Genomic DNA, 113,338 nt, shown 5'->3' on the forward strand with positions numbered 1-113,338 from the left:
ATGTGTACTATACAAATAAAAAATGTGGGCCTAAGGCCCATAGCTTATTACACATTAACAAATCTATTTTACATCATTTACTATTCTATTTCACCCACTCATTACATTATGAAATACAATGGTAATGCCCAACGAATGTCCCATTGACAAGAGTTCTGGTCTCAACTCCCTGGAAGAACTCAAAACTTTATCACTGATGTATTGAAACAGGACACATGCATGGGCCCAAAAAAGACTAACAAGCTTCTTTTTTTTTTAATGAAAAAGAAGCTTGTTACATACGCTTCTTTGTGTTTGACATTAAGAGGTGTGAATGTGTTGTAACTTGTAACTTGAGTTTGAACAAGTTTTAAATCTTGTTTATTTTTATTGTCAGCTTAATCTTATATATATATATATATATATATATATAACTTTTAAAAGTTCGACCTGTTTTAAGTACAATTGTACTTATATTGAATTTATTTATTTAACAAAATAAACCAATAAAAAGAAGTAATCCCAAGCAGACTAGTAATTAATGATTTCCGGAGAATTCATTATTACTTCTCCTTGTACTTTTGTTGAAATTAAAAGATCAACGTACTGTAATAAAAACTTTTAAAAGAACACAATTTCTTTGATGTTTCGTTAGACAAAATTATTCACTTTCCTCTTATATAAATGTGGATCCCACAAATGAGAATCATATTTATGGGGAGAAAAGTGTAGAACATTGAGTTTAAATTAATAGTTTCTCATCCACAAGATTTTACTTGTTTAAAAAATAATTTAATTGTTACATGTGGGGGAGGAGAATTTGAACTATGATTCTCATCATAAAGAGAACCAATCAACTCCACTAAGTTACAACGCTCTATGCTAAGACTGAAAAGTTTAAACCCCTTATCACAAGAATTTGATAATTTTATTAAATTTTATATATTTGTGAATGCATACGATTTCATTAACCCCTTCTAAATGAAATTCTGCATTTTACTCAATGTGAACAATATATAGCAAATAACAATTAAAATGGCATGAATACAAAATGTTGTGAAAGCCCTAACAATAAGTTTTGGGTTATGAATGGATTGGATGCTTAAATATCTTTTACCTATTTATTACTCATTTAAAAAAATAGTTATGATTCAAACCCAACTCACCTCAATCCAATTATATAAGGTAAAATCCACTCTATTTATCTAATTGTGTATGTGTGTGTGTATATACATAGAAGGGGCAAAGCTACATTGCGCCTTGGCCCCCCCAAATTTGTTTTTTTTCTCCTACAACTATACAAGTAATAGGACCCAAAAAATTTGAACCAGCCCCCCAATTATTTCTAAGATTTCTATTCAGTCCAATGGATTTCTAGTTGGCCTCCTCAATTGTCTAAAACTTTATTACTGGTCCATCCCAATTATTCTTAAGATTTATGGTTAGTCCAAAGGATAATGACTAAGTATTGATCTTCTCAATTGTCCAAAAAATTTATAATTAATCCAATGGATAATAATTCACGCTCTAGCTTCATTGACAACCCATTTTCCAACATAATTTCAAATTTTCTTTTCATTTTTAGGTACCTACGAAGCTTTGTTGCACTTGTTGCTAGTGCCAGCCCATTGTCCCCATTTTCTATTTTCTCAACACAAAAACTCTTATCTCAACCAAAACTATTAATCCATTTTTTGTCTAGGTGCAACATCATCTTCTTCACTCTTTGAAGAAGTGAATATGCAAGTGTATTTGCTTCTCTCTCTCTCTCTCTCTCTCATCATTATTCTTTTACCATTAGTATTATTTTTTTGTTCTTTCTTTTGCCTGCGTGTGTGTGTTTGTGTGTGCGTGTGTGTGTGTTGATATACGTATGGGTATTTAAAGATTTTGTTGTTCACTTTTTTGTATTGCTATCTTTATTCCATGAAAGATTGTCGGGCATAAATTTGATGCGAAATGTTCTTTTATTGATTTTTTTTTTGGTATTTATCTATAATAAACTATATAATTTGGTATGTTCATTAATATTTAAGAATATGATAATATATCAAAGTTAATGATTTTGTATTCAATATGAACTATGGTTATTGTATCAATACTACTATTTGGCCCCCTCAAGTAAAATTTCCTAGCTACGCCCTATATATATATGGGTAAAATATTTACATAAAAAAGTATATCTCAAATATTTAAAATGAAAAAATACCGCAAAACATTCAAAACGACAAAAATACTCTTAAAGAGATTTAAAATTACTATAATACCTCTAAACCTTAAAAATGAGGGGAAAAATCATATAGTCTAAAAAAATGAAAAGAAAAAAAATGCATTTAAATGCATCCAAATGCCACGTACTTTCCACCTCAAAAAAAAAATGCCACGTACTTTGACTAAAGAAAAATTTCAGAAAAAAAGTTATTATATATTAAAAAAATATCTACTAAATGTCTAAAAGTCCCAAGTTGGATCATAGCATAATTTTGTAATTCAACTAATATTTATTGGTATTTCTAATAAAGATATACATTATTCAAATCTTCCTCACCCAATTATCTACTTAAAATCAAAAAATCAAAAAAAAAAAAAAATCAAAAGAAACACAATTACAACCCATTTACTACTTATCATAAATTAGTATAATTGGGTCTGTAGACTCTGTACCCATTTTGACCACTTCGTCCGAAACATTGAAACCATTTTGAACGGTAACTCACTTTGTCTGAAACATTGAAACCATTCTCTTCCTATTTTCGGATTGGTTTCCGACGACTCCAGGTGTAGCCCACCTTCGCCGACACCAATAGAACCCCAGTCAAAGATAATATACTCAACTAGAGCCGGCCCAAGCGTTTCAAAGGCCTTAGGCGAAATTTTCAAATGGGACTTTTATGTTATCAATTAAAGAATATTCAACTAGCATTTTATATAATAATTTTTTTTTAACTCCATTCTTTTTACTCTTCAATATGATTCTCTTTTTTTTTTTTTTTTTTTTTTTGTTGAGAAAATGCTAAAGTTATAACAAATTTTACTACAAACTGGTGTTATAATGAATGTGATCAGTGACATGAGGCTTACAAAAATACTAGATATATTATAAAATTTACAACATGAGAATTATAAAGATATATCACCAATTGTAAATATTCATTCAAAAATGCATTCAATAGTTTGTTGAAATCTACCTATCATATTCATTGTCACATCAAATTATAAAAGTTATGAAGACCACCACGCACCCTTGGTACAGTGATCACTTCACAAGTATAAGTTCTTGTGGGGTGAGGGGAGTAATGACCGAGATTTAAGTCTCTAAAAGAAAGTTTTGCACATATATATATATATATATATATACACTTAGATTAGGTTAGAGTATAATTTTTATCTTGTATAAAAATAATTAAATAAATAAAAGTTATGTAATAAAATTTATAGTATTTTTAATATTTTTCTATTTGAATTACTTGTAATTAGTAACACGTCCATTTGTAAGAGCTATTTATTTAAATTTGTCTTATCTCTATTTCTAGCATTACTTAATTCTTTGAACCTTCTTAATAGTGAAAAAAAAAATTAAAAATGTTTTAATATCTCCCAAAAATATTTATATATAAAAAAATAAATAAATAAAAATTGCCCCCCAATTTGGGGCCTTCTATAGTAAGGGGCCTTAGGCAATAGCCTAATCGGCCTAAGCCTAGGGTCGGCCCTGTCCTCAACCTCTCTCTCTGTCTGTGTTTAACTTTTTGCTCCAAAAGTGTTTGTGAGAAAAATGTCACAGTAGATGTACTTGGATTACCCGTGTCAACCTAATATTATGATTACTATATGAGCTCTGTGATTTTCCTTTCCAGAATGTTGAAAATATCAATTTCATTGTTTGGGTAGTTAGCTACTAGAAACCTGGCCTTTGCCCAGGAAATGTTGGATGAACTGCAAAAGCTAGATTTGGCAAATTATAATGATTTATGCATCTCAATCTCAATTTACATCTGGTTATCTGTGTTCTTATTACTAAATGTCAAAGAGTCTTAGAGTTCGTGTTACTATTTTGCAGAATGTGGAATTACTGTTAAAAGCCTTTGAATTTACGTCCAGTCCAGTCAAAGACGATAATTGACAAGTTTGCTGCTGTGGGAATACTCCAGGTAATATTCATTCTTCTATACATTCCATCAAAAAATCAAATTGTTCACTGTGCTTTACATATTTAACCATCAATGTAAAATGCAATGGACTCCAATTGTTATATTAAGAACAATGGACTCATCCATGCGCTATCAGACAACAAACTGGTAGGATTAGAGATCTAGATATTAATGTCTATTTAAATTGTAATACATTCAAGATTTACCCTGGTAGGATTAGAGATTTACATATTAAAAAATGTATAAATTGTAAGAGGTGACTAAAATGTACCAAGTTTGATTACTGAAACTAAAAAAGACAAAATAACGCTGGCAGTAAGAAGGCAGGCCATAGTAATTATTATTATTATTATTTGGGGGTATCTTGCTTATAGAACTTTCAACATTCTGAAAATTTAAAGATCTTTTGAAGTCTTAAATAGACTAAATCTGAGAATAGTAATGGAATATTTGAACAGTTAGTTTGAAGGTATTTTCAGAGCAGTTATTCTGAATTCAGAGCTGTCTCATATGCTGGCATTTTGGGCAGGGATACCTGGATTATGTTAACAGGAAGATGAACTCGGAAGCAGCAGAGTAAGATGTCTCTAAATGGATGTAAGTTGCTTGTTATTCATGTACATAACAGGACTGTTTAATGAATGTTGTACTCACAAGTCACAACATAGATGTACCTCTGTTTTTGAGTTTCACAATTTCCTTAGCTTTTGCTTTGTAATTTTTTGAACTGTTTGTGTTCATCATCATGAACATGAAGTGTTCTCATTTTTTAATAGATCTATTCTACTTAAAAAAAAATAGAGAAAAAAGTCACAAGTCACAACATAGTTGTTGAAGCAATATTATGTGACAATTTAGTTCATTGTCATGTTTCACTTGAGTTGCCCTGAAATCATGGTCGTACAGGAATAAAAAATTGCAATTTTTTTTAAAAACTGCCAATTCATTAAAATCACGTCTTTGACAATCCGATGAATTACTATAGCTCTCTAGCAAGGCAGGCATTGTTGGGCAAAAAAAGGTGGAGCTGTGGATGCATGGAGCATTTATTGAAGACAGCAGACAGCTACAAACCAAGTGGATTATTTAAATCTTTACATGCTCAATAATTTGTTGTAAAATTTGTTATTGAATGTGATGGGAACTTTATGAATGTAATTTCATTTTCTTTTAAAAATTCTATGAGAAAAAAGAAAATTGGGTTTTCTTTTATTTTATTTTTTATATTTATCCTTGAGTATTTTATTATCTTTTTTGAATCAAGGTTGAATTCCTAACTTTGTTATTAAATCTTCAATTTTGTAGTCATCCTAACAAATTGCTATCAAATAAAGTCTCATCTATCTATATATAATCTATCAAATAAAGTCTCTCATCTATCTATATAATCTTTATAGTAATAATATATAAAAGTTGGAGAGTATCATTTATTTTTGCTACATTTCTGTTGAACTACATAATACAATAATGCATTATGTCTTTAATCTTTATACATTCTCAAAACTAATTGTAACTTACCAATCATGATAAAATAATCACTCTTTACTACCAATACTTTATACATTTTTTAACTTTTTTCTTATTATAGAAAATATACTTTCTTTAACCTAAATGTTAATTATAATTAAAAAAAAAAAAGGCAAATTATAACTTATTCACTTGTGATTTGGCTGAAATTTAAGTTGTCTACGTGATTTGAAATTTAACATTTTACGTATCTAAAATTAGTTCAGTTAGAGTTTTGTTCCTCACCTCTAAAATTAGTTCAGTTAGAGTTTTGTTCCTCACCTCTGTTAAAAATAGGGCCAAATATATAGTTTTGCTCTACTTTTATGTCTCTCTCCTCAGAAACACAAAAAAAACATAAAAACACAAGATAAACTAAGATCAAAAAGATGTTGATAAAGAAAAACGAAGAAGCTTCCTTTGCCTAAACTAAAGTCATCATCCAACTCAACTAATTATGGACTACCATTCTTCAATTCAGTCCACAAACAAACTTCCTCCACGCATATCAAAAGCTATTGAATCGTGATGGTCTATGTATCAAAAGCTATATATGGGTAAGAAATCCTTATTAAGATGAGAATGATGGGTTTGGCTTTCTTATGAACAACAAGTTACTGGGTTTTTGCAAATCTGGTTGTAAGTTGTGTGTTGATGGTGCTTGGGTCTAAGGTTGAGCCTCTTCCTTCAGGACTTGAAAGTTGTTACATTCGAGATGGTCAAGGAAGAACACCAGAAAGCAATTGCTGCTTTTAACTTTCTTTCTTTTTTGGTCTTCTTTTAACTTTCTTTCATGACCTTGAAATTGGAGGAAGCTCATCAGATGCAAATTTGCTAAAAGAGAGGAGCCTCGTGAGGCTGGATGTCAACAACCTTGGTTGACACCCTTTAATTCATGTAACTGTACACTACTACCCTTTGTATAATGTATATTCCTCTTGTACTCAAGTCTGGCATTTTGTTTTTCTTTAGCCTGACCTCGTCTTGTCATTTTTAGGATTTTTGTGGATTACATGCTATGGCTTCATTGGTTGCTTAGAAATTGATGAAGCAATTTGTTTCTTTTATGGTATTTGTTTGAATTGGTGCATTTGAAGCAATGAATGTAAAAGCAAGTTTGAAATGCTAAGACGAATAAAAAATTTATTTTTACCAACCGGCTTTTGATCTTATGCTCTTTTGTATTTTTATATTTTTTGTTTATTTTTACCAACCGGCTTTTGATCTCATGCCCTTTTGTATTTTTATATTTTTTGTGTTTTTGGAGGAGAGAGACATAAAAGTGGAACATATTTAGCCATATTTTTAAAGGAGGTGGGTAACGGAACTCTAACTGAGCTAACCTCAAGGAGGTAAAGTATCAAATTTCAAACCACAGGTAGATAATTTAAATTTCGGCCAAACTATAGGTGGTTAAGTTGTAATTTGCCCAAAAAAAAAGAAGAAAAAGAAACATGTAATAAGAACACCTTGGGCAAAGTCACCATTTATTTATTTTTAGTTTATATTCTCCTGGAAAAAAAATATATTATTCCACCACTGTATTCATAATTGTATGCTATTGCAATATTCAAGATTAGATAGAAATGTCTAGTTTCACTCCTACATAGAAAACCACATGCCATTTTCATCAATTTTAAGAGCACCTGCATCAGATGTGCTAAATGTGCCAAATGCCAAATTTTTGGCACATTTGGTACACCAAACACAAAAACGAAGCTTTATCAGATGTTCCAAATGCCAAACATTATGGCACATATGAACAGTACCGTTGTAAATTTGCAACGGTACGGACGAAAATGGTATAAGTTATATTAATTTTTTATTCTCTTTTCTCTCTCCTCTCTCTTCACTTTATTCTTTTCTCTTCTCTCTTTCTCTTTCTCTCCACCTCTCCATCTCTGTCTGTGTCTCCTCTTTCTCTTTCTTTCTGACTCTCCCTCTCTTTCTTTGATTGTTGATCTTTCTTTGTGGGCCGAGTTGATTTTGTGGGTGGTGGTGGATCGTCCTTGTTCGTGATTTCATGGGTCTAGGTTGATTTCATGGTTCGGTTGTTCGACAAGTGTGAGTCTGGGTTGATTTCGTGGGTTTGGGTGATGGTGGTTCGGCAAGTGTGATATGATTTTGGTGGGTTTTGTGGTTTGATTTCAGTGGGGTGATTTGATTTTGTGATTTGGTGGGTTCGTGGGTCTCTGACCGGCATGGGTCATCGGCTAGGAGATCTGTTGGTCATTGGCGTGGGCATCATGGTGGTTGTTTGCTAGATTTCGTGTGTCTGGGTTATGTGAAATGTGATTTATGGCTTGGTCGGTGGTTGATCTGTGGGGGTGGCCGGTGGTTGTGGTTGTGTAGTGTTTGTTTGAGTTTTTTTTTTTTTGATAGCAGTGGCTGACATTGGTGGTGGTGGTGGTTGATTTGTGGGGGTGGCCAGTGGTTGTGGCTGTGTAGTGTTTGTTTGAGTTTTTTTTTTTTTTTTTTTTGGTAGCAGTGGCTGATATTGGTGGTGGTAGTTGATCTATGGGGATGGCCGGTGATTGTGGGCTGTGGCGGTTGATCTGCGGGTGTGGGTTGTTGTTGTTGATGGTAATGATAGGGAGGAGATAGTATATTATTTTAATGTGTAGTAAATATTATTTTAATGTATAGAATTGAATGATAAAACATCTGATAAATGGGATGTTGTAAAATGATGTGGTAAAATAATAAAGTAGGTATTTGGTATGGCAAAATGGCATAAATTTTAACACAGCTGCTGTGGATGCTCTAAGAGATATAATTAAAATAAAAATAAAAATCCAATTCAATCCATTTTGGGTGAGTATAAACTATAAATTAAAAATAAATAAAGTTTTTATCTTTATTATCTCTATACCTTAAAGTTAATGAAAATGACATATTAAGCTTTAAATTGGACCCTTCAACCTTGCCTTGAATAATAAATTTGAAACTTAAAAATTTTTAATTCTTCCAAAAGAAATTAGGAAAATGAAATATATAATAACAATAGTTAGAAGAATATGGACCATTTCAAAAAGAATAATATCAATAAAAAAAATACTAAAAATAATAAAATTATATATTTGTAAAAATAGAGAGAGAAATTACTTTTATAAATTGTTTATTTTTAAGGAAAACTAGTTATCTATAATAAAATTTAGAGAAAAAAATTCTACATTATATCATATCTCAAAATAATTATATATTTGAGTTGAAGGATAGTATTTATTGTTGTTATGTTTTTATTGAGCTATAGCAATTTAGTCTAATATTTTGGTCTACTTTAGCCTGTTTTAGTGCACCTACTTAAGAATGAGAAAAGATAAACTTGGATTAAGATTACCTATTCTAATATAAATTTATTAACAAATATACACCTCAAACTCGTATAGATGCTATTATTAAATGCTGATTCAAATTCTTCAAGCCATCATTACCAAACATGGTGATATAACTGGAGATTATGGGTTGAAGTCTTACTTGAAGTCATTTAATCTGCTTGATCTACAGTTGTCCAAAGCTCCAGAACACCAAATTCACTAATCATAAATACCAGCAGATAAGTTATATTGTGAAAGAGGCCGAGGCTAAGAAAAAATTGAAGTTGAACTTGAAGCGGCCTGATGAAAGTTTTGAGGCCAGAGGACTCAAAATTTGCAAAGACAGATTATGCAACAAATAAACTCTATTAACAATGCTCTAGAATTCCAGTGAGATTGTGACAAGTTTTTGTCAACTTGCACATGGTTAAAAAAAAAAAAAAAAAGATTTTACAGTTAGAGAGGCCGATGGGTTTTCTTACATGCTATAAAATTAATTTTATAATGTATTACAAAATAGAACTAGACAAATAGTTATGATAATTATAATAGCTTAAATATATGATATAGAGAGATTGAACCAATTAGATTTGTTGACACCTTCAAATCAAAAGATAGTTGTGTTCTACATTATGTGTGTCACATACTCCAATCACTTTTTTTTATATACAAAAAAATCTAGTGGTATAAATTTTATCACAACTTTTTTTAACAATTAGTGTAGTCACTTATTCTAATTAATGTATAATAATAGTGATATCTGTAATAAGTACATGTAAAAGTAATGTTACTCCAATTATAACTTTAACTAATCATCCCGTGCTTATTATAGTTAGTTCACATCCATTATATTGTGTAGCACACAAACCCCTACTTGAGAGAAGCCAATTGTAACTACTATCTTTATACATGAAAGTTTAAAATGTTACGAGTTTTGTATCCCAGTAATGACACAAATGCTCACTTGTTCTGTCATTTTGGCCGCTACACAATTGTAGCTATCTAACTTTTTCAAATTGGGGTGAGGAAGCAAAACCAATACCTATTAATAGCTTCTTTTTTGTCCTACACTCCTCAGCATCCACTTTAAAACCACCTAAACAAAGCTAATACACATTACTAACCACTCCACCTATATATATCCCCCTCCATTCCAATTATTTGCAAACCACTACTACCTACCTTTTTTCCTGTCTGAGTTTGAGTTAGTACACGCACATGAATATGGCTTTGAAAGGCATCAACATTGCCATCCTTTGGCACTTTGCTTTGGTTCTTGTCATTGTTATACTCTCCACTCCTAATGTTAGTCTTGCTAAGAAAACAAAGATCACTGGCTTAAAAATGAATGCGATTGATAATTGCTAGAGATGGAACCTTGACTGGCGAAGGAACAGACACCAACTTGCCACATGCTCAGTGGATTATGCTGGGAAGATGACCAACAACATTGGAAGGGGCCTCACACAATAAGTAGTCATTGATCCTAGTGACAACCCAATAAATCCCAAACCGGGGACCTTAAGATATGGAACAACCATGATCAAAGGGTAAAAAATGGATCACATTCCAAAGAAGCATGCACATTAGACTTGAGAAACCACTTCTCATTAGTAGTTTCACAACCATTGATGGTCGGGGTGCTAATGTTCACATTGCTGGTAATGCATGTTTGATGATTTATAAGGTATTTAATTCACACGTCAATTTTGTTTTGTTCAAATTTTCACAATTGCATAGGTGACATGTTATAATTTTTGATTAACACGCAATAAAAGCAATATCATTGATGATTTCACATAAAAATGACGTAGTAATTGTGATGGTTTTTTCCCCAACATTGTTCGTACAATTAGAATTTTTTTAAGCTAATGAAAAAGTAACAGTAGTGTTGCTTGAACTATTGGGAATGCACATTTGATTTTTTTACTAAAGAAAAAAAAAGTTTCACTTGAGCTGTTGGATATGCATAATTGCATATACACATCCAAATTCTATGACATTTGAGTGAAGTTTTTGGTTTATCATGCACTTTTGTTAGAACCTCACTCTCCCTTTCATGTCTATGTTTATTTTTAAAATATAAATAAATAAATTCCATGACATATATAGCTAAAATGAGAACCGATTATCATTTGAGGAGCTGCTAGCTAAAAGAAAAACTTGTCCAAAAATAAGATTACCTGAAACTAGTTTGATCTAGCATGACTAGAAAGTGTACAGCCTAAAAACAATGACGCGTAGAACATTGAAAAAAAGAAAATCAAATTTCCATCCTCAAATGGAAGAAACCCATAATGGAAAATAAAATTGTAGGGACTAGGGAGGAAGATTTTTTGAGATTGTTGGAAATAGAACGTTGGCTTGCATTGCGCGTTGTTAGAAGAAAAGTAAGAAAATTAAGCTGACATTATTATTGTTTTTGTCTTCATTTCAACTACGTAGTCTTTACTTTTTAGAGCATTCACAGCAGTGGAGCTAAATTTTTAGCAATTTAACTCCACCAAAAGTTACTTTATCTATTTTACCTACACACATACTACAGCAGTTGATCTATTTTAGCTTTCAACACAATAAAATAATATTTCTACTACAATAAAATAATAATATTTCTACTCTAATAAAATAATATAACACCACCACCACACAACACAAACATCCTCCACCACCACCACACAGCACAAACATCCTCCTCCACCACCACCACCAGTCCACAGCAGAGAAAAAAAAAACCCAAATCAAGGCTCAACCCAAAAAAAAAAAAAAACCCAAATCAAGGTTTCGCTCTCCACCGCCACTCCAAGGATCGGCTGAGACATCGGGGCAATTCCGATGTCGGGGAGTGGATTCTCTTCACCAGTCCGACACCGTTTAGTCGATTTGTGTTCCTGCGGTGCCCTTCAGTGTCGTTCGCTGGAGGCGAGGACGTGAACGAGAGGCTGGTGAAGGAGGACAGGCATTTCGTGAGGTTGAACAAAGGAAGAATGGTGGTAAGGAGCGACGGCGATGGCGTGGGCTGGAGCTGGGACGGCGATGGTGATGAGTGCTTGATGGAGTGAGAGAGATGAGTGAGGGAGATGAGTGTTTGATGATTGAGGGAGATGAGTGCTCTGAGTGCACGGTGAAAGAAACGGAATAAAAGAATGAAAAAAATAAGATTAGTTTTATTATTTTATTCGGTAGTGGGATTAAAAAATTATTATTATTTTTTAAATGAGTGCTACAATGCTCATCTATAGATAGATGTGCACTGTAGCAAATAAGCTAAATTTTATACATTTGGCTCCACTGCTGCAAGCCCTTTTTGCTATATTGGTGGAGGTAAAATAATATTATAACTTTTTAGTTCCACTGCTACAAATGCTCTTACTTTCTTTGAAAAATGAAAACGCATGGGACAACTTTCTTTACTTTCATACACGAATGAAGCCTCTTTTTCAAAGCATTTAATCCCTTTCCTACTACTTTTTCATTTCGTAACACACTGATTGGATTCCTGTCTCTAATTCCAGTTTAGTCTTTTATCAATTTTCCAATCAAAAGAACAGATTCAAAGCATTTCTCATGTCTATGTTTATTTTTAAAATATAAATAAATAAATTCCATGACATAGCTAAAATGAGAACCGATTATCATTTGAGGAGCTGCTAGCTAAAAAAAGACTTGTCCAAAAATAAGATTACTTGAAACTAGTTTGATATAGCATGACTAAAAAGTGTACAGCATAAAAACAATGACGCATAGAATATTGAAAAAAAAAAAAAAAAATCAAATTTCCATCCTCAAATGCAAGAAACCCATAAAGGAAAGTAAAATTGTAGGGACTACGGAGGAAGCTTCTTTGAGATTGATGGAAATAAGACTTTATTATTGTTTTTGTCGTCTTTACTTTATTTGAAAATTGAAAAGGAACGGATTCCTCAAAAAAAAAAAAAAAGAGGCACGGAACAACTTTCTTTACTTTCACATGTGTGAAAGCCTCTTTTTCAAAGCATTTAATCCCTTTCCTACTACTTTTTCATTTCGTAACACACTGATTGGACCCGTCTCTAATTCCAGTTTAGTCTTTTATGCAAATGTGTAAAATGCTATATACATATTTATTTAATTAGTTTAAAATGTAAATCTTACATGTAAACATATAATTGTCTTTTAAAAAAAAAAAAAAAAAAGAAGCTAATTATTTTTTTTATATGGAATTTTTGTCTCAAATTTTAGCAAATAAGTTAACAGGATGCCAAATTCACTTCTTGTTCTTCATTTTTCATTAGCATTGGGAGTTGCTAATCCTCCCTCAGTCAAAGCTCAAAAACGAAAAAAGAAATAGTTTAAAAAAAAAAAAAAAGCGAAATTAGAATAAAAAGTAAAAAGTAAAAAAAGTAGGCAAGTAGTGTTCTAATTTTCTGAGGTGATACTGAATAAAGGTCTTTTGCGCGTTGTCAAAAAAAAAAAAAAAAAAACTCATGACGCGTGGTACAGTGGACCTGTACTGCTATTTTGTGTTTCCTAATTACAGTGGACCTTCTTGGAAACTTCTTGTTAGGAAAAACAAAGACGTGTTGTTGTATAGTGTTATAAATATAATTCACGCTATCATCAATTTACCACTCAAACGAACAGATTCAAAACCTTTCAATTTCAGTGCTCTTGACTCAAATTGCACGATTTCACTCCTCTCTTATCATAATTCCTATTTCATCACATCTTTGGTCTTTTATCTTATCCTCCTCTTTTTACATCTCCTTAATCTTCTCATACCAATGGCTTATCAGACCAACAAAGGAGCCACCTCCTCCTTCTCCTCTTCTTCCTCTTCTTTTTCTTTCTCTTCTTCCCCTCACCGATGGAGCTATGACGTTTTCTTAAGTTTTAGAGGTGAAGATACCCGTAATGGTTTTACAAGTCATTTACATAAAACTTTGTGTGACAAGGGTTTTGACACCTTCATTGATAATAACCTTCAGAGAGGAGGAGAAATTTCAATTGAACTTCTTAAAGCCATTGAATCATCAAAAGTTTCAATTATTGTGTTTTCTGAAAACTATGCTTCTTCTTCTTGGTGTTTGGATGAACTTGTCAAGATTTTGGAGTGTAAAAAAAATATTGACCAATTAGTTTTACCTATTTTTTACCATGTGGATCCATCAGAAGTACGTGGACAAAAGAGAGAGTTTGGGGTGGCCTTGAAAAAATATGAAGAAACATTCAAAGATAATATTGACAAGGTGCAGAATTGGAGGATAGCTTTAAAGGAAGTTGGTAGTTTGTCTGGATGGCACTATAAGAATAGGTATGTAATTCATGACTTGTTTTGCGCTTACATGCATGTGTTTCATAATTAAATTTCTAATGGATTATTATAACTCATAACCACTGCATGCAAATTATGAAAGAATTCTATTTTGTAGTGGTGGAGACAAAAGTTTTCTCCAAAATTATTAAGTAAAACTTGAACAACTTTTCTTGTTCCTAAACTTCGTTAAGACAATATTCGTAGCTAAAACTATGTGGCTGCATTCTATGATCACATTATTGGGAGGTAGTGTATGTTTGTATTCAGCTTTTTCTGCTTTGCGTTTTCTGTTTTGCGTTTTTGTCTTTTTTTTTTTTTTTTTTTTTTTTTTTTTTTTTTTTTGGTTTTCACGCGTGTTGGAGTTTTGCGGTTACTGTTCAATGAACAGTAACCGCAAATGTTGACTTTGCGGTTACTTTCTGCAGTGAACAGTGCATATATGCACTGTTCACGGACCCACAAATTTCTTTTTTATCAATTTTTTCATTAAAAATGGGTCCCACAGCACTATTCACACATTTAAAAATTATTTTGCTACAGTGTTTTCAGTTTTCAGTTTCAGCAAAATAAGTTCTATTTTTCAGTATCAAACCTTTGAGTCTTTTAGGAAAAAAAGTATCTTATGAATCATTTATGTATCAAATACATGTAATATCTCTCCTACAAAAGTGATACTAAAAAGTCAACCCATTTGATATTGAAGCCCGTGCTAGCCCACTAACACAGCTTATTTGACTGTGAGCTAATTTTTTCTGTCAATAAGTGTCCGCTAGGTCCACTAGTGTGGCTCAGAAGCCTACACCTCTAGCCCGACCCATCAGTCCATCACCAATAATTTATAAGCATTTTTTTGGGGAGGGACACGGGGTGGTTTGGAACTTATGACATAAGATAGGATAGATTCTTGAGACCACTTGACCAGTAGGATATTTAAGTGGTTATAGTAAGTTATGCATTATATATAAATATATATTTTGTAGTTTAATTTTCTTTTTATAAAAAAATTATGGATATTTGGCATTGGTTGTAAAATGTATGTGACAAGTTTATATATATATATATTTGACTTTAAGTTATGTGATATTTATAAATGGTTTGAAAACTACAAATGATAAACGTGTGTAAGGGGCAACCTAGTTAGATATTTAGGGGCCGATTGGTATGGTATTTTAAGCAACAGTTTTCAATTTTTAAACAATATTACATGTATTTATACACACTTTTTTACTTACACATATTTCTAAAAAAAACAAACAACATTACTAAAATAACGTAACCAAATTGTAGTTATACAACTATTCTTATTCTAATAGGAATAAGGGATGCATCAATGTACTAATTTATTCTAATCCATAAAAGTTATGCAAAACATACCTGTTTGGTCCCTATATTATAGGGGGTTTTTTTTATGACATATAATATAATTATAATATTTTTTAAAATTTTTGAGCCAACAAAGGCCCATTAAAAGCCTATTCTGGTTGACCCACGTTCTTGTCCTCTAAAGGTCTAATGGGCATTGCCCATGGGTTGGGCATGGGCTGATGTTTTTTTTTTTAGCCTCCTTAACCCAAATTGTTGACTGGTCAATGACTGGCTCAACCTAGCCTATCGCACCTAGCACATGGGCTGAGTACAAACAAGCCAACCCAATTCATGCCGACCATAGCTCTCACATTGTGTGGGTCCCATCCACAGGTGGATTGGGCCCACACAATGTGAGAGAAATCCTATATGTATGTGATGCATAAGTTGTAAGGAACCTAGTGATTTCTAATGGGAATGGATAAGAATTGTAGGGAAATTGACTTAATTCGAAATAATCACTCTCCATAAAAAAATATTAAGTGAGAGAAAGGAAATGCACCAAGCGATGCACTAATTTATTCTTCAATGACGGAAATGTGATTACAAGTAGATATTTATAGAGCCATATAAGTATTCTATCGGCCCACATGACCTTATCGTAATGGTAATATTATTCCCTATGTACATTAATAATTCTAACATGTGTTAAATATGATTAACATACTTGGAATTGTAACTAACTAACTAAATGCAACATTACAACAATTATTATCAATACATCAATAGGGTTCCTAACGGATACCACCTTTGTTTTTTATGGGTCCAAAATCTTAAGTTCTGACATTGGGATGGGTGATTGGGTAGTAACTTATGGATCTTGTAACACTTTTTTTTCTAAAAATATGCATTAGCGATGGATGGCTTGCCCATAACTTACTTATACCTTGAAATCTAAATATTAAAAATTATAAAATTAATAAGCTAATTATGCAACCAACTTAAAGATTGTGAATCTTCTCCAAAAAAAAAAAAAAAAAAAAAAAAAAAAACTTAAAGATTGTTAATCATAAACTACTTTTAAATTGCATTTATCATAATTAATATCTTTCAATTATTTCAAATTCAGACTTTTTAAAAATAAATAAGAGAGTAAAAAAATTATCATAGAATAATAGTGTTAAAATATGCAAGTCATAAAAATTCAAATTTATATATAATGAATATCGTCTTACATGCTTGGACATATTTAAATAAATAAAAAATGTAGCAATAATTAAAAAAATGAATAATATATAGTTTCTAGTTTTTTGTTTTTTAGTTTTTGTTTGTTTGTGCGTGTGTTTAAACTGAAGCAATAAGAGCCCGTTTGGTACATGTGTTTAAGCAACAGTTTTCAATTTTTTTGAAAATACATATGAGTGAAAAATTGTGTGAAAAAATGTATAAATTGTTTAAAAACTGAAAATATATGTTTAAAATAATGTACCAAACAGAAACTAAGAGCAATTACATCAGCTTGTGCATAAGATTCCGTCTATTTTACACTTAAAACCTACTTTTTCTATTTTACACCATCACTTTTACAAAACATTCACATCAGTTTATCTATTTTACAAGACATTTCAATAAAATATTCACTCTTCTCAATTTTTTTATTATTTCCCTCAACTACCACTTTATATACGCACGCCCTCTCTCTTTCTCTACCCATTTTCTAATTTGTTGCTCTCTCTCTCTATACCCATCTCCATCCATCTCTATACCCATCAGCTCTCTATACTCATCTCTCTATACCCATCTCTCTGTACCCATCAACTCTCCCTCTTGGTCAGATCTCCCTAACTCTGATCAGGCAAGACCCATCTCGATCAAGCTCCGTTCAAGCAAAAGACCCACGAGCTCCGATTGTTCCACAAGCACCAATCAAGACGAGCTCCAGTCAAGCACCGATCAAGACCCAAGAGCTCCAGTCAAGCACCGATCAAGACCCAAGAGCTCCAGTCAAGCACCGGTCAAGACTCACGAGCTCCGATCAAGCATCGGTCAAGACCCACGAGCTCCAATCAAGCACCGATCAAGACCCACGAGCTCCGATCAAGCACCGATCAAGACCCACGAGCTCCGATCTATCTCTTTGTTGGTTTGTCCGTGTGGGTTTGTTTGTGTGTGAATGTGTTTGTGTATCTCTGTGTGGATGTGTTTGTGTGTGGGTGTGGGTGTGGGTGTGGGTGTGTTTGTTTGTGTGCATCTGAGGAAAAAGAAGATGAAGAGAGGAAAACTAAGTTCGTTGGTTGTACACGGAGAAGAGAGAGAAAAAAAAGGTGCATACGAAAATTAATAAAATAACAAATACACATGCTATAGTAACTGTACAATAACAAATACACATGCTACTGTAGCAATTGTGCATAAATGCACAATTATGCACAAACTGGTGTGGGTTTTTTTTGCTCAAATTATGTAGAAGTAGTTAGTTTTTCTATTTTGCACAATTATACCTAAGCTGATGTAATTGCTCTAAAGGTCTCAAACTCGGAGATAAGGAAATCCCAGAAGACTATAAAAAAGCCAAATTTTTCCTTCTACTTGCTTTTTCGGCACCTTTTCACAAAAAGACAAACCAGAGAGACGTGTTTGCTTCTGGAAGATGAGCGTTTTTAAAAGGGATTTTCAAATTTATATGTGGAGGATTATGTTTTCTAAGCACTTTATTTAAGTAATTTACACATGACATAAAAGAAAATGGAAAAATACCCTCTACACAGTCACATATTACGTTATCTTTTGATTCCTATAATAATATTTTCTCTACAAAGTTACTAAATATCCTTAAGGGGGAAATGCAAATGGCCAAATATTTGAGAGGTAGGAACTGCAAATAAATGTGTCGAATTTTTAATATTCAAAATTTCAAATTTCATAACTTTAAACTCAAAACCTTTTATTGAAAATAACTATTAACTTTTCTAATGTGGTCAAAGGAAAAATGAAAATCTTGACATGATATATTATAATGATATCTCCTAATCAATGTCGAATTTTATATGTTATTTTATAAAAAAAATATTTACAATGTTATATACTTTTAAGGTCATTTACGCAACCAAATAGCCCTTTGATAGTTAGAAATGAAATCTAATATAGAAAATACTCTCATGTTAATTTAAAATAAAAATCATCATACATCTTTGAAAAATCAAGTCATACATAGAATATTTTTAAAATTTTGGAGTATAAGATCATATTGTTAATATTTCTCTAAGTTAATTTAATTTTTATGTATTCTAATGATTTTTTTGGAATTTTTTATATTCAAATTAATCTTTTAACTTCTTATATTACTAGTGAAAGTCTTATGCGTTGCACAGTTTCAATCATAAATTTTCTTTATATATTTTTTTGAGAAACAATAACTAAATGAATTATTATTACATAATTTTATAACTTGTATCTAACTAAATAAATTACTATTATTATAATAACTTGTAATGAATTGCTCATAAAATGTATAATTTTGTATATTTATCCTTATATATAGTATATCTAATTACAATGATTAATAAAAAACTTTTAATTTTTTTTTAATAATTCCTTATTTATTTATGAAGAGGTGGATTTGAACTCTAGTAGTTAAATTGTTTCTGATACGTGCATGAATAAGGTTATCCTAAAAGAATTAATTCCAAATTTAAAATTAAAAAATCAATTGTACTTACACCTAAAAGAAATTTAATTTTTATGTTTTATTTTGATATTTAAATCATCTGTTTTAATGCTTATTTTGTTCAAATGGTTATATCACCCACTTAATTGTAAGACTGGCATATGTAGTATGCACATATAACATTCTAACTTACTAAGAAATAAATAAAAATGTAACACCCTAACTCATAGTAATGTCTCTAATTGTATTATGTTTTAGCCTTTAAGAACGCATATATTAATTCCAATCACGATTTATAAGCCCAACTTTTATTATATAGTATATGATATGATTTAATTATTGATTTTTTATTTATTTTTTTACTGATTTGAAATATATATGTAAAGTCAACTTAGTTTATGAGGAAACTTAAGTGTAGCAATGTAGCTCATATACTTGCACGTTATGCACAATATGTGGAAAATGAAATAGTGTGGTTAGAATAACCGAAGAAGTACTGGATTGTATTGCAGATGCAACCCAAAAAGATATGTTGTAATTAGGCTTTCGTTAATTGTAATAAAAAAACAGTAAGTATTTTCCTTAAAAAAAAAAAAAAAAAACTCTAATTCTCTGTTCAAAAATGTTAATTGAAACCAAGCAACCAAAAAAAAGAAAAAAAAAAAAGAAGTAAATTATAACTTACATTGACATTACATAATTTGTGGTAATCAAAATTTTTTTTTATAACAAATTACGTAACTTTTCATCTATTAATAACTTTTATCTTTAATATTGGATTATTCAATAGTTGTCTGACATGAAAGAAGTGATCATTTAATTTTCTCAAAATCCCAAAGACCTCCCATAAAAAATAAAAAATAAAACAAATTCTATGAAGTAGGAGTATTTTTGTGTGTTAGCTGTTAAATTTGGCTTTTAAACATTTTTAGCATTCTTGATAAGAATGCTCTTTAGGGGATGAATTTAACCCCTTCCAACTCTGCTGTTTGAATCTTATACTCTAGAATTAAGGTGGTTAGGCTATGAACATTAGTGTTAGAAATAGAATTATTTTATCTTAAAAGTTAATTTAGACCTAGCAAACCCAGGTCTGAGTCGTCAGACGAGTAAGGGTCAAATCGGGTACGGGTAAAGCATGGATCAAACTAAAACATGTTTCTATTCCTATAACATTTTTATGGTTTTTGATGCATCGGATCAATCTGGTATCCATATATTTTCAAGTAGGAAAAAGAAGTTGAACGTATTTTTTAACATCTTTATTCCTTATTTTTTACATAAAAAAAGAACAATAAAATACTAAAAAGTAAATTTTTTTAGTAATATTTAAATCATTAATTTTACATTCTGGCAAATAAATCTAATAGTCTTCTAACCCAAAATTTTCACAAAGGAAGAAACTAAAATGCATAATTTTTTTATGCATGAACCATTAAATAAAGTTAAATCATCTATAATTTTTTTCGTATATTTCCTTAAAAATAAAAGAACAATTATAATACTTAAAAATAAATTTTTTTGTAATATATAAATCATTAATTTAACCGTTTGGTAATTAAATATAACAATTTTCTAATCAAATAAATCCTCAAATGAAAAAAATAAAATGCGTACATTTTTTTATGCATGAAACATTAAATAAAATTAAATCATTTATAAAGAAGAAATAAATATATAGACAGCTTGAAGAATAAAATCTAATATGTTAGGCCAAAAAATGAGTAAATAATTTATGATAAAATCTAAATGATAATGTTACTGAAAAAAAAAATACTTAATGTTAGTAGTCAACCTGTCATTGAAAATATTATATATATATATATATATATTTTTTTTTGAGAAAGTGAAAATATTTATATTTGAAAAGTGCAAATTATGATGAATAACGTCATTAGTTCTTTTATGTACAATATCGAAAATCTAATATAATCTTAGTATACAATATAATATGGGTCAATAAAAAAATTAAATCATAGATTATCTAATAGAGAGTACAAATACGTTAGGTTGAGGTTTGATGACTTGGTAGAGTCTTGTCATAATCAAGTATAGAACAAGCAAAAACATGTTACTATTTCTACTACGATATCCTTTATTTTTCTCAACATTTCGTGATATAGTACAAAATTTAATGATACTACCAAAATATTTGATTAGATGTCATTTACTTTAATTAATAATATATTAAGTGTAAGTAGTAAGTCACAGAATTAAGCATCTTGAATTTAGTTCATTTCATATTAAAATTTGCAACTAGTGCAACTAAGTTACTTGCTAAAATGTCTATAATTATTATTATTATTTTTAGCTGAATCTATAATTATAATTAATTTCTAAGCAAAAAAGAATGTACAAAATTTAAAGATATTGCTCAAACATTTGAATTATATGTCATTTAATTTAATTAATAATATCTTAAAGTGTAAGTAGTAAGACACAGAACTAGGCATCTTGAATTTAATTCATTTCATATTAATATTTGCAACTAGTCCAACTCATTAAATGTTTCTTTTACTTTATGGTTTGCAGTGACACTGAATCAAAATTTATCCAAACAATTGTTGAAAATATACCAAGAACTATATTAAAATGCAAGCCAGTATTTGTTGGCGAATGCCTTGTTGGAGTAAAACCTCGTGCCAAGGCCGTAGAATCACTTTTAAGTATTGAGTTAAATGAATTCCGCATGGTAGTGATTCATGGCTTTTCCGGAATAGGTAAGACTACAATTGCAAAAGCAGTTTATAACAGAATTGCTAATCATTTTGATAGAAGCAGTTTTTTAGAGAATGTTAGAGAAACTTCGAAGACAAAGGATGGCATTATCAAACTACAAGGTCAACTTCTTAAAGAGATTTTAGGGGATGAAAATTTGAAAATTCACAGCATATCTGAAGGAATCAATTTGATAAAAAAGGGACTTTGTTGTAAAAAGGTTCTTTTAATTCTTGATGATGTGGATACATTGGAAAGAATAAAAAATTTGCTTGGAGATTGTAATTGGTTTGCTCCAGGAAGTAGAGTCATTATAACAACAACAACAAATCCACAATTTTTAGCTACTCTTGGAAAAGTTTGTACAACTTATGAGGCCAAGAAATTAGAGAAACATGAAGCTCTTCAACTCTTTGAAAAGCATGCCTTCCTTGGAAAGAAAGCCAATAAAGATTATTCAAAACTTACAAACCAAGTTATACAGTATGCCCAAGGCCTTCCAATAGCTCTTATAATAATAGCTCGTGATTTGTGTGGAAGAACTAAACATGAATGGGAAATTACATTAGATAAGTATAACAAAATTCCCAATAAAGACATTCAAGAAGTACTTAGAGTAAGTTATGATGGACTAGAGGAAATCGAACAAGATATTTTCCTCGATATTGCATGTTTCTTCAAGGGATGGACCAAGGGTTATGTTGTAGATATATTAAATGCTTGTGATTTTTATCCAGATTATGGTATTCCAAGACTTGTTAATAAGTGTCTCATTACTGTGGATCAATATGGTATATTGTTAATGCATGACTTGATACAAAAAATGGGTAGGGAAGTTGTTCGACAAGAATCTACCCATATTCTTGGAAAACGTAGCAGGATATGGCATCATAAAGATGCTCTTGAAGTACTAATTGGAAATAAGGTATGAGTTCTTTTTCTTCTATTTTCCCAAAAAAAAAAAACTTTCACTAGATAAAAGTTATATATTTTTTTCTTTTTAACATTGCATAAAATATGAATTTTATTAGTCTCATTTTTGCTGAAATTTCAAAATTATTATACTTTTTGTTTTTGGTAAATTCTATTGTGAATTATGTTTTACTTGACTCTTTATCCAATTAGGGGACGGACGAAATTCAAGGTATAATGTTGCATTCACCTAAACCGGTAAAGTTGCAACTACATCCTGATGTTTTCAAAAGGATGACAAATCTCAGGATACTTACTGTAAATAACTTACATATTTGTGAAGCAATTCAATATTTTCCCAACGGGATAAGACTTCTTAGTTGGCCTAAGTATCCATTTCCCTTGCCATCCAACTATTGTCCTCAACAACTTGTTAGTCTCCATATGCCAGATAGTCGCATTGAGTTGGAAAAGCTATGCAAGCAGGTACAATTACTAATATTTTTTTAATTAAGATTTTATTAAATTTTTATTCTAAAGTTTGTTGAAGTTATTTATTTATTTATTTTTCTACAGGTGTTCCAGTTAGAAAATATGAAACATCTCAATCTTCGTGGTTGTAAATTTATAACCAAATTACCTGATTTATGCACCCCAAACTTGGAGACATTGGACCTTTCTGATTGTGAAAATTTAGTTAAGATTCACGAGTCCGGTGAATTTCTTCATAAGCTTAAAACGTGGAATCTTGATAATTGCAAAAAACTTCAAAATCTTCCAAACAACCTCATGTTGACATCTCTTGAAGTTCTTGATACATTATCCCTTCGTGGTTGCAAAAACCTTCGGGATCTTCCAGATGGCATTTATAAATTGCAACAGCTTTGGCAGCTCTGGACTCCTACCGCCAAATTGAGACCGACATGCAATTCTTTTGATAGCTCCTCCGGTTATGGGTTTCTGAAGATGGAATTCCTGGATTTCAATTACTATAAAAACGTAATTGAATTAGATCTTTTGATGAAGCCTGATTACTTCCCAGCATTGAGTTTGATATTTCTAGCTGGAACCAATATTATTACCATTCCCGAAAGCATTAGCAGATTTCCTAGTTTAAGTACACTTCATATTGAGAATTGCAAGCACCTTCGTGAAATTCAAGGACTTCCACAATCGATAAGGTGGGTTTATGCACAAAATTGCCCGTTGTTGGATAATGAATCACCAAGTGGGGTATTGAATCAGGTCTCTCTCTTTCTTTTAAGTTATAAAGAAACAATTTTTGTTACTTTCTCTAAATGCTTTACGAGATTTGCTAGATGAAAAATGTTGAATTTTGTAAATGCAATGCAGGTAGTAGAAATTATGGGGATTTTACCGAAGGGAGTATGTGGTAGTGCAAGAAGCAATGAATTAATGGATCCCCAGTTCACCGATTACTTCCCATCTGAAACTGAATCTGAATCTGAATCTGAATCTGAAGATGGGTACATATCACAGTTCCCCAATTATTTTACTAAATATCGTTTGCTTAGGGTATCGGGAACTGAGATTCCATGGTTCAATCATCAAAGTGTTGAAAATAATTCCATATTGTTCTGGGTTGGTCGCAAATTTCCAAAATTGGCTCTCTATTTTGCTTTTGGAGGCGATGAGGCATATGTTAAGAACCACTATGAATGCGTTGTTTACATTTCCATCAATGGCTGTAAAAAACGTGAATGTATGCGTGACATACCTCCAGAGGCTTATAATCTTCTATTATATTCTCCATTTCAAAGGTTTCTACAGCAGAAATTGAATGAATCAAATCCAACTGACCAGAATCATGTTGAGGTTTCATATAAAATCCAACCCCGGTTCCCTGGTAAACTCAATGCATTAAATCCCACAAGGTGGGGGGTCCACGTAGAGTGCATCTGTCCTCCTCAAGAATCTGGTATACCTAACTTGCCCCTTCTAACTGCTGGACACGATGATGATGATGATGTTCATTACTGGAGCGAGTTGCCATTTCATGGGTCTGATGATTTGGAAGCAGAAGAAGATGAAAAATATCGGTCTCCTCTGGTCCTTGATGACACATCTAGTTCGTGCATGAGTTGGCTAGTTGGGCCATCCACCATGCTTTTTATGCTATTCCTTTTTATGCAATTCCGCTTTTGCTGCCCCAGAGATTTTTGACCTGCATTACAAATAGCTATTAAGTGGATCAATTCATGTTGAGACACATTGTCTCCTTCAAGTTGGCGGAAATGACAAACCTTTCAAGTACTTAAAGAACTGTCTCTTGCTATGCTTGTCCTCAGGTAAATAATATCCATAGACATTTCTCCATTTAAGAACTTGCCTAAATTCAAATTTCTGCATAAACAACATATTTGATGAGAAAAAGAAGAATACCTTCTGTAATCCAATGCAAAAGTTCCAATTTACCTATAGCCAGGTTTTTGTTATGAACTTTAGCTATGTCACTTAAGTTCTCAAGCCACAAAATACATTGCCATAACACTCTTCACAACTTAGAGAAACAAAGATTGATTGGAAGAAAACTGCTGGTACCCATCCCAATACTCTAATTAAATGGGGAAAATAACAGATTGATTGTCTCGGCAATAAAAGTCCTGTTCAAGATTCATAAAATGTGTGGTATTCTAACATAAATACCCCAATACCAACCCCTCTCCAAGCTTCACAATCATGCAGGTAAACAATGTGGGTTTAGGACTCACTTGATATTGTATTCAGATCATGATATTATTTTTCTCATAAAACTGGATGTGGGTGTATTTTAAGAATTGATTTAGTAGATGAAAAGTAATTGTTGAAAGCTTTTTCTTTTTTTGGGGTGGGGGGTTGGTTGAGAAGCTGGAGGACTAAGAGTCTTTCATAGCATCATTCAAACTTGGTTCAAGAGATTTCACAAACAATAAACTTGACTACACATGCTCGAGAGAAATTTCATTTGTTATTAAGGACCTGAAAACGTTGAAAAGAAAATGTCACAAAGTGCACCCCTGTTCAAATTTAAATTAGACAGGTCATTCTCTAACTCCAAAGACCCAACTTCACTTCATATATAACTTTTCGTTACATCTCAAAAGACAAAACAGACCTCTAAAAATTGTATATATGTATCTGCATCAAACTTGCAATTATAATATTGATAAAATGACTCCTTACCTACCCATGGAAATCAAAAACAAATTACTTTCACATCTTCAATCAAAGTTTGGGTGTAGATTCACACTACTTTCTAGGAAGGTTTCATGTTAAATAAGAAGTAAAAAAGAAAATTGTACTTGAGTCAAGCCTGTGTACTGGGGTAGAAGCTTTCTTAATTTTTAGTGAAATTATTTATTTATCAAAAAAAAAAAAAAAAGCAATGGGATTATCTGTTCTCGCAGAAGCTAAATGGCTAGTAGGAAATAGGAACTCAATTCCTAATAACCATGACTTTTGGCTTAATGTAAGATACAATGTGTCTAGGGGATATTATCCACATATTACAAGGCTTGTGATTTTATTGACCAAGCTACTGCAAAATGATATTGTACATTAGTGAGGAATTGATATACATCTCATGTAGCCAACTTTATTATTTAGAAGCAGCTAACTCCTAGGTTGGGAAGTGCAGTTAAACTGATTAGGCCCCATGAATCAGTCAGGTCTCTTTACTGTCAACCGATCCTACTAGCTTCTCCATATTGAATGCTTATATTGGAAGCAGAAGAACTCTGAGATACAGTTCTTAAACGTGGGCTGACCTATGGAAGCTTAAATCCTCTGTCAAAGTGCTTATTTTCCTCTGGAAAGTATTCAATTATAGTCTTTTGGTGAGGAGAATTTACAACGAGGAATCTAATTATTGATGTCTTTTTTTTCCTTATTGTGATTTATAAGAGGAATCCTTTTTGTCCTTTTTCAGAATAAGCTCCATCCTTTAGTTTTTTTACTTTTTAATTAATTGTGCTAGATAGATATCTGTAGTTTGTTTTTTATCTTCTATACGTTTGGCTAAATGTTCTCCTTGGTTTGACTCTTCTCATCCAACCAGTAAATACTATCCTATGGTGTGACCATGAGTTTGTTAGATATGTTTTGCTTCATTTTCAGGTACAATGTCCATTTTCTATAGTTTTATCAAGCAAAACTCTGACAGATTTTTTTTTTGCTTTATGTGTCATTGTAAACACATTGACTATCAGCTCTGTGGGGATGTGGCAAATGCATCCGGTTTGGAAAAAAAAATTCTCTCCTTGCATATTTCTTGCCTTTTCATGATCTTATAATTCAATTGTAATATAATTTTTCAAGGAGTTCGTGCCATTAAACATTCAAGGAATTGCACTGTCTATATTATCACTCCTATGTCTTAGCCTGCTCATATTTATTAATAGCTTTATGCGTTATCTGACATTCTAGATCAGTATTTCCTATCCTATTGCAAATGTTGTTTTGCATACTTTGTCAAGATGTTTCCATATTGATTGAAAAGTGAGAACAATGAACAAGGAAAATGTGAGAAAGCTCCTAATCAGGATATTGAGACCAAGAAAACTTGTGATGATTCGGCTCCAACTTTTGTAGTTTGTATGCATTCCCTGAAGACTACACATCAAAGTTAAAAGAAATGTGGAGGAGAAAAAAAATTATTTTGTACATTTTTTAAAAATTCAAGCCATTCAAAAATCTTAGTTTGTTCTCATTATTCATAGACAGTTTAACTGTGCTGGATTGTATGATTCTAAAACTAATGTGGCAGTAGTAGGAATGCTAGAACTGATCTGGGATTTGGATGGAGATACTTTTCTATTCAAACTGATTCTGTGCTAGCAGCTAAGGTTAGAGAAGTATGTAGTGTGGCTGATCAATCAGAGAAGTGGGATGGCCGAGACCTTGGGTTGTGAAATTTTAAGACAGACACTGATGTCTAGCAGTTTGTCACCGGCATATTTAATAACAATAATAACCTTTTCAGCATTGGAATTGCTGCTACTACATACGAAATATGAATTTTCACTAATGGACTTCTATGTTAGTTTGATTTCAAGGTAGTCTTAAAACTGAGCAGGTAGGTTTGCAACCAAAACTGAGCTTGACGATGTGCCTTGTAAACTGGGTGTCTTCTCTTCCTCTTCAATTGATTCATATATTAACCAAGGATGGCTTGCCTGGTCCACCTTATGTTTGGCTTTTGGTTTTCTTATTTTTTTGTACTTTTGGTTTTTGCCTCACTTGTTAGGCTCATGGATTGTTTTACCTCATGCTTATCCAATTGCACTTATGTAACTACTGTGGATATTTGACAGTTGTAAAGAAGAATGGTTCTCCACTGAATTTGGCACAAGCTTTTGATTGGGTTTTTATCGAAGATTATTTGATGTGTTATCAAATTCCTGCATGTGAATGCTTTGTTTTATTGATAACTGCTCTACAGGATTGAGGAAAGAGATGTGTTGGAACAACTTGTGGATCAAGCTATGGCATGCAGAACTTTCTTGACAAAAATAGTCAATTTTTCTTTAGCTTATTTTGATAAAGATCTCGGTGTGGTCCCTGAAAAATTAACTACTGCTGTTAAGGTACTTGCCAAGGCTAGCATTATATACTGTTGATATATTATGCTGTAGAAGCATTTGGTTGTTGTATTCTACTCTTTTTATTGAGAACCTGGATTGATCTCTCTCTGCTGGATTTGACATATTTCCTTAGTGCATAATTGGCTTTCAATTTTTATTGCTATAAATGTTGTTAGTTACCATAAAATGCAATAGCTTCCAATCTAATAAAATTGTTATCCTTTCAGTGTTAACTGTTATATAGCCACACATTTGTACATTCTTCCTTATTGGAAATGGTTTTGTTGCACAGGCTATTGAAGTGGCAGTTCTGTATGATCATCAAGCTAATCGCAACCTTGAGCTGGCTTTAGCAAGATACTCATGGAGATTCGAAGTCAGTAGATTATTAGGGGGTCTACAAAAGCCCAAGATCCAACAGATTCAGCAGCATTTGAAAGAGGTGTGTTTTATCGACCATTAGTACTTGTTTACTTGTCTTTTGGGACTATTCTACATTCTTAATATGGATTATTTGCTTTTGAATTCTCTAGCACTTTTTCACTTTTTTTAGTTATAAAAGTGGGATAGTTCACATGGGGATAGCATCTTCCAAGAGTGTCCACTGATTGTTGATGTTATGAGTAATAGGGGCAAAACAGTAATATCATGTACTTTATATATAAATAATATTTTATGTGTTAGGGTTGACTTATCAAAACCCTAAAACACTTTCACAGTAAACAACATAGTATCAGAGCCACCAACTCGCCGCTGCCATTAACCCTCCGATTACCACCCACCAATATTGTTGTCGTCGGCAACCATATCCTTACTCACTAGCTCCAACAACCCTAATAGAGACTTCGACAATCTTGATTTAGTGGCTGAAGGAGTTGTCCAGCGCTGGTGACCCTCTCTCTGGTCTTGCGACACCAGATCGACGTCGCTTGATTGCGAGAGAGGCAGGATTTTACTTGCCCTCCTCTGGCAATCATCCTAGCTTACTCACCAGTCCTCACGCCGCCACTCCTGCACCCTAGCGCCGCCACCGGAGTTTTTCAATTGAGGGTTTCAACCATGGTCTGATTTTCTTCTCTTCTTCAATACGTTCTCTGCGTATCTGTTTAGGCAGCCTTAGGTTGATGTTTAGTGGTGGATTGGGCATTTTTTTTTTTTTTTGGTGTAGGTATGGATTTGTTGCTGCCTTGTTTTTGGAATAGTTTGGTGTTGATTCGTTGATAGATGAGTTACTGTTGGCGTGGCTGATTGGTTGAAGTACATTGGTTGCTGGTTGGAGTTTGTTTTAATTTAGTCCAGCTTATTTCTTTAGTGTTAGTTTGTTCTTTAGATTGCTATTATGGAGTCCAAAGACAGTGCTCCGCCCCCTAATTATTTCTTATCTCCTGATATGTTATCAATTACCTCAATTCGTCTAAATGGTAGTAATTATGCTCAGTGGGCACAGGCAGTTGAAGTCTTTCTTCTTGGTAGAAAGAAGTTTGATTACGTGATTAAGGAACCTCCTGTACCTACAAACCCTAAATTTGCTTATTGGAGAGCCAAAGATGCACAAATTAGGAGTTGTTTGTGGAATAGTATGGAGTCTAAGATCAGTTGTAATTTGGTTTTCTTACCAACTGCTAAACTTGTTTGGGAACAAGCCAAGAAACTTTACTTTGGTATTAACAATTTGAATTGGATTTATGATCTTCATCAAAATTATTTCTCCTTGAGTTTGAGTGATATGTCTTTAGAAGACTATTATAACAAGTTTAAGAGTGTATGTGAAGAACTCAATATTTATCAGCCTATCTCCTCTGATGTTAAAATTATGAAGAAACAACGAGATTCTATGCATGTTGCTTGCTTCCTCTCTGGATTGCCTAAAAATTTGAATCCAGTAAAATCACAAATTTTAGCTAGTCCAGACCTCCCTTCATTGAGTGAAGTTTTTGGTAGACTTCGACAGGCCACATTATCTGATTCGAGTACTGACCCTTTCTCTTCCTCCAATACTGATGCATTACCTTCTGGTGATAAATCTGCCTTTACCACTTATATGGGAAGTAATAGAGGTGGTCGTGGAGGTCGAGGTCGTGGGGGCCGAGGCCGTGGAGGTCGTGACCAAGGGGGCCATGGGAGTGAACAAGGGGGTCGTGGTAAAGGACGTGGTCTTCGTAAATGCACTTATTGTCATAGTGAGAATCATACAGTAGACTTTTGTTGGGAGTTGTATGGTAAACCCTCAGCACACCAATCTAGTTTTCAAGTTCAAGAACCACCTTCACAGCCACTTCCACCAACATCCAGAATAGTCTCTATTCCTAAGGAAGAGTACAATCACATCTTATCTCTGCATTCCAACTTTGTTAGGTCTAATTCTACTACTACTTTGGCTCAACAAGGTACTTCCACTGCTTGTCTTGCCACTCAGGACCCTTGGGTCATTAACTCAAGTGCTACTGATCATATGACAGGTACCTCAGGTTTACTCTCTGACCTTAAGCAATCTAGTAGTCTTCCTAATGTTACATTGGCAGATGGCATAGCTACTACAGTTTCTGGTTTGGGCACTGCCAATCTTAGTCCTAATCTCTCTCTCTTCTATCTTATATATTCCTGATTTTCCTTTTAACCTTTTGTCAATTAGTAAGCTTACTAAAATTTTGAATTGTGCTGCCATTTTTTTATCCACTCATTGTATCTTTCAGGATCTCAAGACGAGGAAGATTATTGGCGGAGGGCATGAAGCCGGTGGACTTTATTACTTGGATTGATATGGTTCTTCCCGTTTAGTGGCTTCTCATTTGTCTATCTCACTTTTTCAGCATCATTGTCGCCTTGGTCATTGGTCATCCATCTCTCAAGAATTTGAAGTCATTAGTTCCGTCGTGTCGTCAAATTGAGTCTTTACAATGTGAAGCATGTCAGTTGGGTAAACACCATAGGGTGCCTTTTGCCTCTAGGCGTGAATCGTGTTAGTAGTCCTTTTCATTTAGTTCATTCTAATATTTGGGGTCCAATAAACACTCCCTCATTGTTGAGATTTAGATATTTTGTCATTTTTGTTGATATTATTCTAGAGTCACCTATCTTTATCTTATGAAGGAACGGTCTGAATTGTAGTCAATTTTCAAATCATTTTATATGGAAATAAAGACTCACTTTAATGCTTCACTTTGTATTTTTCGGTTTGATAATACTTGTGAATATTTTCATACATCTTTGTCTCAATTTTTTGATGATCATGGTATAATTCACCAATCTTCATGCTCCCATACTCCACAACAAATTGGTGTTGCTGAACGCAAAATGCATCATTTGTTAGAGGTCACTTGTGCCTTAAAGTTTCATATGCATGTTCCCAAATCATATTGGAGTGATGATGTTCTCACTGCCTGTCACCTAATTAATCGTATGCCTTCCACTGTTCTAGGTGGTCAGATCCCTTATACTGTGCTCTCTCCTGATGCACCTTTGTTTCATCTACCTCCTAAGATCTTTGGTTGTGTGTGCTATGTTCATATCTTAGGTCCAAGGAGTGACAAACTTGATCCTAGATCCATTAAATGTGTTTTTCTTGGATATTCTCGTACTCAGAAAGGATACCGATGTTACTCACCTACTCTTTGGCGTCATTTCATTAGTGCTGATGCCACATTTGATGAATCTCAGTCCTATTTCTCTCCTTCGGTTGCCAGTGATAGCTCTCCTCCTTGTCTTCCTCTCCTACCACCTATGTCTCCTAAAAGTGGGATACTTCACATGGGGATAGCATCTTCCAAGAGTATCCATTGATTATTTAAATCAATATTTGTCAGTTCTTGAGAAATACTAAATAAAGACAGATGAAAAAAGACACAGAAAACCATTTCCACAAGAACCTAATATGATTTAATGCCTATGTTGCCCCTACAAAATTCATGATGTGTTGCATGTCTACTGCCTTCTGCTTTGTGTCTCTAATTCTATGAAGGGACTAAAAATTCTTTTTTTTAGGGAAGAAACATAAACAAAAACATATAGAAAGTGGAGTAGGAGGCTTGGCCAGGGCTGGGGAATAATGATTGATTTGGGTTTGTGAGGACTATCTTCCCTTTTTGGGTAAGTAGTGAGGACCAGTTACAACCCCTTATAAGGTGTTGGAGGTACAGTTAGATACTAGAGGTGGTTGGTATGGGCAGTCAATCCAGGCAAATCCTTTTTTCACTCTTAGTTCTTATATAGCTCTCAGTAATTGTTTAGCAATCCATCTATTATAGATGCTCGAGTATTGCTATAAGATATCATTGGGTTGCTGTGGTATTACTTAGGTTATCTGGGTTTTCAGTTTGTTAAGAAGAATTTGTTGAAGACAATGTTGCTGTAAGACTGAAATATGGTTACAAATACTTTTTTGTTAAAGGGCTGCATTTTTATTATTGGCTTACTTCCACTTGGGGTGCTTTTTAATCCAATTACATCTGTTGATTCTATTCTACATAGGCCCTTCCCATAATTCAAGAGTTCAATATTAAAGAAGGTCGCAGCACTAATTGATTTGAACATCTTTGAAAGAACAAATATGACCCGAAGTGTCAGTGCATTAATTAACCTTCCTCAAAAGTGAGCTGGACAGAGAAGACACTTTCTGGGATTTAGAAAATCTCTCTTTGAAATTTGTATTTGTTTGACAGTTCTTGATTTAAAATTTTATTTCTTGACAAAAGCAATTTTGCTATACTGTGACATGGATGATGAACTAAATCAAGAATATGTGGCAGGGTCTTTCTATGAGCATTCCACCTGAAGATTACTATAGGCAAAGACTTACAGAAGTGAAGCGTATTGGCTTGCAGTGGGCAGAACGTGCCAGGAAGGTCTATAAATTTCTCATACTCACTCTCTCTTGCTCTCTTACTCTCTCTCATTGGCTCTTTTGTTTTATATACAGGTTGCAACTGATTCTGGAGCTCTCAGTTTAGATAAAGTTTTTGAACTTATCATGGAAGGTGAAAATTTGCCTTTTTACTTGGAGAAGGAAACAGAGATAACCCCCACACCCCCCCCCCCCCCCCCCCCCAACACACACACACACACACACACACACAAAAAACTATTTATCTTTGCGTTACTTGAAAAAGGAAAAAGAAAAAATATTTGCCTCGGCATTTCATTGATCAGCTAGTGTTTGGTTGGTGCAGTTAATACGAGAACGAAGTATGCTTTATTGTATTTGTCGAAAGCCATATGATCAGAGAAAAATGATTGCTTGTGATCAATGTGATGAGTGGTACCATTTTGATTGCATTAACTTAGTTTTCACACCAAAGGTTTACATCTGTCCTGCTTGGAAGCCTCAACAACAAGACTTGTCTGCAACACCTTCAGTTGATCTTGATAGGTAAGCCTTAAGTTAAGAAAAAATTCCTTGCATGTAAATTGTAATTGCATATATATTGTATTTTGCTGTTTGCTTGAGGACTTTTGGGTTTGGGAATGTAATTTAGTCAGGACGCACAAAATACAGAGCTGAAAATGCATGTTTGATTATGGTTTATGGAATAATCTCTTCCAAACGAGCATTTAAAGAACATATGATAAAATGAAAATCTCTCTTTAAATGATTATTATTGGGAGGAAAGTGCTGGGAGTGATAAAATCTTGCCAGATTGTCTTTTATTCTGTTGGTGATAAATTATGAGTAGATTTTTTCATAAAATTTGAGGGAGAAAAGAAATTATATATTTCTTACTTCTGTCATCTGTTTGGACCATAATATCTGTTTCAATATATATATATATATATATATCTTTTCATCTTTAGTAACTTTTTTCCCTTTATTGCCTTGACAGATCAATTAGTGTCAAGTTTGCAGAGCCTAAAACACCTTCTCCTAAACATACAAAGAAACTGAGAGAAGCTGAGCCTGGTCCAAGGCAAAAGATGCTTTCAATGACAGATCATAGTAATAGTTTTAGCAGTGGGATTGAACGCTTATGGTGGCGAAATCGGAAGCCCTTCAGAAGAGCAGCAAAAAAACGTGCTGAGCTTGACTTTCTTTCTCCATTTTTCCATGTACAACAATAAAACTGGAAGTAGATGGTTATCAATCATTTAATTTATTCAATTGATTTTTATGGTTTCCGCTCAATTATCTGTTTTCAGCTCCTTGAGAATAATAAGAAAATTTTGTCCTATAAACACATGCTCATCTGCATGTGAAAATTTTTGAGCAGGCCCACAATTTGAAATTAAATTGAGCTTCCTGTTCTATGCTCTTCCTTCCCTATGATTTACTCGTTTTCTGCAAAATTTCAAGGAGACACAAGTTGTGAGCATTAGAGTCTTTAGAGAGAAAAATCAGAAGGCATATTTCATCCTTGTGTCTCCTCAAACACATCTTTCTCTATCACTTCTTCTACTAATTAACTTCAAAAACCATTCTCTCATATGATCCTTGACATGCACAGATAAAGTTCTATTTTTTCCTTACCAACCCATCCTCCCTTGTGCTTTGATTTTCAATTTCGAGGCTCGTGACTTTGTCTTAATGCAGGATTTCACCCGTAGCGGCTGAATATGAGATTTTCTTCTTGATGAATAATTCTCTTTTTCTTCTTGGTTAATACAAAACGTCCACGATACTGAACATGGAATTTTTTTTGTTGAACACAAAATTCATGTCCAAATGAATATGGAATATAACATTTTTATCTGTGCTAAATTCATTATTTTAGCCTTGCAGAATATATTACTTTGATCTTGCTGAATATACTATTTTTGTCATGCCGATTACATTTATCTAGCCTTGCTGAAAGCTACCCCATGTTCTTTTTCGTGTCTCTCTAACATCTCAGGATTGCAATCTCTTTGTTGTCATGCTGTTGAATGCTTCATTGCTAACTTTCTTCTCCTTGATTCCTTTATTCAATGCCTAATATGGTCTCTAATGCAAAAGTTATTCAAACAAACTACAAGATAAGTCTTATAAATTATCAATTAACACTTTTTTGTTATGAATATTATTTTTGTTGTATTCTACTTTTTTTAAACAAGTTTTGGTGTATTCTACTTACACATTTATTCCTTGCTCACTTATTTTTAGAAGAAAAAATCTATTTCACACCATTTATAATTCTATTTCACCTACTCATTAGTCATTACATTATGAAATACAATGGTAATGGCCAACGAATGCCCCATTGACAATAGTTCTGATCTCAACTCCCTGAAAGAACTCAAAACTTAATCACTGATGTATTAAAACATGACACATGTATGAGCCCAAAAAAGACTCTAACAAGCTTTTATATTTTGTTATCACCAACAATCAAATTGTCCCATAAAATGAAAAAGCTTATTATATATACGCTGCTTTGTGGTTGAAATTAAGTGGTGCGAATGTGCTGTGACTTGAGTTTGAACAAGTTTAAAATCTCGTTTATTTTTATTGTCAGCTTATATATATATATATAACTTTTAAAAGTTTGACCTTTTTATGTACAATTATACTTATATTGAATTTTTTTTTTTTTGGAACAAAATAAACCAATAAAAATAAGTAATCCCAAACATACTAGTAATTAAAGATTTCAGGAGAATTCATTATTTTATCTTCTTATACTCTTGTTGAACTTAAAAGATCAATGTGTTGTAATAAAAACTTTTAAAAGAACATAATTTCTTTGATATTTTGCTAGACAAAATTATTTGGTATATTTGGTGTACTACGCTTTCCGTTTACATAATGTGAATCCTGCAAATGAGACTCATATTTATGAGGAGAAAAGTGTAGAGCATTGAGTATACATTAATAGTTTCTCATCCACAAGACTTTACTTATTTAAAAAATAATAAGAAAAATTACAACTTACCCACCTGCGGTTTGATTGAAATTTAAGTTACCTACTTGTGATTTGAAATTTAACACTTTACTCACCTAAAGTTAGCTCAGTTAGAGTTCTATTATATACATCTGTTAAAAACATATTTAATTATGTAATTTTACTCTACTTTTATGTATTCTCTCCTCCAAAAACACAAAAAATATAAAAATACAAGATCAAAATGGATCCAGCAGAACACTTTTATCATTGGATTTCAATCCACAAGTAAGCAATTTAAATTTCGGTCAAATCTCAGGTGGGTAAAATGTCAAATCATAGGTTAGCAACTTAAATTTCCGTGGAACTACAGGTGTATAAGTTTTAATTTGTCCAAAATAAAGTGGGGAAGGAGAATTTGAGCTATGGTTCTCATCATAAACAGAACCAATCAACTCCACAAAGCTACAAGGCTCTAGGCCAAGACTATAAAAAGTTTAAACCCCTTATCCTAAGCATTTGATAATTTTATTAAAATTTTATATATTATTGAACGCATACAATTTCATTCATCCCTTCTAAATGACTTTCAGGATTTTACTCAATGTCAACAATGTATAGAAAATGACAATTAAAATGGTATGAATACAAAACGCTGTCAAAGTCTTAACAATAAGTTTGGGGTTATGAATGGGTTGGATTTTCAAATACCTTTTACCTATTTATTATTCATTTAACAAAGTAGTTATGATTCAAATCCAACCCAACTCAATCCAGTCCAATTATTTAAGGTAAAATCTAGGCAAAATTACAATGTTGGTCTCTCAAGTTTACCTTGTGTGCGCAATTGGTTCCTTAAGTTTGAAGCGAGCACAATTAGTCTCTCAAGTTTTAAAATTGAATTATATTAGTCATTTACCTAATTGGCGTTAGTGGTGTTACTTACGTGGCTAACAGAACAATAAATTGACATTTTTTTTTAATGAGGTGCCAGTTTTTTAACTAAAAAAATTAGTTTCCACGTTAGATTAACTCTAAAGCAAACTGATCCATTAAAATCAAATCAAAATCATACTAACCCGATTAAAAACAAATCTGATTTTTGTTTAACAAATCAACCTCACATTTATTCTTTGTTTACAAAACCAAATAATCAATTTTTAAAATGAAGAAAAATTAAAAGGAAAGAGTAATAGTAGTAGCAGAAAAGAAAGAACAAAATAACAAAACAAAAAAGGTAAAAAGAGAAGCTGAATCGGACACGCAAAATGGATCGAAACTCAAGGTCACTGAGCTCCTCAAGCTCATTGCCTCTATCCACCAGCACCAAATATGGTGGTCCTTAAACCCAAATCTTCCTCTCTAATGTTTACGACGGCTATGGGTTTGGTTCTTTCATCTCAGTTTTTGTGATTATGGGCTTGGTTTGTTGGTTGATTTTCAAAACATTGAAGGTAAAAATAAGCCAGGTCTAACATTATACCCTCTAATTCTTTCTCAACCCTTTTTAGCAGCTCAGTAGAAAAACCGTCATCCATATGCCACTGTAATGCCTTTCTCCAACAAGATCAAAACTTGATCGGAGTTGTGGGGACACATGAAGCCAGCTATTATCAAGTATTTTTCATTGGGTGGTGACCAATTAAACAACACCAAATCAAAATTAAAATTTAAAATAGAGGTTATACTATTGAAGTTCCATCATTTTTTTTTTCTGGGTCTGTATAACCTGTAACAAAAATTGATCCTTCAAAATGATCTTTGATGGCTTCCACTAGTATAGAATGATCAGCCACTCCAAACCCATCTCCAGCATGCTCAAAACTCTTTTAGGAGCTTCAACAATTTAATGGGGAACGGAACAATGAATTGGGTCTTTGAATTGGGTTTTATTAATCGTGATTCAAATGTGAAGAGAAAGGGCAATTAATTGGATAAATGAATAAACAAATTAATGAATAAAAGATTAGAACTTGTGAAACAAACCATGAGTTGGGTGAAGGAGTGGTTTCGGCAGAGCATATATCACGACAGCTTTCAAGAAGGAGAGGAAGCTTTTAAAGCTTCCATGATTGATTCTTTCACAGCTCAGTAAACGATTCTGATGAAGTCTCATCCATTAACAAAACGACAAAGATCTTCTTCGCCGGCTTCAACTCAGTGGAGAGCAAGTTTTGGTGGAGTGTGGGAGGTGGTTTTTCTAAGGAATTAGGAAGTTGCTAAAAAGGGTTGGAGAGAGAGGGCATTATCTTAGACGCGGCTCATTTTTAAGCTTAGAACAGGAGGGAGCCGGGCCTGATTGTGGATCTAGGTAATTTTAGAAGGTGGGTACTGCTAAAATTCTAACATGAAAACTAATTTTTTAGTTAAAAAATTGCCACGACATTAAAAAAAATGTTAAGTAGTTGTTCCATTAGTTACGTAAGTAACACCACTAATGATAATTAATAAAATGACTAATATAACTTAATTTTAAAACTTGAGGGATCAATATTGTAGTTTCGTCTAAAATCTAGCCTATTTATCTAATTATGTGTGTGTATATATATATGTAAAATATTTACATAAAAAATAAAAAATATATCCCAAATATTTAAAATGAAAAAATATCCTCAAAACATTCAAAAAAGACCAAAATAATGTTAAGAGGTTTTAAATTATCATAATACCTCTGAACCTTCAAAACCTTCAAAACGAGGGGGAAAAATCATATAGTCTAAAAAAATGGAAAGAAAATAAATGCATTTAAATGCATCCAGATGATTCTCAAAAAAAAAAAAAAAAAAAAAGGCATCCAGATACCACGTAGTAGGCACGTACTTTACCTAAAGAAAATTTTTATAAAAAATATTATTATATGGGTCCGTTTGGATTGAACTTATTGTTACTAAAAACTGAAAACACTGTAGTAAAATAATTTTTAAATGTGTAAATAGTATCGTAGGACCCATGAACAGTGTATAAACAGTGTTTTTTGTCCCCTGTACAATAAAATCACTGTTCACGTGCAACAAAAAAAAGAAGAAAAAAAAGGACTGAAAACGTTGTTGCAAAACATAGATGCATGATTAAGTTGAATCCAAACGGGTACTATATTAAAAAAAATATCTACTAAGATGTCGTTTGGATTCAGCGTTTCCGTTGAATCCTGCGTTGCGTTTTTCTCTTTTTTTTTTTTTTTTGCTTTCAAGCGTTTCAAGGAGGAGACAAAATTTACTGTTCATGAAACAAATGTTACTGTCCACGCATTGTTTCGATACTATTCATGCACTGTTCATGGAACCCACAACCACTTTATTTAGAAAAAAAATTAAAAATGGGTCTCACGGTACTATTCACACATTTAAAAATTATTTTGTTACTGTATTTTTAGTTTCAGCAAAAATAAGCTCAATCCAAACGAACCCTAAATGTCTACAAATCCCAAGTTGAATGATATCAACAAATTACTATGTTTACAAAAGCCTTATAATTAAATTTGTATTTTGGTATTTCTAACAAATATATACATAATTCAAATATTCTCTCTCCCAAATATCTAGTTAATATAACAAAAAAAATTCTTAAAAAAAAAAAATCTAGTTAAACTTCATCCGACAAAAAAAAAAGAAAGAAAGAAAAAAATCAAAAGTAACCCTCAATTACTACTAATCATAAATTGGTATAATTGGGTCTGTAGACTCTGTACCCATTTTGAGAGTTTCGCCTGAAACATTGATACCATTCTGAACGGTAACTCACTTCGTCTGAAACATTGAATTTCACTTGTAATGAATCTCTCTCTCTCTCTCTCTCTCTCTCTCTCTGTGTGGGAAAAATCATATAGTCTAAAAAAATGGAAAGAAAATAAATGATTTTAAATGCATCCAGATGATTCTTAAAAAAAAAAAAAAAAAAAAAAAAAAAAACATCCATATACCACGTAGTAGGCACGTACTTTACCTAAAGAAAATTTTTATAAAAAATGTTATTATATATTAAAAAAAAATCTACTAAATGTCTAAAAACTCCAAGTTGAATGATATCAACAAATTACTATGTTTGCAAAAGGCTTGTAATTAAATTAGTATTTTTGGTATTTCTAACAAAAATATACATAATTCAAATATTCTCTCTCCCAAACTAGTCCCTAGTTAAACTAACAAAAAAGCTTCTCAAAAAAAAAAAAAATAGTTAAACTCCATCCGACCCAAAAAAAAAAAAAAAAAAAAATCAAAAGTGACCCTCAATTACTACTTATCATAAATTGGTATAATTGGGTCTGTAGACTCTGTACCCATTTTGAGTGTTTCGTATGAAACATTGAAACCGTTCTGAACGGTAACTCACTTCGTTTGAAACATTGAATTTCACTTGTAATGAATCTCTCTCTCTCTCTCTCTCTCTGTTTAACTTTTTGCTCCAAAAGTGTTTGTGAAAAAATATGTCACAAATAGCATTTGATCTCTGTGTAGACTAACTGTTTGTAAAAATGCTGCAATGAAAATGAACTTTGTGCCGAAAAGCTGGACTAAATGCATTAAAAAAAAAAGAGTTTATTGCTTCGCATTTTGGAAGTAAAAATATTATTGCCCATGTTGTTCATTTTTGTAATGTTAATTTTGCTTAAAACGTATTTCCCAGAGTGACAAATAAAAGGTTTTGTTTTTTGTTGTTGAGGGGTCTGGTTGATTAATGAGGTACGTGAAGCCGTTGAACTTGTTCCATGATTTGCTCACGTCAAAAGCAGTAAAACGGGGTCGTTTGCTTGGTCTGGATGTTGGTGATAAGTATGTTGGACTTGCTGTTTCAGACACTCACAATAAGATAGCTTCACCTCTAAGGTAATCTGATTTCTTATACTTTTTATAATACCATGAATCTATGCTTGACAATGCATTTTAAAGGCCACCCAGTATATGGTAAGGTCAGTGAATGTTGAATCTCTAATTTTATAGACTAGAGCAGCATATCCCTCTTACCTCCAAGGGGTGTGGCTTGATGGTAGGAGTTCTCGTATTGCTTCACTTGGTGAGTGGTTTAAGTGATAGCTCTATCAAGGCCTTGGTGGTACATGTGGTATTACCTATTGCTGTGGCGTGGGGTTGATGAGTCCACATTGGAGACCCCCTTTTTCATTAAGCCAAAAAAGAAAAAAAAGCGCAGCATATCCCTCTTCAGGGCTCCTCCTTTCCCCATTTTATGCTAGTGTTCTCATTGAAACTTTGTTTATTATATGGTATAAATGTCAATTATTGTGATGCTGCAGTGTTCTGCTAAGGAAGAAATCAAATATAGATCTAATGGTTAGTGACTTTCAAAGTCTGGTGAGTACTTTCTGTTGATTTTCTTTTATAAGATTGTATTTTGTTGTCATTGTAAATTCGGAAGAAGGTTTTAAATCGAAATGATTGTCTGTAGTATCATCTTAAATCAAAAGAGGTTTTTTTTTTTTTTTTTTTTTTTTCCTGCAAGAAGTTTTCTATCTAGATAAATTGGGTATATATGTTGGGTGGTGTTGAAGTTTGAGCTATCTTCAGACCAAAGTCAGCGTCATAAACGGCTTCTTCTGTTCATGTACAGATCTCTGAACTTTCTCTGGTGGGCTTTGTTGTTGGCTGCCCTTTCGACAGACGAAGAAGTGCTCCTGATGTGAGTTTTCAAGTGGAGCAATTCATATAGATTCTTGTTCTTTCCCTGACTGCATTTTAATTTTCCACCATGATTAGGCAGTGCAAGTGAAGCTTTTCATTGATGATCTCTGTAAAACGGGGAAACTCAAAGGTTTAAACTACACGTATTGGGATGAGAGTTTTACATCTAAGGTTGGTCCATTTGGCTATATTGTGAGATTTAGCGAAGTTTCATATGTATAAATTGTGGCATAGCTATAGATACAGAGCACATGTGGAAGGTTTTTAATTAATCTGATGATGTACTTGGATTACCCTGTGTCAACCTAATATTATGATTACTATGTGAGCTCTGTGATTTTCCTTTCCAAACTGTTGAAAATGTCAATTTCATTGTTTGGGTAGCTAGCTACTGGAAACCTGGCCTTTGCCTAGGAAATGTTGGATGAACTGCAAAAGCTAGATTTGGCAAATTATAATGATTTATGCATCTAATCTCAATTTACATCTGGTTATCTGTGTTCTTATTACTAAATGTTAAAAGAGTCTTAAGAGTTCATGTTACTATTTTGCAGAATGTGGAATTACTGTTAAAGCCTTTGAATTTACATCCAGTCCAGTCAAAGACAATAATTGACAAGTTTGCTGCTGTGGAAATACTCCAGGGAATATTCATTCTTCTATGCATTCCACCAAAAAATCAAATGGTTCACTGTGCTTTACATATTTAACACGGAATTCATCAATGTAAAATGCAATGGACTCCAATTGTTATATTAAGCACAATGTACTCATCCATGTGCTATCAGACAACAAACTGGTATGACTAGAGATCTAGATATTAATGTCTATTTAAAATGTAATACATTCAAGATTTACCCTGGTAGGATTAGAGATTTACATATTAAAAAATGTGTAAATTGTAATATAGGCAAGAGGTGACTAAAATGTACTAAGATTGATTACTGAAACTAAAAAAGACGGAATAACGCTGGCAGTAAGAAAGCAGGCCATAGTAATTATTATTATTATTATTTGGGGGTATCTTGCTTATAGAACTTTCAACATTCTGAAAATTTAAAGATCTTTGGAAGTCTTAAATAGACTAAATCTGAGAATAATTATGCAAAATTTGAACAGTTAGTTTGAAGGTATTTTCAGAGCAGTTATTCTGAATTCATAGCTCTCATATGCTGGCATTTTGGGCAGGGATACCTGGATTATGTTAACAGGAAGATGAAGTTGGAAGCAGCAGAGTAAGATGTCTCTAAATGGATGTAAGTTGCTTGTTATTCATGTACATAACAGGACTGTTTAATGAATGTCGTACTCACAAGTCACAACATAGATGTACTGCTGTTTTTGAGTTTCACAATTCTCTTAGCTTTGCATTATAATTTTTCGAACTATTTGTGTTCATCATCATGAACATGAAGTGTTTTCATTTTTTAATAGACCTATTCTACTTATAAAAAAAAAAGAGAAAAAAGTCACAAGTCACAACATAGTTGTTGAAGCAATATTATGTGACAATTTAGTTCATTGTCATGTTTCACTTGAGTTGCCCCGAAATCATGCTCCTACCGGAATAAAAAATTGCAAAATTTTTTAAAAACTGTCTATTCATTAAAATTACATGTCTTTGATATTTAAATCTGATGAATTACTATAGGCTATAGCTCACTAACAAAGGCAGGCATTGGGGGAAAAAAGGTGGAGCCGAGGATGCATGGAGCATTTATTGAAGACAGCTACAAACCAAGTGGATTATTTAAATCTTTACATGCTCTATAGTTTGTTGTAAAATTTGTTAATGAATGTGATGGGAACTTTATGAATGTAACTTTTTTTTTAATAAAAAAAATTCTATTAGAAATAAAAAGGCTCCCTCAAAAATTTAAAAATTGCACCTGTCACTCGGTCAAAAAGAAATTTTGGTTCTCTCTCTCCCTTTTTTTTTTTTTTCGAGTATTTATTATCTTTTTTGATTCAAGGATGAATTACTAACTTTGTTATTAAATCTTCAATTTTGTAGTCATCCCGAAAAATTGATATCAAATAAAGTCTCTTATTTATGTATATGTAATTTATATAGTAAAAATATATAATAGTTAAAGAGTATTATTTATTATTGTTTCATTTCTGTTGAGTTAGATTAGTGGTCATGTCATTATTTTCTTTTCATCCTTAAAAAGAGAAATTTATTAATGTATACAATAATGTATCATGTCTTTATTCATTCTCAAAACTAATTGTAACTTATCAATCATGATAAAATAATCACTTTTTCTACCATGATTTTATACGTTCTTGAACCTAAATGTTAATTATAATAATAATAAAAAAATACATGTAATATGAATACCTTGGGTGAAGTCACTATTTATTTATTTATTTTTGTTTATACTCACCCAAAAAAAAAAAAAAAAAAAATCTTATTTTACCATTATATTCGTATTCAGGACTAGGTTGAAGGGTCCAGGACCGCTCCTACATAGTGAACCATATGTCATTTTCATTAATTTTAAGAGATAGAGATAATAAACACCTACTTCGATCCATTTTGGGTGAGTATAAACTAAAAATAAATAAAGTTGTTATCTTTATTATCTCTATATCTTAATGAAAATGAGCCAGAGCAATACATCTTAATGATTATATATTGAAGTTGAAGCGTAGCATTTATTTTTGTTGTGCTCTTATTGAGCCATAGCATTTTAGTCCAATATTTTGGTCTACTTTGGTCCATTTCAATTCACTTACTTAAGAATGAAAAAAGCTAAGTTATAAGAAAATGTAAGTTTGGATCGAAATTACCTATTCTAATATAAATTTATTAATAAATATACATCTCAAACTCGTATTCCATTAGAATTGATTTAGCGTTAGATGCTAGTATTAAATGCTGTTTCAAATCCTTCTAGCCATCATTACCAACCATGGGGATATAAGTAGAGATTATGGGTTGAAGACTTACTTGAAGTCATTTGATCTGCTTGCTTGCATTCCTACAGTTCTCCCAAACTCCAGAACACCAAATTCACTTATCTTAAATACCAGCAGATAAGTTATTGTGAAAGAGGCCAAGGCTAAGTAAAAATTGAAGTTGAATTTTAAGCGGCTTGATGAAATTTTTGAGGCCAGAGAACTTAAAAGTTGCTAAAACAGATTATGCAACAAATAAAATTTATAACAATGCTCTAGAAGTCGAAGTGAGATTGTTACAAGTTTTTGTCAACTTGCACAGCGATTTTAAAAATAAAAATAAAAAATTTTATTTTAGAGTTAGAGATATCGATGGGTTTTCTTATGTGCTATAAAATTAATTTATAATATATTACAAAATAGAACTAGACAAATAGTTATGATAATTATAATAGCTTAAATATTTGATACTGAGAGATTGAACCGATTAGATTAGTTGACACCTTCAAATCAAAAGATATTATGTGTGTCACACACTCCAATCACATTTGTTTTTTTTTTAAATTTTTTAAATACGTAAATTAGAATTTACGATAGTGTAATAACAACCCGTGCTTAGTATATGTAGTTCACATCCATTGTATCTCCTAGCACAAAAACCCTTACTTGAGAGAAGCCAATTGTAACTACTATCTTCATACATGAAAGTTTAAAATCTTACGCGATCTATATACTAGCAATGACACAAACACTCGCTTTCTCTGTCATTTTGGCTGCTACACAATTATAGTTGTTGTAGGAAAGCGCCTCCGGATAGTACTCCCACCTCAATATTGATTGTGAAAATATTATGACTCAAGAAAGATCTCCAAGAAATAAACAATAGGAACGAAGCAAACCCAAACTCAGAAAATAAATAAACACACACAAACAAAAGAACACTAAGGATCTACGTGGTTCGGCTTTTGGCCTACATCCACGGGCAACGACGAAGAAATTCCACTAATCAAATATGGAGATATAGAAGTTGGTATATCAATATTCTCACACACACCCAATCCCCAAATACACCCAATAGCTCTCTCACAAATACAAGGAATAGAGAAAACCTTGCATCCTATGCTAAACTAGAGAACTCTCACAATAATATGCACCAGACAATCTCTATTTCGCTCTCTATTTTTTTCTTCTTCTCAATTGCCGAAACACCTTCTCCTTATATAGAGTATCAAGTTGGCAAAGATGAATCCTAATAGAATTGTATTCCATATATTCATGTGCTACTCCAAGTAAAGACACTACCTCAAGTAGGACTCTAATTCTCATCTCTTGAGCACGTGAGGTCCAAATCAATTCCAAATTGAGGTAGTGTCTTTACTTGGAGTAGCATGTGAATATATGGAATAGAATTCAATTAGGATTCATCTTTGCCGACTTGATACTCTATATAAGGAGAAGGTGCTTCGGCAATTGAGAAGAAGAAAAAAATAGAGAGTGAAATCAGGGACGGACCCAGGATTTCAAGCTGGGGGGGGGGGGGGCGGACATAAGCGAAAAAAAAAATTTCAAATACACATTCATATAGTATTAATAAACTATCAACCAAGACAAATGCCCAAAAATCATTGTTTCTTAATATATTAAAATACAATCATCTACCAACAAAAACAAAAGTCACGAGACACTATTGTTTCTTAATACAATCATCTATGAAAAGGGAACTCGACGCTCTTTCAAATCTTCAAAATCATCTATGATTGAATCTAAACTAAATGTCGCAACTATATCCTTTTCAATGTATAACATCAAAGAGTCCGTCAAAAAATCATTTTCCATTTTGTTTCGAAGGTTAGTTTTGACAACTTTCATAGTTGAAAATTTAGTATTTCTCACTTCTTTTCAATTTATAAATTTATCTAATTAAGCATTTTGAGTTAGCAATAGGCACAAGTGAATCACTGTTATTTTCTTAAATTTGTGTGACAATTTTCTATATTATATGATTTGCTTTTGTCTTTTGTCTTTGGTCTTTGCCTTTATTTATCTCTTTGTCTTTGTCTCCATATTTTTGACACTCACCCAATCCCACTACCGACACTACGAATTTTTTTTGCTTTCTGCACTAGCAACGAAAAACTTTTCCTAACTTTACCCTCCCTATTATTGCCCAACTACCAGTCAACAAAGAACAAACAGTAAAACACTACACTAATTTGTATTCTCTAATCTCTACAAACTCTACTCTCTCTCTCTCTCTCTATACAATATAAAAGAGAAAGTCACAAACACAAAGTGACAATTAGATTCTGAGATTCACAAATATTATATTAGGTTGTGAAGGAAAGGATAAATTAAATACTTGTGAACTGTGAAGGCTAGAGCAATGAAGTTGGGCTGGGCAGATTAAGCAACCGACGGCAAGATGGGCCTCGCATGGGCTGTGGTGGTGTTGGGGTGGCCGTTTCCCGTTTGGGTATGCAACGCCCACAGTTGACAAGGATGGGTCTGTGAATCTGCAAGATGGGTGGAGATGTAGGCAGCGAGATGGGTCTCTCTCGTGTGGTGGCGGCGTGATTACTCTTTAAGTCTCGCCTCTCTCTTTTCTTTTCTTTTTTTCCTTTGTTTTTCCTTTTTCGCTTGTTCAGTTGTTCCGTTTGGTTTTGGACGCTAGGTTTTTTTTTTTACATTTTTTTTTAAGATTTATATTGGCTCTTGATTGGGCTGAGTGGGATGGCCGGCTAGGATAGGATGGTTCATGAAAATAAGGGGGGGCCCAAGTCTTTTATTTTTTATTTTTGGGAAAATTTTACCTACTAAATTTTTTTTTTGGGTCCAGGGGTGCCCGGGCCCCCCCTTAGTCCGTCCCTGAGTGAAATAGAGATTGGTTGGTGCATATTATTGTGAGAGTTCTTTAGTTTAGCATAGGATGCAAGATTTTCTCTATTCCTTGTATTTGTGAGAGAGCTATTGGGTGTATTGGGGATTAGGTGTGTGTGAGAATATTGATACACCAACTTGTATATCTCCATATTTGATTAGTGGAATTTCTTCGTCGTTGCCAGTGGATGTAGTAGGCCAAAAGCCAAACCACGTAAATTCCTGGTATTCTTTTGTTTGTGTGTGTTTATTTATTTTCTGAGTTTGGGTTTGCTTTCTTCCTATTGTTTATTTCTTGGAGATCTTTCTAGAGTCATAATATTTTCACAGTCAATATTGAGGTGGGAGTGTTATTCAGAGGCACTTTCCTACAACAAACTGGTATTAGAGCCTAGGTTCGTTACTTAGGCGGTTTGGATTTGTAATGACCCAAAATGGGGGTCTTGCATTCCATGGAATCCTACATCGCTTAGGGAAGCACATGGAAATGTGTTTATAAGGAATGACCTCCCTTTAATGTGTAGATGCCTTTTTTCCACTACTGTGTGTTTTGAGGGAGAACAAAACCGTGAGGGGCATGGGCCTCAAAGCGGACAATATCTACACAGTTGGGGTGAGGTCGTTACAGATGGTATCAGAGCCATGCCCTAGCCAGAAGTGTGGGCCCTACAAGCAAGGACGTGTGTGCCCGTAAGGGGGGTGGATTGTAGTGACCCAAAAGGGGGGTCCTGCATTCCATGGAATCCCATATCGCCTAGGGAAGCACATGAAAATGTGTTTATAAAGAATGACCTCCCTTTAATGTGTGGAGGTCTTTTCCCCCACTGCTGTGTGCTTTGAGGGAGAACAAAAACGTGAGGGGCATGGGCCCCAAAACAGACAATATCTACACAATTGGGGTGGGGTCGTTACAAATTTGTTATAGGATTTCCTTGGGTCGTTACAGGATTTGTTATCTTTGGAGATTTTTGTGATTGATTTGTGAACTTAATTATTGAGGAGAAAGATGTCAGGTGATTCCTCTACAAAATCTTTGGCAAATTCCTCTAGAAAAGCTTTAGCAAAGTCTTCTGCAAAACCTTCAGTAGTTAGGACGTCGGTTTCTAATGCCAAATTTGAGGTAGAGAAGTTTGATGGAGTGAACAACTTTGGCATGTGGCGATGCGAAGTTATGGATGTCTTGATCCAATAGGAGTTGGATATTGCTTTGGAAGACAAACCTAAAGAGATGTCAGATAAAGATTGGGACAAGATAAATAGACAAGCTTGCAGCATCATCCGTTTGTGTTTGGCCAAGGATCAAAAGTATTTTGTTATGAGGGAGACGAAGGCTAAAGAGCTTTGGAAGATGTTAGAAGACAAGTTTATGACGAAGAGTGTGGAGAACCGTCTATATTTGAAGAAAAAGCTCTTCCGTTTCCAATATCGTGCAGGTATTTCTATGTCTGAGCACTTGAATGATTATAATAAAATACTTGTTGATTTGCAAAATTTAGAAGTTGAGATTAAAGACGAAGGTAAAGCTCTCTTATTGTTGAATTTAGGGCTGTCCAAGGACCTGCTGGAACCGACCCACCCACTGCCGTCGACCGAACCCGACCACCGCCGACCGAACCGACTGCTCCGGTGGTTGGCGACGGATTTCATTCTCCAAAACTCGAGATCAACGGGTCGGAGATCGGATCTCCTCCTCTCAAATCCGAGAAACCTGATCCGATCGACGCATCATTTTTCTGGAGAGTTTTGACATTTTTTTGGGAAGATCTGGCGAGTTTTGAGTTTTCTTTGGGAATATTTAAGCTAGATCCAGCGAGATTTCGCTAGATCTAGCCAAGATCTTGCCGAAAATGGCCAAGATCTCGCTGGATTGGTGAGATCTGGCTGGATTTCTACCATTTTTCAAAATTTCCTCGTCGAATACTGCTATTTTTCATATTTTCTTGGCCGGATTCTTGCCGTTTTCCAAATAATCAACCCCGACCGAGACCCGACCACTTTCCAACAAGAACCGTCCGATTCGATCCGATTTTCTAACTAGTCGGTGGCGGGTCTGAAAAATTGGAACCCGACTTGGTCGAGTCGGTCGCGGGTTGGGCACAAACCCGACCCGGACCGACCCGTGGTCACCCCTAGTTGAATTCACTACCTGATACTTATGATCATTTAATCACAACACTGTTGTATAGGAAGAATGAAATTAAGTTTAATGATGTGTCTAATGCTTTGACTAACAATGAATATCGTAAGAAAGATAAACAGGCCTACGTGGATACAAGTAGTGAAGCACTGATGGTTAGAGGCAAGTCTGAACATAAGAAGTCTGGTAGAAGAGGTAGATCGCGCTCTAAGTCAAAAGGATCTACAAAGAGAAAAATTGGGAAAGATGAGTGTGCCTTCTGTTGCAATAACAGGCATTGGAAGAAAGATTGCCCACTTTTGAAGACTAAGGACAAGAAAGATTCTAATGCTAATGTAGCACATAGTACTGATAAAGATTCTAATTTTGCATTGACTGGTTCATCATTTGTTTTCCATTCAGATGAATGGATCATGGATTCTGCCTGTACCTTTCATATGTGTTTGAAGAAGGAATGGTTTTACAATTTGGATGAGTCGGTACGTGGTTCAGTCCTCATGGGTAATGATGAAGCCTGTGAGATCTTTGGGATAGGTAAAATCAAGTTGAAGTTGCATGATGGAATAGTTCACAATTTGACAGAAGTTCAATATATACTAGACTTGAAAAAGAATCTAATATCTGTTGGTTTCTTAGAATCCAAGGGATTTAAGAAGACCATGGAGAATGAAATTTTGAAAGTTTCATATGGTGCATTTGTAGCATTGAGGGCCACTTGTAAAAGGAATATGTATTTCCTTGATGGGAGTACTATTGTAGGTGGAGCAACCACAGCTTTTGATATTACTAGGGAGGTTGCTTTAGATACTACTAGACTTTGTAACATGCGTTTAGGGCATGCCAGTGAGAATGCTTTGCAAAGTCTCATAAAGCAAGGTTTGCTAAAGGGTGCCAAGATCTGCAAGTTGGAATATTGTGAGCATTGTGTTTTGGGGAAGCAAACTAGAGTCAAGTTTGAAACTGCAGTTCATCAGACAAAGGGTACACTTGACTATGTACACACAGATATATGGGGGCCTGCTAAGGTTGCTTCTCTTGGAGGTAAGCATTATTATGTTGCCTTTGTTGATTACTCGCACCGGGTTTGGTTTTACACTATGAGGCATAAGGCTGAGGTTCTTAATATATTTTTGAAGTGGAAGAAATTGATTGAAACTCAAACAGGCCGTAAAATAAAAACACTTAGATATGATAATGGTGGTGAGTACAAGTCTAATCCATTTTTAGAAAGTTTGTCAAGATAAAGGAATTGCTCGTCACTTCACTATTAAAGGTTCCCCACAAAAAAATGGAGTGGCTGAAAGAATGAACCGTACTTTGCTAGAGAAGGTGCGGTGTATGTTGTCTCAAGCAAAATTGGGTAAAGAATTTTGGGCTGAGGCAGTAACATAAGCAAGTCAAATCATCAACCGTTTGCTTGTAGCTGCAAATGAGGGGAAAACTCCCCTAGAGGTATGGTCTGGATCTCCTGCTAGTAATTATGATTTCTTACGCATAATTGGTTGTTCTGCATATTTATCATGTGAAGGATTCAAAATTGGATCCTAGAGCCAAGAAAGCTATTTTCTTGGGCTTTAGTTCAGGTGTGAAAGGATATAGGCTTTGGTGTACCGAGACAAAGAAGATAATTCATAGCCGAGATGTTACATTTAATGAATCTGAGTTTGTCAAGCCTATTAAACAGTTGGAGGAGAACACAATTGAGATGATCCGCAGCATGTGGAGTTTGAGACTCCTATTATTTCTTCAAAGTCTGTTAACACAGACAATGATATTGTGGTTGATGAAGGAAATAATCTAGATGAGAGTGAAGCTCTAGTTTTAATACCTTCACAGTTGACAAAGTCCATTGCAATGAGAAGATCCAAATGGGAAATTCGAAAACTAGCTAGATATGTTGATTCTGTAGCTTATGCGCTTCCCATTGTTGAAGAAGACATTCCATCCACCTATAAAGAAGCTGTGTGCACATCTGAGAGTGGTGAATGGAAGAAGGCTATGGAAGAGGAGATGCAATCTCTTCACAAGAATCAGACTTGGGATTTGGTACAGCTTCCTAAAGGTAAGAAAGAGATTGGGTGCAAGTGGGTCTACACAAAGAAAGAGGGACCTATAGGCAAAGATAGTGTGCGGTTCAAAGCTAGATTGGTTGCTAAAGGATATGCTCAAAAGGAAGGGATTGACTACAATGAGGTGTTCTCTCTTGTTGTTAAACATTCATCTATCCGTATTTTGCTAGCTTTGGTGAATTTGATCTCGAGTTAGCACAACTTGATGTGAAGACAACTTTCTTGCATGGAGACTTGGAGGAAGAGATTTACATGTCTCAACCTCATGGCTTTGAAGTTACTGGTAGTCTACAAATTGAAGAAATCATTGTATGGATTGAAACAGTTTCCCCAACAATGGTATAAACGGTTTAACCGCTTCATGATTGGGCAGAAGCACATTAGGAGCCAATTTGATCATTGTGTATATCTTCGTTGGCTTTCTGATGGATCCTATATCTACTTGCTTTTATATGTAGATGAAATGGTGGTGGCATGTAAAAACAAGGTAGAAATTGAACGATTGAAGACTCAGTTGAGTTCAGAATTTGAGATGAAGGATCTCTGTGAAGCAAAGAAGATACTTGGAATGGAGATTGCATGAGATAGAGTGAAAGGCACTATTCATTTGACACAGAAACAATATTTGACTAAAGTACTACAAAGTTTTGGTATGAATTCTAATTCCAAGCCTGTGAGTACTCCTTTGGCCCCTCATTTTGAGCTTAGTGCTTTGTTGTTATCAACATCGATGAGGAGCGTGAGTACATGGCTCATGTCCCATATGCGAGTTTGGTTGGTAGTCTCATGTATGCAATGGTGTGTACTCAGCTGGACATTTCACAAGTTGTCAGTATGGTTAGTCGTTATATGCATGATCCGGGAAAAGGTCATTGACAAGCGGCTAAATGGATTTTGAGATACATTTTGGGAACTGTTGATTTGGGTTTGAAGTTCGAGAGATATGATAATGTTGGAAGCCACTTAGTTGGTTATGTTGACTTGGATTTTGCTAGTAATCTAGATAAGCGCCGTTCTACTATAGGCTATATGCATGGTTTTAAAAACTGGTATAGTGAAAGAACCGAAAAGTGTGCTAATTACCAGTTTTATGGTCGGACCCCGATAGTTGAACCGGTGACATCATAAATAATTTAATTATTATTTATTTAAATTATATAAATAATTAATAATTTTTTAATATACTAAAAACATGATTAGGCTCATATTCAAAGTTTATAGAGGCCCAAATTGAAAACAAACCCCAACCAAACCCAAGTTTCAAAAGGCAGGAAGAGGAAGACAAACCATTGTATCATTTATTCCTTTTAAAAGGCCCAGAACCAGAAGACATAACATGATCTAATAAGCAATTAATGCATTTTGTTGAGGATACAGAATCACAGATACACATCATAGACATGGCCTTCAAATCATAGCATTGTATCTCTGCTGTTTCATATCAAACTCATGTACTTTTATCTATAGCTTTGTCTTTTAATAAAAAGATACACACAAATTCCACAACAATAAGTTCATTAGTCATTACATTTACATCCAAATGGCAAATAACAAATAAGTTCATTACATCCAAATAGCAAATAAGTTTTAAAGTTTCAAAAAAACTACTAAGTTTTAAGACCTAAGCCTCATTTGTTATGAAGAAAATTGAAATCAATATCATCATGTGAACCAAATGCTCCACCACTAGCATCATTATCATCATCCTCATCTTCTTCATCTTCAACATGAATAGGATGATTTTTATCTCTAAATCCAGGAGGAGCATCATCTTCATCACCAAATTATTCCAAATTAATGTCATCATCATCCTCAATCACTTCACTGTCCATATCTATACAAATTCCAAAACCAAAGAACAATATATGAAATAATGATTCTAATAATCATTTCTCATAAATCATAAATAGTCTAATTAAAATATGCAACTAGGCAAAGAATTGTTATAAGCTAACCTCTTTGTACATGGCTAGAAGACCCTTCTTAAATTGGATAGGCCCCCTCTTCATATAATGCATTCTCTATCTCCTCATGATCCAGAAATGGAGGTTCCTCATCTTCCACTACCCAAAATTCAGTTTTATCGATACTTGCATAATCAATAGGATCAAAATTGAACTTCTTCCTTTTGACTCTATATCATAAGATGAACATAATGAATAATTTAATTAGTAACCAAATCACTTATATTTCACAATCACAAAGAACCCACTTGACCAAATTAGTGAATCACTCATATTTCCCCACAAAAACATTGAAACAAAGAGATTATATAATATATACCTTTCTTTCAATCGGTAGTTATAATGAACAAACACAAGATCATTAAGTCGTTGATGCTCCAATCTATTTCTTTTTTTGGTATGTATTTATTCAAAAACACTCCAATTCCACTCACATCCCGAAAAGGCAGCTGTTTGGCTAAGGATCCGAATTGCAAACTTTTGTAAGGTTGGAACACAAGATCCAAACAACTTCCACCACTCATCTAAGTTCCATATAAAACACAAAACAAAGATACAATGAATCAATAAACACAACTACACTTATCCCAAAAATATAAAAAAGAGATATGATCTTTAAAATATATATTTTTTCATTTTATTATTAGCTAAAGTAAACAATATCTTACCTGGCTGAGATGTCTTGGTTGATTCTTGAGCAAGTTGGGTTCCAAAAGTTTGTTCACGCTCTTGAAATAGCCTTAATTCTTCCACCAACTTCAACCAACCAACTGAAGCTTTTGATTCAATAACATCTGTCACAGCAAATTGCATCTCTAGCCTCTTATTAAGAGTGGATGAGTCATATTGGAATGCAAGATTCAACCAATAAGCAGTAGCATGAATATCTCTATAGAATTGATTATCCCAACGATCCTTGATAATATTAACATAAGGCTCCCATAGTCTTTTCTTGTCCTTGAAATTTTTTTTGATTCCATCAATTACTCTATACATGCCATCATATACATAACCCATAGCTGGTTTTTCATCAAAATCAACAATGCGTAATAAACGAATCAATGGTGACATAATATGCATAATTACATGACAATCATTCCAAAATTGATTGTCAAGAATGATTTTCACCACTGCCTTTGCTTTCTTATCTTTTGCATATCTTGATTCAACATAAAATTTGCTAGTCACCAATGCTTGTAAGTCATGCTTATGTTCCCTAAGACTCCCTAAGGCAATGAAAGTAGTAGCAAACCTAGTTGGCCTTGGACGCACAATTTCCGTCCAATTTTTTCTAGTCCTTAACCAAGCTTGCAAAGCCACATGGTTATAGATGAACACTGTTATCTTGGATGCACGCTTTGCAAGTTTAGCTACATGATCCATCTTCCCAATCTCCTTAAAAATTAGGTTTAGGCAATGTGCTACACAAGGTGACCAACTAATGTTCCTATATTTTTCACACAAAATTCTTCCAACAGCTACATAATTTGTAGCATTGTCAGTGACCAAATGTACTATATTTACAGGACCAACCCAATTAACAATTTCATCAAACAAGTTACTCAAATTAATAGCATCCTTAACCAAGTCAGAAGCATCAATAGAACGTATAAAAATAATTCCTTTAGGACAATAGACAAGAAAATTAATTAATATTCTATGCCTAGTATCAGTCCACCCATCAGCCATTATTGTACAACCAGTGTCAACCTACTATGAACGATGAGAATCAACAATCAATTGGACTTCTCTTTTTGCTTCTCTCAACAAAGGCCCTCGAAGGGCATGATAATTTAGGCCTCTATATCCAGGACCATAAGAAGCTACAACATTGAACATAGGTTGATAATAACTAGAATTCACAGCATTGATTGGAATGCAAGCATCATACATCCATCTTGCTACAGCCATATCAACCCTCTGCTTTTTTTCTTTGCCAGCAAGCACACTTTTAATAGAAGGTTGAGCTCCCGATGTTGTTCTAGGAGCGAAGTAATTACCAATATCACCAACCTTTCTCTTGCCAAGATTGGATCTTGGTGGAAAATTACTAGGACCACTTCTATTTCCCCTACCTAACCCCGTACCTCTAGGAGTAATTTCTTGGACATCTTCAAATTCTGGTGAGTCCTCTAATGGCGAATAATTAGATGCTTCTTGATCCTTTTTTGTTTGTTCTTTAGATTTTGAAATTTCTTTCAAATTCTCAACCATTTGAAACCTAATATCATAAGGTACACCCATACATGTAGCCACATCACCTTTAATTCCAGCTAGATGTCTTTTCATCCGATTAATGCCCCCTCCTTTATAAGTTTTCCCACAATGTATACATCTATAACTACTTTTTCCGTCTTTCAACTTTTCAGTTACATGATCCCATGCGGGATCACATTTCGCCCTCACAGATGAAGAATTAGAATTAGACCCAGTTGTAGAAGCATGTTCATTAGATGGTATAGAGGCGGACTCCATTTCACTCAACAATTTCAGACTGTAAACAATATTTCACAAACAATAATGCTCTGTAAATCCAATCCACAACATACACAAAATTGAAAATCCACAACATACTCTGTAAAATACTCTGTAAACAATATTTCACAAACAATAATGCTCTGTAAATCAAATCCACAACATACACAAAATCCACAAATACTGTGTAAAATACTCTGTAATTTATATTTCACAAACAATAATGCTCTGTAAATCAAATCCACAACATACTCTGTAAACTAATAATTGAAAGATAGAAGTTACCACTTACCAGTGAAGTCAGAAAACGGAGAACCTAAGATGAAGCCGAGAAGATGAATGGAGAATCTGAGACGAAGCCGAGAGAAATGAAAAAAAAGAAAAAAGAAAAGAAAAAAAGAACCGAGAAAAGAAAATTATCAAAATCAAAATCAAGTAATAATTGAAAGATAGAAATGAAAGATAGAAGTTACCACTTACCCAGTGAAGTCAAGGAACAGAGAACCTGAGATGAAGATGATAGAAATGAAAAAAAAAAAAAAAAAAAAAAAAAAAAAAAAAAAAAAAACCGAGAAAAGAAAATTATCAAAATCTAAATCAAAATCAAGTATTCAAAATCAAAAGAAAAGAATGTTACCTGATGAAGCCGAGAAGCAGAGAGCAGAGCACTTTAGAGGGCGAGGGCGAGACCGAGAACGAGAAGGAAAAAACTCAAAAAGAATAAAAAAACCTAGCACTTCAGAGATCAGACCCGTGAGGATGAGAAGGAAAAAAAAAATGTTTGAGAGGCGTGGGTGTGGCGTGCTAGTGAGAGTGAGGCAGAGAGGGCAAGGTAGAGAGGTAGAGAGTGTGAGCTTGAGTGAGGTGGAAAGGGCGAGGCAGAGAGTGTGAGCTTGAGTTGAGCTTGAGTGAGACGGAGAAGGCGAGGCAAAGATAGTGAAAATGTGAAATGATGAGAGATTGAGAGTATGAGAATGTTAGGTTAGGAGTTAGTCTTTAGGTTTAGTTTTTTAAGGCCAAAAACGACGTAGTTTTACTGTTTTAGGCTGGGAAAGGACAAAAAATGAACAATCGGCCAGTAACCGGTTCGACTGCGTCAGTTTTCGGTTCTTCGGTTGAATCGGTCGGTTTTCACTGTTTTGCAGTTTTTATGCTATTTTTGGTTTTTTATCATAACCGGTCCGAATTGAAGTCCGGTTCCCCGTTGAACCGGTTGGATCGGTCAATCCGGTCCGGTTTTTAAAACCATGGCTATATGTTTACACTTGCTAAAGCACCAGTGAGTTGGAGGTCAACATTGTAGTCCACTGTTGCATTGTCAACCATTGAAGCTGAATACATGGTTGTGACCGAAGCCATTAAGAAGGCTATTTGGCTACATGGTTTGGTTGAAAACTTGGGAATTTATCAAGAGCATGTCTTTGTATTTTGTGATAGTCAAAGTGCTATTTATTTAGCAAAGAACCAAGTCCATCACTCTCGAACTAAACATATTGATGTTTGCTTCCACTTCATTCATGAAATTATTAATGAAGGAGGTATTCTTCTTAAGAAGATTAGGACTGTAGATAATCCAGCTGATATGATGACTAATCTAGTTCCTTTGCACAAGTTCAAGCATTGCTTGGACTTGACTTGCATTTGCAGTTTGTGATAGCCCTAAAGGGCTTTGGTGGTGGTGACAGAGAAGTTTCGTTCGTGTGGTATGATTGGATTCAAGCCAAGGTGGAGATTTGTGAAGTCAGTGGCTTGTTATCCTAATCCAAATTGTTTTAGAGTGGCGTATAAGACTCGATGTCCTATTTCAAGTGCAACTATAATTCCTAATTGTTTTAGGACTCTTAAATTGATACCTAACTGGTTTAGATATCCAATTCAAGAGTCCTAAAACAATTAGGAATTATAATTGCACTTGATATAGGACATCAAGTCTTATACGCCACTCTAAAACAATTTGGATTAGGATAACAAGCCACCGACTTCACAATATCTACCTGACTATTTCAAATTGGGGTGAGGAAGCAAAACCAATACCTATTAATAGCTTCTTTTGTGTCCTACACTCCTCAGCATCCACCTTAAAACCACTAAAACAAACTCATATACATTACTAACCATTCCACCTATATATATCCCTCTCCACTCTAATTATTTGCAAATCAGTACAACTTGCCTCATTTTCTATATGAGTTTGAGTTAGTACATGCACATGAATATGGCTTTGAAAGGAATCAACGTTGCCATTCTTTGTCACTTTGCTTTGGCTCTTGTCATTGTTATGCTCTCTAATCCTAATGTTAGTCTTGCTAAGAAAACAAAGATCAGTGGCATGAAAGTGAATGCAATTGATCATTGCTGAGATGGAACTCTAACTAAATACTAGACAACAACTTGCCACATGCTCAGCAGGTTATGCAGGGAAGATGATTAACAACATTGGAAGGGGCCTCACACAATATGTAGTCACTGATCCTAGTGACAACCCAATAAATCCTAACGCAGGGACCTTAAGATATGGAACAACCATGCTCAAAGGGAAAAAAATGGATCACATTCCAAAGAAGCATGCACATTAAACTTGAGAAACCACTTCTCATTAGTAGTTTTACAACCATTGATGGTTGAGGTGCTAATGTTCACATTTGCTGGTAATGCATGTTTGATGATCTATAAGGTATGTAATTTACACAATTTTTGTTTTGTTCAAATTGTCACAATTGCTTTGGTAACATGTTATGATTATTAATTAGCACACAATAAAAGTGATATTATCGATGATTTCACATACAAATGATGTTGTACTAGTTGTGAAATAAATTGTGATTGTTTTCTCCCTAACATTGTTCATTTCATTTAGAATTTTTGAGCTGACCAAGTACTAAAATATACCTTACATATCAACAGCAAAACAACATAATCATTCATGGTCTTCGAGTCCACCATTGCCGGTTCCAACCACCCAGCACAGTAATGGGTCTAGACTCAGAGATACTTTCATTAGGTCAAGTTGATGGAGATGCAATCAGATTGGTTACTGCATCAAAGGTCTAGCTTGACCATAATACACTTTATGAGAGCGAGGATGGTGTACTTGATGTAACTCGAGGTTCTACAGATATCACCATCTCCAACAACTGGTTCAAAAACCCAGACAAGGTCATGCTTCTTGGATACGAAGATGGGTTCTTGCGTGACAAGAACATGAAGGTCACGGTCATGTACAACCATTTTGGACCTAATTGCAATCAAAGGATGCCAAGGTACGTGATTGATCCTCCACATTCAAGGAATTCTAGGCATAAACCAATCAATCATATATTTATGAACTTATGCACACAAGCATACTTTGCAAGATTCAATTTGGATATGCACATGTGGTGAACAACCTTTATCAAGGATGGATGCAATATGCTATAGGGGGGAGCATGAATCCTAATGTCAAAAGTCAAGCTCTTCATTGCACCAAAATCAGGGAACAAGGAGGTAAAATTTCAATACTTCCATTGTCATTTAAGTAATAAAAATGCATATACCTATACTAACACATACACAATGCATAATATTAATATTAATAGGTGATGTGGGGAAATGGTGAAAGAGGGTCATGGAAATTCTACTCAGTGAATGATGTATTTGAAAATGGAGCTAGAAAAAATATAATGATTAACTTTTCATGTTGATCTTAAAGATCAAAAGAACTAAGAAAAGAGAAAGACCAACAAATAATATACCACATGTTTCTTTGAGTACAGTTGCCATATACATCTCCAACATGTAACATGGCCAAATAACAATAAGGAGTAAGAGACATGAATATTACAGGGTGATTAGCAAAACAAAATTACAGTCAATTAATGTCAATTAAGAGACATGAATATTACAGGGTGTTAATGAATGGGATGGGAACTTTATGAACGTAAATTTAAAAATAAAAATAAAAAATATTTTAGAAAAAGGAGGTTCCTCAAAAATTTAAAACTTGCAACTGTCACTCGGTCAAAAAGACAATCTTGTTCTTTTTTTTTTTTTTTTTTGGAGTATTTTATTATTATTTTTTTAATCAAGGATGAATCCCTAACTTTGCAATTAGTAGGGAAATTTTTGAAGCAGTATCATCAGTTAATGAAGCCAGAACTGATGAAATATATTAACAGTGCTCTAAAAGTCAAAGTGAGAGATTGTGACAAGTTTTTTTTTTTTTTTAATAAGAGATTGTGACAAGTTTTTGTCAACCTGCAGAGCGTTTTTATATTTTATTTTATAGTTAAGAGGGATCGATGGTTTTCTTATATGCTATAAAATTAAAATTAATTTTATAATGTACTAGAAATAGTTATGATAGATTCTCAAAACAAAACAAAATAAAAATTATGGTATTATAAGAGCTTAATTTTTTTAATTGAAAACAATAGAAAGAGCTTAAATATTAAACACCAAGAGATCGAACCAACTAAATTAGTAGACACATTTAATTCGTTTTTTAGAGATGGTTTCAACCTAAAACACCAATTGTTTTTAAAAGTAGGTGGAGTTCAAATCCCAGATTTTTTATTCGGTTATAAGAAATTATACTAGTTGAGTTAATGGAAACTTACTTGACACCTTCAATTCGAAAGATATTTGCGTGCTAGATTATGTTTGTATCATTGTTGCTCCAATCACATTTTTTTAATGCGTAAATTGATAATTAAATAACAAAAAGACAATTCTATAATAACAAAAAATCTAGTGCTATAATTTTTTTACAACTATTGATCTATAAATAATAATGGCAATATCAACGCATGTAAAAGTGATATTAGTTTAATCATAATTTTAACTAACACCTTAAAATTGTGAAACTTTTTGTCCCTACCCACCACTCACAAAATGGTTCACATCCATAATATCTCCTAGCAGAGAAACCCTTACTTGAGAGAAGCCAATTGCATGTAGCTACTGTCTTTGTACATGGAAGTTTCAAATTTTACACGTTCTTTATCCCAGCAATGACACAAACACTCGCTTGCTCTATCATTTTGGCTGCTACATAATTGTAGCTAGCTAATCTATTTTAAATTGGGGCGAGGAAGCAAAACCAATACCTATTAATAGCTTATTTTGTGTCCTACACTTCTCAATATCCACTTTAAAACCACCTAAACAAACTCATATAAATTACTAACCACTCCAATTATTTGCAAGCCAGTACAATCCACCTCTTTCTCTGTCTCAGTTTGCATTTTTTGAGTTAGTACATGCACATGAGTATGGCTTTCAACATTGCCATTCTTCGGCACTTTGCTTTGGCTCTTGTCATTGTTATGCTATCCACTCCTAATGTTAGTCTTGCTAAGAAAACAAAGATCAGTACTGGTGATGAGAATGCAAAATGTCATATTTTTCTCCCTTAATATTTAGTCTTTTATATTTATTTGGTGCCTAAAATGGAGGCATTAAGTGCAAAACGTAGTTAATTGGGCGATTCTGGACAGCTTTGACATCGCTTTGTAATCTGGAAATAACTCTCTCATCCAAGCTCCGATTGAGATGATTCAAGATGCTATGGAACGCCAAGACAAAGCTCTACAACTTTCATGTTTTGAGTTTTGAGAGATACTGATGCAGCGTAGGCGTGTAGAAGTAGAATCTATAACACACAAATACTACAACTCTTCCACTATACCTAAGTTCTAAAAGAACACTAGGCTAATAGGCAAAATAATAGAGAAAACCTCTCTAGCAAAATTTTATTCAAAAACACACATAACATAAATAACCTCTCTATAAAGAGTATTTATAGGAATAGAATGTCTCCTACTCCTTTTAGGAAAAGAAATAATAAACCTACTTCTACTTGAGAAAGGAAAAACAATTTAACTAGGAAAAGAAAAACAATTAAAATCCTAATTTAACTAGGAAAAGGATTTTAATTGAACACATAAAAGCAAATAAATCCTAATTCTACTAGGAATGATAAAACAACATAAAATATTAAAATATTTTCTTCTCCCTTAACCAATCTGCATCATTCTCTCAGGGTTAGGGAAAACTCGTCCTCGAGTTTTGTGGCAATCTTCCACGATCAATTGGAACCCCGAATAATCCTCTCCATCCTATTCTTTTGTGCAAGACAAGACGAATTAGTATGCTACTTATCAATCTTTTCTCACTCATAATAAATCTTGATGTACGGATTTTTATTCTTGACCTCTTTTGCCACGGCAAGATATATGAAGCAAGTACTAAAAAAGAATCCTTGCACACATCCAAAAACTTCACACTTCCTCCTAGACAAAGATTACTTAAAATCACTCGTTCACACCTCTTGTTGACCTCTATCAATTCTTGTTCAATAAAATCCTCCCAGAAGGGATCAATAACCTTTTGTTTCTGAATGTCGAAAGTCTCATCAACGATGTGAGTTATGGGCTCATCTCATATGTATATAACTTTATTTTTATCAAGTTCAATATTTTCTCCTTGACTAAAATCTTCAGGATAGTCATCATAAATTGGTGGAGAATCCCAATTTACTACACAGACTCTTTCAATGTATTCATTCTCCTTTTTGATATCGTAGTTCTCCTCCTTGACATCAAAATACTCCTCCTCCACATAACGTGGATTTGGATGGCAGTTTTGAGGTCGGTTTTCAATGACTAAGGCAGTGAGCTGCTTTGAAAGCGCATCAAACCACTCCTCTATTCGTTGAAAGAATGCCTCTAATTGTGCATCGTATGTAACCTCATCGTGTTCATACACGTCATCTATGGCAAAAGGTCTTCCCCCACATGCTCCTCTTTGTGCCATGGTAGGAACCTAGCCTTGCTCTGATACCAACTGATGTAGCATAGGCGTGTAGAAGCAGAATCTATAACACACAAATACTACAACTCTTCCACTATACCTAAGTTCTACAAAAACACTAGGCTAATAGGCAAAATAATAGAGAAAACCTCTCTAGCAAACTTTTATTCAAAAACAAAACACACATAACATAAATAACCTCTCTATAAAGAGTATTTATAGGAATAGAATGTCTCCTACTTCTTTTAGGAAAAGAAATAATAAACCTACTTCTACTTGAGAAAGGAAAAACAATTTAACTAGGAAAAGAAAAACAATTAAAATCCTAATTTACCTAGGAAAAGGATTTTAATTGAACACATAAAAGCAAATAAATCCTAATTCTACTAGGAATGATAAAACAACATAAAATATTAAAAAAATTTCTTCTCCCTTAACCAATCTGCATCAGATATGGGCTGCATCAAGGTCGAAATCGGGCTTGAAGTTGCTGCACCTGCACTGCTGACGTTCTGGAATGTTCCTTTGCTTGAAATTCTAATACGCGTATCTGATGTGGTTTATTTTTGGAAGCCTCCAGATCTGGTGCACGAAATTTCCAGCTAAAAAACACCACTTTCCTAATTGTATTAGGACTTTGATTTATTTTTAATATTTTTCCTTAATTAGTTAGATTTGGATATTATTATTGAGAATATTTTTAGGAGATTTTGTAGGCTTGGGAAAGGGGGAATTAACGTGTAAAAGGGGGAGGAGAAATTAGAATTACACACACGCCTCTCTCTCCCCTCTTCTTTGATTTTTTTCCTTTGAGTTTTCATCATGGCCTTGCTTGGCTATACTTTTATACTTGGTCGAAGGAAACTGAAGCCTTGGAATCAATAAAACTGTGAGATCTAATTTGTTTTTATTGTTCGATTTATGCTTTGAATATCGGATGTTCTTCTGTGCTTATTTTCATGATTGTCTCGTTTAATTACTAGGAGGCCTACTAGTTTATTATTCGTTGCAATCTACTACTAGGTTAGATATCAAATCCGTAATTGTTTGATCTCTCTAACTTGTGTAGCAACCAAGATTTAATGATTTGTTGCGTCAGAAATTATTAGATCTTAGGAAGAATGCTTGACTAAATTAAATGCAACCGCTTGTGTTTGTGTTGTTTAGTTTCATTGATCTCTCTAATTCTTAAGGGTGCTACTAGATTAAACCTTTAGCGCTTGTCTTGGGTTGTTTAGTAGTTAGGGTTTATTAGATCGCTTGTTTTCTAATTAACTACAACTAAGGAGAGATAGGAAAATTGTTCCGACGGTGAATATTCAAAGTGTGAATTGATATATACTTGCATCGATGATCAGTTGTAAAATTCCAATGGTGGATGTTGACTTGGACCAAGGTTTGTTCTCTTGATTGATTTCGATATTTCAATTTGAATTGTTCCTTAATTGTTTTTCTTAAAACTGTTTTCATTATACTTAAACCCCCCCCCCCTCCTTGTTCATGTAGCATAAAACTAGGCTAGATACTCTTCGTGGGAACGATCCTTACTCGCACTACTACATATATTTTTAGGAGTATAGGTTTTATTTTTGGTTGCCTGCGACAGCACACCAACTGGCTTGAAAATGATTGTGATTGATCATTGCTGGAGATGGAACCCTGATTGGCAAAGGAACAGACAACAACTTGCCACATGCTTAGTGGGTTATGCTAGGAAGATGACAAACAACATTGGAAGGGGCCTCACACAATATGTAGTCACTAATCCTAGTGACAACCCAATCAACCCAAAACCGAGGACCTTAAGATATGGTACAACCATGATCAAAGGGAAAAGATGGATCACATTCCAAAGAAGCATGCGCATTAGACTTGAGAAACCACTTCTCATTAGTAGTTTCACAACCATTGATGGTCGAGGAGCAAGTGTTCACATTGCTGGTAATGCATGTTTGATGATCTACAAGGTATGCAATTTACACTTTAATTTTGTTTTGGTCAAATTTTCACAATTGTTGAGATAGCATGGTGTCAATGATGATTCCGCATAAAATCCATGTTGTATTAGTGATTAGTCACAATTTGAGTACTTAAAAAATTTGTTAAAAAACCTAAGAAGTTGTCTCCCTACCATCGTTCATTACATTTAGCATTTTTAAGCTGATCAAGTACTAAAATGTACCTAATATATCAATAACAAAGCAACATAATCGTTCATGGTCTTCGAGTCCACCATTGCCAGTCCCAACCACCTAGCAATGTAATGGGTCCAGACTCAAAGATAGGTTCACTAGGTCAAGTTGATGGAGATGCAATCAAATTGGTTATTGCATCAAAGGTCTGGCTAGACCATAATACAATTTACGAAAGTGAGGATGTTCTATTGGATGTAACTCGGGATTCTACAGATATCACCATCTCCAACAAATGGTTCAAAAACCAGGGCAAGGTCATGCTTCTTGGACATGATGGGTTCTTGCGTGATAAGAACATGAAGGTCACGGTAATGTACAACAATTTTGGACCTAATTGCAATCAGAGGATGCCAAGGTACGTGATTGATCCTCCACATTTAAGGAATTCTACACAGAGACCACTCAATCATATATATATATATATATATGAAGCCACAACCATATAATAATATATTAATGTATGCAATAATGCCCAAAACTCAACTTTGCAGGATCCGATTTGGATATGCACATGTGGTGAACAACCTTTACTAGGGATGGATGCAATATACCATGGGGGAAGCATGAATCCTAGTGTCAAGAGTCAAGCCAACCTATTCATAGCTCCAAAATCAGGGAACAAGGAGGTAAAATTTAAATACTTCCATTATCATTTATGTAATAAAAATGCATATACCCATACTAACACATACATAATGCATGACATTAATATTAAGAGGTGACATGGAGAAATGGTGAAAGAGGGTCATGGAAATTCTACTCAGTGAATGATGTATTTGAAAATGGAGCTAGATTCATTGAAACAAGTGTTGGTGGGGTAAAGCCAAACTATAACTGTGAACAAGTTTTCTAAGCAGCAGATGCAAGAACAGTGAGGTCATTGACAAAATCAGTAGGTGCTTTACAATGCATCCCACGGTCTAGATGCTAAGACATAGAGTTTGAAGATAAAAATGGAGCATCAACTTGAAGGAAGCCGAATAGAGAAAATAGAAAATATTATAGAAGTATATAGTTAATACTATTCGTCTTTAGTGCCACCATTGATTTGGCATGCCAATGGTTAGGGACAAAGCTACTCTTTGACTAAGGGGGGCCCTGTATTTTGGGGAATTTTTTTTTTTTCTATAGGTATATTTAATGTTAATGTTCAATTGGCTCCAAAAAAAATTAATCTCAGAGCTATGTTATGACCAGGGCCCTCACAACACCCCATATATATATATATATTGTTTGCTATCTTATATCAAAATATAAACTCAGATATGAAGATTAGAGAAAAAAATTTCTCATTGAATGAATAGGGAAAGTGCAACTTTGCTTATATATACAAGGAACATAGCACTTGAATGAAACAAAATAAAAGCAATTAAAAACAGGCTTTTTAATTTAACACAAATCAAGTTCTGGTACTGCTCTTTTTGGATTCTCAATATTGAAATTAGCCTAAATTCTCTCTCTTAATGACCAAAATATTAGACAAAAATCCTTCCATCCCCACACGTAGGCTATTCTTATGCTCTGCACAAAGGCTACTCCTATACTTTATGTTTATTCTTTCACTATCTTGATTTTCGTTGAATCCATTGATGACCACATTGGAGGAATGTTAGTTGTTTGTAACATTATCAGTGATGTTTATCAAAAGAAAAAACCACATTCTCAAAAAAAAAAAAAAAAAAAAAAAAAAAAAAAAAAGAAAAAGAAAGAAAGAAAGCAAAAACCAAGTGTCAATTGGGCTTTAAAATGCCTAGCTAATGTGGCAAGAGGCTATGACAAAACATGAGGCCAAACAACGTGGTTTTAAAAACGTACCCAATCTCAACAACTCAATTTGAATTTTTGACCCATATAGATGATAAAATATTAAATTGACCCCAAAAAAAAATTTATTCTTGAAATTGCAATTTTTTATTATAATTTTTTTTTAAAAGTCCAAACGCACCCCCCCCCCCCCCAACCTTCAGCTTTGGCTCTATCCCTGCCAATGGTTCTCCTTCTTTTTGCTCCCATCGATGATTAATTGTTGTGAAGTTCTTATAAAAAAATGTTGTGCAGTCATTAAAACCACCATATACTAATAATTTGAATATTTAGTGGACATTTTCGTTGTGAGGACTTTTTAATTTTTTTTAATTTCATTTAATTCTTATGCTTGGAACTTGGAAGTTATCTACCAGGTAAGACCTCCAAAAAAATAGTGTCACTTGAGTGGTTGGGTGTGCACATTTACTTTATTTAACTAAAGAAAAATAATAATAGTGTCGCTTGAACTATTGAGTATGCACATTTAAAAAAAAAAAAACTAAAGATAAAAAAAATTGTCCCTTGAGCTGTTGGGCATACACACACATATTCAAATTTTATGAAATTTGAGTGGAGTTTATAGAGTACGATGTACTTTTGTATTACAACCCCACATCTTCTCTCCTGTATATGTTTATTTTAAAAAATAATAATAATAAATCCATGACATGGCTAAAATGAGAATCAATTGATATTTGTGGAGCCGTTAGCTAAAAGAAAAACTTGTCAAAAAATTCACTTGAACAAGTGTGATATAGCATGACTTAAAAAATGTATGGCCTAAAAACAATGATACATAGAACAATGGGAAACAAAATTCAAATTTCCATCCTTAAATAGAAGAAACCGATGATGGAAAATAAAATTGTAGAGACTAGGGAGGAAGATCATCCAAGATTGATGAAAAATTAGACGTTGGGTTTGTTTGTACATTACATTCGCATAGTTAGAAAAGTAAGCAAAAATAGGCTTTTGCCCCTTTCGCCCAAAAGATGTAGCAAAATGCCCTTATTCTGAAACTATCTAGCAAAATACATTAAAGCTCAATTTTTAGAAAATTGAGTTATAGGCAATCAAACTTAAAAAAAAAAAAAAAAAAAAAAAAAAAAAAAATTTATGGAACTCAAGTTCCATGTGAATTTTTCCAAATAACTCGATTTTCATCAAATCAAGTTTTACATTGAAACTTGATTTTCTAAAAATCGAGTTTCAAAACAGGGACATTTTGCTAGATAATTTTAAAACAAGAGCATTTTGCTATATCTTTTGGGCGAAAGGGGCAAATGCCCATTTTGACCTAGAAAAGTAAGAAAATTAGGTTGACATTATTATTGTTTTTGTCTTCATTTCAACTCTGTAGTCTTTACTTTCCTTAAAAAAATGAAAAGGCATGTGGCAACGTTCTTTACTTTCATACATGAAAGCCTCTTTTTCAAAGCATCCAATATTCCCTTTCCTCCTATTTTTTCATTTCGTAACACTGATTTGGTCTCTCTCTGATTCAGTTCAATCTTTTATCAATTTTCCAATCAAAAGAACAGGTTCATAACATTTTAATTCACTCTTTTATCAATAATTCAAAATTAGAAACTTTCTAATTACACTACAAGAAAAAGGGCTATTGCGGCGGTCCAGAACCGCCGCTAAAGGTACATTCCACCTATAGCGGCGGGCCATCCCGTCGGTGCTGCAGTGCCGCTATAGGTTGATTGCGGCGGTCACGAAAAGCGCCGCTATAGATTTACCTTTTAGCGGCGGGCATAAAACCGCTGCAATACGTCTTTAGAATTCGTGGGACTAACTTTTAGCGGCGGGGTAATGCCCGCCGCTGTTGGTGTCTAGCTTTAACGGCGGGCAATGAGCGCCGCTATAGATAATCGATCAGAACACCTAAATGTACTTTTAGCGGCGGGTGCATGCCCGCCGCTATATGTTTCAACCTTTAGCGGCAGGCGATAAGCGCCGCTATAAGTATTTATTTAAAACATAAAATGTGAACCTTTAGCGGCGCTTTTTGACCGCCGCTATAGGTTTTTTTTTTTTTTTAGTGGGCTTTAAAACTGCTGTTTGCTAGTAAATAAATGGTTCACAAACCTGTTACAAAGGACCTGTAATAGTTTTAGCTCTACTAACACAATACCACAAATGTAATTAATTAACAACACCACAAATGTCTTGAAACTAATGTAATATTAACATAGAAATATATTATCAAATACATAACATTGTCTATAACCACCATCTTAAAATTAACAAAAAAAAGATGTGTTCATTTGAATAAAACAACCGCTGAAATTAATCTAATACTATAATCAAAATTCTAAAGTGTGAAATAAAATTCTAAAACGTTCTCAAAACAACATATCTTATATTGTTTTTAAAGATTATGAAATAAAATTCATTTTAACAAAAGGGAAATCCCTTGTGTAATCTGTAGCATATCCATGTTAAACTTGTAAGTTTACCCTCAACCTTTAGTCACGTAGAAAGCATCCTTAAATAACAAGGTGCTTTGAGTTCCATATAATTCAAGCATAAGTTGGCCAACAATTTTTCTTTTTTCTTTTTTGATAAGTAACGAAAATTTTATTAAAAAAAACAAAACTAAGTACAGCAGTGGTGTACTCAGGGAGAAAGGCCAACAATTATGATGAAAGACAGAAGCCAAGACAGGTCTACATAATCTTACCTTGATATCTAATTATGAAGCTATTCAATTATAATTCATCAAAGAAATGTTGTGCCAATCATAAAATGGTCATGATCACTTTATGGTATTGAGAAAGGGTCCAATAAAGTCAATGAAGAACTAGTTCATCCTCAAATTTTCCTACATATACCAAGCTCAGTTAGGTGTGACAAACTAGACTAATTGATAAATGTTTCACGGTAATTATAGAAATGTTAATTTAACTCTATATGAAAACTATAATAAATAAATAAATAACGATGTGACTTGATCATTAAGCTAAAAACGACGACGCACCGAGATATCAAAATACAAGAAGAACAGGGGACTCACATGAAGAATACTACTATGACTACCAGCGGACCGAAACGACGCCGAGGCTTGGGCTGGGGATAGATTCGGGTTCGGAGTTTGGGAGGTGTACGGACATAGGATCCGCCGAACGGATCTGAAAGACCTCTTCTGCAAAATCAAAATCCTCCGACCAATCATCAATTTCTGGGCAAAAAAAGGTAAAGGATTACAAAAAATAGCATTAGTAGTAGTAGTAAAAAATAACATCTCAATTAAGAAAATAATAGGAAGTATGATTTCAGTTTACAAATAGAATAGAATGGTGGAAAAGAATACTTGTGACAGATTCTAACAAACTGTTCCAGATCTAAAGCCAAACCCAAAAAATTTAGGATTATGGCTTGGTTGTTGTTGTTGTAATCATTTAGAATTCTAATCATTTCAAGCAGCCCAAGACTGGTTTAGGCAACAAAAGAAATTACCTTGAGGAAAGAAGGGAAAAGAAACTTCAGATTTTAAGCTTGTCCAATACTTTTGGTCTTACTTTCAAAGGTGGAGATGAGAGATTTTATTCATGGGTGTTGGAGTTACAGAGTGTTTTGACTGAAAAATGAAGTATGGATATTATATTAAATGTGCATAGCACATTACATACTCAAACAAAGTTAAAATGTAGCCATTTGTACCTAGAATCGGCCACATTCAAAAGAAAGACTTGGCTTAATTATGAAACCAAACTGAGAGTGAGAGTTAAACAATCTGACTTACAAACAAGGTCGAGAAAAAGGCACCAAAGCTTGAAACTTCACGCCAATGACAAACACATCAATGATCTTTAACAATTTTGTCTATATGGAAACAATATGTAAATATTTTTGTTATTAAATTTAAAAGAGACAATTGTCAATTCTTTTTTTTTATTAGCCAGTTACTCGTGCACCCATGAGTCTCGATCTCACAATCTCATCCTTCACCTTATTCTTATACCATTTAAGCTAGAGTTAATTGGAGACAATTGTCATTTCCCAAGTAAAATACAAAGGACATGTATAGTTTCAACAATACAACCAGATACCTATAATAATAAACAACAGAAAATTTTTTTGCTAGTCATACATAAGCCTTTTTATTTACATTTATCATAAAATGAGCAGCGATGTCCCACACAGAAAAACATATGGAACAGTAGAAACTGAAGCTTCATAAATCTCAATTGCATTATAATTATAGTTTGTTCCTTTAGCTAACAACAAAACATTTTCACCAGACTTTATTTTGGAAAACAACAGAAAAGTACTCATTACCTATGTAGGTATCCGAATAACAATTAGCAGTTCTCATAAGAGTAAAGAGCCAACAGCAGCGTCTCATACATTGGTAGTCCCATCCTCAGATGCAGCACTTCCTCCATCTACAAAAAAAAGAAGAACAAGAGTTAATTTTAGTTCCCTTGTGAGAAAATATAATATGGTAAAGAATAGCTGTAAGCAAGTATTCAGCAATAAATGTTTTAACAGTTAGGCACACCTTCACCACCTGCTGGAGCATAGGGAGACTTCCAGTATCTTGTTTGCTGTTGTGTGGGCTAAAAAAATAAAGCACCAAGAATAACTTTTCATGAGCATTATAGAGATATCAGAATAGGAATAAAAGTACACTCATTTTAAATGTTAGTTTTTGTATGTTGATATAATAGGTAAACATGTCCAACTAGTTCTTTTTAAGCCGATCCATAAAGCTAACCATTAGATAGGCATGCTAACAGTCGCCTACTCAACCCATTTTGGCATTTCAATCATTCATGTTGGACTTACCACTTTGCCTCAATCCTAAATCCTAAATCATATAATCATACTTTTCTTGTATGCAAGATGCACCTTGTGCATACAATTTTGTAGACTTGCGCGCAAGAATCTATGTATAGATACAACTCATACAAGCTGGCATGTGCGCGTGTTTGTTACACACCTAATGTTGTTAAAAGTGAAAATTGGTCTCAGGGTGCCAAGTTTGTATATGGCCCACAAGGCACTAAAAGGGAGCCTACATAAGTGAAGACAACAATGTCTAAACATGTGCAAATATAATAAACTCAAATTATAACCTAAAGTAATAAACTGGAATCTTAATGAATTGTTTTCCAGAAATGTAATGTATTCATTTACAACTTGGCATTTTGTTAGAAGGAAGAGAGAGAGAGAGAGAGAGAGAGGAAACATTTATGTCTTAAGAGATTTTGACTAAAATAAAGGGGAGTTTTCAACAAAAAAAAAAAAAAAAAAAAAAAAAAAAAAAAAAAACCAAAACAAAGCTAAATAGAATGATAATAATTTCTAATAAGTTACCAATTGTCCCAAAAGTTTAAATTATTAGGAAATTGTGAATTTAATTATTTAACCATAATTCTAACACTTCCCCTTGGCCTAAACTCTCCCTTAATAAGTGGGGCCCAACATATGAGATTTTTAACATTTTAAATGGGAGGTAGAGACATCTCCTGCTCTAATACTATGATAAGTTACCGATTGTTCTAAAAGCATAAGCTATAAAGAAATAGTGAATTTAATTATTTAACCATAATTCTAACAATTTCAATTCAATAAAAAAATTACAAAAATGGAGACATTTTATAATTTCTTTACTCTTTATAGAGTAAAATATATAAAATTTGGGGTATAAAATGCATGTTGGTGAAAAAAAAACCATTTAACAGAAAATATAAAAGAAAATGGCCAAGAGGAATCACCATGGAGATCAAGTCAAAGTAGAATTGGACAAAGAAAAGCAAAATGATAAATTACAATAACCTCCCTTGAGGTTTTGGAAAATGTCAAAAACTCTCTCCTATTTTTTAAAAATGACACTTATTCCCTTGTGATTATTACTTTTATTTTATATTTTTTTTCTAAATTTTCTAATCATATAACCAATCCAGTTACTGAACAATCTTTTAGAAGTCATTGTTTGATGTGGTGCATTTGGTAGGAGATAAACAACCGGTGTTTTGAAGACTCTGAAAAGACAATAGCCAACTTATAACTTTTCTTCTTTAAAACACTTAGTTGGATCTTCACTGTATGGTAGTAAGATCAGAGTATGGTGATGCTATTAAACATTGCATGATATCTCTTACGTGTATGTCTCAAAGAGGGTCTATAGACTATTTTAATAAAAAGAGAAACGAGGGAGAGAGAGATTTATAAATTAAGGAGCCATAAAGAGCAAGGCAAAAGAAATATTTTAGTATCATATATTATAAATAGCTTTGTTGTCCTCTAACTAATTTACTCTATAAATAGCTTTGTATTATAAATGTATACAAATACAATAAGGGTGAATCTGAGTTTAGAGTTACGATTTTGGCTTTAACCTTAAGAAATAAGTATCATATATTATAAATAGCTTTTTTGTCCTCATTCACATATATAGATACGATATGCACAATTCTTCAACCATATGAATATAGGTAATAGTAATACTAATAAAATCAATTAGAAACCCCCAGATTCAAGTGCAATCCAATGTAACACAAGTTTACTAGTTCATAATCAAGCACTGGCTACTTCAAAGTAATTAAGACATATTCAATTGCATTTGGATCCTGATTTAAATCATTGATAGCCCTCTTTATAAAATTATTTAGAGAAGAACATGGACACTGACTTTTCTCATTTTTCACATTTGCTTATCCATAAACACAACCATCTGATAAACCAACATTCAAGACATTTCAAATATTCATGTAGACTTCAGATTTTTAAAATTTCAAAAATGAACTTACCAAAGCAGTATCAATTCCTTGCTTTTGGTCTTCCTAGCTGCAACTTAGAGACAAATTGTCTGGTAGCTTGGACGGTCATCAAAGTGACAAATTACCAGCACCTGCTATATCGGATTATTAAACCACCAAGTTAACAATACAAGTATACAATCCCAAAACCTGTAAAATGTAATTCCTCACATATCAAAGGAGCATCACCAACCAACCAAATTTATAACGTAGAAAAGAAACCACCCAAAAAATTTAAACGATGCCCATAAAACATCCAATGCCTCACAAGCACACAAATTCTTAACCAAAAAGCAAAAAGAAACAAAAATAAGAAGATAAAGAATCTAGCTAGATATATATAGTAAAATTAGTGTGAAACTCATACCATATCAGATGCATCAAACGAACGGCGTGGATGGAGGTCGACGACGGCGATGTAAGTCGAAGGATCTGAAGGCCATGCGAAGTACAAATCGAAGGAGCCATGGCGATGGAGTGAGGGAGAGCCGAAGGTGAGAGGGAGAGCAAAAGCCACACCTAACGGCAAGATTGGAGGTCGACGGTGGCGGTGGTGGCTAGCATCGGTGGCAGAAGGTGGCTATGCAGTGGGTGGCGGTGGCACATGGGTCTGTTGGATAGATCGAAGATGAGTTAGGGGAGAAAGAGAGAAGAGGAGTGAAGGGAGAAAGAGAGAGCATCGTGAGAGAGAGTGAGAATGAGAAGGAGAGAGCTCATGAAATCCCTAAGTGAAAGAGTGAGAGGGCAAAAATTTGGGGGAAATTTTGTGAGAGGGAAAGATTAAGAGGGAAAAATTTTTGGTGAAAAAAAAATTTATACGTGTGGGAAGAACATGTTTTTATTCTTAGAAATAAAATAAGATTTAAAACAAATTTAATATTTTTTTAAAATAAAATAAGATAATTAAATTAATTTTTTATTCCATTCATTATTATTAATTTTTGGGAAGAACATGTTTATGCTCTGTGTTCTTCCCAAAATATAACTCATATTCTTAGATCAATAACAATTAATCAAAATAACATTTTATTAAGCATTTTCTCACACAATCACAAACTCAAAAGAAAAACTTCTGCCCAAATTTTCACACAATCGTTGGATTACATGTTCTATATGTTCTTAACATACATGCCAATTTTCATACCAATCGGATGTAATTTACCATTTGATCTTTAAACTCATCTTTTATGCGTTATTTTAAACTACAAAAACTTGAATTTAAACAATTGCTTGATGACATATTTATTAATCTTTGATCATCTTAAAATTTTGTAAGTATGAAAAATATATGAGGATAATGTAATCTAACAGTAGATTTGTCAAAATTCACATCGAATTAAGAAATGTGGGGTTGGTTTCAAGTTACACTTGATGTAACTCTAAAAAATGTTACACTAACCAATAACTTATTGTTGAATTCATATTTTGAAAATCCAACCGTTGGATCACATGTTCTATATGTTCTTAACATGCATGCCAATTTTCATGCCAATCGGGTGTAATTTACCGTTTGATCTTTAAACTCATATTTTATGTGTTATTTTAAATTACAAAAACTTGAATTTAAACAATTGATTAATGACATGACTATTAATTTTTGATCACCTTGAAATTTTGTATGCTTGAAAAATATATGAAGATAATGTAATCTAACGGTAGATTTGTCAAAATTCACATTGAATTAAGAAATATAGCGTTGGGTTCAAGTTACACTTGATGTAACTCTAAAAAATGTTACGCCAACCAATAACTTATTGTTGAATTCATATTTTGAAAATCCAGCCGTTGGATCACATATTCTATATGTTCTTAACATGCATGCCAATTTTCATGCCAATCGGGTGTAATTTACCATTGATCTTTAAACTCATATTTTATGCGTTATTTTAAATTACAAAAACTTGAATTTAAACAATTGATTAATGACATAACTATTAATTTTTGATCACCTTGAAATTTTGTATGCTTGAAAAATATATGAAGATAATGTAATCTAACGATAGATTTGTCAAAATTCACATCGAATTAAGAAATATAGCGTTGGGTTCAAGTTACACTTGATGTAACTCTAAAAAATGTTACGCCAACCAATAACTTATTGTTGAATTCATATTTTGAAAATCCAACCGTTGAATCACATGTTCTATATGTTCTTAACATGCATGCCAATTTTCATGCCAATCGGGTGTAATTTACCGTTTGATCTTTAAACTCATATTTTATGCGTTATTTTAAATTACAAAAACTTGAATTTAAACAATTGATTAATGACATGACTATTAATTTTTGATCACCTTGAAATTTTGTATGCTTGAAAAATATATGAAGATAATGTAATCTAACGGTAGATTTGTCAAAATTCACATCGAATTAAGAAATATAGCGTTGGGTTCAAGTTACACTTGATGTAACTCTAAAAAATGTTACGCCAACCAATAACTTATTGTTGAATTCATATTTTGAAAATCCAACCGTTGAATCACATGTTCTATTGTTCTTAACATGCATGTCAATTTTCTTGCCAATCGGATGTAATTTACCTTTGATCTTTAAACTCATATTTCATGCCTTATTTTAAACTACGAAAACTTGAATTTAAACAATTGATTGATGACATGGCTATTAAACTTTGATTACCGTGAAATTTTTTAAGCAAGAAAAATATATGAAGATAATGTAATCCAACGGTAGATTTGTCAAAATTCACATCAAATTAAGAAATATAGGGTTGGGTTCAAGTTACACTTGATATAACTCTAAAAAATGTCACACCAACCAATAACTTATTGTTGAATTTATATTTTGAAAATCCAACCGTTGGATCACATTTTCTATTTGTTCTTAACATGCATGTCAATTTTCTTGCCAATCGGATGTAATTTACCCTTTGATCTTTAAACTCATCTTTCATGCCTTATTTTAAACTACGAAAACTTGAATTTAAACAATTGATTGATGACATGGCTATTAATCTTTGATCACCGTGAAATTTTTTAAGCATGAAAAATATATGAAGATAATGTAATCCAACGGTAGATTTGTCAAAATTCACATCAAATTAAGAAATATAGGGTTGGGTTCAAGTTACACTTGATGTAACTCTAAAAAATGTCACACGAACCAATAACTTATTGTTGAGTTCATATTTTGAAAATCCAACTATTGGATCACATTTTCTATTTGCTCTTAACATGCATGTCAATTTTCTTGCCAATCGGATGTAATTTACCCTTTGATCTTAAAACTCATCTTTTATGCCTTATTTTAAACTACGAAAACTTGAATTTAAACAATTGATTGATGACATGACTATTAATCTTTGATCACCGTGAAATTTTTTAAGCATGAAAAATATATGAAGATAATGTAATCCAACGGTAGATTTGTCAAAATTCACATCAAATTAAGAAATATAGGGTTGGGTTCAAGTTACACTTGATGTAACTCTAAAAAATGTCACACCAACCAATAACTTATTGTTGAATTCATATTTTGAAAATCCAACCGTTGGACCACATTTTCTATTTGCTCTTAACATGCATGTCAATTTTCTTGCCAATCGGATGTAATTTACCCTTTGATCTTTAAACTCATCTTTCATGCCTTATTTTAAACTACGAAAACTTGAATTTAAACAATTGATCGATGACATGACTATTAATCTTTGATCACCGTGAAATTTTTTAAGCATGAAAAATATATGAAGATAATGTAATCCAACGATAGATTTGTCAAATTTCACATCAAATTAAGAAATATAGGGTTGGGTTCAAGTTACACTTGATATAACTCTAAAAAATGTCACACCAACCAATAACTTATTGTTGAATTCATATTTTGAAAATCCAACCGTTGGATCACATTTTCTATTTGCTCTTAACATGCATGTCAATTTTCTTGCCAATCGGATGTAATTTACCCTTTGATCTTTAAACTCATCTTTCATGCCTTATTTTAAACTACGAAAACTTGAATTTAAACAATTGATTGATGACATGGCTATTAATCTTTGATCACCGTGAAATTTTTTAAGCATGAAAAACATATGAAGATAATGTAATCCAACGATAGATTTGTCAAATTTCACATCAAATTAAGAAATATAGGGTTGGGTTCAAGTTACACTTGATATAACTCTAAAAAATGTCACACCAACCAATAACTTATTGTTGAATTCAAATTTTGAAAATGCAACCGTTGGATCTCATTTTCTGTATGTTCTTAACATGCATGCCAATTTTCATGCCAATCGGGTGTAATTTACCATTTGATCTTTAAACTCATCTTTTATGCGTTATTTTAAATTACAAAAACTTGAATTTAAACAATTGATTGTTGATATGACTATTAATTTTTTATCACCTTGAAATTTTGTATGCTTGAAAAATATATGAAAATAATGTAATCGAACAGTAGATTTGTCGAAATTCACATCGAATTAAGAAATATAGCGTTGGGTTCAAGTTACACTTGATGTAATTCTAAAAAATGTTTCACCAACCAATAACTTATTGTTGAATTCATATTTTGAAAATCCAACCGTTGGATCATATTTTCTATTTGTTTTTAACATGCTTGCCAGTTTTCATGCCAATCGGGTGTAATTTACCATTTGATATTTAAACTCATATTTTATGCGTTATTTTAAATTACAAAAACTTGAATTTAAACAATTGATTGATGACATGACTATTAATCTTTGATCACCTTGAAATTTTGTATGCATGAAAAATATATGAAGATAGTGTAATCTAACGGTACATTTGTCAAAATTCACATTGAATTAAGAAATATATCGTGGAGTTCTAGTTATACTTGATGTAGCTCTAAAAAATATTATACCAACCAATAACTTATTGTTGAATTTAAATTTTGAAAATCCAACCGTTGGATCACATTTTCTATATGTTCTTAACATGCATGCCAATTTTCATGCGAATCGGGTGTAATTTACTATTTGATCTTTAAATGGGAAGACAAAAAAATAGAGGGAAATTTAAATGTCTATTGCGGCGGTCCAACCCGCCGCAAAAAGGAGTACATATGGCCCGCCGCTATATCTAAGATTAATGCCGCTAAAACAAGTCTATTGCGGCGGGTCATTCGCCCGCCACTGTAGTCTGCCGCAAAATACTTGAGCTATTGCGGCGGTTCATTGACCCGCCGCTATATCTAAGTCGAGTACCGCTAAAACAGGTCTATTGCGGCGGGCATATGGAACGCCGCAATAGATCTCATATACAGCGGCGGGCCAAAAAAGCACTGCAATAGGCAACATATAGCGGCGGTTTTTGCACCCGCCGCAATAGGCCCGCCGCAATTGTTCAGTTTTCTTGTAGTGTTAAGAGTTTGTGAGTCGCGATTACTCAAGGACTTGACATATGACTTGATTTTATTTGCATTCTTATTGTCTATTGTTGACACATCATCAACTAAAAGTTAATTTGATCATGATAAATTAGACTATTGTAAATACATCATAAAATTTTGATGTCTACAAACACCCCCACTTCAAGGTTTGGCTTTGCATAGGATTATGATGCAAGGAAGACGAGGCTTGAAAGTCCTTGGAATTTTTTTTGATAGGAGAAGGTCCTTGAAATTGTTCATGCATGTCCACCCCTTTAGATACATGCACGGTTTTCTAGCATGCAAGAAATCATACATGGATGGGATAATGAGAATAGCATCAAAGGAGTTGATGACCACCAGGTCCACCGATGTAATGAATAATAGGTTTTTTTTTTTTTTCAACAATACCTGGCTTGCAAGTTTTCCTTCCCAGTACGATTAATTTCCGAATTCATGCAAAAGATGGGTTTTAGCTCCTCTGATGCATATAAACTAATAACTCCGTGTGTCATGCTAATTGGTTTTGTTTAGGTATTATAATTCTACTCTAACTTGTATAATTGTATGTGTGTGTGAAGCTTTTTTTTTTTTGAGGATAAAAAAAAAAGCTTCACACACACATACAATTATACAAGTTAGAGTAGAGACTTGAACTAGAAGCGGCCCAACATAATTTAGGGCCTAAGTTGAAAAATTCATGTAAGGCCTTTAATATGTAAATATTAATCAAATAAAATTATATAATACTAATCAAATTAAGGTTAATTTTTTTCCCAAAAAAAATTAAGGTTAATTTGATACATTAAATGCATAATTTGATGAATAATACCAACTTAACTAATGTTAATTTCATATAGAAAATTGAATATCATAGTTGAACAATAAATTTTAATAAAAAGAAACAAAATATATTGTGATTAAAAAAGAGACTTTATTTTGGATATATGACAATGCACAATTAAGTAAAGTTGTAATCTAATTTTTAATTTTAATACTTGTTTTTAAGGGAGAGAGAGATAGATATTATCTGGTGTATGGATTTGTAAGATATCGGTTTACAAAAATTAGTTTCAAACTATTAGGGGAGATTAATCTATAATTAATGATTTAACACATTTGCAACATTTTTTTGAAGCATTTTAGGGTTTCAATTGGATTAGGTTGCTATTGCCCCTGTATTTTGGTAGTCTTGATAGAAATGAAAAGGGAAAATGCACTAAAGGTACTACAAAATGTTCATAATATGATATGACAATGACTATGATCAATTGACTTCAACAACCTAATTAATGAATGTTTAAATTTCTCTTTTGTGATCGATGACATGTCAATTTGTATTCTTATTGTAAAATTTGTGCTATCATTAGCATTACTAATAATAATAAAATTGTACACAACCAATATAATTTTTTTTTTTTTTTGATGGGAACAACCATTATAATTTTATAAAATTTTGAGTCTTTTACGACGAGGGATGGGCCTTTTCTTAGGGGTAAATTATTATTATTTTTTTTTTTTGTGATGGGAAGTGGGAACCTTAGGCCTAGGCCTTGGGCCAGCCCTAAATTAAACTCTAGCTCTTGAAATTTGGACCATCATGTCAAAGATACAAGGTAAGAAGTATCTTCTCCTTATGGACACGTTATTCCTTTTGTGCTTCAACCGACCATAGTCAATTTTTTATTTATTTTTAATTGTATGTCAATTTTTCTTTATAAATTGAGCACGGTAAGAGCATTCGCATTGGGCAAGGTAAATGGTATGTGTTGAGGAATTTTAGCATTAAAGTAAAAAAAAAACAAGCAACATCCGATCTTGCAAAATCTAACTATTGCAAAAAAAATTGCAATTGTGCTACAATGCGATTCTAAATGTAGAATCGCACTGTAGCATAATTGTAAAATAAATTATATTTTTTATTCAAATATCTGACTCTTTCTCTCTCTCTCACTTTATTTTCTCTTCTTTGTTTCTCATCTCCTTTCTCTCTCTACAATGGCCTCTCTCTCTCTCTCTCTCTCATCACATCTCTCTTTCACGGTGGGCTATTCTGGCATGGGTCGTGGGTCCGGCATGGAGGTGAGACTGGGGAAGTCGATATACATGATTTCTGACGGAACTAGATGGACGGCAAAGCATTCCATTAACGCCGCGTTGGGCCAGTTCGAACACTACTTGGTCTCCCTCACTCTTTCCAGCACCGTTTTTTGGGTATTTTTTGTGGCGAGATTGGTGTGGTGTGGTATGGTGGTTTGTGGCGGCATGTTCATGGGTTTCCGGTGTGGTTTGTAGCAGCGAGATCGACATGGGTATTGATAAGGGTAATTCTGGAAGAAGGCAAACTCGTCCACATATGAGGAAGTCAATGGTCCCAATGAACCCGTCAGCTTCGCTTATTCATTCATAAGAGGTGAAAACGACGACATCATAGGCCGACAACTCCATGCTCGACGACATCGAGTAAGACGACAGGAACACCTAAACGAGATAAGAGGCAGACGGAAGAAAGTTGACAAGGAGAAGGAAACCTATGACGGGTCTAGCATGACCTTGCTTGCCCTCTACGAATGTGTATATAAGGAAACATCTTGTGGCCCATGGTTAACCTTAATTAAGAGGATCCCCACATGGAAAGGATCTTGCAATATACACGTATTAATGAGGATCTTCCCTACAAGGAAAGACCATCTCCGCCAAGAAAAGAATGTTAGCTCTGCGCTACTATAAAAACCCCCAAACCCTCATAAACTAAGGTACGCCTAATTTCCCCAGCTCTGACACTCTAGAGTTGTGAAAGTTATCTAACTTGACTTTCGGAGGGTATTTGGCCGGTACCACACTGGTACTCTCTACAAGGTCTTCTTTGTTTTTTGTTTCGCAGGTGTTGTCTCAAGCACGTGAGGACTGTACGGCTTACTAACGATTTTTGGTATCGTCAGTTGGCGACGTCTGTGGGAAACATTTATAAGCCACACTATCGCTTCCTAGAGAAAGAGTTGCATGGTACTTACTCACTCGATGGCGACCACCAACAATGCTCAAGGAGATGAACTACGTACTGTTAGGACATATGTGATTCACTTGTTAGGAACATATGTCACTAATTTATGTAATTGGCTTATCTTTTGACAAAACACACTTTACTTGTGTTTGGGTGAATCTAGGATGTGTTTAATACTTCAAGAAACTGTGTTTCAAGATCAAGTGTTGAAGACATGCAAGTCTGTCCAAGATTCAAGTTGAAGAAGTGATGTTCATTAAAGCTTGACAGCTAGCTATCCATCGAGCTTAAGAAGCTTTTCCAACCTCGTGGCTCGACAGCTGCTCGACAACATCTCGACAGACAGCTATCTGTCGAGTTTTATGAAAAACAGAATTCCAGTTCTGTTTTGACTCTAACCCGAGATTATGTGTTTGGGCTTTCTTTTGTTCTAACCCTAGACATATAAAATGATTATTTTAAGGGCCGTCAAAGGATATACAAGTTGCACAAGTGTTGAGCAAAGACTGTTCAAGCAATTTATAACCAGAGACAAAGTTTTGCCCTAGTTCATCATTCTTGTGAAGAAATTGTTGTGTATGTGTACCGTAGGGTTTTGTGACCAAGCATCTTCTTGATCTTTATCGTTGGAATGAACTGAAGAACTTTGCAACCAACAACCTTCTCTAGTTGGTGATTGAAGTTGCGTACTGAGATCCACGCATTGGTTAGTCACGTACTTGGGAGCTGTGCATTAAATGGGAAAATTGTCACTACTGAACAAGTCCAATTAGGTATTGGGGTAAGGGTACAACTGTAGGTTGGTATAAGGTACTAAGATTCCTTTACTTGTAACCGCTTGTTTTGATAATAGTGGAATTTTGAGAGTGGTGACTTGAAAATCACCCGATGGGGTTTTTGCCGTTAGATTTTCCCCATTCATAAACAAATCACAGTGTTATTTATTTTTCACTGCATAATTAGTTTATTGGTGATTTGTTTGTGCTATCATGTATTTGCAAGTTAATTTGATCAATTAATAAACTTTACTAATTAATCAATTAATTCATCAAAAGGGGTCCATTTGTTTTTGGCTTATCACGTACCACCGCCTTCAAGAGGCAAGTTTAAATCTCATTGCTGCCGTAAAATGTCTCACCAAACAAAACCATGATTTAGAGGAGTAACTACGCCAAAAGAACGCAGGACTTAACACTCAGGAGGAGGACCAAGAAGGTACCAGTACTGAGAGAAGGGACCAAGAGAGGCCGGAAGGTAGCAACACCCCAAGCAGACAAGAGCAACATGACACAAGTTGTCCATCCTCCACGGATACGGCTCCACCACACATGGTAGCGGAGATGCAGATGACGAAGGAACGGATGGACTTCATGATGAATGCCCTCAGAGGACGGGTGTCAAATGACCTCGATGAGTTGGTCCATCGAACTGATTCGCCATTCACTGCATCCATCACTTCATTCCCCCTTCCACCGAAGTTCCGCATGTCGCAAGTGGAGTCCTATGACGGATTAAGGATCCCCTAGATCACCTGGAGTCTTTCAAGACCTTAATGCACTTACAAGAAGTGGCGGACGAGATCATGTGCAGGGCCTTCCTACACTAAAAGGCCCTGCAAGAATTTGGTTCAGCAGGTTAACGCCCAACTCCATTAGTACCTTTAAGGAGTTAAGCACCCAATTTTCCTCACACTTTATCGGGGGACACAGGTATAAGAAATCTATTGCATGCTTGATGAACATTAAGCAACGGAAGAATGAGATGCTGAGGTCTTACATAACCCGCTTAAACAAAGAGGTCCTCTCAATCGATGAAGTTGACGACAATATACACGTGGCTGCATTCACGAATGAGCTACGAAAGGGTAAGTTTCAATTTTCTTTATATAAGAACGACTCAAAAACCATGTCGGATGTGCTGTACAAGGCTACTAAGTACATGAACGCGAAAGATGCACTACTGGCCTAAGAAAAAGGAAAGACAAGAGGACGTATGATAAGATAAGGGACGGAAGATGGCTAGGACTGGAGAACGGCAGGAGGATAGGCACTCCAAGCCCCCCACGGGGAGGTTCACAAGCTTCACCTTGCTGACTGCCCTAATCGACCAAGTCCTAATACAAATTTAAGACGAAGGAGCCCTAACATTTCCCAGCAAGCTGAAGGGAGATCCCAATAAGAGGTCCAAAGACAAGTACTGCCGCTTCCACCGTGACCATGGTCATGACATATCTGACTTCTACGACTTGAAGCAACAAATAGAAGCTCTTATCAGATAAGGAAAATTGTAGAGTTTTGTCAACAAGGAAAGAGCGGACCTACCATAAGAGCAGGTTCCCCGACGGGATAACGAGTGTCCTAGGCCACCGATAGGAGATATAAGAATGGTTCTAGAGGGTACTGCGGCTTCTGGCTCGTCCAAAAGGGCCTGTAAGACTTACCTCAGGATGGTTCAGAACGTCCAACTGACGGGTTTCGTACCAAAGATGGTGCGGATCGACAATCCCATCATTGAATTCTCAAAGGAAGATGCTCGATGTCTCCACCATCTGTATGACGATGCGCTCGTCGTTAGCATATGGGTAGGGGACTACAACACACACCAGGTCCTGGTTGACAATGGAAGCTCTGCCGACATCCTCTACTACTTGGTGTTCCAGCAAATGAGGATTGATAGAGAACAGCTGATTCCGACCAACGCCCCACTCGTAGGATTTGGAGGGGCTAAAGTATACCCCATCGGCGCAGTCACGTTACCCGTAATGGTTGGTGATTACCCTCAGCAGATCACTAAGGATGTCACATTCCTTGTTGTCGACTACTCGTCCGCCTATAATGCCATCTTAGGACGACCTACCCTCAACTCATGGAAGGTTGTAACTTTGACTTACCACATGATGATCAAATTCCCCACCAACTATGGAGCAGGAGAATTACGTGGAGACCAAGTGGTTGTGCGCGAGTGCTACATAGCAATGTTGGAAATGAACGATCATCTACAAACAATGAACATAGAAGAGTAGTGAATGGTGGCAGAGCCCATTAAAGGATTGGAGGAGATACCCCTTAATAACTCTAGGCCCGAGTGAATGACCATGATTGGCACTCTCGCCAGTTCGTCAGTTATCAAGCACTCACGTCATTCCTAAGAGAGAACCAGGACGTCTTTGCTTGGAGTCATGAAGACATGCCCGGGATTGACCCTTCAGTCATGGTGCACAGGTTGAATGTGTTGCCTACTTTTCCCCCTATCCGTAAGAAGAAGCCTGTATTTGCCCAAGAAAAAGACCGAGCTATAGCGAAAGAAGTCTGCAATTTGCAAGATGTAGACTTCATTAGAGAAGTTTATTATCCCAACTGGCTGGCTAACATGGTGATGGTCAAGAAAGCCAACGGGAAGTGGAGGATGTGTGTAGACTTTACGAACCTGAACACGGCGTGCCCCAAGGATAGCTATCCTCTCCCGTGGGTTGACGTCTTAGTAGACTCTACAGCCCGACACCAGTTGCTGAGTTTCATGGATGCTTTTTCTGGCTACAACCAAATAAAATTAGACAAAGCTGATCAGTAGAAGACTTCGTTTTGTCACCATCCAAGGCCTTTTTTGCTACAAAGTAATGTCGTTCGGTCTCAAGAACACGGGCGCAACATATCAGAGGCTTATGAATAAGATGTTTGCCCATCAGATCGGAAGAAATGTCCAAGTATACGTTGACGACATGCTTATGAAAAACTGAAGGGAGGATGACCATTTGGACGATCTCAAGGAAACCTTCGACACCCTACACTCTTACAACATGAAACTCAATCCAAGCAAGTGTGTGTTTGGGGTGACGGCTGGAAAGTTCCTGGGATTCATGGTATCTCAAAGAAATATCGAAGTTAACCCAAACAAAATCCGGGCAATAATGGAGATGGCACCACCAAGGAATGTGAAAAAAGTACAAAGCCTCAATAGCAAGGTAGCCTCGCTAAATAGGTTCGTATCAAGGGCAACAAACAAGTGCCTACCTTTCTTCCGCACGCAGAAGAAATCGTTTGAATGGACGGCCGAATGTCAACAAGCATTCGAGGGTCTGAAGGCCTACCTCTCTTCCCCGCTGTTGCTAAGTCCCTCCAAATTAAGGGAAGAACTATTCCTCTACCTGGCAATATCTCCAGTTGTTGTTAGTGTGGCCTTGGTCAGAGAAGAAGACAAGGTGCAGAAACTTGTGTACTACACCAGCCAGGCACTCCAGGGTGTGAAAGAAAGGTACCCACCAATGGAGAAGCTTACCTTCACCTTCATTACAGTGGCTCGCAAGCTCAAACCATACTTCCAGGCTCACACGGTGATCGTCCTGACTGACAAGCCCCTATGGCGAGCAATGAGCAATCATGAAGCCATCGGACGAATGGCACTATGGGCAATAGAGTTGAGTGAATTCGACATCCAGTACCACCCGCGTATTGCCATTAAGGGGCAGGTGGTCACTGACTTCATTGCGAAATTCACTAACATGGAAGGCCAGAGGGTAAAAGAGTATCGTTAGTGGAGAATACGCACGGATGGGTCATCCAACAAACAGGCTGGCGGAGCGGGTATTGTACTTCGTTCTCCAAAAGGGGATGAGATTGAATGCATGGTTCGCCTTGACTTCCTTATGACCAACAATGAAGCAGAGTACGAAACTTTAGTAGCAGGACTAGATCTCGCTAAAGCAGCATGGGCCACAAGTGTGGTTATTCATTACGACTCCTAGGTCATCACAAACCAAGTAAACAGTGATTACAAAATGTAAGGGGGAGAGGATGAAGAAGTACCTGGAGTAGGTAAAGAAAAGGGTGGACGACTTACAAGCCAAGATTGTTCAAATCCCAAGAGGAGAGAACGAGCAAGCCAACCGTCTTGCCAAGGCAGCATCAGCAGAACACATAGTCATTCCTGTCAAGGTACTTTCCTTTATCCAGTTTTCACCGTTAATAGATCTTATCGATGCGTAGGAGATAGTCCCAAAAGTAACTAGACCATACCTTTAGTCTCCTACTTGAAAAATGGCACACTACCTGACAATAAGGAGGCCGCAAGGAAGCTAGAGGTCCAAACAGTATGATTCATTCTGATGAAGGACATCTTGTACAAGAGAGGCTTCTCTCGCCTGTTCCTAAGATGCTTAAACCTCGAAGAAGCGGACTATGTCATGAGAGAAGTTCATGAAGGGATTTGCGGGAACCACTTAGGGTCGCGATCGTTAGTACACAAACTAATTCGAGCAGGATACTACTAGCCTACTATGCAGAAGGATGCCTAGGCATATGTTAAAGCCTGCGGTAAATGTCAAAAGTTTAGCAACGTCATCAAAAAATCGACAAAAGAGCTCACCTTAATGACGGTCCCATGGCCTTTCGCTCAATGGGGATTGGACATCATGGGCCTATTTCTAATAGCAATGAGACAGTTAAAGTTTCTAATAGTCGGCATAGACTACTTCATCAAATGGATAGAAGCTGAAGCCCTGGCCACCATCACAGAGAAGAATGTGCGAAACTTTGTCTGGAGGAACATTGTCTGCAAATACAGGATCCCTAGCATCTTTGTCTCAGATAACCGAAAGCAGTTTGATAACGACTCTTTCAGGGACTTTTGCTCATAGTTGGGAATCAAAAACCACTACTCTTCCCCGCCCACCCTCAGGCCAATGGATAAGTTGAGATCACGAACCGATCATTGCTTAAAATCATCAAGACTCGGCTCGAAGGGGTAAAGGATATATGGCTAGAAGAGTTGCCAAGTGTACTGTGGGCATACAGGACAACTGCCAGAACATCTACAGGAGAGACGCCGTTTCGACTAGCATACGAAAGCAAGGCAGCTATCCTAGCTGAGGTAGGACTCAAAAGCTACAAGGTGGACAACTATGATGAAAGAACGAATGGTGAGGCCTTGCATCCACAGCTTGACCTAGTGGACGAAGTCAGGATGGCAGTTGAGCAAAGACTAGCACGGTATTAGGACCTCATGGCTAAGCACTACAACTTCAAAGTTAGGCACAAAGACTTCAACGTCGGCAACATCGTCTTGAGGAAGGTAACGAGCGCCACTAGAGATCCCTCCCAGGGAAAGCTCGGTCTTAATTGGGAGGGACCCTACAGGATCACTTTATGGCAGAGGAAAGGCACCTACTACCTGGAAACGCTAGATGGACAGAAGCTGCACCATCCATGGAATACCGAGCATCTCAGGAAATATTACTAGTAGATGACTGCATAAAGAGTGACACTACTCATTTCCAGTTTATTTCTTTTAGTTAAATTTTACCTACAGTATTTTCTAAGCCCAAAGGGCAGGTTTTTATCCTTTTTAAGAACAATTTTTTACTTACGCATGCATTTATCATAATAAGAGGAGTTATTCAGATATGACCTGTGTATTTATTTGTCTCTACAAAACTACTTTTATAACTAAGTCCACAAGTGGACGAGTTCATTATTATGTCCATAAGCAAGTGGATGAGTTCATCCCATGAGTAAGTCCACAAGTGGACGAGTCCATCCCATGAGGACACCTTGAAGTTATTTAAAATCCATAAGTGGAGGAGTCTACTATTAAGTCTACAAGTGGACAAGTTCATTGTTAAAGTCCACAAAGTGGACGAATTCATCCCATGAGGATGCCTTGAAATTACTTAAGTCTTGAAGTAGATGAGTTCGTTATTAAGTCCACAAAGTGGACGAGTTCATCCCTTGATGACGCCTTGAAATTAAAGTAGATGAGTCCATCCCAGGAGGTCACCTTGAAATTATTTAAAGTCCACAAGTGGATGACTCTATTAGTAAGTCCACATAGTGGACGAGTTCATTATTAAATCCATAAAGTGGACGAGTTCATCCTATAAGGATGCCTCGAAATTGTTTAAAGTCCACAAGTGGACAAGTTCATTAATCAGTTTATAGGTGGACGAATACACCAAAGTATACAGGTTCATCCTAGTTATTTACCAAGTCCTTTAAGAGACAAGTACATCCTAACATAATAAGCACAAGGATTGATGGACATCTACAAATCAAAAGATAAAGATCAACACACATGCTAAAAGCGACGGATGTAAAATAATGCACCACAAATAAAGTGAATTGTTTACAAATAAAGCCCAAAAACAGAAGGGCACTTCATATTGTCTGAAAATAGGACTAAATACATAAATTACTAAAAATAAAAAAGCTAAACTATTGGGTTTTGGACATCCTAAACTGGAGGATTCTCGTCGTCTTTAGGAGGGCTTTGGGCGTCCTGAGTAGAAAGGTTTTTAGCATCTTAAGTTTCAGTGGACGGGATCAAAGGAGTGTCGAGCTTCTCCACAGCGGGTTGAGCAAGAATAACACCATAATTTTTTGGATCTTGCTCTGATTAGCTGGAGTCGTCATTCTCCCCAAGGATGGTGTCGCCAGCTGGAGTAAATGGCAGGGGATCGTCCATGGTGAACTTGGATAAATCCAAGTGAGGGTAGACAGACTTGACCTGCTTCAGGTAATCTTCAAACCCGTCACCATAGTAAATGGCACAGGAGTCAATGAAAGGCTGTGAAGCCTTAAATTCGGTTACGGCGTCATCCCTTGCCATCTTTACCTACCCAAGGAGAGCCGTCAGCGCCTTTTCCAAGGTCGCCTTCGCCTCTTGCTCCTTTTCACGCTAATGGGTCTCCTCCTTCAACTTTTCATTTAACTCTGTCACCTCCGTGTTGAGGGTACGAAGGGCGTCCTTGTATTGACCTTGTTCATTAGTCAACGTTTCATTGCGCTTCCTAAGATGATTTATTACCCCCTTCTCAGCAACGCACCTATCTTGGACCGCCTTCATGTGCACCAGTGCCTGAAAATGGGATGCAATCGTCAGTTGACGAATAAACAATAAAGTAAAATTTTCTAGGGGAAGAACATACCCTAGAGAGATCAAAAAGACCCAACGCTCTTAGGTCCTCTGTCTCCTGCTCGACGCAAGGATCCACGTTCGTCTCCTTGATGATTGATTCAACCATCTCGACAACGTATCCTTTGTGCGTAAGTCTTCTTTTTAGGTGCCCACTTCCCAACGACCTTAGGGGCTAACGAGGACGCCCCTTCTTTTCCTTTCTTTTTCTCCTCCTCCTCCGTTTTACTCGTCGTAGCTGACGCCCTCACTGATGCACTCATCCTGGCTCCCTCCATTTCTGTAAAGGACAGATGATGGGAGTTAGACATAAAGACAACAAGGAAACAACAGAAAGAAATAGGTAATGAAGGAAGAACTTTCGCCGAAGAGAGTAAGAATTCAACCTACGTGTAGCAGACGTCAACTCCGAACCACCACAATAGGCGTGCAGCATATCAAGAGTGATGAGGTCTCGACACTTCTATTCCTCAAAAGGGATGTCGAGAACCCGACGTATAAAAGCCTCTTGCTTGTTAGTTATGCACGAACGAACACTGGCTAAAAAAGAGGAATGACGACGTTAAATACTCACAAATAAACAAAGAAAGAAGCCAAAGGAAAAAACTTACGACACTAAACCTAAATCTTTGACAATATTCCAAGTATTGTCGAAGCCACGGGGTATTGTAGCCCATTCCTCTAGACGGCATACCCAATCCATCCCTTAAACAAGGAAATATTTGCCCTTCCAATTCCTATTGGAATCAGGCATATCTGATGCCAACCTAAGCCCTTGGGACGAGACGATGTACTAGGGTCTATAGCACCAGAAGAACTCATCTAGCAAAAGCTGAAGGTTCCCACCATTAAAACGACCCCATAAGATCTCAACTCCAATGAATATCCTCCAAGCGTTGGGGGCAACCTGGTTGATGGATAATCCAAGAAAATTGGCCAACAGACGGTGCAACACCATCAGTAGCAACATCAGTCCTGTCGCAAACATGGCATCGTACATGCCCACATCCGCGGTCTTTCTCGAATAGCACTTCTCGAACTTCCTAGGGAGACGGATTGGGATACGGTCAGGAATTTGATAATGGTCCCTTAGATTCTTAAAAATATTGGCCGTTATCTTTAGCTTAAAGTCATTGACAGTCCACATTTTGGGGAGAATAAATGGAAGAGTATGGCCATCCCCGGGGCTTCCTGAACTTCCTCCTTCGGAGTTTCTCCCGTCAACTTCACCCTCGTCCCTATCATCCTCTCCCTCCTTTCCTCCCTCATCACCCTTATCTACCTCTTCTTCCTCACCTTCCTCTCCATCATAACTTTCTACTTCCTCGTCAGGAGAATGGGCTGACATTTCCCCCTCTGACGATCAGGAAAAGCCCTCATTGGGCTCATGACCTGACTGGAAGACTTCGTCGTAGCCCATTCCCTCATGAATTAACGACTACTCACTCATTTCTTCTCTAGACATCTATTTACCTACAACCGACGGAAGTATTCTAAGAATCTAAGTTGACCGTCTCTCTAAAGAATTAACGACCAACTAGAAAAACGAAAAAAAAGAAGATAGAATGAAATAAAAGAAAAGAGGACTTATGAAGTTAGTAGAAGGTTCCTTGGGAAGTGACAACCTCAACAAGATTATGGCAACAAAAGCAACGAGATCAGCAAGTAGACAGAAGCAAGGTAGAGAAAAATGACGAACTCTTTCTCTTAAGATCAGCAAGGATGAAACAGGAGGAATGAGGGGAGGAGGTGAGATATATATAGGATGAAAAATGCATAGAAGAAGAAGCGACGCCCTTGTTCAGAAACAAGGCCAACTAGCTTGTGCCACCTGTCCTAGCATTTAATAATGGCTGCTTGAGGAATCGTCCATAAATACTCCATTCTCTTTGTTGAATAAACAAAAAATAATAATAAAAGAGCTACAAATCAAACTCCATAACTCGTTAGCTAGAGTCGACAGAGCTATGGAGTAAGGGGCAATTGAAAGGGTAATTCTGGAAGAAGGCAAACTCGTCCACATATAAGGAAGCCGACAGTCCTAATGAACCTGTTAGCTTCGCTTGTTTATTCATAAGAGATGAAAATGACAACATCATAGGACGACGACATCAAGTAAGACAACGAGAATGCCTAGATGAGATAAGAGGCCGATGGAAGAAAGCTGACGGGAAGAAGGAAGCCTATGATGGGTCTAGCGTGGCCTTGCTTGGCCTCCACAAATGTGTATATAAGGAAACATCTTGTGCCCCATGGTTAACCCTAATTAAGAGGATCCCCACATGGAAAGGATCTTGCAATATACGCGTATTAATGAGGATCTTTCCTATAAGGACAGACCCTTTCCGCTAAGAAACGAATGTTAGCTCTATGTTACTATAAAAACCCTCAAACCCTCATAAATCAAGGTACGCCTAATTTCCTCAGCTCTAACACTCTAGAATTGTGAAAGTTCTCTAACTTGACCTTTGGAGGGTATTTAGCTGATACTACACCGGTACTCTCTACAAGGTCTTCTTTGTTTTTTATTTCGCAGGTGTTGTCTCGAGCATGTGAGGACTGTGTGGCTTACTGACGATTTTCGGCATCATCAGGTATGGTGATGGATTTGGTTGTGGGTTTCTCTATATTTGCTATTCGTGGTGGTGGGGATGGGTGATTAATGGTGGTGGTGGCTGATGTGGGTTTGTGGTGCTGTGGTGGTGGTAGGTAGAGGGCAGTGGGCATGGTGGTGGCTGATGTGGGTTTTTTTGATTATTTTTTAATGGATTTGTAGCTGGGTTTGTGGGTGTTTTTTGGTTGATTTGTGCCTGGATATTTGGTGGGTTTTTGGTCATGGTGGTTGCTGTGTGGTGTGGGTTTGGTGTCATGGTGGTTGCTGTGTGGTAGTGACTGGGTTTTTTGATAATTTTTTTAATGGGTTGTGGTTGGGTTTGTGGTTGGTTTGCGGGTTGGTATTTGTTGGGATTGTGGTGGGTTTGGGGTCACGGTGGTTGGTGTGTGGAGGTGGTGTGGATGAAAGGGTGGTTGTTGTGTGGAGGTGTGGCTAAAAGAGAGATAGAAATTAGAAATAATAAGTGGTAAATAATTTTATATTATTTTATTGTATAATTTATATTATTTTAATGTGTAGAATTGTAAAATAAAAGTTGAGATATTAGGAATATTGTAAAATAATATAATATAATTGATAAAGTAGCTTTTTGATATAATAAAATAGGATATGATAAGATTTTAGGATGGGGATGCTCTAAAGTGATCCTTTATAGGATTCCTCAACATAGATCTTCTTTTCTTTCTTTGTTACTGCCGCCCTTCTTTATTTCAAGCATCTCTCTTCTTTTCTTTTCTTTTCTGTTTTAATCCTTTATAGGATTCCTCAACACAGATCTTCTTTTCTCACGGATCTTCTTTTCTTTCTTTGTTGCTGCCGCCCTTCTTTATTTCAAGCATCTCTTTTCTTTTCTTATTTATTTATTTTTTTCCTTTCGTAGTGCATAGAAGTTACAGATCGAATGATTGCACCATGGGGTGGAAGTGTGGAAGAAGGATTTATTTGCTTTCATACGGTGAAAGCCTCTTTTTTAAAGCGTCCAATCCCTTTCTTACTACTTCATTTTGTGACACACTGATCAGATCTCTTTTTCTGATTCAATTTAGTCTTTTATCAATTTTCCAATCAAAAGAACAGATTCAAAGCATTTCAATTCACGATTTTATCAATAATACAAAATCAGGGACAGAAGCCAACCCTGGACAATGGGGGCAATGACCCCCAATTTTTTTTTTTAAAAATTTATTGGTTTTCTTTTTTTCTTTTTCTTTTTTGTAAAAGTTAATAATTTATATCTATTATAATTTAAAAAAATATATTTTTATTTTTCAAATAAATAAATAAGAAGAATAAACTTTATAGATAAGCAGTAATTGTTTGAATGTGAAGGGAAAAAAATTCTAAATTTTAAGAGTTTTTTTTTTATTCAAAATGAAATTTGTTATTTGATATTTAAGACTCTATTTCTAAATAAAGTTACCTTTCATCAATAAGAGCATTTTTCAACCACATAGAAATCCAGTTGAAAGAGGGGAATCCTCTTATATATAGTATGGATATATATAGGCATTAAAATTAGCAATTTTGTTCAATAAATTTATATTTTTACCCCCTTAAAAATATCTTTAATTCTTTTGAGAATAATGTTACAAATACAAAAAATTTTACAAGGACAAAATTTAGATACAATACTTTAGGTGTTGTTCCTTAGGTTTTTCTCTTAAGATTCAGTCATGTGACTACTTAACTAAAAAATACACTTCCATCCAACGAAGAAAAATCCACATGGCAGAATCTTAAACAGGGAACCTAAGGAACAATATCTAAGTATTGTTCCTAAGTCTTGCCCTTTCTACAATATTTTTACAAACTGTTGAAGTAGTAAATTCTTATTGATTTACATCTGGACCCACCACTTACACCATTTTATTACATAAAAATAACCACATTAGCAATTTACAAAAACGTTTGTAACTCTAGCATTTTCCTCTGATATAAAAATATATAGATCTAAAATTTAAAACAAAATATAGAAGCCCAAAAAAATTAGCTCATCAACAAAAATTACCAAGGGCAAAAATATAATTAAAAAAATTAAGCCCAATCAACCAATTTTACCCAAAACAAACAACCTACCCCATTAAAAAATTTTAAACAAAATAATTTTCTCCTTACCCAGCACTACTCATCAAAGACACTTCAAAAAAAAAAAAAAAAAAAAAAACTGTAGCAGCTAAACAGCATAGCTAGAGGTCGAAGTGGCTACACGCAGCTAACAGCAAAACCACCCCCCTAATTCCAAGTCCCGACTCTATATTTGTTCAAAATTATAACCTTTCTAATTAAGAGTTTGTTCAATATAATTTAGAGAAATTTTCCAAAGTTAACTATTTTGTTCAAGCATTGGAATTGGATTCCCATTAAGTTTGTTTCCTCACTCAAACTGAATTTTCATGCAACTACTTGCTAAGATTCCAAAACTAATTTCCTAGCAAAAAATTTGAAAAAAAAAAGTGTTGATATTAATGATATTTGTAATATCTATGAATTACATTCTATTTACTTTATTTTAAAATGGGTTAGTTTTTGTTTTTGCTTTTTTGTTTTTATATAGGTAAAAATGTGTTAGTTGTATCACTTGCATGTTAATATGTTATAAATATATTCAAAAAAAAAAAATCACAAAACTAGATATCTTTAATTTAATTTATCTACTAATCCAACTCATTACATAATTATACGTTTTCTTATACAGTACAATTGGCAATTGCACTAATTAAATATGAATATGAATTTATTGAAGTAATTGTTGAAGAGATATCAAACCATATAAAGAGATATCAAATCCTTATATGTTGGGATTTTTAAAATTTTTGATTAAATAGAAAATTATCAAATGGTGTAATATTGTTTAAAGTTACTTGACTTGATTGGACCTTAAATATAAAGTTATTTGCAAATGTGATAGTAGTTACAATTATATTTGACATTATAACTATCTAATGTGAGTATGTGACTAGATTCTCAAAAAAAAGAAAAAAAGTGTGAGTATGTGACTACAGAAGAAATATAGATAATAAACAAATACTAGGTTATCAATAAATTTGACATAGTTATGGTCATATGTGACACACTGTGACACTAGATATAAAAAAAAATTAAATATTAAGTTGCCAACGAATACCATCATCGTAACAAACCGGGAAAAACATTAGTCATATTTGCACACTCAAAAGAACTATAAGTTACAATTGAAATTTTTTATCACCTTTGGTAAAAAAAAAAAAAAAAAAGTTACAATTGAAATTCCATTTTTTTTTTAAATGGTTGCAATTCAGGCATCATGTAATCTTTTATAAACTCAAGATCCAAGTACTAAACATCCGATGTGGGACTCAACACACAATCAAACAATCTTGTTCAATTAAATTCACACAATTTAGAATATCACAATGGTAATTACCATTATACATGACGTTACCATCCAATGTGATGTTTTGCTAATTTGTTATATCATGTTGAGTATTAGAGATACCATACCACCAAAAATAAAAATAGTAATAATAATAAGTGTTGGTTTTGGAGAAGAGAATGTCTTAGGACACAACAAAATATCACAACACCCTTATTTTCAATTGTGGTAAATTATGGTATAATATTTTATTATTTTAATTAATTTTATTCAATGAATGATGTATTTGAAAATATCACAACACCCTTATTCTACTCAGTGAATGATGCATTGGAAAATGGAGCTAAATTCATTGAAACAGGTGCTGGTAGGGTAAAGCCAAACTATAATCGTGAACAAGTTTTCTTAGCTAAGCCAACGAGTTTGAAGAAAAAAATGGAACTTTAACTTGAAGGAGGCTGAATATAGAAAATAGAAAATAGAAAGTATAATTTATAGGAGTACTTAGTTAACATTATTATTGGTCTTCAATGCCATTGTTGACTTGGGATGCCGATGGTTTTTTTTTTTTTTTTTTTTTTTTCACCAAAGATCAATTGTTGTGTAGTTTCTATCAAAATACAAAATTTGTTGTGCAGTTTTTTAGGCCATATATACTAATATTTTGAATATTTAGTGGACATTTTCCATGTGAGGACATTTTTAAAAAAAAAAAAATTATTTTAATTCATATAATGACCCAAAACAATTATATACTTGAAGCTATCTATTCCAAAAAATAGTTTCACTTGAGCAGTTGGGTATTTGCTTTTTTTTTTTTTTTTAATCTAAAGAAAAAAAAAACAATAGGGTCACTTTAGCTATTGGGTATGCACATTTTTTTTTTACCTAAAAAAAAATAGTATCCCTTGAGTTGTTGAGTATGTATACACGTGAAAATTCTAAAAAATTTGAGTGGTGCTTGTGATGCACAATGTACATTTTTATTAGAACCTCATCTCCTCTCTCTTGGTTATGTTTTTTGGATTTTACTAATGTGAGCTTTAAGGGTACACAATAGTATACCATTTTTAGGAAAATATTTTATGAGAAATTGAAAAAGTTGTAAAAAAGTTGTAAAATTTTTTCAATTTCTCATAAAATATTTTCAAAAATAGATGACTTATCCACATTAACCGGACCCGTTTTTTAAACTTAAATAAATAAATTCCATGACATGAGAACCAATTAACATCTGGGGAGCCGCTAGCTAAGAGAAAAACTTGTCCAAAAATAAGACTACTTGAAACAAGTTTGATCTAGCATGACTAAAAAATGCAGCCTAAAAACAATAACACAAAACGCTAAGGAAAAAAAAAATCTCAAATGTTCATCCTCAAATAGAAGAAACCCCCATGACAATGGAGAAGAAACACGAGATGGAAATTAAAACTGTAGGGAGAAGGAGGAAGATTTTCCAAGATTGATGGAAATTAGGACGTCTCGGGTTCATACATTGCAATGGGCATGGTAAAAAAAAGTAGACTTTACTTTCCTTAGAAAAATGAAAAGGCCTGGCACGACTTGATTGAATGATTGGACCATGGAAACTTGGTGGAAGAAGGACTTTTATTTACTTTCGTACATGAAATGATAGTCTCTTTTTCAATTTATGTAATCTTTTAGCGGTCTGAGTGAAAAAGTAGGAGCACTGTACCTTGTTGGAAAAACGCAAGACGCGTGATACGTCCATCATCAATTTCCCAATCAAACGATCATATTCAAAACCTTTCACTTTCAGTGATCTCAACTCTTCCCTGAGACGTGCTCCAAGATCCAGCCCAACTTGTCAAGCGTGCAATGGATATGGTGGAGGAGTTTAGAGGAGCACAGGAGCGTTTGGCTGTTAATAACAGTACCAGATGGGTGCAGAAGTGGGAGCCTCCAGTGGGGTTAATGTACAAAGTGAATTTTGATGCAGCAGTATTCGCGGACTTGGATGCTTCGGGTGTTGGGGTGGTTGTGCGTAATGATAAAGGAGAAGTTATGGCCTCTCTAGCAGCCAGAGGTCCGCCGGTGAGAGACAGTGATGAAGCGGAGACGCTGGCGTGCCGGAGAGCATTAGAGTTTGCTGTGGAAGCAGGCTTCTCGGAGCTGATACTGGAAGGGGACAACTTGACGGTTATGAAGTCCCTCATTTCTCTAAAGCCTAACAGGTCGCGCTTGGGTCATATCGTTGAAGAGATTCAATGTATATCAGCTGGTCTTCATCGTTTTGCAGTTAGTTTTGTCAAACGCAACGCCAATACAGTGGCGCATGCATTGGCTAAGTATGCTAGACTAATTGATGAGGAACTAGTTTGGCTGGAAGAGTGTCCACAGCCAGCTTTAGAACCTTTGTACTTTGACTCTCTTGGCCTCAGGCAATGAATGAAATTTGATTCCATTTTCAAAAAAAAAACTCTTCCCTGAGACATTTCTCAAAAAAAAAAAAAAAAAAAAAAAAAAAAACTCTTCCCTGAGTGCTTTTAATTCACTCGAATTGTACGCTTTCACTCCTCGCTTATCATAATTCGCATTTCATCACATCTTTGATCTCTTACCTTCTCCTCTTTGTACATCTTCTTAATCTTCTCATACCAATGGCTTTCCTGACCAACAAAGGACCCTCCTCCTCCTCCTCCTCCTCCTCTTCTTCTTCTTTCACTCACCAGAACTATGACATCTACTTAAGCTTTAGAGGGGAAGATACTCGCAATGGTTTTACAAGCCATTTACATAAAGCACTGTGTGACAAGGGTTTTAACACTTTCATTGATGATAACCTTCGGAGAGGAGAAGACATTTCAATAGAACTTCTTAAAGCCATTGAATCATCAACTATTTCAATCATCATTTTCTCTAAAAACTATGCATCTTCTACTTGGTGTTTGGATGAACTTGTCAAGATTCTTGAGTGTAGCAAATTAATTTTGCCTATATTTTACAATATGGATCCCTCAGAAGTACGTAAACAAAAAAGTGAGTTTGGGGTAGCTTTGAGAAAACATGAAGAGATATTCAAAGATGATATTGACAAGGTGCAGAATTGGAGGATAGCTCTAAATAAAGTTGGTAGTTTGTCCGGATGGCACTATAAGAACGGGTATGAATTTCATTATTATTATTATTTTTTTGGTTGCTAAATGGTATGTATTTCATTACTTGTCTTATGCTTTCATGAGTTTCATAATTCTAATGGTTTGTTATAATAAAAAATTATCTCTTAATATAATTCTTTTATTAGTTAAATTTATAATTAAATTATTTACAAATAGTCAATCAATCACTCAAGAAAGAACTTAATTATTTTCTTGTTCCTAAACTTTGTTAAGACCATATTCAAAGCGAAAACTATGTGGCTGCCTTCCAGATCACATTATTAAGAGGTAATATTTACTTTTCTAGTGTGCGTTTGGGAAGCGCTTCCTAGCGGCACTTTTTTTCTTTAGTGGGTGCCATGCACTATTTATGGAATTCACAAATTTCTTTTTTCAGTAAAATAAACATTAAAAATGGGTTTATAACACTATTCACACATTTAAAAATTATTTTGCTACAATATTTTTAGTTTTCAATAATAAACGGTATCCAAACAGATCCTAATAGTCTCAAATCTATCTAATGCATCAAATACATGTAACATCTCCCTCACAAAAATGTCACTTGAAAGTTCATAGCCCACAAGTCCACAACCCAAATCCAATACTATTGAGGCCTGTGGGTAGCCCACTAGCCCAATTGATTTGACTGTGGGCTGATTTTTTTGTAAATACACTTGGCCCACCAATGCGGCCCAGAAGCCTAAACCGTTAGCCTGACCCACCGACCAATAATTTACATGAATTTTTTTTTTTTTTTTTTTGGGAGGGGGGTGGTTTGGAACTCATGACATTAAATAGGAGAGAATCTTAAGACTAGTTGACCGGTATGATACTTAAGTGGTTGTGCTAAGTTATGCATCATAAATATATTTTTTGTAATTTCAATTTTATTTTTTATAAAATGGACATTTGGCATTGGTTGTAAAATGTACGTGAAAACACTGAAAAGTTTATATATTTATATATATATATATATATACACATATACACATATACACATACACACATTTGATGTAAAGTTATTTGATATGTACAAATGAATTGAGAATTACAAATGATAGACGTGTGTAGGTGCCAACCTAGTTGCATATTTAGATTTGTAGTTATTATTCTTCTTATCCTAATAGGAATTGTACGTGGGTGCCCAAGGATCGAGGATGGAGCTGTAGAGTTGCAGTATTGATTTGGGAATGTCACAGGGCATGGGCCAGAGGAGGAAGGTTACCTGAGGAGAGGAACGGATGAGTCATAGGGCTCTAGGATATTCCAAGTCGAGAGAAAGGTGCGTAGAGATTGAGAGTCTATCATCATAGGATAAGTCTCTAGTTTAGAGTAGCTTGTTGCCTCTGCATTAAATGGTGGGCAATAGCTTTATCAATTGTATTGATGAGGAAGTGCCCTGAACAACAAAGGTCACAGTTAAGCAAACTCCTTCTACCACCTTCTTCAGAGATAGTAAAAGACAAGGGTCATGATATAAGGTGTGTTAGGTGAGAATGGATGGTAGAGATATGATAGAGGTAGAAGTATATAAGGAAAATAAGGTGCATTGAGAAAGGGATCGAGACACAAGTATCAAAGAAAGAGAATAGAGATTAGAAGGAGCATAGAGAGGAGAGAGTGAATGGTGTCATTTTTCTATATAGCATTGACCTCCTTGGGCTAACTTAGAGGAGGAGATCAATTCATCTATTCAAGAATATCAGCCCTTTCCCCTTATTTTCATCCTTGGATAGAGCCCTCTCTTGTTGTCTGTTTCCCTCTCTTACAAATTTATTGATTTGGGCCAAGGCTGGATTTAAAAACCCACTACTCAAAGTGGGGTTGGGCTACAGGATTTATTGGTCCTTACAGGAATAATGAAGACATCAATATATAAATTATTAATTTTACAATCTAGTAAATAAATATAATAATCTTCTAATCCAATAAATCCACAAATGAAAAAAATAAAATGCGTACATTTTTATACACAAAACATTAAATAAAGTTAAATCATCTATAAGAAGAAATAAATATATAGAGAGCTTGAAGAATAAAATATAATATATTAGGAAAAAAAAGAGTAAATAATTTATAATAAAATCTAAACGATGAACTTATGGGGAAAAAAATACATCATGTTAGTAGTCAACCTGTCACTGAAAATATTTATATTTGAAAAGTGCAAGTCATGATGAGTAATGTCATTATTTCTTTTATGCACATTATCGAAAATCTAGTATGACATTAGTATACAATATAATATGGGTCATAAAATACGTTGGGTCGAGGTTTGTCTTGGTAGAATCGGGTCATAATCAAGTGTAGTGTGTAGAACAAGCAAAAACATGTTATTATTTCTACTATCATTTCATTTATATTTCTCAAAATTTCGTGATATAGGACAAAATTTAATGATACTGCTAAAATTTTTGATTTGATGTCATTTACTTTAATTATTAATATATTAACTGTAAGTAGTAAGGCACAGAACTAAGCATCTTGAATTTAGCTCATTTCATATTAAAATTTGCAACTATTCCAACTCAGTTACTTGCTAAAATGTGTACAATTAATTTCCTAGCAAAAAAGAATGTACAAAATTTAAAGATACTGCTCAAATATTTGAATTATATGTCATTTAATTTAATTTATAATATCTTAAAGTATAAGTAGTAAGGTACAGAACTAGGCATCTTGAGTTTAGTTCATTTCATAATAATATTTGCAACTAGTCCAACTCATTAAATGTTTCTTTTACTTTATGGTTTGCAGTGAAACCGAAGCTAAATTTATCCAAAAAATTGTTGAAAATATACCAAAATGCACCCCGATATTTGTTGGCAAATGCCTTGTTGGAGTAAAACCTCGTGCCAAGGCCGTAGAATCGCTTTTAAGTATGGGGTTAGATGAAGTTTGCATGGTAGTGATTCATGGCCTTCCCGGAATAGGTAAGACTACAATTGCAAAAGCAATTTATAACAGAATTGCTAATCATTTTGATGGAAGCAGTTTTTTAGAGAATGTTAGAGAAACTTTGGAGACGAAGGATGGCATTATCAAACTACAAGGTCAATTTCTTAAAGAGATTTCAAGGGATGAAAATGAGGAAATTCACAGCACATCCAAAGGAATCAATTTGATAAAAAATAGACTTCGTAGTAAAAATGTTCTTTTAGTTCTTGATGATGTGGATACATTGGAAAGAATAGAAAAATTGTTTGGAGATTGTAATTGGTTTACTTCAAGAAGCAGAGTCATTATAACAACAGCAGCAGATCCACAATTGTTAGCTCCTCTTGGAAAAGTTTATACAACTTATAAGGTCAAGGAATTAGACAAACATGAAGCTCTTCAACTCTTTGAAAAGCATGCCTTCCATGGAAAGAAACCCAATAAAGATTATTATGAACTTACAAACCAAGTTATACAGTATGCCCAAGGCCTTCCACTAGCTCTTATAATAATAGCTCGTGATTTGTGTGGAAGACCTAAACATGAATGGGAAAGTACATTAGATAAGTATAACAAAATTCCCAATGAAGACATTCAAGAAGTACTTAAAGTAAGTTATGATAGATTGGAGGAAATCGAACAAGATATTTTCCTTGATATTGCATGTTTTTTCAAGGGATGGAACAAGGATTATGTTGTAGATATATTAAATGCTAGTGATTCACATCCTGAATATGGTATTCAAAGACTTGTTTATAAGTGTCTTGTTACTGTGAATCAATATGGTACATTGTTAATGCATGACTTGATACAACAAATGGGTAGGGAAGTTGCTCGACGAGAATCGCCACATATACTTGGAGAACGTAGTAGGTTATGGCATCATAAAGATTCTCTTGATGTGCTAATTGGAAATAAGGTATAAGTTCTTTTTCTTCTATTTTTTCCAAAAAAAAAAAAAAAACTTTTTACTAGGTAAAAGTTATATATTTTTTTCTTTTTAACATTGCATAAAATATGAAGTTTATTAGTATCATTTATGTTGAAATTTTCAAAATTATTATACTTTTTGGTAAATTCTATTGTTAATTATGGTTCACTTGATACTTTATTCAATTAGGGATCAAACAAAATTCGAGGTATAATGTTGCGTTCACCTCAATGGGTAAAGGTGCCACTACACGCTCAAGCTTTCAAAAGGATGACAAATCTCAGGATACTTATTGTTAATAACTTACGTATTTGTGAAGCAATTCAATATTTCCCCAACGGGATAAGGTTTCTTAGCTGGCCTAAATATCCATTTCCCTTGCCATCCAACTTTTGTCCTCAACAACTTGTTAGTCTCCATATGCCAGAGAGTCGCATTGAGTTGGAAAAGCTATGCAAGCAGGTACAATTACTAATATTTTTTAATTAAGATTTTATTAAATTTTTATTCTAAAGTTTGTTGAATTTATTTATTTATTTATTTTTCTACAGGAGTTCCAGTTAGAAAATATGAAACATCTCAACCTCAGTGGTTGTAAATTTATAACCAAATTACCTAATTTATGCACCCCAAACTTGGAGACATTGGACCTTTCTTATTGTGAAAATTTAGTTAAGATTCACACGTCCGGTGAATTTCTTCATAAGCTTAAAACGTGGAATCTTCGTTATTGCAAAAAACTTCAAAATCTTCCAAACAACCTTATGTTGACATCTCTTGAAGTTCTTGAGTCATTAAACCTTTGTGATTGCAAAAACCTTCGGGATCTTCCAGATGGCATTTATAAATTGCAACTGCTTTGGGAGTTGGTGACTCCTACTGCCAAATTGAGACCGACATGCAATTCTTTTGATAGCTCCTCCGGTTATGGGTTTCTGAAGATGAAACACCTGAATTTCTTTCACCATAAAAACGTAATTGAATTAGATCTTTTGATGAAGCCTGATTACTTCCCCGCATTGGAAAGTATATATCTATCTGAAACCAATATTATTACCATCCCCGAAAGCATTAGCAGATTTCCTAGATTAAATTCACTTTTTATTACGGATTGCAAGCACCTTTGTGAAATTCAAGGACTTCCACTATCGATAAGTGAGGTTAATGCGAAAAATTGCCCGTTGTTGGATAATGAATCACCAAGTGGGCTATTGAATCAGGTCTCTCTCTTTCTTTAAGTTATAAAGAAACAATTTTTGTTACTTTCTCTAAATACTTTACGAGATTTGCTAAATGAAAAATGTTGAATTTCCTAATTGCAATGCAGGTAATAGAAATTATGGGGATTTTACCGAATGGGGTATGTGGTAGTGCAAGAAGCAATGAATTAATGGATCCACAGTTCACCGATTACTTCTCATCTGAAACTGAGGGTGTTGAATCTGAATCTGAAGGTGGGGACATATCACAGTTCTCCAATTATTTCCCATCTGAAATTGAGGGCTTTGAATATGAAGATGGGGAAATTGATCGTATTCTTACGATATCGGGAATTGAGATTCCATGGTTCAACCATCAAAGTATTGAACATAGTTCCATATTGTTCTGGGTTGGTCGCAAATTTCCAAAATTGGCTGTCTATATTGCTTTTGGAGGCGATGAGGAGGCACATGATAAGAACGACTATATCTGTGAATGCTTTGTTTACATTTCCATCAATGGTTGTAAAAAATGTGAATGTATGCCTCGGCATCTAGTTTTAAATGCTTATAATCTTTTGCTATTATATTCTCCACCTCAAAGGTTTCTACAGCAGAAATTGAATGAATCAAATCCAACTGACCAGAATCTTGTTGAGGTTACATATAAAATAATCAAATTTAGACAAGATGATGGTGCATTTATTGAGACACTAAATGCCACAAGGTGGGGGGTCCACGTAGAGTGCATCTGTCCTCCTCAAGAATCTGGTATACCTAACTTGCCCCTTCTAACTACTGGACATGATGATGATGATGATGTTGATTACTGGAGCGAGTTGCCATTTCATGGATCTGATGATTTGGAAGCAGAAGAAGATGAAGATTATCAGTCTCCTCTGGTCCTTGATGACACATCTAGTTCGTGCTTGAGTTGGCTAGTTGGGCCAACCATGCTTTTTATGCTATTTCGCTTTTGCTGCCCCAGAGATTTTTGACCTGCATTACAAATAGCTATTAAGCGGATCAATTCAGGATGAGACACATTGTCTCCTTCAAGTTGGCGGAAATGACAAACCTTTCAAGTACTTAAAGAACTGTCTCTTGTTATGCTTGTCATCAGGTAAATAATATCCACAGACATTTAGAATACCTTCTGTAATCCAATGCAAAAGTTCCAATTTACCTATAGCCAGGTTTTTGTTATGAACTTTAGCTGTGATTCTGGTTGGCACTATATGTGACTTAAGTTCTCAAGCCACAAAATATACGGCCATAACACTCTTCACAACTAAGAGAAACAAAGATTGATCGGAAGAAAACTGCCAGTACCCATCCCAATACTCTAATCAAATGGGGAAAATAACAGATTGATCGTCTTGGCAATAAAAATTCTGTTCAAGATTCATAAAATGTGTGGTATTCTAACATAAATACCCCAATCCCAACCCCTCTCCAAGCTTCACATTCATGTAGATAAACAATATGGGTTTAGGACTCACTTGCTATTGTATTCAGCTCATGATATTATTTTTCTCATAAAACTGGATGTGGGTGTATTTTAAGAATTGATTTAGTAGATGAAAAGTAATCATTGAATGCTTTTTTTTGGGGGGTGGGGGAGTGTTGAGAAGCTGAAGGACTAAGAGTCTTTCGTAGCATCATTCAAAGTAGTTCAAGAGAGTTCACAAACAATAAAAGTGACTACACATGCCCAAGAGAAATTTCATTTGTTATTACGGACCTGAAAACCTTGAAAAGTAAATGTCACAAGGTGCACCTCTGTTCAAATTTAAATTAGACAGGTCATTTGCTTACTCCAAAAACCCAACTTCACTTCATAAATAACTTTTCATTGCATCTCAAAAGAAAAAAAAAGAATTTTAAAAATTGCAATTATAATATCGATACAATGACTCCTTACCAACCCATGGAAATCATATACAAATTACTTTCACATCTTCAAATAGAGTTTCGGTGTAGATTCACACTACTTTCTATGAAGGTTTCATGTTATATAAGAAGTAAAAAGAAAATTGTACTTGAGTCAAGCCTGTGTACTGGGGTAGCAACTTTCTTAATTTTTAATGAAATTTTTTATTTATCAAAAAAAAAAAAAAAAAGCAATGGGATAATCTGTTCTCATAGAAGCTAAATGGCTAGTAGGAAATAGGAACTCAATTCCTAATAACTATGAATGTAAGATACAATGTGTTTGGGGGGTATTATCCATTTATACACATATTACAAGGGCTTGTGATTTTATTGACCAAGCTACCGCACAACGAAATTGTGCATTAGTGAGGAATTGATATGCATCTCATGTAGCTAACTCCTAGGTTGGGAAGTTCAGTTAAACTGATTAGGCCCCATGAATCAGTTAGGTCTCTTTAGTCTTTATTGTCAACCGAGCCTACTGGCTTCTCCATATTGAATGCTTATATGGAAGGAGCAGAACTCTGAGATATAGTTCTTAAATGTGGGCTGACCTGTGGTAGCTTAAATCCTCTCTCAAAATCCTTATTTTCCCTTGGAAAGTATTCAATGATAGTCTTTTGGTGAGAAGAGAGTATACAACAAGGAATCTAATCACTGATTTTTTTTCCTTATTGTATTTATTTGAGGAATCCTTCTCGTCCTTTATTAAAATAAGCTCCATCCTTTAGTTTTTTTACTTTTTTAGTAATTGTGCTAGATAGATATCTGTAGTATGTTTTTTTTATCTTCTATATGTTTGGCTAAATGTTCTCCTTGGTTTGACTCTTCTCATCCAATCAGTCTATACTATCCTATGGCGTGACCATGAATTTCTTAGCCATGTTTTGCTTCATTTTCAGGTACAATGTCCATTTTCTATAGTTTTATCAAGCAAAACTCTGACAGATTTTTTTCACTTTATGTGTCATTGTAAACACATTGACTATCAGCTCTGTGGGGATGTGGCAAATGCATCAAGTTTGAAAAAAATATATATATATATATATATATTCTCTCCCTGCATATTTCATGACTTAACATAATCTTATAATTCAATTGTAATGTAATTTTTCAAGGAGTTCGTGCCATTAATTGAAATGTCTAGATTATCACTTCTGTGTCTTAGCCTGCTCAAATTTATTAATAGCTTTATACATTATCTGAAACTCGAGGTCAGTATTTCCTATCCTATAGCAAATCTTGTTTTCCACAATTTGTCAAGATGTTGTATGCGTTCCCTGAAGACTACATATCAAAGTTAAAAGAAATGTGGAGGTGAAAGAAATCATTTTGTACATCTTTTAAAAATTCAAGCCATTCAAAAATCTTAGTTTGTTCTCATTATTCATAGACAGTTTGACCGTGCTGGATTGTATGATTCTAAAACTAAGGTGGCAGTAGTGGAAATAGCAAGAACTGATCCGGGTTTTGCATGGAGATGCCTTTCTATTCAAACTGATCAGTGCTAGCAGCTAAGGTTTGAGAAGTATGTAGTGTGGCTGAGTAATCAGAGAAGTGGAATGGCTAAGATCTTGGGTTGTGAAATTTTATGACAGACACTGATGTCTAGCCATTTTTCACTAGCCTATTTAATAACTATTAACCTTTTTCAGCATTGGAATTGCAGCTAGTACATATGACATATGAATTTTCACTAGTAGACTTCTATGTTAGCTTGATTTCAAGGTACTCCTCAAACTGAGCAGGTTGGTTTGCAACCAAAACCGAGCTTGATGATGTGCCCTGTAAACTGGGTGTCTTCTCTTCCTCTTCAATTGATTCATATATTAACCAAGGATGGCTTGCCTGGTCCACCTTATGTTTGGCTTTTGGTTTTCTTATGTTTTTGTACTTATGGTTTTTGCCTCACTTGTTTGGCTCATGGATTGTTTTACCTCATGCTTATCAAATTGCACTTATGTAACTACTATGGATATTTGACCATGGTAAAAAAGAATGATTCTCCACTGAATTTGGCACATGCTTTTGATTGGGTTTTTTTTGAAAGATTATATGATGGGTTATCAAATTCCTGCATGCGGATGTTTTGTTTTATTGATAACTGCTGCTGCTTTCTACAGGATTGAGGAAAGAGATGTATTGGAACAATTTGTGGATCAAACTCTGGCATGCAGAACTTTCTTGACAAAAATAGTCAATTTTTCTTTAGATTATTTTGATAAAGATCTCGGTGCGGTCTCTGAAAAATTAACTACTGCTCTTAAGGTACTTGCCAAGGCTAGCATTATATACTGTTGACGTATTATGCTGTAGAAGCATTTGGTTGTTGTATTCTACTCCTTTTATTGAGAACCTGGATTGATCTCTCTCTGCTGGATTTGACATATTTCCATAGTGCATAATTGGCTTTAAATTTTTATTCCTATGAATGTTGTTAGTTATCTAAAATGCAATAGCTTCCTATCTAATAAAATTATTATCCTTTCAGTGTTAACTATTATATAGCCACGCCACGCGTTTGTACATTCTCCCTTATTAGAAATGGTTTTATTGCACAGGCCATTGAAGTGGCAGGTCTGTATGATCATCAAGCTAATCGCAACCTTGAGCTGGCATTAGCAAGATACTAATGGAGATTCAAAGTTAATAGATTAGTAGGGGGGTTTACAAAAGCCCAAGATCCAACAGATTCAGCAGCATTTGAAAAAGGTGTTTTATCAACCGTTAGTACTTGTCTTTTGGGACTATTCTACATTCTTATTATGGATTATTTGCTTTTGAATTCTCTAGCACTTTTTCACTTATATTAGTTATAAAAGTTGGATAGTTCACAGGGGGATAGCATCTTCCAATAGTGTCCATTGATTATTAAAATTGATATTTGTCAGTTCTTGAGAATTACCAAATAAAGAGGGAATAAAGAAAGAAACAGAAAACCATTTCCACAAGAACCTAATATGGTTTAATGCCTATGTTGCCCCTACGAAACTCATGATGTGTTGCATGTCTACTAGCTTCTGCCTTGTGTCTCTAATTCTTTGAAGGGACTAAAAATTCTTGTTTTTGGGAAGGAAGCTTGGCTAGGGCTGGAGAATAATGATTGATTTGGGTTTGTGAGGACTGTCTTCCCTTTTTGATTAAGTATGAAAACTGGTTACAACCCCTTATAAGGTGATGGAGGTACAGTTAGATACTAGAGGTGGTTTTTATGGGCAGTCAATCCGGGCAAATCCTTATTTCACTCTTAGTTCTTATATAGCTCTCAGTACTTTTTTAGCAATCCATCTATTATAGATGCTCAAGTATTACCATATGATATCATTGGGTTGCTGTGGTATTACTTAGGTTATCTTGGATTTCAGTTTGTTAAGAAGAATTTGTTGAAGACAATGTTCCTTCAAGACTGAAATATGGTTACAAATACTTTTTCGTTGAAGGACTGCATTTTTATTATTGGCACACTTCCATTTGGGTTGCTTTACCATCCAATTACATCTGTTCTACATAGGCCCTTGTCATAATTCAAGAGTTCAATATTAATTACTCCTTGTAAAGAAGGTCGCAGCACTAATTGATTTGAACATCTTTGAAAGAACAGAAATGACCTAAGTGTCAGTGCATTAATTAACCTTCCTCAAAAGTGATCTGGACGGAGAAGACACTTTCTGGGATGTAGAAAATCTCTCTTTAAATTTGTATTTGCTTGACAGAACTTGATTTAAAACTTTATTTCTTGACAAAAGCAATTTTGCAATACTGTGACTTAGATGATGAACTAAATCAATTATATGTGGCTGGGTCTTTCTATGAGCATTCCACCTGAAGATCACCATAGGCAAAGACTTACTGAAGTGAAGCATATTGGCTTGCAGTGGGCAGAACGTGCCAGGAAGGTCTATAAATTTCTCATATTCACTCTCTCTTGCTTTCTCACTCTCTCTTATTGGCTTCTTTGTTTTATGTACAGGTTGCAACTGATTCTGGAGCGCTCAGGTTAGATAAAGTTTTTGAACTTATCCTGGAAGGTGAAAATTTGCCTTCTTACTTGAGAAGGAAATTAAGGTACAGAGACCCCCCCACCCTCTCTCCCCACCAAACTATTTATCTTTGCATTACCTGAAAAAGGAAAAAGAAAAAGAAAAATATTTGCTTTGGCATTTCATTGATCAGCTAGTGTTTGTTTGGTGCTGTTTCTACGAGAACGAAGTATGCTTTATTGTATTTGTCGAAAGCCATATGATCAGAGAGCAATGATTGCTTGTGATCAATGTGATGAGTGGTACCATTTTGATTGCATTAACGTAGACCCACCGAAGGTCTACATCTGTCCTGCTTGTAAGCCTCAACAACAAGACTTGTCTGCACCTTTAGTCAATCATGATGGGTAAGCTTTAAGTTAAGAAAAAATTCCTTCCATGTAAATTTTAATTTCATATAAATTGTATTTTGCTGTTTGCTTGAGGCCTTGTTTTGGGTTTGGGAATGTAATTTAGTCAGTACACACAAAATACAGATCTGAAAATGCTTGTTTGATAATGGTTTATGGAATAATCTCTTCCAAACGAGCATTTAAAGAACATATGATAAAATGAAAATCTCTCTTTAAATGATTATTATTGGGAGGAAAGTGCTGGAAGCGATAAAATCTTGCCAAATTGTCTTTTATTCTGTTGGTGATAAATTATGAGTAGATTTTTTTCATAAAATTTGAGGGAGAGAAGAAATTATATATTTCTTACTTCTGTCATCTTTTTGGACCATAATATCTGTTTCAATATATATATCTTTTCATCTTTAGTAACTTTTTCCCCTTTATTGCCTTGACAGATCAATTAGTGTCAAGTGTGTAGAGCCTAAGACACCTTCTCCTAAACATACAAAGAAACTGAGAGAAGCTGAGCCTAGTCCAAGGCAAAAGATGCTTTCAATTACAGATCATAGTAATAGTTTTAGCAGTGGGATTGAACGCTTATGGTGGCAGAATCGGAAGCCCTTCAGAAGAGCAGCAAAAAACGTGCTGAGCTTGAGATTCTCTCTCCATTTTTCCATTTACAACAATAAAACTGGAAGTAGATGGTTATCAATCATTTAATTTATTCAATTGATTTTTATGGTTTACGCTCAATTATCTGCTTTCAGCTCCTTGAGAAATAATAAGAAAACTTTGTCCTATAAACACGTGCTCATCTGCATGTGAAAATTTTTGAGCAGGCCCACAATTTGAAATTAAATTGAGCTTCCTGTTCTATGCTCTTCCTTTCCTATGATTTACTCATTTTCAGCAAAATTCCGAGGAGACACGAGTAGTGAGCATTAGAGAGAAAAATCAGAAGGCATATTTCACCCTTGTGTCTCCTCAAACACATCTGTCTCTATCACTTCTTCCACTAATTAACTTCAAAAACCATTCTCTCATATGATCCTTGACATGCACAGATAAAGTTCTATTCTTTCCTTACCAACCCATCCTCCCTTGTGCTTTGATTTTCAATTTTGATTAATGCAGGATTTCACCCGTAGGCTGAATATGAGATTTTCTTCTTGATGAATAATTCTCTTTTTCTTCTTGGTTAATACAAAACGTTCACGATACTGAACATGGAATTTTTGTTGTTGAACACAAAATTCATGTCCAAATGAATATGGAATATAACATTTATATCTGTGCTAAATTCATTATTTCAGCCTTGCAGAATAGATTACTTTGATCTTGCTGAATATACTATTCTTGTCTTGCCGATTACATTTATCTAGCCTTGCTGAATGCTACCCCATGTTCTTTTTCGTGTCTCTTTAACATCTCAGGATTGCAATCTCTTTGTTGTCATGCTGTTGAATGCTTCATTGCTAACTTTCTTCTCCTTGATTCCTTTATTTAATGCCTAATATGGTCTCTAATGCAAAAGTTACTCAAACAAACTACAAGATGAGTCTTATAAATTATCAATTTACTCTTTTTTATTATGAATATTATTTTTGTTGTATTCTACTTTTTTTAAACAAGTTTTGGTGTATTCTACTTACGCATATTTATTCCTTGCTCACTTATTTTTAGAAGAAAAAATCTATTTCACACCATTTATAATTCTATTTCACCTACTCATTAGTCGTTACATTATGAAATACAATGGTAATGGCCATAGAATGCCCCATTGACAATAGTTCTGGTCTCAACTCCCTAAAAGAACTCAAACTTAGAGCCTGTTTGGTATCTCATCTCAAACTCACATTTTTACATTTTTAATAACATTATACATATTTTCACACATTTTTACCTACACGTATTTCAAAAAATTACAAACAACTTTTCTCAAATTACTCTACCAAACACTCCCTTAATCACTTATGTATTAAAACATGACACATGTATGGGCCCAAAAAAGACTCTAACAAGCTTTTATATTTTGTCATCACCAACAATCAAATTGTCCCATAAAATGAAAAAGCTTATTATGTATACGCTGCTTTGTGGTTGAAATTAAGTGGTGCGAATGTGCTGTGACTTGAGTTTGAACAAGTTTAAAATCTCGTTTATTTTTATTATCAGCTTATATATATATATATATATATATATGTAACTTTTAAAAGTTTGAACTTTTTATGTACAATTGTACTTATTTTGAATTTATTTTTTTGGGAACAAAATAAACCAATAAAAATAAGTAATTCCAAACATAATTAAAGATTTCAAGAGAATTCACTATTTTATCTTCTTATACTCTTGTTGAACTTAAAAGATCAATGTGTTGTAATAAAAACTTCTAAAAGAACATAATTTCTTTGATATTTTGCTAGACAAAATTATTCGGTACATTTGGTGTACTATGCTTTCCATTTACATAATGTGAATCCCGCAAATGAGACTCATATTTATGAGGAGAAAAGTGTAGAACATTGAGTATAAATTAATAGTTTCTCATCCACAATACTTTATTTATTTTTAAAAAAAAGGAAAAATTACAACTTACACACATGTGGTTTGACTGAAATTTAAGTTGCCTACCTGTAGTTTGAAATTTTACACTTTACCCACCTGAAGTTAGCTTAGTTAGAGTTTCATAATATACATCTGTTAAAAATATGGTTAAATATGTAATTTTATTCCACTTTTATATCTCTCTCCTCCAAAAACACAAAAAATATAAAAT

General features: G+C 34.3%; 5 protein-coding genes, 1 long non-coding RNA gene and 2 pseudogenes across 9 annotated transcripts; 7 read left to right on the plus strand and 1 right to left on the minus strand.

The window, feature by feature from the left end:
* Positions 1 to 10,300: 10,300 nt before the first annotated feature.
* Positions 10,301 to 59,956, plus strand: LOC115970557 (annotated as a pseudogene).
* LOC115971025 (TMV resistance protein N-like) lies at positions 13,575 to 31,547 on the plus strand. Its single transcript, XM_031090688.1, has 8 exons — positions 13,575 to 14,243; positions 21,751 to 22,861; positions 23,062 to 23,334; positions 23,425 to 24,093; positions 24,202 to 25,157; positions 28,289 to 28,433; positions 28,723 to 28,872; positions 31,124 to 31,547. Exons 1-5 carry the CDS (start codon positions 13,714 to 13,716, stop codon positions 25,030 to 25,032), a joined length of 3,414 nt encoding a protein of 1,137 aa, XP_030946548.1. The 5' UTR covers positions 13,575 to 13,713; the 3' UTR covers positions 25,033 to 25,157; positions 28,289 to 28,433; positions 28,723 to 28,872; positions 31,124 to 31,547.
* On the plus strand, positions 33,600 to 34,545 carry LOC115971031 (chromatin remodeling protein SHL-like). Its single transcript, XM_031090701.1, has 2 exons — positions 33,600 to 33,795; positions 34,247 to 34,545. The coding sequence occupies exons 1-2, from the start codon at positions 33,614 to 33,616 to the stop codon at positions 34,479 to 34,481; spliced, it is 417 nt and encodes a 138-aa protein (XP_030946561.1). The 5' UTR covers positions 33,600 to 33,613; the 3' UTR covers positions 34,482 to 34,545.
* LOC115971027 (putative pre-16S rRNA nuclease) lies at positions 40,474 to 43,240 on the plus strand. 2 transcript variants are annotated; one of them, XR_004087197.1, is made up of 6 exons: positions 40,474 to 41,040; positions 41,466 to 41,523; positions 41,780 to 41,848; positions 41,926 to 42,021; positions 42,405 to 42,649; positions 43,039 to 43,240. XR_004087197.1 is itself a non-coding variant. In XM_031090691.1 (6 exons), the coding sequence occupies exons 1-6, from the start codon at positions 40,892 to 40,894 to the stop codon at positions 43,087 to 43,089; spliced, it is 513 nt and encodes a 170-aa protein (XP_030946551.1). In that variant the 5' UTR covers positions 40,475 to 40,891; the 3' UTR covers positions 43,090 to 43,240. The 2 variants fall into 2 exon arrangements, 1 of the variants encoding a protein (XP_030946551.1); XM_031090691.1 differs by having other exon boundaries at positions 40,475 to 41,040; positions 42,405 to 42,490; positions 43,035 to 43,240.
* Positions 59,957 to 64,687: 4,731 nt separating the features above from the next.
* LOC115971032 lies at positions 64,688 to 66,191 on the plus strand (annotated as a pseudogene).
* A 3,668-nt stretch (positions 66,192 to 69,859) lies between these two features.
* LOC115971034 lies at positions 69,860 to 74,618 on the minus strand. Of its 3 annotated transcripts, none has more exons than XR_004087201.1 (4): positions 74,207 to 74,618; positions 73,831 to 73,934; positions 71,577 to 71,634; positions 69,860 to 71,460 (listed from the first exon to the last, which is right to left on the minus strand). It is a non-coding gene; the product is annotated as an uncharacterized LOC115971034 (long non-coding RNA). The 3 variants fall into 3 exon arrangements; XR_004087200.1 differs by having other exon boundaries at positions 73,831 to 73,989; XR_004087199.1 differs by having other exon boundaries at positions 73,831 to 73,931; positions 74,207 to 74,617.
* Positions 74,619 to 97,902: 23,284 nt separating this feature from the next.
* Positions 97,903 to 98,472, plus strand: LOC115970558. The gene has a single exon (XM_031090174.1). It carries the CDS (start codon positions 97,903 to 97,905, stop codon positions 98,470 to 98,472), a length of 570 nt encoding a protein of 189 aa, XP_030946034.1.
* A 212-nt stretch (positions 98,473 to 98,684) lies between these two features.
* LOC115970560 (TMV resistance protein N-like) lies at positions 98,685 to 108,820 on the plus strand. The gene is made up of 8 exons (XM_031090175.1): positions 98,685 to 99,187; positions 101,943 to 103,041; positions 103,243 to 103,515; positions 103,605 to 104,273; positions 104,381 to 105,154; positions 107,857 to 107,915; positions 108,311 to 108,455; positions 108,749 to 108,820. The coding sequence occupies exons 1-8, from the start codon at positions 98,685 to 98,687 to the stop codon at positions 108,818 to 108,820; spliced, it is 3,594 nt and encodes a 1,197-aa protein (XP_030946035.1).
* Positions 108,821 to 113,338: the final 4,518 nt, after the last annotated feature.

The sequence above is a fragment of the Quercus lobata genome, chromosome 12 (genome assembly GCF_001633185.2).
Source record: "Quercus lobata isolate SW786 chromosome 12, ValleyOak3.0 Primary Assembly, whole genome shotgun sequence".
Lineage (NCBI taxonomy): Eukaryota > Viridiplantae > Streptophyta > Magnoliopsida > Fagales > Fagaceae > Quercus > Quercus lobata.

Coding starts and splice junctions, on each gene's coding strand:
- LOC115971027 (XM_031090691.1), top strand. CDS start 40,892: ATGAGGTACGTGAAGCCGTTGAACTTGTTCCATGATTTGCTCACGTCA. Junction 41,524..41,779: donor TTAGTGACTTTCAAAGTCTG/GTGAGTACTTTC, acceptor GTTCATGTACAG/ATCTCTGAACTTTCTCTGGT. Junction 42,022..42,404: donor ATGAGAGTTTTACATCTAAG/GTTGGTCCATTT, acceptor ACTATTTTGCAG/AATGTGGAATTACTGTTAAA.
- LOC115971025 (XM_031090688.1), top strand. CDS start 13,714: ATGGCTTATCAGACCAACAAAGGAGCCACCTCCTCCTTCTCCTCTTCT. Junction 14,244..21,750: donor GGATGGCACTATAAGAATAG/GTATGTAATTCA, acceptor TATGGTTTGCAG/TGACACTGAATCAAAATTTA. Junction 23,335..23,424: donor TGGAAAAGCTATGCAAGCAG/GTACAATTACTA, acceptor ATTTTTCTACAG/GTGTTCCAGTTAGAAAATAT.
- LOC115971031 (XM_031090701.1), top strand. CDS start 33,614: ATGCTTTATTGTATTTGTCGAAAGCCATATGATCAGAGAAAAATGATT. Junction 33,796..34,246: donor CCTTCAGTTGATCTTGATAG/GTAAGCCTTAAG, acceptor TTGCCTTGACAG/ATCAATTAGTGTCAAGTTTG.
- LOC115970560 (XM_031090175.1), top strand. CDS start 98,685: ATGGCTTTCCTGACCAACAAAGGACCCTCCTCCTCCTCCTCCTCCTCC. Junction 103,516..103,604: donor TGGAAAAGCTATGCAAGCAG/GTACAATTACTA, acceptor ATTTTTCTACAG/GAGTTCCAGTTAGAAAATAT. Junction 105,155..107,856: donor AAGATTATCAGTCTCCTCTG/GTCCTTGATGAC, acceptor TTGGAATTGCAG/CTAGTACATATGACATATGA.
- LOC115970558 (XM_031090174.1), top strand. CDS start 97,903: ATGGATATGGTGGAGGAGTTTAGAGGAGCACAGGAGCGTTTGGCTGTT.